We start from the raw sequence: 144,179 nt of genomic DNA on the forward strand, positions 1-144,179 counted from the left end.
GCAGGAAAAGCTCTTCACTTTTTCCCCTACCTGCCTAAAGATAACGTATAAATTTCCTCTCTTGTAGCAGGAAGAGAGCTGGTCCTGGAGACAGCTCATCGCCTGAGACCCTTGCCTGAGTGACAGCACGGCCCTGGCTTCCCACACAGTCCCATCCCACGGCCTTCCCAGAACTGCTCCAGCCTTTACCTTTTACGCCCTTTTTTTTTTTTTCCACATTTCCCCCCCACCTCTAAGAAAGCAATGTTCCTCTAAAATCAACTTCCTTCTTGGCTCATGATTTATCTTTTCCCACCTCCTGATAAGACCTTTCTTTGATTTTAAAAACATCTTTAGTCACTTACTTGGAACTACTTTTAATATTCAAAGGGGTTTCAAAAACATAAACCCCTTATCAAACCCTGCACATGGTAAAATCTGATAGGATAAAATTCAAATGTATTGCCTGGCCGTTGTGACATCTATAACTTTAAAACTGACCTATTCTGTGGCTTTAATGTACTGAAATGTCAACAGAGCTGGGCGGGGAATATGCGTAGGCACGCAACACTGGTCAAATGTAACAGAAATTAGTGGAAATGGTGGGCAACTGCAGAGGGAATGCTTCATCCAAAAGTGAACAAATCTACTTAGTTCCAGCTGGTATTTGCTATGTACAAATGAGGGCCAATTTTCTCAGATACTTTGAAAACTAGGTAAAGTCTCCTTTTTTTTTTTTTTTTTTTTAAAACATGAGCAACTGGCAAATATTTGAAAAGCACTTTGGTTGCCAAACAAAACCCAAGGGCAGAACTCAGCCACAGCAGCTGCAACCTCTGCCTGCTCAGTCAAAGTTGGGGCGTTGACGCTGCTCTCGGCGACTCTCTACTCTTGTTTCTTTAGCTTTTCGCACAATGTTTATTTAAGTTTAAGGGCTTCTTTTACTTACCTCTGTACCTATTCATAAACCATTCTTCACATTCTAGGTCAGTTTTCACCCCTCTTTCTGCTTAGTTCCAGCTTTTCACTAGCATGCTCCAAAATCACCTTCGTCTGGGAAATATTTATTATCTGATAACCTAATTTGTGACTCTGTCACATACTAGCTTTAATTTTATTGTTAGTTCTGACAAGATTTTATCAAAGATGAAACTTTTGTGAAAAAGGCATCAGGGGATGTGTAGTCCATGCTCTCATGAAAGGCTTGGAGAAGTAAGTAAATCCCTTATCATACTGTTACCACCACAGCGTTAGCTGATCCCAGATTCCAGAAGCTTTTTAACTTGCCTTGAGTACTGTGACATAGCCCCCCAGTGCTGCTCTGGAGCAGCTGCAGGGTCCGCTTGCCCGCCACCAAGAAGCATGACTCCCAATGCAGGAGTTTGGTGAAAAAGGAAAGCGGTTATTTATCGAAAGGTTACACAGATTTAGAATAATGGCAGAGTTCTGCCTTTAAGTCCTGTTCCCTTTAAAACCACCTAAGAACACGTAGTCCTGCCTCCCTTTGCCAAACCAGGCCAGTTTCAGAATACGCCAGTCAGAGGTACTGTCTTTCAGAAAAGCGGAAGTCTGCAGCTCAGCTTTCCCGATCCCAGGTCAGCTCCAAGCATCTCTGTGAATCCAGGTGGCTAGGCAGGTCCCCTGCAGCTCTGCCAGCTCTGCCACTGTCTTCTCCTTTTTGTGCTCCAGACCACGTGGCTTCTTTCTCACTCTGGGCAGACCTCCTTTCTTACACTGGTGACCTCCTGGCGGACCCCATTCTCTTTCAGGCTACCCTCATTTAAATGCTCAGCCCAGAACTTCCTGCATGACCTATCTGGCCCCTCCTGTGATGTGCCATTTTTGCCAGATTCCCTGTATGTTTTACCTTCTTTTGGCTGCCATCTTTAGTCAGGGTAAAAGTTCCCAGAGACTTTTGGGGTGGGGTGGGTCCCTGCCCCCTGCCTCTCACGCAGGTGCTATGTCCTGGCTCTGTCACCAGCCCCTGAATGTTTTCAAAGTCACATACACAGTTTGCCCTGGGCGGCAGCCCTCCTCCCTTCAGGAAGCACAGCTATTAACCTGCTGTTTTATACAATGTATCTTAAATGCTGTGTCATCCACTCCCCTCCTTCCCCCAATCAAGGATTGTCAGGGATAGGCTCTGCACCCCATTGCAATATAACGGGTTTAAATGCATATATGCTGATTGATGTAAAATGTCTATTGTAGAAATGTCTTTTTTAGACATTTGTTATAATTTCTGAAATTTAAACACAAAATTCTTCATTCAGCAACAAATGAAAAAATGAATGAACGCTCAGTTTCATGGAGTTCTACCTATAAACTGTAATCTTCCTCTAAGAAAATAAGGTATGGTTTTATTTCTAAAAAAAACAAACACACACACACCCAAAACAATGGTATGTGTTTGCATTCCATGGTAAGCCAAGGAACGTGGGTGTGAAAATTGCTTTTGTTTACAAAATGCAGCTGTGCCTCTATTGAGTTTTAGAGGCAGTTTACACTGGATTAGCCACTTTTCCTTCAGAATTTTGATGTTGCTTATGCATGTAAAATGTTGGCACTTAATTTTTACCCAGGTGGCTGTTTGGTAGTGGTGGATGTTATTTTTTTAAGTTATGAAATATTTCTGATTCACAGAAACTATTAAAATCGTGTTATGTGTACTTAATAAACACCACTCAGATTTAACATAAGCTAAGATTTTGCAGTATCTGCTCCAACCTGGAAGATGTAAGGGGACTTCATTATCCTAACCACCGTCCGAAAGCGTGTGTTCATATGACGATTACCATGGAAACGCTGGCCATGCTTAGGCAGTAAAGAATGGTCCTGGGGAAATGGACCACAGGCAGGCTCAGCATTAAGAGACTCTCCATCTTATAAAATCTGAATCTGATTTTTAAAACATTAGCTACATTCCTCTCAGTACGCGACACGTTGATATTGCTTTTTTCCAGACTCTCTTTTACTCGTGTACATGTTTCCTTTCATCTTCGGACCCCACTCCCATGTCTCTCCCTCTGTGGACCACAAGCCTGAGTCAAGGCGACTGTAAACGATGACACTTTTCCCGTCAGAAGATGGGTCTGCTTCTATTTACCCTGAATCTGAGTTGGCCTGTGACCAGCTCCCCGATCCCAGCTACGTGACGCTAACTGATGGCAGTGACGCCACGTGCACTGCAAAAATCACCTTTAAGGGCGTGGGCAGCTTGTGTCCTGCTGTCCTGATCTGGCTCCCCAGCTGAAGGCGCCACAGCGGCAGTCCCCGGATGTGGAATGGAGAGCCAGGCTGTCCCAGCCGAGCCCAGCCTCCTCCTGTCCCTGCCAGGTGTCCGAATGTGGACGGAGGGGTCTGGGACTCCACAGACCGGCTCCATCACCAATGGACCACACCCCATGACCTCTGTGGACAGCAAGGGGCACAGGTGCCACCGACTCAAGCCATGCCTGCATTCCTGACTCACAGAATGTGAGCAAAATGAATGATCGTTGTTGTTTTCGGACACTGGGTTTTAGAGTTGTTGCTCACCAAAAGGTAACTGGGACAATATTTAGTCTATTGTAGTTAATGCACATCTTCCCCACGCCGCCCCCCCTCGGCAAAGTGTATATTCCGAGACTGTGGCTTTGTTTTGTGATGCGGGTGTTTTGATTTGCTTAGGTGTTATTGTGAAATGTATCTCATTCTCTTTACTAAGCACAGTGTGTTTGATGTGCATACAATGTACACAGCTCTCCGTTTTACTTGTGTTGGTCCTGTACGCTCATTCGTTCATCCAGACGAATGACGTTCTTCGTCCCCGTGTGGACACCCAGGTTGCTGCACAAAACTTTATGATAAAGGTTCTGGCAAATTCTCTTTACCTACTGCATGAGAATTCTCTGAGTTGGTAGGAGTAGAATGACTCTACCAGAGGTTATGCCTACGCCTTATTTGCCTAAGTAATGACAGATTTTCGGTGGTATGGCTGTACCAATGTTCAGGGTTCTTACATCGTCACCCTCTCTCCAGGAATTGAAATTATCCAGCTTTTTTATTTCTTCCTGTATAGTAGCTCTAAATGAAACCTGTTTTCAATATACATGTTTTTGATTCCAACTGATCTTGAACTGCTTTCAGTGCAGGTTGGCCCCTCGTGTGTCCTTGATTATAAATTACCGGTTCATAATTATGGTTACTTTTCTATTAGTTTGCTGACCTCTTTTTGTTTTTTCAGAAGCTCCTCGTGCACTTAGAGGTTTTTAAGTTAAATTTCTCAGAGTGACATTGGTTAATAAAATCACATAGGTTTCAAGTATACAATTCTTTTCTTTCTCCAGGCTCACTTCTCTTTTTTAAGTCTTTTTAAAAATTTTGTTTGTTCATTTTAGAGAGAGAGAGGAAGGGAGAGAGAAACATCAGTTTGTCATTCCACTTATTTATGTATTTGTTGGTTGATTCCGTATGTGCCATGACTGGGGATCAAACCTGCAACCTTGGCATATCAGGGTGATGCTCTAACCAACTGAGCTACCCAGCCAGGGCTCAGGTCTACAGTTCTGTAATACCTCATCCGTATATTTCATTGTGTGCCCGCCACGCCAAGTCAGATCTTCCGTCATCATCTATCTGAGTCCCTTTACCCTTTACTGCTCCCCACACCCTCTCCCCTCTGGTAACCGCCCTGTCTTCCTGATCTTAGAGGACAAGCCTCAGTTTTTCACCACCGAGGAGGATATCAGCGGAGTGCTTGTCATGTACAGCCTTTATGATGTTGTACTTTACCTCCCTACCTATTTTATTGAGCATTCTAATGATAATAGATGTTGTATCTTGTCAAATGCATTTTGCTGCATCTATTGATATGATCATATGATTCTTATCCTTTACTTTATTAATGTAGTTTGTTACATTGATCAATCTGTGTGTTGAATTATCCTTGTGCCCCTGCAATGGGCCCCGCTTGATTGTGAGGTGTTATTTTTTAAATCTGTTGTTGTGCTCTGATTGCTAGGTTTGTGTTTGGGGTTTTTGCACCTGTATTCACCAGAGATATTTTCTGTGATATTTTGTGTCTTATCCCTGCCAAGTTTTGGTATCAGGGTAGTGGTGGCCTCGTACAATGTGGTAGGAAGTTACTGCCTCTTCTTCAGTTTTTTGAAAGAGTGTGAAAGGGTAGGTACCAAATCTTCTTTCAGTGTTTGGTAGCAGTCACTTGCGAAGCCATCTGGTCCTGGACTCTACCTTTGGTAGGTTTTTGTTATATATCTAGAGATCGACCACTTGGTGGTTTTAGGCATCACAAATATCTCGATCCATTCTTCCATCCGCCTTTTTATATTTTTCATGACGTCTTTCCTGGAACAGATGTCCTTATTTTAGTTTAGCTAAATAATCAATTCCTTGCCTTATGCACTTTTGAAGTTCTATTTAAGAACTTTTTCGCTGCCCCTAAGTCATAAAGTATTTACCTGTATTCATTCTATTAGCTTCATATTTTTATTTTCTCACTTTACTGTTTCGTCTGCCTAGAATGCATCCTTATGTGTGGTACAGATTGGACACTCATTGGATTTTGTCCAGCCCTGGTCTACTGGACACTGTGTCCTTCCAGCACGGATGAGTGTTGCTTTTGTCTACAGCAACTTGTCTACATACAATCATGTACTTCTAGACTGTATTCTCTTCTACTAATGCCTTGTGCTGTTTTCTGCTCTTTTTAAGGATTGATTTAACTATTGCCAGAATAGTATTCCTTCGTATCAACTGTAGAATAAATTTATCTTGTTTCTTTAAAATATCCACTGAGATCTTAATTTTTTAGATTATACTGAATTTACATTTTCATTTGGGGTGACTTGGCATCTTTATGACTTTAAGTTGAGAGCATCAGTGCTGTTCACTTATTCCGAGCATCACCTTCATCTCACATTGCAAATATCTGATGGGGTTTTCATCTATTCCTTTGAAAGTTTATTTGTAAATCTCATATATTTTGTTGTTAACGTGAGTGATACCTTACTTATCACTGAACTTTCTGTTTCATATTGCTCTGGTCAGCCATTGCTCTGTAAGAAACAACTAGAAAAGTATCACAGGGAGGAGAGTAGTATTATTTTCCACTCATGTGTATATTGGCTGGTTTGGGAGACTCGCTCACTGGAGGGATAGGGGCCCCCAGGGCTCCCTGGGGTATGGTACTATTACCTTAGAAGCCAGAGGCTCCCAGGTGGGTGAGCAGAAGCAAGCGCTGCTCGGGTCTGGAACCCACACTGTTACTGTGGCGGGTATCTTGTGGGCCGTAGCAGACGGTCCGGCCCACCATCAGTGGAGTGGGGAAGCGTCCTTCTCCCGTAAAGGCAGCTCACTGGGGGTGAAGATTCACTGGCCAGCGACCGAGCTGAACACAGTCAGTCAATCAGCCTCCACAGTGGGCAAAATGGGTTGAACTATACACATATAAGTACATGCATTCAGTTTAATTAATTCCTGATGTTATTGACATTGAGGCAGCTTAAAATATAGAGGCGATAATTTTAACATCTGTCCTATTATTGTGACCTAGTTTTACACAAGGGCACGGGATGGTTATTTTGACATTTGCTGCACATTTTAAGGTATGAGTCACTGTATGCAGTATTCAATTATATACATATTGAATATAATTAAACACATTGTACATATTCCCCCTTGTGGGGCACAGTGAGTAAGTGTATCTGCCATCCAGCCAGGACCCAAGCACTCCAGGCTTTCTCAGTGTGATGTTAGGCAGATTAGTAGACAGAATTGTCAAATATTCCCACCTCTTTTGGCAAGTCTGCATGTTGCTAGAAGCAAAATGAGTACTTTATTCTATTCTAAATTAAATTGAAATAACTAGATAAAGCAGAATCCTAGTAAAACAAAAAAGTAGCAAATGTTCTTAAATTTAACATCATAAAATGTTTCCTTTGTCTAATAATTCCCAGTGGTAAGCAGTGCCCTCCGACTTTGTTGCATACTCAATGTACTACTATTTCTTAAACACTATTACATAAAAAGTTCAATGGGAGTTATTTTATTTGATAAGTCAGTTGAACCTAATTCCTTGGAGCAGTTTTATTTATTGTTCTTATACTGATCAGTAAAATTAATTATTTTATTGTGCTATATATTGGTGTTTAGAGTCTTTGCCTGGACGATATTTTTACATAGTTGCATTGTGGGCTCTAGAAGAATGCTATATTCAAATAAAGATGTATTTGGTAATAAACCAGCATGTTTTTATAGAGTTAAGAGACCCTTTATCATTTATATGTGTGTGTATGAAGGTTTTATTGAGTGCCATTTAAGCATAATTTTCTTTATATTGATATATATGTGTGTATATATGTATATACATATACATACACTTGTATTTTTTATGAAGACATATGATTCAATGATACTTAATAATACCTTCATATAGAGACCAGTGAAACACCTTGAAACAATAGCAAACAATTCTAGAACTACAAGCAAAACCTTGAGCAACAAAAACAAAGAGATCCATCACTGAACTGTCAGTTAAATTTTAGCTATAAATTGGGAAACACCAGAGATGCAAGCTGAAGCCCTGTGTTTTCAGTAAAGTGAGGAGGCATAAATAAAAGCCGAAATTCTGTTTACAAAAAATATGTTTGGAAGGACACTGCTGGTTCGGTGCATTATGTGATGAAAGCAGGTGTGAACTCCATCCCCCAGTAGCACAGCCCCTTCTAGACTGCTCCTCTAAATCCCCGTCAAAGACAGACTATGGGGAGAGTCAGCAAGAACAGCTTCCCGGAGGGTGTTGTGGAGAGGAGCCTCCAGCTGCTACGAAGATAAGCATTTATTCAAGAACTTTACTCTCAGTATAGCTATTTGAAATATGACACCCCAAGTCTTCACTGAGAGTAGAATTTGTATTTCACAAACTCAGGGATGTGCTTTTTTTAAATGGACTTTATCATTTAAAAGGTAAGGATTATTTAAAAGGCGTTATTTAAATTCCTAAAAAAGCAGGAAGAAGTGGGTTATGCTTGAAGTTATTTGCATACTAAAATATTTCAAATATGTTAAGTATTTGAAAATAGTGTAATACAAACCATCATCCAATATTATTCTATTAAAGCTTAGTGAGTGGAGAGAGGAAAAGCTCATAAAACATCATCTCACACAAGCGTCTCTGACTGTCATGGAAGATATAACTCATCTTCTCTTCAGCAGAAGGGGAGCACCGAGCGAATTCCAGAGGCGTGAGCAGTGTGGTGTTCTTCCCCCTGGTCTTCAGTGGGAATGCGTGGTAGGACGTGTGCACGCGCAAACACATACACGCACGCACACTCCAGAATGTTTTGCTCTTTCAAATCTCTGGTTGTGATTCATGGCAGCTAGGTGATTTCACTCCTGAGGGCAGTTCAATTTATATTCCATTTGGTGGAATTCCTTCTGAAGGGTTGAAATAAAGCCAGTTTCAGTTTGGACAGCTTGTAACCAAAAGGAAAGAAATCACAGCTATCCGTAAAGCATATAAGATTAAAAAACAATCATCAACACTATTTTACAAATTTACAGAGAATTTTTTGCAAACAGTCTGTAAAACTGGCTCTATTGAAATAGCCCCCGTACGTAGTGCGTAAACACTATTTTATTTCTAACTGCCCAGGGTACGACAACAGGAATATTATAATTCCGCGCTCTGTTGGAATGTTGCTGGTGAACAGCACAGCCAGCGGCAGTGTTTCAAAGGTCCGTAGTCACATGTCTCCATGGCAAGAGAAGTTAATCTGAAGTTGTTGATTGTGCTTAGAGCAAGTTTGAAGGCATGCTGCATGACTTTTTACGCAGAAGGGTTGAATGGTACTGTCCTGATTTCAGTTTGGCACTAAATCTTGTAGAAACATAAAGGAGATATACTATAGGCAAGAAGTGAAGATGATCTAAAATACGCTCTTTTCACCCAGGGTAAAACGTTCACGCCCATTCAATAGACAAATAGATTGTTGGTCTCTAACATTATGGACATTCGTTGTTATCAAACATGATCATTCTTCAGAAAAATGACAGCTGTTAAAGATAATTAGCAGGGTGCATTTCATTTTCTGAAGAGCAATGCTGAAAAAGGATATATTAGTGTTTATTTTCTTCCGTGTAAAACAGATGTAGTAAGAGTAAACTATGTTTAATCTTTGGCACCTCTAAAAGATCACATAATGGCAAGGGATTTTTTTCCATGACATACTATTGAAGAATGTGACTCCCCGGAGCTGGGCTGAGCGATTCAACTCCCTGCCGATCAGTCATTGAGTGTGAGCTTCCTGGGAAGACAGTCTGCCCTTAACGGGGGCAGCTCTCTCTCACAGAGTGCCTTTGGGGGAGGGCTCACCCTGGAGGGGTCTGTGCAGGAAGCACTTTCAGCAGGGAAAAGAAGGAGTCCCTCCTTCTGGAAGGGGATCTAGGTGACAGTCTCAGCACACGCCACTTGCGCCACTCAGAGTGACGTCTCTGTATGAAATTTGTACATAGCTCCTTCAGGTTTCTGGGGGCTTTCGGTCCTGAAAAATCCTGCGGTGGGTCTCTGAGCCACTGCCAGCAGTGTCTCCCTGCTCCAGCACCCCTCTCCCTTTACTTCGATCTTACGCTGGCTTCTCTACGGCTCTTGGTGGCTTACCTGGTGATAGGGCCCAGACCCCGCTTCCTGAAAAGTCCGAGCCCTGTGCTGGGTGTTTTCCCTGCCGTGACTGCTGCATTTTTACTGGGGACACAGACCTCGTGCACGGGAATGCAGAGAGGCGCCCGAAGTATTTCTACCTTCCCCACTGTGGGCAGGATCAATCTATCCCTTCTAACATGGTGACTCCTCAACTGGACTCCTGGTCTGGGGGCACAAGAAGCCTGAAGTCACCCATTTGCAGCTGATCTTTAGAGCTGAATGGAAAACTTTTTGTGTCCCCCAATGCCAGTGTCCCCCATTTGGGACCCACGCCTTCTAAACCCTCATGGTTCAGAGTTGTCAGAATGGAATGCACAAATTCACCAATGTCACTAGCAATGGCAGTAGCAGTATCTCCTCTTCTTACCATTGAGCTTCTGGGTCCAAGGGTTCCACGTATTGAAAACATTGTACCATATGAAAGTCCTTGATTTAGAAGGTGCATTGCATCCTGGGAGATGGCACCGAGTCCTCTCAGTGACCCTCTCCAAGCTGGTGCTTTACCTGGTTTTCATCATCTCTTTCCATCATGTTAAGAGGCCAGAAGCTCCCGGGTGGTGTAGAGCCAGTGGAGCCCATGGTCATGGCTCACCCTGTGCATCCTTTGCTGTGCAGTACCCTGTGCTGGTGGGTTAAATGGTCTTTAACTCCGCAGATGGTGCTATTGGCTGAGACCCTGCAGTGGAAAATACAAATCCATAGTGAGAATATAAGCCTATTTTTATTAAAATAAACCACTGCTGCTTCCTAGGTGGAAGGCGTCCAGTGCACTCAGTTTGCCGCCATCTGCCTAAGTGGTGGACTCAGAGGCTGAGCCCAGTGGGGGCTCATCATTGGGCTCCATCACTGGAGTGGACCAGGTAGCAGTGGCGGTACTTCGTCTGCTGCTGGGAGAGCCCCCATCCCTGCCACTGTGGCCAACCTAGCCACGCACCTGCCGTCCCACCACTGGGATGATGGAGCAGGACAGCTAATGTCGCTTCATGGTGGTTTGTCGACTTCGTTTAATGTCTGCGCTTTTCCCACGCACTATGGATGACCAGCTGTGCTGCCTAGAGCTCTGCTGTTTGGAAAGGTTTTCCCACACCACATTCTTTCAAGGTTACCTCTGCCAAGTATGACCTCCAGCCATTTCCACCTTGCACCTGCATCATGAGCCACGCCACCCGTGAATATCCATGAATCATGATTGTTCTCTGTGTCCTCTGTCAGTTGCTGCCAGGGACCCCTTTGTCAGTCATTACTTATAAGCTGCCTCTGGGATGATAATGGGGTGCAGTGGCTCTCCTTAGGGGAGGCGGTTCCCCAAAATGTCAGGTGGATGAAGGTCTGCCCTAAGTGCTCCAGCAGCCAGGGGAATGAGCCCTTCATTTTTGACAGGGATCTGGGTGGATAAGATAGAATGCATATTTGAAGTCAGGATGATAATTTACCAGGATAGGAAGGGAGAATATATGACTTTTATCATGAAGTGACAAGTGTCTTGCCACTTTGCCCCACTGAACCCCAAACTTAAGAACAATGAACAATTGTCCTCAAACTGTAATCATATAAAATACAGAACACTTAGCCCTCTCAACCACAGCGCTTCTGTGTTAATGGTCTTTCTTACCTGAAAGTCAAGTGCAAACTCTATAGTTTGGACATCACACACTATAGTCTGTCTGGTCGCGATTGGTATTTGAAACTCATTTCTCACTTTTCTCAGCCCTTACTGTATTTTTTTCAATGCCGTTAATTTTATACTCACAAAACCCCTATGAATGAAATGTTACTTTTAACTACATTTTAAAGGCAAGGAAATGAAGGCTTAGAGAAGTTTGGTAAGTTGCCTAAGGTCACAACCTTTTCTCCTGGCAAAACAGGGTTGCCTACTATTCTCCGTGACTCCACGTTTTTACTAAGATTGCCTCCCATGTTTGACAAATACATGAATGACTTAGAAATGGGTCTGTCGTCAAACCAATAGCCAAAATATTTCACTTAAAAAAAAGCCTTGTCCCAATTTCTTAATTCATTTAGCTTTCTAACTGAAATAACCAAAGTTAATCCATTCCAATAATCTTTCAATAAACTAACTGATAAGGAAAGTAACTTTACAAACAGGAATTGCTATACTTTTTAAGAGTTCTGTACTTCAGTAAATAGCTGCCTATTTCATGCCTATGACTTTATGCAATGTGTCCAAAGCAATTTCCCTGCAGAATTTATAGGCTCTGAGGTGCAGAATGATGAAAGAAAGATCAGAGGTGTTTTTGTTTTTATTTTCTTTAATAATCCTGAACCGAATTTTTATTGTGATTTCAACTGATGGCAGAACACATCACCTTAGAATTTCTAAGAGATTCTGTTTGGGGAGGTGTAATCACAGTCACTTTATAAATAATATGTAGCCCTCTTTCCCTCGGAATGGCTTCTGTATTTAGGAGGGTTTATGAGACTGCTAGGGCTGCCATAACAAAGCATCTCAAACTGGATGCTGTAACAACAGATGGTTTTTTCCACAGCTCTAGAGGCTGGAGGTGTAAGGTCCAGGTGTCAGGGAGGTCAGGTTCTTCTGAGGCCTCTATCCTTGGCCTCTAGGGAACTGTCTGTGTGTTCGCAAGCTGTTCTGCTTCTGTGCAGGTCTGTGTCGGGGCTTCCTCTCCTCCCGCCATTGCACTCTGGGCCCTACCCTGAGGATTTCATTTTACCTTAATCACCTCTTTAAAAACCCTATCTCTACATACTTACATTCTGAGGTACTGGGGGTTAGGGTGTCAGCATTTGAATTTGGAACATACCATTCAACTCCCAGCAGGCGGGAGGCACCTGTAGAAGGCATGGCCTTGGAGGTCCAGGCGGGTCCTGGTTGGCTTCTGGGTCCCCTGGCACGCCTCGAGGCGTGTATGTCTAATCTGGCTATTGGCCGCTCTTTAAGCCCTGGTTACACAGCTCACAGAGCCTTCTGGTGGTGCCTGTCCCACCATGAGACCACTGGGTCTGTGGCCCCTCCCCGTCTCAGTCAACTTCTGCGTCCTCTATACCGACTTCACAGACCACCTTAGTCCTTCTCTGTCTGTGGCCCTCGGCAGGCCCTGTGGCTCCTCCCTGTGAGCAGGCGCCAGATCCTCTTTGCTTCAAAATCTCCAAACCTGTCTGCTAATGCATCATCTTCCTCTTGGCGTGACGTCCATTAATTCTGCTTTCTGAACTGCCCTCCTCTTTAATGCTCTCTTTTCTCCCTCGTCTTGAAGGACGTTTTTCCTCTTTATATGTGGAGGCAGGGGAGGGCAAGGGGGAACGAAGAAATGGTTCTCCCTGAATATGTAACATTTTGTAATCTAGACTTCCTTGTATCTGGACCGTAGCTTTTGAGTGAAAACTTTCACTCCCCTTAGACTTTGGTTCCTCAAAGACAGGCTTGTCTTGTGTCTTTCAACCTGAAAGGAGCGTGTTAGTTAGAAGGATAAGATGGGGGAAACATATCATTTAGTAACCCCAGAAGGCATCCCTCCCCCCACATAACGTCCATCAGAAATCTAGGACTAGTGAATCGAGGCCCACCGTTTACTTGTTATGGACCCCAATTACTCATCTATGACATCAAGAGGTTGGTACAGATGATGCCTGAAGCCCTCCCCAGGATTAAAACTCTGCCTCTGTGAGGGTATCTTTAGGTGTCCTCATTCTTCTGAAGGGCCACTTTGCACTGGCACATTAAAACAAATAGTACTAAAATGCCATATGTTTTTCCAGTTTTTAATTTTATGATTTTCTGTGGGATTTTATGAGTACTCTTTTTCTTTGCCTGGTACAACCACAAAGGATGATAATTTTATATGACTTTTCAGGCAATTCCACCTGCCCTCAAAATTTTCCATGACCTGTCCTTTAAAAAAAATAATACATTTTCAGTGCATGCAGCTCTGCGGGTTTTTCTCTCTGAGAGAGACCAGATAAATAAAATTGCATGGGGTCAATAATTTCAAAATCGGCTATAGAGAAGTTATATTTGGAAACAGTACCTTACTGAGTTACGTGTTTGGAACGCCTTGGAGCCCGGCCCGGCCTTCGCTGACAGCACTTCTGCGAATGTTGACATTCCAGCAGCGGCGCCCAGCCGAGTGTTTGGGTACAGACAGTGGAGGAGATTGTAACTCACCCTGCACCAAGTCCGCTAAACTGGTTCTACCTGATTCTGGTTCTCAGGAAGTTTGGAAGGGAAAGTCCAAGCGTCAGCCCTAAGCCAAATGGTAGGGTTGAACTAGAAAGCCTTCAGAAACAGATGGAGTTATAATTAGGAATGATGAGTGAAATTTAAGTGGTTGAAGGCTCTCTTTGTATAGCGTGTTGCGGCCTGACTTGATTCAGGCCGTTTCCCTTGACTGCAGCCAGGACCCTGCACCGCGTCAGATCTCTGCTGTCCTGTCCGCCGTGGGCGTCTGCCAGGCAAGGAGTTGGCGGGGTCTCGGTAGGAGAGTCGCCCGAGCCCCAGTGTTGTTCCTGAGAGCACAGTGGGAACATGTAGTGAGACTGTGGGTTGGGTTCTCCTGAGGAAGACAGTATAAAAATGAAGCAGGAACAACCACAAAACGTTGACACTTTTAAACTTGGTTTTATTAGTAAAAAGAATGAAGGTTTGCCAGTTTGGCCTGATTTTGTTCTTCACTTAAAAGCCCGGCCTGCCGTCGGGTGTGAGGCCCATTTGTCCAGCTCCGTCCCCGCCCCACGAGTTAGGCCACGCTGGCCCCCTGTCCAGAGCAGTGCCCCTCCCTCTGACCTCCGTCTCCTCTCTTTTTTTTCTCTGTGTGACTCACTGTCACTTGTCCTTCAGGATCGGTCAGAAAGTCACTTCTGGCAGGGGATGAGTTTTCCAAACAGACTCCCCCCCGACTGTGGTTTCATAGCATTTTTATGCCTGTCTTATAGTATGTAGCACGCTATGCTATAAGAGATCTCTATTTTTTTTTTCTTTGCCTTTCTTCCTCACTAGGCTGGAAACTTATCAAAAGTAAAGCTGTGTCATTTCTTGAGTTTCCCATGGCATCCTGAACTTAACTCTTCCCAGGGGTGGTTTGATTATCTGATCACAGACTAGCTCTGCCCAGCAGTAGGAAAGTGGTTAGCTCATGATGGTTCGGAGTGATTAGGGTGCTTCCTTGCATTGTCTTAGGCCTGGAAAAGAACAAGACACAAAAGTGACTAATGGTACACCAGATTTCATTCTTTTTAAATGTGTGCAGGGGTGGAAAAACAGACCTTGAACCTGGTGTAAATCACAACGAAGGAACACCAACTTTAAAGGTCATCCAGTTCTTTTCCTTGGAAGACGAGTGGAGGTAGCTCAGGGGCCACCCAGAGGAACTAGCCTGGCCAGGGGGTGGGTATCTGGGGAGAGATCAGCTTTCATCCATGTATTCTGAGTGTTACCTCAAGCCTACCTCTCATTCAAAACCTGAATAAACTTGGATCAAGCCCACACCAAGTTCAAAGACCCTTGTCATTTAAAACGTCTTAACTATTTTTGAAAATTACCAGGGCCATCTCTACACTTGGGTCTTGAGAATCTACCTACCTGCTGTTTCCGACCTGCCCGTGGTGGCAGTATTCTTTGAGACATGCACGGGGTCCGGCGGCAGTAACACCTGCTTGAGTGTGGTTGGCAGGGTAATAACGTGAGTGTAATAACTTACAGTTTTAATTTGAACAGTTCACCTAAAACATCACACGCTGTGCTTGAGTGTGATATTGTTATGTTACAGAGTGACATGCTCATGCTTTTGTAATAAACAGGGGTGTTACTTGTGTCGGACTGTGTGTGTGTGTGTGTGTGTGTGTGTACACTTAAAACACCACAGAGCCCAGCCATTTATGACCGCTGCCGGTCTCTCCCTTTTTCCTTCCCAGGTCGCTCCAGGAACACGCAGTTTTCCTCTCTTTACTTTATGCTTAATGTCCCAGCCAACATGCAAACCTTCTATGGGAGCCAAGGAAGCACAGATTTCCCGGCATTGGCCATAGTTTATTTCTCAAAAAAAAACCCCAAAACAAAACACCCCCCCAAAACCCCCAAAACAAAAAAATTCTCTCTATAAAAAAATTCCAGGGTCAAATCTAAAGGTAATGATATTTTCTTTGCTCATTATGTTAGCTGTCAATTGGAATTTATATTGGGATTCAAGACATACCATTTGAAGAAAGGTTTTCATGGCTTCAGAATTCGAAAGCCCTTGCTTTGGGAGTTTGGGTTGCAGGGCATAATTTCAGCTGCATGGGATGAGCAGGGCACAGTAAAATAGTCATTCCCTAGGGACCGAGTCCACAAGATAAGGACTTAACCCCTACATGGGGAAATGACGGAGGGCACGACATGGCTAATCATCGATGCCATGCTGATGAAACACCCACACCTGCTCGGCCGAGGGCGCGTACAAAAACCCGTACCTAGCGCTCTCTAGTTTGAGATGTCTGCTGATGCGGTACCGCAGGCACCGGGGAGTTTTTCTATTACACACTCAGGAGCACGTGTGCGCACACCCTTCCGTTCAGCTCCCTTGAGGAAGCCCTGCACGGGAGTGCTGGCTGACCGGTGCCACTTCTGTCTGGTGTCCCCACGGGGCACAGAAGTCCTCTCCTGCTGGTCACGGTTGGCCCTCAACACTTGTGAGGGTCTACGGTAGTTTGGGGAAGCCTTCTGTCTAATTCAGTCACATTTTGTCAGTTGAGCCAAGAAACCATGATGACACTGAGAGATGCCCAGAATTCCTTGTAAACACCTTCCTCAGCGCTTCCTGTGGTCCCTACCCACTGGGGAGCTAAGCTTTCTGACAGTGCTTGGGAGCACACACCAGGCCGCTCCCTCAACTTTTCTGCCTTGACTTGCTTTTCCCGCAGACTAGCCCTGGTGCTGGACACCCCGCCCGGCTCCCTCCTCCTTCAGCCTGGACACAGCACAAGTGCACAGGTTTCTGGAGGAGCCCCACCTCTCCGATTTGGCCAACTGACCCTAAATCGGTTTGGTCTGGGCGCAACTGGCACATCCGGCTGCCTTTATGTTTTTATACTGGGCTAACGTTTAGAAAGTGCTTTCACGTACTCAGCTGTCTCAGTGACCCTAATATTGCTAGTTCTTACCTGTCACCCATTCACAGATAAGAAAACGGAGGTATAAAAGGGCCAAGGAGATTGGCAGGGTCACAGAAGGAGTTAATGAAGCGTGATGGTTAATTTTACGTGTCACCTGGACTGGAGTTAAGGGTGACCAGATGGCCAGTAAAACAGTTCTGGATGTCTCCGTGAGGGTGTTTCTGGAAGGGGTTAGCCTTTGAATACATCAATGAAGATCACCCTGGCCAAGGCTCAGGGCGTCATCTGACCTGCAGAGGGCCGGAATGAAACGAGAAGGCAGACGAAGGGCAAAACGCTCCCTGCCCTCTCTCGCTGAGACATCCCCTCCTGCCCTGGGACGCTGGAGCCCAGGTCAGTGACGACAGTGGGGGGCCCTTAACCTAGGATGGTCTGTAAGGGTTGGATTTACTCACATGTGCTCTTTCTCCGTTTACCCAAGGCCCCTCCCCCTTCTCCCTGCTTCTTTCTTTTTAGGTTTAGCCACATAAAGCAGGATGGGAGGGAGGAGGAAGTGGAGGGTGGAGAGTCATCAGGCAGAACCTCCATGGTCCCACATCCCTGAATGTGGACCAGGCAGGCGTTGAGAATCATCACTTGGAGCCATGAGAGCTGGGCTATAGTGGTGCATAAGGGGTCCTAAGGGAGCACTTTGGGGGGAGACCCCAGCCAGTAGTTCCCCGTGGAGCATCCGCTGCTGGCCCACACGGCAGCTTCTGGGACTGTCTTATCCCCAGCGGCAACGAGCCCACCGGGAGCGGGCACATCTGGCGGGTTTCCCACAGTGCCTGGCGAGGTGCTGGGTAAAATAATTAGCTGCTCAGCTACTGGCCTTTACAAATGAAGGATCAGAGTGAAGGTGTTCACACTCTCTATACGATTGGGAGAGTGAGAACACACACTGAAAGTGAAATAAATACTTGCTTCCCACTTGCCACTGACACTACCTGGACTATAAATTCATAGGAAAAAAAGGCACAGCATGAAGGTCTTAGGGAGAGAAAAGCTCTTATGTCAATGTACACTGTTTAAATAAAACAAAATAATAAGGTGATAAATAAATATTCTCATCTCTTCGAATACATTCATGCAGACAACTGAAACCATATACTGTCTATCACTTGGTTCAGGTTGGACGGTTCTTTTTCGGAAGCACATCTGTTGAAGACCTGATGGCAAAAAGTACACTGGCCAAGTTCAACTCTGACGTTCGCACAGGTTGTCCTAATGCCTTCCCGTGGGTGCTGTGGGGGGGACACACGGGGCGATTTCTTGCTTCTCATTTTGATTTGCCACATAAATAACCCCTATTTTAATACAATAACGCATGCTCACTCACTATAAAGAAACTCAAGCCGTGTAGCCTTGTAGAGGGGGAACAACCGAAAGGGCTGCCTGCTTCTCCACAGTTCACATTTTTCCAAGCTGCAGACTTTAGTGACAATTTAGAGTTTTGTAGTCATATTCTTTTGTCCAGGGTTGATTCTGGGAGCAAAAACGCTGGCCCGGGGCCCCCAGCAGGCCAGCGGTCACATTGGCATCCTGTTTTCTTTCCTTGGCTTCACTTTTGAGGTGTACAGCTTTCATTTGTTCTTATTTCCTTATTTGGTTGCAGCTTGAGAAGGATTTTCTTTTCTCTTTTCCTTTCTATCTTCATTTAAAAACTATTTTTGTTCATTTTATTAGTACAGGGGAGGGCAATTTTATGCTGTTGCGTAACCCAGCTGGTAGCCCCCAACCTACTGTTTGGTTTATAAAGCTACGACGTGAGGTGGAGAAGGATTTCCAGAGAATTTTGACCTTGTGTTCTATGTCTTCAGGGCTTGAGATTGGTACAGAATGACTGGCCAGGAAAAGGGAAAAATGCTCTGTTCTGTTCCTGTTTGACTCTGGTCCGCCGGAAGAGTGCAGACCTAATCAGGCCAATCTCGGAGATCTGTTGTCGCCTTGGAAAGTGATTAGCTTTCGGAGTTCAACCGATACAGGCAGCTTGGTCATGAAGGGAGAGTGTCACTTGTTACTTTCTAGGGGCTGGAGCGATGGGCGGCCCCATCTCCCTAGTGAAGGACTCACGGCCTCTGCTGCGGGTGGCCCACATCCAGCTCTCAGCCCCTTCAGGAATCACCTCACCCGCAGAGACGCCCCAACCAAGTCTCACCCCAAGTCTCGCCCCTCTCCTCCAGCAGCCACATCCAATGGCCGATCTCTATGGGAGACTAAATGGTTGGCCATTTCGACCCAACATCCACTCCGTCCCTGTCCCAGTAGGCAGCAGCCTTTCGTCTGGGGCCTCATTTAACACCCAGCACTGGGAGATGCTCCCCCCGGTCAGGGCTGTCTCATCTAACTTCCGCAGTCAAAGGTTCGGGTGGGGAAAGCTGGAAGGTTAGCACATCCCAGTGGCCTGGTCACAGGGAATGACTCAGGGACAGTTGGTCAGTGAAGTTCAGGACACTGGTGACTGTAGGAATGAGTGCTGCTCTCTTCCATAGATGCCGTTGATAATGCTTTCAGTGGCTGCTAGCACCCGCTGCAAACTGCAGGAAACCAGGGCAGAACTGCGGGAGATGCTGAGAAGGCGAGCCAGGCCTGGATGGAGCCGCGCCTGAATGCCTTCTACCAGTGGGTGCAGATGATTCACCAGGGTGGCAGTCTTGCTCTCCTGAGGACCTGTGTTTCAGGAACAGCCAAGTGGATGGGTCTGAGTCATTCATTTTACAGTGTAAGTGACTCCTAAAGGATGGAAATTGCAGCCTGACCACGAGTTGATTTACGAAAGAACCTGTTAGTTAGTGCTCAGCAAAATTGTTGTTGACCTATTATTGGAAAGTCAGTGAGACCTACATAAAGAAGCATACATAATTGGGGGTAATGGATATCTCCAGCAACTTGGCTACACATATCTGTGTATGTTGGTCATAACTTTATTGCTTTTAGCTTGGAGCCATTGCAAGTTCATGGAAATTATATTAGTGAAGTCATGGAAATTTTTTTCATTCTTTCTCTTTTACTCATTAAAATAAACTAATGACTACAAAAAAAAAAGAGCCTAAAACGAAGAGATGCAGTATGGGTACAGTGTAGTAATTTCTGTGTAGTGACCCTAGAACAGCACAATAGGGGTCATTTCATTCTCCATTGACCTTAAATAGGAATTCATTAATGGATTTGTGTGTGAAGGAATGAAGAACCTAGCTGCAGGCCTGTCATCTTGTGGATGCATTATAAAGGATTCTATTTTTAAATATATTCTGTACTATAAGAAAATGTATAATACAGATGGAAAATATCAGCTGCTTAATAATATTCCTTTGACATTTAACTGGCAAATAAGTACAATGTACCTGGAGATCTAGCTCAAATTATATATGTAAATGAGCCAAGGACAGAAAAGAGGATAAACGTAGCAGGAAGGTAAACATATTCTTGAGTATATGCATGTATGTGTGGTGTACACACACACACACACATGCGCGATACATAAATCAGCAAGAAGTTTTCTCACTTTAACACTAGCAAAGAACTGAAATCGGAAAGAGGGACTCGTTCCCTCTGAAATCAGCCTCGTTCATGGATGATTCAACAGACTGCAGATAACTTTCCACAGCGCACTTGGGGCTTTAGACAGAAATCGGTGCGGCCGTTTCCTGAGTGAGGGCCCTGCGGCTCTGCCGTGCCAGGGGCGACCCTTGCATCTCCCGCGCGGTGCCCCCAAAGCTCGAGAGCCCCTCCAAAGTGAGGTGTGCTGCGTATCCTGTCCTTACCCATTTCATTTATGTCATTTCCCCTGGAAAGACCCTGCTTAGCCACGGACAGGAAAGAACAACTGAGGCGGGATTATCACGTTAGACATTTTACATTTTGTCGTGGTTTCTGACAATAGCAATTTTTTCAAATAATAATAGGATAGACATTAGATTGAATAATAGGACACATTATACTGAATGATAACATTAATTTATAAAAACTACTTAAGAAACTTAATTTATATTTCCTGTCTGTTTAAAACTACTCTAGCTAATGAAGAGGACAAAGAAGATACCATTCCTAACATGGAGAGTTTTGCACTAACATAGAACTAAATGTTGAGATTATATTTCAGGTTGATGAATGAGAAAGTAATATAGGACAGAAATAATTAAAGGGAATTAATTGCTTGCTAAAAAAGATACAAAAGTTTTATTTTAATCATATCACTCCATTGCTGAAAAGCATCCCATAGCTTCTTACCGCTTACAGGGTAAGTTCCTGAGTCTGTTTCTGAGCCTTGAAGAGCCTCCTCAAAGCATCCCCAACCTAACCTTCTAAATGTACCTCCCTCCACCCATCCTTCTCTTGGGTTGCACTTGTCTGCTTGTTTCCCCCTATTTTCCCACAGTATCAGCTTATCTCCACGCCTTTGCTTTTCTTGTCTCCTCTCTTGGGGAGAAAGCCCCCTGCCACCTGCAGCCAGAACACATTTTTCTTTCCTCCAAATCCCCATCCCGTGGTTAACGGGGTGAAAGAAACACTCTCTCACCACACTTTCCAGAATACAAACAAACAAACGTTATGGAAATGAATCCAGGATCTAAAATACTCGGATGGAGAGTAAACAGGAAGAGGGAGCGAGGAGGGGGCTGTGTGTGGCCGTGATGGAGCTGGGAGGTGGGGGGAGGGGACCAAAGAGAGAAAATAAGTGGAAATGCAGCTTCGTAGCTTGGCTTTGGAAATTTGAGGAGCCAGAATGTACGATGTTCTAATCTCTCAAATTTGTGGTAGATCCTTCTACACACAAAAGGCCTTTTGAATGTTTTCTTTGCCTTTTGAAATAGAAGAAATAGTATAAAGTCCACGTTTATTTCAATGCCGGTGAGGAGGTGAGTGAAGAAACTCAAGGTTTAGGGGAAAAAACAAAAATTCAGGGAGAGTAGGAAGTAGGAGAAAGAGGTGGGTAGACACATGTCTTTCTGTAGGAGTCAGAAGTTTTAGGGCTGGTGTGGACTTTCCACAAGGCATCACCTGGGATGTTGCTCAGTCCTTCTACAGGGAGACCAACCGCCTCAGCTTGCCCAGCACTGCGGGCTCTCCCGGATGGGGACGGTCAGTGCTGAAAGCAGGAAGTCCTGGGCCCTCTCCGGCATTCCTGGGCCCCAAGCGCACGTGTGTCTGCAATTGTTGGTGATCATTCTCCTGGCACAATCTATAATAGAAATGGTAGCACAACTTCTGGGGATTTTAGAAACTTCCCACACACCTGATCCATCATCTAAGTCTGCTCCCCTCAGTAATTACCTAAAGAAACGTCATCCTTGGTAATTACCCTAAACATGTGTCCAGTGTGTTTTGTCAGTCTTCTTTTAGAGCTGCCTCGAGGTCATTGGATCTCAGCGGGTGGTGATCTAGCCCCCTTCCTTGGAAGGACATTTGTCAATGTCTGGAGTAATGTGTGATTGTCACAACCTGTGTGTGTGCGTGTTTCCGGGAGGGAATGTAGTGGGCAGAGGCTAGGACTGCAGCTAAAACCCCTACAGGGCACAGGACGGCCGCCTGCCCCCCCAGGAAGAATGATCTGGCCCAAATGTCCGTGATGCCCGCCCAGGTGGAGGGCCCCTGACTCAGCCCTGACTCACACTTCTGTGCTGGGAGTGTTTGTTGGCGGACGCTTGGCTGGACAGGAAGATGTGATGGTTGACAGCCATCAGAGTCATTTGAGGAGAAAGTGGCCCTGGAAGAGCCTGTTTTAAAAGCACCCTTTCCATGCCAAGCGCAGAGCAACGTCAGGTAAAATAATTTAAAACATCAAAGGGGCATCGTAAACAAGATAAAATCTTTATGGACCAGCCCTGGAATAGAAACGCACAGCAGCAGCCCGGGCTTGCTGGGAGCCTGGCTCCCTACGCACACGCAGGCCACCGGAGTCCGTTCTGCAGGGGGCAGGGCTCCCAGTGCCCTGGGAAAGACTGGCAGGCCTGGAGCCAGGCTCCGCTGCTGAAAGCACCAGTGCAGTGGTGGCTGTAACATTCCAGGAGAAAAAGCAAAAAGCTTCTTGCTGCCCTGCGGAGTGATCGCTTGATAAGATCTGGATTAGTCAGTGAGCCTCGATGCCGCCTTAGACAAGCAGCTGCAAAATCAGCCGGTCTAGAACAATGAAAGCGTGTTTCTTGCTCAGCCTCAGGTGCCCCGCAGGCTGATAAGGAGCGCGCTCACGGCCGGTAGTGCTCACCCTTGACGGAGGCCGCCTCCCTTTGCATGTGCTGGCGTCCAGGTCCCAGGAAATGGCCCCCGAGGGTTTTGCATCAACACTGGGTTCTGGCCAGGCAGGGAAATGTATCTCTTGAGCCCCAAAGTTCCTGGTCAACACTAGTCACTTGGCCTCTGGAAGCACAATTCTGGGAACCCTGGAAAGAACGTGAACTACACTGATGGACCACAAGCATAAACAGTGGGGAGGAAGGGGTACCAAGGTGCTTGCTTGTTCAGTGACCGGAGCGCGGATAAGTCATCGTTTATAGCAGGGTTGGAGCTTAGAGCCCTCAGCGTGCAGTGTGGGCCCAGCGGGAGGGCTGTTGGAGGAGGCCGACTACACATCATTACATGAGCAGGGGAGGCTGAAGACAGAGAAAGAAAAGAGTTTCCACCTAAGGTCAGCCTGCAGCCTGTAATCTGAAGGCACCTGAGGTGACCCAGCCGTGTTTCCGGGTCCCTTCTTTCTGGGCACATGGCAGGATTTTACAACCTTGCTGTCAGAGTCGGGGCTGGAAGGTGAGGAGAAGGGGCGAGTTTCAATTCCAGGTTGAGGACTAGAAGAGCTGGTACATGATCCTCCATGTTCCTTTCTTTCCACCTTAGAAACAGGTGTATTCCACAGAGTGCAGGGTCCAATAGCCTGGTGTCTGAGCGAGATGCCTTGGTCTCCCCATGGACCTGAGATGGACCTGTAGCTTATGTGAGGCACCTGTCTCCATTGTTTTAACCCATAGAGATTTGGGTATTAGGCAGCAAAAGTTATCTTATCCCGGTAAGTAATGACTGATATCTGATATTATATATATATACTTTATATATATATATACATTATATATACTTATATCTGATAAGTAATGACTGATACAGTAATTGTTCAAGAAATATTTATTGAATGCTTAGGAAGTCTTAAATGTGGTCAATGTTAAGCTGGACTTTTACTAGAGGCCCTATAGAGGCCCTGGCTGGTGTGGCTCAGTGGGTTGAGCACTGGTCTGTGAATCAAAGGGTCGCTGGTTCAATCCCCAGTCATGGCACATGCCTGGGTTGCAGGGCAGGTCCCTGGTTGAGGGCGTGTGAGAGACAACCAATCTATGTTTCTCTCACACGTTGATGTTTCTCTCCCTCTTTGCCCCTCTTTCTAGAAATGAATAAATTAAATCTTTAAAAACTAATGCAGGTGTGTAGGGTAAGAATAGGTGAAGATTACGGTAATAGCAGAGGGAGAGCCCTGGTAGGGGCAGCGATGTGATCAAACAGACACAGGTGTGCAGGGGAAGTCCAGCCAGAAGGAAAATTTCACTGGAGAAGCAAAAACATGTAAATTACAACAGGTAAGGAGGAATCAGTTAATGAAGAATTTTTGGTTCTAGTTTGAAAATTCTGGATTTGGCTTTCATGAGAACAATTTAAGTCATTTTAAAGGTGAAGGACACATTGAATGTTTGTTGTTTTTAATGGTGATTAATTAATCTAGTCATAATTAAGATGACTTAGGGTATGAAGAAGTAGTTTAAGAAAGTATTACAATAAGTGAAATGTGAAATGGAGAGCATAGTTTGGGTATCGATAGCGGGGATAGAATAAAATTGAGAGTAATAGACAAAAGGGAATATTAGTGGAACGTTTTGATTAGTAGTTATAGGAGGGGAGCAAAATTAAGAAAATAAGTCAAATTCAGAATCAAGGTCACATACCTGGGACATGAATAAGGGAAGTTTGGTCTGCAAGAGACAATGGTAAATTGAACTTGATTCTCAGGGCCAAGGGCACATCATCGTGATAGCCAGAATGTGGTTACAATTTTCTTTTTTTTTTCTTTTTACAATTTTCATAATAATGGCTTATGGGAGGTTAGGACTGGAGATGTTGATTTATTTACAAACATTCCATCTCTTCCATTGTCTTGGCTCACATTCACTAGACAAGCAAGCGAAAATTGTTGTGAGTCACTTATGTGGTACTCAGCAAACATCAGGGCAATGCCAAGTTTGTAATTATGTTGTTAGACTTATCACTGACAGGCTTTAAAGTTTGGGTCTAAGGAAAATGGCTACCACGCAGAGAAAGGAGAGAAGAGCGTGCTAAAATATATGGATATGTTACATGTATACTTCGGACTTGACTATTCTACCCAGCTTTAAGGAGCTTAGCTTTCAGCTACAGAATTGGCTTCAGGCTGATAGGAAGAACACATAAGAACTATTTCTGGGAAACAATCGTTTTTATTAGCTCCTTTAAAGGTTTTAGGTCACACGTGTGCATTGCGAAGTCTAGGCATGGTGGGCTAGGCTGCTTCTGAAACGTTTCATCCTTTTATAAGTCAAGGCTAGATTTAGTGTCACTATGAGTATGCAGAAATAGGCTGTGTTTAAGTGAGTTTATGTTTGGTTTCAGAAACGCTGAAAAGATGTGTATTTCCTTCTTGGGTCATGGCATTTTATGATCTTTGTTGCCGTGGTTAGAAGCTCAGAAGCAGTGTTAGCTTTATATAAAACACTGAATGCAGAGAAGTGTAATGTTAAAAGTGCTTCATGTGAACTTGAAAGCATGGAACTAATTAAAGACTAAGCAACTAATTCATACATATTTTGTTTTGTTAACAAAGGAACTAGATATATACAGGCAATATATTGTATACTATGTCAACGTTAAAATATTTTTTGTTATTTTCATAATACTTTTATGAATATAAAACTTTTTTTTACTATTTTCATAAGTTTTTGGACCCAAACATAAAGCAATTTTTGTATTAAGCGTCAAAAAGCTTAAGACCTACACTGTCATATAGAAGATAAAATTAATTTTGCTGACGAAACCATTTAAGCTAAATTACTAAAAGTTTCATCATGTGCCCATAATTTAATGTATATACTTTTACTATTGGAAAAAAATGTTCTGACAGAATTCTAATTAGAGAAGAAGAAAATTTTATAAGCTATAAAATCTAAAAACTAAGTAAACTATGCTTAGTTTAAGTATTTAGGTCCCTAATTCACACATTTGCTGGGTTTTTATTTTATTTATTTATTTTTAAATATTTTATTTATTTTTAGAGAGAGGGGAAAGAGGAGGAGAGAAACATCAATATGTGGTTGCCTCTCACGTACCCCCAACTGGGGACCTGGCCCTCAACCCAGGCATGTGTCCCAACTGGAAATCGAACCAGCGACCCTTCAGTTCGCAGGCGGGCACTCAGTCCACTGAGCCACACCAGCCTGGGGCATCACACATTTGCTGGGTTTTTATGCATATTAAATTATACAGCAATCTCCCACAGTATTTCTACCTATTGCTATAGGCTCTAAATAGCAAAGACTTCTTGAAGATTGCATTCCCCCCCCCCCAAATTTTCTAACAGATTTATAATTAGCCATCAGGACAGAGAAATGGACCTAAAGCCAGATCAGATTCTGCTCCTCCAGAATCTTCTAAGAATCATCCTGCTTTCACACAGTCTGGGAATCTGCCTGGGGACTTTTAAACTATTAAGAAACAAGTGTTTAGGCCACATGTGAAAGCAGATGCTTGGAGGACCGGTGGCCAGTTTCTCATCCTATGTGGGAGAATTCCTTGTGTGTGACATAGACTGAGAAACTGGCCAAATGATCTCAAAACAACACTGTTGGAACATTTTAACTCCGTGAAACACATATTTCCAAAGGGAGATACTGAACACTGTGGAATTTGTTTTCCCCCTTTAGGGGGCAAAGAAAATATTTTCTTTTTTCTTCCTTTAATATTTTTTAAAAACAACTGAGAAGAAGCCATGCGTGTTTTCTGAGTAGCATCATTTTTCTGCTAGCTGAAGCAATCCTAATTCTCCACGGCTGGTGTACAGAAAGGGCAGTATTGATTTTATATCGTAGGGACACTCAAGAGTTAGGCGTCGCCTTGGCCGGGAGAGGACCCTAAAGAACTTTATAGGGAGATGAACTACTGTGAACGTCAGGAGTCTGGCTGACCGCTTCCATGAGGGCCCCCATTTCGAATCATGAAAGCAACGTGGAACTTTGTCAAAACACGATTGAAATACCAATCATGCTTTCTGTAGCTAACCTGAAAGCCTGAACATGTAGACGCAGAAGCACTACTGCTAGCTGCCATGAAGATTGGGTAGAAACTGCCAGAACGGACCCTTATCCGCGTGGGAGAGAGATGATCACTTCTCAGTCAGAACTGATGGTCCGTGGCCCTGGTAGCCCTGTTTTAAGTAGTTCGAAGTGTTGACTCAGGACAACTCCGTGAGGTAGGCCCTGTGCCGATCCCCGTCACAGAGAGAGTTACCTACTGATAATAACTTGCGTAGGTCCTATCATTGGGAACCGGCCTCAGAGGCTTTGACCTTGGCCGGTGCACACTCCCGGGGGAGGGAAGCTGGAGCCGCAGCAGCAGCAGCAGCAGCAGCAGCACCTGGTGGGGCTCCTGCTACACCTCCCTCCTTTGAAAGCTCACACTTTCCCTTTGGGTTTGTACAATATAAGGGGAAGGTGCGTCGGATATTATAGATTTTAATTTTTATCAGTGAAAGGGAGGGAATGGCCATCAGTGCTCGTGGTTAACAAGGGGCCTCTGAGAAGGTGGTTAAGATGTACTGAGAATCCGTTATTCTGGGGTATTTACATAGAGAGGTACCATCACCACCTTCCGGGGAAAAGTCACTTCTGAAGTGTTAAATGTTGAGATTACGGAATTATTGAAGAGAAATTATGAAGACAGTTGATTATCTTGGTGCTAATCTGGACAGAATTTTATCTTTGACTGTTTAGGGACCGGAGGGAAAGCTTTCTGCTGAGTTGCATTACATATCACCACACACATGTCACGTGTGTACTGTATGTGATATATACATACACATGTGATATACGTGTCACTAACGTAGCACAGTGATTTCCACCGAATGTTCGGGGGAAGACTTTGTGATGGGGACTTCAGTCGCGTGACTCTGTTACAGTGATGGGCGTCCCAGGGACTGTAGTCCGACTCTGTGTGGCTCCTGGACCCTCCCCTGCAAACAACAGGATTCCCACCTGGCGGAGGAGCCGTGCCTGCAGCGGCCCTGTGACTTACAAAGCCGCAGGCTGAACATTTGGTAAGCACATCTGGATTGAGCAATGGTAGGCTGAAGGGGAAGTAAGTATGATCCAGTCATCTCACAGGAGCAGCTTCACGTGCCAGGCGAGTGACACCTCCGTAGTTCTGCACGACAGCCCCAGCCAGCTAAGGTGCCAGGGCAGACGCTCGCATATTGCACCCCAGAGAAGAGGCACCGTGTTTTTTAAGAGGCAGAGTCCCTGTTCTCCTCACTCAGTGCAACTTCTCGACTTAGGGCCAGAGCAGGAAGGAAGTCTGTTAGTTCTTCTGATTGAACCAAGGGAGAGGTAGGACACAGATGAGCCAACTTCTCAAAGTCGTTTCCTGGGAGATAGGCAACAGTTATTTCAGAACATTCAAAATGAGCTACAGGCCAAAAGAGTGTCTACAGATTAAACGAACGTGATCCAGAAACACTTCGTGTGAAGGTTGAAATAAAAATTCTACAATAAGTGGGTGCACATCCTCTCTGCCTCCCACCAAGGACAGCAGGTGTGGGAGGGGGCGGTTACAAGGAGGAGGCAGGGACAGGTGTGGTAATGCCAGAAGGGAAACTGCTTTTCACTCAGTTCTCACTTGGGAAGTGATTCTGATGCAAAGGCGCTTATGGCAGCATCCTGGAGTTACACAGAAGCAGTTGCTGCAGAAGCTGGAAGCCTTACAATTAGAGAAGGATGGAACTCTTGGAGACCACCCAAATAGAAAGAGAATAGTGAGTTCTGCAGCTACAAATATTTAGTGACGGGAATTTTGTAGCGAAAATTAAAAGAAGCCACTCCCTGCCCACCCTTAAGAATAGAATTAACACAATCTGTTACTAATATGTACACACATGGAAAACTTGTAGAATTTAAGCAAATGAAGAATCCTGCCCATAGGTCATTTACCTAGCCTCATGGGGGCGGGGGTGGGAGAGGAAAGGAGAGAGACTTAATTTTAACTTACTAAGGACGAAATGGGGGAATAGAACCACGGGGCATATTACCTGAAGTTTGTGATATATCATTTTTCGTATGTGAACTGTGCAGTAACTGAATGCACTATAGCTGTTTGTTTGTTTTTTCCCATGGTGGGGGCCCTTCTGCAGTGTGCTGCTCCGGGGCCAGACAGTATTCAGACGGCACACTCAGGGCGAATGAAGAAGAATGCTTCCTAACTACTTACACAGTGTGGTGAGGGGCAGGGGACAGCAGCACTGAGTGAGTGCCCCCCTCCCCCCCCCCTCCCCCGTGCCAGCACCAGCCCCCCTGAGGAGCTGCAGGAGAGAGAGCAACTGCCCGGTAGGTGTGGCTCCGATTAGAGGAGAATGTGCTAACACCTGACCAAGGGAGACACGCTCCGTGTGTCCCTGACCGTGCCTCCTGGTGCTTAACCCCCCCTGGAACCTAGAGGGACAGGGAACCAACCTCGAGACAGTAACCAGGAGAGGGGGCGCCCAGCACTGGAAGCGGATGGCGAGGGGGGAGAGTAGATCTGCAGGGACAAAGCTGCACCTTGGAAACACTCAGAAAGCGTTTTGTAGCTGTCAAGTCTTGAGCTGAGACGGGGGTGGGGAAGCCCAGTGGTGTGGAGTCTGCCACTCAGCATATGTGAATCCTGACATCAGGGGCTTTGATCGAAAGCCTGCTTTCACGGGACGTTATGTCCTGGCTGCACCTCCACATTCAAAGGCGAAATCAGAATTCTGCCTTCAGTGTGCTGGGGAAAAACTCCCAGTCTGAGATTTTTTTTACTTTGACTAATATAGAAAAACATTAATTCAATTACCATAGAAAAACATTAATTTGCTGAAAAATAATACACATGTCTGAGCCAGGAGAAGCCCTCACTGGGCCCTCAGGAGTAAGAGAAGTCCGAGTGAAGGAGGAGGTATCGTTTTATATTATTACAGCACAATCTCTGAGGCCCCACCTATTTCCACACAGATATTTTTTATGCAGAGTAATTAATGAGGTTTTCTGCCCAAATGAAAATTGACTTGGAAAGTACAATCTGTTCACTGTTAAAACCCTTTTTAAAGGTAAAATGCATCAAAAAGTTCTCTATGAAGAACAGTAACACCAAGAACCCACTGTCTTGGAAAAGAAGTCAGCATTTTTCAAAAGACATAAAACTCCCTGAGAATTCCCATTTGGACCCTGTCTGTAAAAGCCGATGGACCACATTATCAGCCCCTTCAGGAAGCGAGACATTTCAAATAAAACGTGAGAGGAGGCTTTCCCTCTCTTCTTGCCTGGATTCGACTCGGGCTGCTGAGGGCTGCATCGAGCCTGGGGCTGACACTGCTTGTCACACACCTTCTCGGCATCCACTGCCTTCAGCGGCTTCCTCGCTGTGTGAGTTTTCACCTCCAGTGGGGAAGGCACGTGGACCCCTCCGTGTTCTGTGCTGGTGCTCGCTCAGCAGTTCCCTTAGCCGCCCACTTTCCAGCTCGGTGGCGCAGACGGGGACATCAGCAGTGACGATCGGCCCTCGTTTGCGTGTCTTCAGTGTACCGCTGGCACAGTCTTAGACCTTCCAGCCTGGGCACTTGCAGAAGGAGGGGGAAAACCACCACCGTGTGGGGGAATGAATGATGTTTCAGGTATTTGCCTTTCTTCCTTCCTCGAAGAAAATCTTTTTTGTTATCGGTGGGAATGGGGTTCTTGTGATGTCTGAAGGAAAAGACTTTCCTGAGACCCACACGAGAGGATGAGGCTCTGTGGTGTGGCTCACTGATGTTTAATTCAGCGGGTTCCCCTCCTGCCTTCCCAGGGCCCCATCCCTGCCCGCCTCGTCGTGGCAAGTCCAGTCTTGTCTTCAGCAGGGCCAGGATGGTGGCCACTGCCCGGAGAGTCTGCTCCACACTTCAGTCCAGTCCAGTCCAGCCCCGTCCAGCATCGGCTGTGCAGTGTTCTGGCTGTGGGCCCGTTCAGGCTCCCTCCTGCAGTCTGTATGTGCAGTTGCCCAGCCATAGGCCATGTGGCTGTGAGGGCCACATGGCCATGTAAGAAATGGGTGAGTGCACCATGTAAGTGCAGGTCACGAGCAAGAGACAGAGAGAAAGTGGGAGGGAGACAGATTGAGATTCTTTGTTCCCCTGAGATTATGTTAGTGTAGATTTGGGATGGGCCAGGTGCTCTTTCAAAAGAACCCATCCAATTCCCAGGCTTCCACAGGCTTTGGATGGGTCCATTATGGTCCAGCCCCATCTCTGGGGAACCCCCAACAATCTGGTACCAGAGAGGGAGGGAAGAGGGTAAATTCCCCTGGCGGAGCAACTGCTGTGGTCCCCTGGGGTGTGAAGCTGCAGCTTCCTGGCTAGCAAGCAGGCTCACACTCCCCAGTTTATCAAGCTCAATGTCTGCTTCCCTTTGCTCCCCTTGTCTAGCTAAATACTGATGGCAACAGTTTCATTGGTCTCCTCCTGTGCAGGGCCATCTCTGCCATGTTCTCTAGACTGAGGCCGAGTTACTTTCATGCATGAAATGTGTATAGTTACATCAAAACATTATGTAATGTCAACTAGAAAACCCTTGAATATCTGACTTGATGCCCTGGCAGGGTGCCATGGGAGTTTACTTCTAGGACTGAAGCTGGTTTTAAACATGTCGCTATGTTACAAATGTAACAGTATGTACACGTCATAGAAAACAGTCATCATGATCTTAAAATCTGAAACTCTTGAGCTCCTTTTCTTCCAGAACCTGAGAAGAGTAACCTGCGATGTGTTTCCTCTTCTTCTACATGGGAGGTCAGGCTGTGGCTCACACATGTTGCAGGCGGACCTCAGAGCAGTGCGTGAGGGTGGTGGCCCCAGACACAAAGATTCCCAAGCACACGGCCTTGGTGGGGGCTCCTGCCTGCAGCTCTCCCAGCTCAGCTCTCCTTGCTCCCCACCCGCTGGCTTAGAAGGCCCGTGCCCTGCGGGGCACAGCACAGGCTGCTTTAGACACAGCTGCTTGCAACACAAGGCGTGAGTCGATGTCATTAAACGAAGGCTTTATTTATTGGGACCAGGCAGCATCCCTAGGAGACACAGAGATGGGAGCCAGCAGTTCCAGTGTGGAGACCTCCCTCCCCTTCGGATTCAGAAAAATGTGCACCGTGCAGGCAGCCTGCAGGGGATGAGGAGAGGAAGTTCATTAGCAAACCAAGGCCTGGAACCTTTGTCAGGCATTTAGGACGGCGTCAGAGTCCTTGGTGTTTTTTATATGGCCGCACAGAGCTTTCTCCCTTTCCCAGCATCTCACAGCTCCTGAGTAGCACCAGGGTCGGATCCGCACCCCCCCTCCCGTCGCATCCCCACCCCTTCCCATCCTCTCTCAGGGAGCCTTCTGGGGGCCTCAGCGCCATCCTATTTACATACCCACAAAGCGATAGCAGGTACTTTAAAATGCAAATCAAATTCTTCAGGATTTAAAAGTGTAAGCAAGCTGCGGAGAGTACTGGGGAGTTTGGAGAAGAGCTCCCCTTACTTGGAATTTCTCACCTTCACCCCTCTGGTCTGATAAACCAAGGCCTATCTCTCTCTTCAAAGGCATGCCTTCTGGTTCTTCCTGCTTCTGTTACGAAGTAGTGGTGTGTGTAGGAGACAGCACTGATGATGGAAATGATTCAATGCGTCACGTGCTGGAAGAGAAGTCAGCAAAGGACAGTAAAATGCTCAGTCAACTAGGATGAATATTTGAGAACTCAGGTGTGTGAAATTTAAAATTTAAGTAGAGAATCTGCAAAAATATGGGATTTTTGTACTATTCTACTCATTTAGACTCAGTGAAACTATTTTTCTTCCTTAAAAATTCTTATTTTTGGTGTAACAAATGCTCTAAGTCCTGAATATAAGTAGAAAAAGCCAACCTCCTATTTAACTTCAATAGTAATTTTAATGAACAACATTCTTTAAAATACCACATTGTATCTTAATTCAGTCCCCCTCACCGGAAACATGTTTTGGAAGTAATGATTCATATTCTCAGAGCCTCAGGCTTGCTTAGGAAGGGACTAGGCGAGAGCGAGCGGGCTCTGTTCTGAATGAGAAGTGGGGAACCAGCAGGAATGCTCTTCTGTGCTGACCGAGCTGCCTTTGTAGTGGCCCAAGCGTTGGCTTTCTCTAGATGGGCCTTCCTTCAGTCTGCAGAGCTCATCTTATTGGTCAAGACTTACTGACTTACTTTTCTCTAGAATTCGTGTCAGCTCGATCACCTTCCCTCCGCCCATGCTTAGCACATACTTCAGAAGACCCACACAAGACTGTACCAAAAAAACAAAAGTGATTTTTAAAAGCATTTTAATTAAGTTATAGCTCTGCGGGGGACCAAAGTGGTGCCACCCTGAAACTGCCTTTTGGGATATTGATTTTAAGCTAGTCATTAAGACACAAAAGACTCAGGAATGGCATTTGAACCTCCCCCTTTCTTTCCCAAGAGCCTGAGGTGAAAAGCCTGCTGCGGGAAGGAAATCTGAGCGTGCTCACCTTGGCCCCGTCTGAGTTAGGTGTGGCAGGTAGGAAGGCTCCAAGCTGGGGGCCTGTTAGCTGGCTTGGACCCTGCGCCCCACTGTTTCTTGGTTGCCTGGCCAGAATTTGCCCGTCCGGTGTTCAGCCTTCCCTCAGCGACCTGCAAATTGCCTGTTTCCTTTGAAATCTTAGACCCTTGCCCCCTTTTCCTTTGTCCATAGTGACACATAAACCTTGACTTTACTTTGTAACAGTTGCTCTAAATAAAACCCACTCACATTCACCTACCTACCCCGGCCCTGTGCCCATGTAACAAAATAAGCACCTGAACTCCAACTAAGTAAAAATTCTGGAAAGACGCTTAAGGTTTCAGCTTGACATGGGTAGACATTACAAATTTTAAATTAGCTCACGATTATTTTAATCATGAATTTAGATGGTAAAATGTGGACGGAACATAGGTGGTTTTGATGGTTAATGGTATGTGTCCACCTGACTGGGCCGCAAGGGGGCCCAGGCGTTTGGTCGGGCATTCCGGGAATGTCTGTGACTGCGCTCGTGCATGAGGTTAACATTGGAGTCAGTCCGTTGGGTAAAGCAGACTGCCCTCCCTGGCACAGGTGGGCCTCGCCCAATCAGTCGAAGGCCTGAACAGCAAGGAAAGGCTGACCCTCCAGGAAGAGACAACTCCTTCTGCCTGACAGCTTGATCTGGGACCTGGGTCTTTTTTGCCTTTTGAGAGAACCAAAGTTTTGTCTCCTTTTGGGATATTGATTTTACGCTGTTTATTAAGAAATAAGACTCAGAAGGAACCTTTTCTCCTCTCCTCTTTGCTGCTCAAGAGATTCGACAGAGAAACCTGCTTTGGGAAGGGGGCCTTGGCCTAACGCCTGTGAGAATGTTCAGTCCAGCATCACTTAGGGAGACTCCAAGCCTGGGAGCAGGACAGGCCTGTGTCCCCTGGTGTCTGAGTCACCCGGCAAGAATTTCCTGCCATGTGTGTTCTGCTCTTCTGCAACTACCTGCTAATTGCCCATTCTCACTTCTGAAAGCCCCCTCCTCCTTTGTCACAGAGGGTCTTCTCTGCTGATAGCCTGTCTTTGACATTCTTATGCTTATGTGAGTTCCCCGGCACAAGTGTTAAAACTTTGATTTTTTCCTCTTAATCCATCTCTGTTGATTTGATGCTCAGCCCAGCCAGAAGAATTTGGAAGGCGGGAGGAAAAGTATTAATATTTTTTAGCTCCCACACTGTGAGTGCCCTGGATGACGCTTCCCCAGTGTGGTGGGCCTCATCCAACCCGGGTGTGGGGGCTGCAGATTTACTCGGCCCACTGCTGCAAATATCCTCTCTTCAGGAAACCCCTCATAGACCCACCCAGAAACCATGTGTAACTAAATTCCCCAGCACTCTGTGACCCAGGCAGGTTGACATATAAAGTTAACTGTCAGGTACCGGTATTTCAAAAAATCAAACTTCAGAGTTTTGAAATACAAAGTACTTCCTGCATATTAAAAATCTGTGTGGTATTTGTGGCACTTTTATTATTTTAAATAATGATTTTTGAATTGGAAATTCCTGTTCAGTGATGCACTTTCTGTCTCATTCACAATTTCTTGAAATTTTGGCAGCCACTAAAACATACTGAGAACATTTTGATACCTCAATTTAATCGCAGCTCATGACGGAATGTTATTAGTCAATTTCCTAATATGTTGCAATACTTCGAAGCTTGTTATGGGTATAAAGTGATGTTGGAAAGAAGTTATAACAAATGCCAAATATTTATTTCACAAATTAATGAAGAAAGCAGAGGAAGACAAACCTAGTTCAAAAGAGAATACAAGAGACTAAACCATGTAGCTAGTAAAAGGGGGGAAAAGCTGAAATAAGTCATGTAATTTCAAAACTGGTTAATTTTAAAATTGGTTACAGGGCAAGCAAACCATAATCTTTTGTTTTGTTTTTTTTTAGTTGTTTTTTCTACTGGATAGAAAGCACATGCATTTCTATTTGTCGGCCTTTATATGCAGCTGATCAATCTTCTAGGAGTTAAAATTTAACTTCACGAAATCTGGGCTCTAAGAATAGTAAACAATGAGTCAAAGTTACATTTTCTTAGAGCATCTGATGACGCGTAGGTGGGGTTGTTAGGAGAGTGCTCTTGTGAGATGATGAACACCACACAGAACCTTTGCGCCTCATCTCCAAGTTCGGGGCAGTCTCCACCGCCTTGGAATTGGTGGATGAATGCAGTGTGAGAAGTGGGCCCTTTCTCTTCTTTGACATAAGGGGCATTTAATATTTTATTCAAACTTTTAAAGGTAAGAAACAAATGCACCTGGTTTAAAAAAGTATTCAGATTCTTTATAAAATATCTATTTATTTAATCTAATATGTCTTTTTAAAGGGTTTATTAGGACATTGAATGAATGAAATATTTATGTGATTGAATATTTACTAGTTGGAATTTAATTTTTGATTAAGAAATGTTTCATATACATTAATTTCTATTATATTACATGATATAATAGAAAAATAACAATAACAAAAGTACACTACTAACGTAATATAATAGAAAAATAACCCACATATATAATACAGTCTAATTTAAGGAAAAGAATTACAGTATCATTAAAGTTCCAACCACAACCAATTCTCATCTTCAGTAACTACTAATTTGAATTTTGTTTTTATAATTCCTTGCTTTTAAAATAGTTTTTAATAAAGTGTTAGAATCATGTATATTTAATATAGCATATTTTGAATATAGTATAAATGAAATCATACTGTGTGTATTATTTTGACTTGCTTCTTTTCATTAGTATAATCTTTTTAAGATCATCCATGTTGAGGTGTTTAGCTATTGTTCATTCTTTTTCATTTGAGTTCTTGCTAGTTTTTAACTGTAACAAACTTTGAAACCATTAAGTCTTGTTCCCGTCTTTTCGTACATGTCCTCAGTGACATCTACATTCCTGTAGATGTACAGGGTGAAAGTGTTTGTGTATCTTTAATGTTATTACACAATTTCCAGTTCTTTCTAAGCAGTAAAACTGGTTTGTACCTTCACCAGCAATGTCGGAGGTTTCCTGGTGCTCTGCAGTCCCGGCGAACTAGGTATTGTCAGAGATTTTGTCCTTGCCAATTCGGTGGGTAGAAAATCATAATTGTGTTTTAAATGTTTGTTTATCCTATCATGAGGTACATATACTTGGTTTGCTTTCATTCTTGTTTCACCTTTAGCTGAATTTTTTTCTTGTCTTTGCCCCATTTTTTAATTTTTTAAAAATTATATTTCATTGATTATGCTATTATAGTTGTCTTGAGTTTTCCCCCTCTGCCCCCCTCCACCCAGTGTCCCCTACTCCCTCAGGCAATCCCCCCACCATTGTTCATGTCCATGGCTCATGCGTGTAAGGTCTTTCCTATACTGTACTGTCCATCCCCACAGCTATTCCGTAACTAACTATTTGTACTTTTTCATCCCCTCACCTTTTCACCCATCCTCCCCCACCCACCTCTGACAACCTCCCAGTATCTTACTTCTTTTCTCTTCCTTTTCAGAGTCTTTTTTATCTTTAATCTTTGGCCCTTTATTAATGATGCATCTTGGAGTGGGCCTGTTTGCATCCATCATATTTGGGACTCTCTGCTTCCTGGACTTGCAGTCTGTTTCCTTCACCAAATTAGGGAACTTTTCTTTCACTATTTCTTCAGATAGCTTTCCAATTTCTTGCTCTTTCTGTTCTGCTTCTGGCACCACTGTGAGGTGAATGTTGGACCTCTTGAATTTGTCCCAGAGGCTGTTTATACTATCCTCATTTTTTTGGATTCTTTTTTCTTCTTGTTCTGCGTGGTTGCTTTTGCCTCCTTAGGTTCCAAATCATTGACTTGATTCTCGGTGTCATCCATTCTACCGTTGTTTCCCTGTGAATTGTTCTTTATTTCAGGTAGTGTATCCTTCATTTCCGACTGGGTCTTTTTTATGCTGCTGAGGTCCTCACTAAGTTCCCTGAGCATCCTTATAACCAGTGTTTTGAATTCTGCATCTGATAAATTGCTTATCGCCATTTTGTTCAGTTCTTTTTCTGGAGTTTTGATGTGTTCTGTCATTTGGGCCATGTTTCTTTGTCTTCTCGTTTTGGCAGCCTCCCTGTGTTTGTTTCTGTGTACTATGTAGAGCTACTTTGATTCCGTGTCTTGGCCGTGTGGCCTAATGTAGTAGGTGTCCTGTAGGGTCCAGTGGCACAGCCTCCCCTATCACCCAAGCTGGGTACTCAAGATGTGCTCTTTGTGTGGGCTGAGTACCCCCTCCTCTTGTAGTTGAACCTTGGTTGCTGTTGGCAGATCAATGGGAGGGATTTACACCAGGCCAGTCAGCTGCAAGGACTGGCTGTGACCACTGGACCAACCTCAGCTGTCCACAGAGGATCAGCTGTGCAGGGGCAGGGTGGCGGTGCTGTGACGTGGTCTGTAGCTGTCCACTGGGTGTGTTGGCCCTGGGGTTTCCAGGGTGGTGCAGGCCAAGGCCAGCCCCACCTGTGTTTTGCCCGGGGCACCCTGCCTGAGCTGTAAAGCAATGTGAGATGGCTGCTGTTTGTGCTGGGCTTGGAGATTCCCAGGTGAAGCCAAGCTGTGGGTTTAATCTGGCTGCTGCTAGGGCTCACTGAAGCCAGCTGTTGCCTGTTTGATAGGATTTAGGAGCCAAGATCAGCCATTTTTATGGAAAAGCAGCTTGGATGGGCCTGTAATTTGGGTGGGGTAGGGTCTTGGGTATCTCTAAGTTGGGTCACACAGTTTTAGCCAGGTTGATGGAGTCTCGGATATGGCACCAGCTTGCTGGCTCTGTGGGAAGAGGGCTCAGCAAAGGGACAATGACCTCTGTTCACCCCAATGCCAGACACTTCAGTTCCTCCCTGTGTACCACTGGTGTCATTCAAGCTGCTACCCCAGTGCTGGATCTCAAAGGGAGCGAGTCTGAGTAGGTGAGTCTGTGTGTGTGTGGGGGGGGGTTCCCCAAAAGGAATTGCTTAGGGCTCCAGAAGCCTCCTCCACTGACTCAATCCCTATTGGTTTTTGTAGCCAGAAGTTGTGGGGACTTATCTTCCTGGCACTGGAATCCTGGGCTGGGGCTGCTGGTATGTGGCTGGGACTCCTTACTCCCGAGACACCCCTCTTGAATATTTATTTATCCATGTGGGTGTGGGGCCAGCCCATTCTGCATCTGCACCCCTCCTACCAGTCTGGAGGGATGTGGTTTCTTTAATTCTGTAGTTGTCAGACTTCCATTCAGCTCAATGTCTGACGTTCCTGAGTCAAGGTCATTCTCTTTTTAGTTGTAATTTTGATGTGGTTGTGTGAAGAGGCGAGTCATGCCTGCCTACATCGTCATCTTTCCAATATTTTAATTTTGTAAACTTTTAAATTATTGAGTGCTAGGAGTTCTTGGTGTGTGTGCTGCTATCTCTTTTTTGTAGTTGTATGTGGCTGCCTCGTCGCTGTTCCCTTCATAGCATCATTCAGTGATCAGAAAGCTTTTATTGTGAAATAATTTCAAATTTACAGAGAATTTACAAGGAGACCATGGTGAATCCCCCTACCTTTAGGTGTCGTTTTCTTTAGCGCTTTACACCTGAATGCGCATGTTATAATTAGTATCGTTATTGCTGAAACGTTTGCTGTTGCAAAGCTTGTGCGGCACGTAATTCTAGGAATCACCATTCCCATAGATCACGGCGAAAGGACTCTCTTCTCCAGACGCGAACCCCGGGGCTGCCGGCCAAGCTACGTCTCCTCCCCGAGTGGACTTCTGTCTAGATTAGTGCAGCGGGACCACGGGTGGTCTCCTGTAGTGCTGGCCCACCCCCTCACGTGCCAGCTGCGTCCTTCCCGAAACGACCCTGGCTAAAGCGTGCAGCGTGGGTGTCCCACAGCTAGCACACTTGCTCCCAAAAGTTGGAAGTCAAACATTCCCACGGCTTTTCGCCTGCAGGAATTACGTCAGGGCTCTACCCCAGGAGGACTGTAGGAATGTGTCCTTTAGAACTCCTGCCTCTCTCCTCTCCTGGCTGCTTTCCACGTAAGTGAGTCTGCGACAGCCTCGCCCAGTGACTAGGAGACCCCTGGCGGGCGGCACACACGGCTCTTTGGGGAACCTGGCTATTGTTCTGTTCCTAAAGCTCAACCCTTCAATGCTTTGCGGTGTAACTGACTAAAGTCTTTTATGACCTTATAAAGATCTGTTGTTAAAGGCTTTCTTATAGTTTGTATTTGTTTTCCCCCCTCCTATTTGCAACAAAAGAATTATTTCATTTTTCCTGATACCAGATCATTACGTATGCATGTGAATTAGAGTAGAAAGAACAGCTAGAGAACACCAGCTTCTATTTTGTTAGTTCCTATGGGCCGCTGTGCCTCTGAGCACTAGCTCAGAAAGGCCATTCCAGGTCTCTCTTGGGTTCTAGTGGAGAATTCAAATCTAAATATTTAGTTACTGATTAAAAAATAACTGGCAAAGGTATCAAAACCATTAAAGTAATATCAGAAAGAACGGGACGTGTCAAAATTACTGCTTCTTTACGTAGCAGGTAAACTGCAGTCAGAGCTATGTTTGGTGATGACCGTCCATGGGAATACACCCTATTAGAGGAAACCAGAACTCATGATGGGGCGGGGGTGGGGTGGGGTGCAGACTGGCCAGAAAGAGAATTTCTGTCTGTGGACCAGGCCCTTCTGGTTCCTTTTCAAGAAAGTGCTTCTGGCCTGGGAGCATGATAGAAAGTCTCCTTAAAGCAGGCCGAAGTGAGGGATCAGATCGTGAAAGCTGTATGGTGGATTTGTACTTAAATCCTCTTATTAGTACAGGACCTAAATTTTAGTGAAACTTGCCCCTCTTGTCAGATGTCTGCAAGGAATTAACCCTTATCCCCACTGAGGAGCACAGTGGTGGCAGGAAAACCTTAGCAGCAGATTAATAAGGAGGAAGTGATACTGTCCTTCAGGAGTCTTGGACTTAGAGCTGAGAGGTTCCTGAGTCAGAAAGCTCCTCCTCTCCTCAGGGTTGGGAGGTCTGTGTTGATCTTCTCAGGGAAAGCACCGATTTCCTTATACTTCTCCAATAAAGATCCTTCCTGTTGTTGCCTTTTGAAAGGTCATCAGGGCTATTAATTCTTCATCGTGTTAAAAAGAGAACAATCAATTGCAGTGAAAAGGGCTGGAAGTCCTTCTATGCTTTCAGTACCTCGCTGCAGGGGAAGGAAGCCCTGCCCTTTGCTATCCGAGCAGAGAGGCGTCCTCTTACAGCTACTTCCCCGTCAGGAAAGGGTTAAAACAGAGGCTGCCACACTCTGCAGGGGGGGTCAGAGGGTGTAGCCTCCACCAGGCACCAGGCGCCTCCTTTGTCCCACGTTTTGTTCCTGTGTTTCATTACATTTAGAAAAAGCTGCATATGATCGAAAGCTTTGCTCCTTCTTTAGTAGTTAATAAAGATTTCAATTGTAGTAGGATTTGCCTTTGAAAGAGCCTGAATTATTTTAGTTTTATAGCTCATTCTTAACATCACACATCTCCTACAGACAACTAAACCACCCCCCGCAATTGCCCTATTTAAAGCCAATAAATTGTAGCTGAAAATATTTTTATTGTTTAATTAATGAGATTCAAAAATATTTGTATCGGTTGATTTCATGTTATTGATAGATTTATTATTCTTAGGAATTTAATTGTTACAATTTGCATATGTTTTGTGATCTAATGAAGAATATGTAAATCAAACATAATGAAAGAATAGGGTTGTAGAAATAAAAAATTAATTATGTCATGGTTTAAATGCTTTTGAATATGTATCATATAGCTGCTTAGGCCAGTGCTTTAGCACAGACAGGGGGTCATCCTCCTGAATTAATTTATGTTGCCCACTGGCGGAATATGTAAATCCTTGAATTGTAAAATTTATTTCCTGAATTACATCGAGTTGGGAATAGTTGAGTTTACAAAGCGCTGGTACAAGAGGGCTGGTTACTAATTGAATATAGTTTTGATTTAAAAATATTTTATTTATTTATTTTTAGAGAGAGGGGAAGGGAAGGAGAAAGGGAGAGAAACATCAATGTGTGGTTGCGTCTTGCATGTCCCCCACTGGGGACCTGGCCTACAGGCCAGGCATGTGCCCTGACTGGGAATCAAGGCAGTGACTCTTTGGTTCACAGGCCGACACTCAGTCCACTGAGCCACCCCAGCCGGGGCAAATATGGTTTTGACTTTGGAATTACTGCAAGGTGTCTGCAGCAAGGTAGGAGGACACACTCCTTTGTTTCACAGGTTTCTTTCTTTCCTTGAATACCCAACACTCAAAGGTATGTTTTCAGAACATTGTTAAACTGTTCTCTTTGGGGACAGAATGTTTCTCCCTCTCTCCAGTCTCTATTTTGTTTTCTCCATCCTTCTCCTTACCTTTCAATATGTCCAGCCTTTAAAGCACATCAGTTGAAATTGGGATACTGTGTTACACCAGGCGGGACAATACCAAGAGGAAGAGGCGGCCCGGGTTATGGTGCCCTCGTAGCTCCTGGACGGCCCTGGAGAAAGAACCCCGTACACACTGCACACCCGACACAGACTGATGCCCACATTTCCAACTGCTGCGAATGTAGAAAACCTAACATTTCAGTGGGGAGTCCTCAAAGGAGAATCATAATGTGCAGGCAAGTGTTACATTTTCTGCAAGGAACTAGTGTTTTTATGTCTCAGTGGACGTGTCGGTCAGGCCGGCCAATAACCCCGCCTCTTGTGGCCGCTCTGCAAGCGTGGCAGCCTGTCTACCTTGCCCGGTTAGCTGCAAGTGTGTGTGTGTAGACAGATTCTGTACATAACGTGCAATGCCAAACTCTTCGGGCCTGGGGAACTTCCTAAGCTCAGTTGTGAGCTGCAATTGAATTTTGAACGTTACTTTTCCCCGTTTTTGTGCAAGGCTTTTGAAAAATGAAAATCAGTTTCTACAGTATTCTGTATTTCGAAAATAACTTTACAACCAGAAATCATTCTCTGCTAAAGAAGGCTAAAAGTTTCAGTGGGAATATTAGGAGCTGAACGGCAAATCTTTGGGATTCATACTGGCTGGGTGAGCATTCAAGATAAATGGTTTGTTTCATTTTAGTACTTTATCCCTCAGTGTCTCAGAAGTGCTATTTTTTATTTTTCTGAAAAGAGAATCTTCCAACTCTCTTAACCCTTCCAAATATATGTATATATATTTGGCAGCAGAAATATCACCTAGAAAATAGAGTACTGTGCTTGTAGGCCATATGCTGTTATCTCTGAAGATGGGGATCTTTCTTTCAGCAGAGAAATATTTTGCCAAGTTTAGCTTATGTTAAAAATTATGGTACTGCATGCTAGTCAGGATTCTCCAGAGAGGGAGGGCCAAGAGGAGATATATATATATATATATTTATATGTAATAAATATTTATATATACATATAAATATTGTATATAAACATTTACATATAAATATGCATATATAAATATTTATTATAAGCAGTGGCTGGATTCACATGAGTGCAGAGGCTGACAGGCTCTGTGACTGGCTACCTGCTGGCCGCAGAGCCAAGAAGGCCAGAGGTGTGGATCCGGTCCGAGTTGGAAGGCCCGAGAGCCTGAGAGCTGAGGGTGTAAGTCTGTTCCAGAGCAGGACTAGGGCTTGGCAGTCTGGTGGGGTGGGGGGAGAGAGAGAGGGAGAGAGAGAGAACAAGAACGAGAGAGAGAATTCTTCTTCCGCGACCACTGTGTTCTGCTGAGGCCCCCAGGGGACTGGCAGGCGCCCACCCACACTGGCGAGGGCGTCGCTTGCTCAGCCACCGGCTCTGATGCTCCTGCCTCCCTCAGACACCCTGGGAACGATGTGTGACTGAATGAATTCCTGGTGCTCTGGGACCCAGGCAAGTCGACAAATAAAGTTAACTGTCAGATACTGGTATTTCAAAAAGGTCAGGCTCCAGAGTTTTCAAATACAAAGGATTTCCTATATTTAAAAAAACTATGAAATTTACGACATGTCATTATTTCAAATATTTGGATCACGCCCAACTCAGTTTATGCTTTTATAGCAGTGGGTATTTAATGAGTCTCTTTCGTGTGCACACTGGTATTGTCTACTTTATTTACTTTGGTATTTCCCGGGCAGTGGAAGGGGATTTCAGTTTGGGAAACGCAGGCCTGCAGAACGGGAGCAGGAGGCAGTGTCCCGGAGGGGTGAACAGCGCAGCTCCTGAGACTAAGCGCGTCTGAAGGTGAATCTCAGGCCCGGCACTTCCCAGCTGTGCGCGTGGTAAAGCCCGCGTGCCCTGGGCTGGTCCTCATCGTCAGGTCCGTGCAGAGAGTACAGGGCTGCCTACTCCATAAGGTGGTTGAGAGCAACACAGAAAACCATCCCCGCAGGCCCGTCTCGCCTGCACCGCCGAGCCGTCCTGTGGCTCTGTGAGGCCCTCCCCTGCAGTGGGTCTCCTTGGAGAGTGTTCACTGGAATCCCCTGGAGACCTTTCCCCTCCCAGACACGTAGGCCTTAATGACTGAGAGTCTCTGCAGGATGAGGCACAGGCGTTCATGCTTTGAAGAAGTTACTCACGTTATTCTTACAGGCACAGCTCTGGATCCAAGCTAGAGGGGAGAGAGCTCGAAATGGGTGATGTGTTTTACTGTAATTCTATACACCTGACTATCATGCTGTGCTATTCTTTATTCTCTAAAAAGGAGTCTTTCCATTTTCCTAACTACCCCTGAAGACAATTTTGGGGGGGGCAGGGGTAGATAATGCCTAGAAAACTGAACCCTTGCAGGCCACTTAAAGTTATATTCATTTACAGTTAATTTACAACTGAAACTTTTAAAAGGGTTTTCATCATTTCCAAGTTGATTGTATAATTACCTACTTCTGACTTACTTAGATATGATAATATGTAACATTTAAAAAGTTGTAGTTAAACAGGCAATAGTCAATAGCTCCCTATTTCTAATAAAAGTGGGTTTTAATGAACATCCATTTCTTTCAGATCCCGGTTTCACTTTGGGGAAAAATTCCCCCAGGACCAGTCAGTGAGGGGCAGGGGAAGGAAGAGGGAGGGAGGGACTGCAGGGGCAGTGAAGCAGGGAATGGTTTATTTTATTTTTATCATTTTCCAATGAATGAGTTTTGAAGTGTGTACATCTGAAGTCAAGGATATTTTCTAGTTAATATTTTTGCCTCTAAATAACTAAATACTTTAAAGTACATTTTCCTTACTCAGTGCATCCCTTGAGGCAGTTTTACTTCTCCCTGGGATCTAACTTTACTCTGAGGCTTAGCTTGGACTCGAATGCAATTTCAATTTTAAATTTCAGAAACCCCTTGCAGATATAGAACGGACACAAAGGCCAGCAAATCCATTATCAGTAACGAGTAAAGTGAAGTTGTATACCTTTTCATTTCGAAGGTATGTGCCTTTCCACTTTTAAATTCTTTCGAAGTATTTCAGTCATTCAGGAAGACACAGAGAAAATGGCTTACAGGGTAGCAATTCAGCATCTGGGGAGACCGGGCCTCCAACTTCCCTAGGCCTGGCTGGAAGGTGTGACAGGGGTAGCCTGGGCACCCCTGTGCTGCCCAAGGAGGGGAGACCCAGCTGTGTGACTGGGCGCCCTGGTCTCTTCCGGAGAGTGCAAGGATTCCATTTTCTGTCTACATCTCTGTTTCACTTCATGAGCCCGTTTGGATTTCATGTCGTGTAGACAGTTCACAAGTGAAAGTTCGGGAGCCCCAGCCAAAGGAAGGCACAAGGAGGCAGGAGGCAGGCGGCAGGCCCCAGCGGTGTAGCCCTCCGGCATGGGGTAGGAGAGAATGGTTCCCAGGCCCAGTCTGGGTTGGGCGGGAGGCGCCTGACACCACGCCAGCGTGGCGGTGGGTTTGAGGTAGAACAGAATGCTTGCTGCTGAGTCAGCTTTGCAAATTAAGGGATTGAGAATGGAACAGGCTGTTTCTCAGCCCACGAGGTGGCTGGATGGAAAGGAGTTCATGACGTGTCTTCTATTGCACTTAAGGGTTCAGTCAACACACCTGTGCGTAACATCAATGCAGACTTTTTCTGATCGTGAACTTCCTGAAACAAGGCGCTTATCATCTGCTTTGCTTTGCTTCGAAAGTTAACAAGGGGTCGAAACAAAATCATTGAGATAGCGTCAGAAAATACCACAAAAAAACCTGGATACTGTCTTGCAATAGTAATGCATTTTTGGTCACCTACTTCTCACGACATTTGAACGCTGTAACGATAGACTCTAAGCCAGGAGGGTCTGAAGGTAACAAAGGAAAAGGAGAAAATTATCCGCAAATCAGGGTTGTTCTGGTGCTCAGAAACACTTCATTGATAGAATGATCTGGAACTCCAAATCATGAACATTTAAAGAATAAACATAATTTATAATGTTTACTTTTCAAGTGCAGCATTGAATCTGACTCCAGGGACCAACTCTGACCGCCCTACATAATCGGTTAGGTGCGTTAACTTCTTGATCACCTTAATCCACCGGCTTGGACTCAGATTATTACCGTATTTTTCAGACTATAAGATGCACCAGACCATAAGCCGTACCTAGGTTTTAGAGGAGGAAAATAGGGAAAGAAAAACCCCACTCCACTGCTGGCCCCTCTCCCCCAGCAAGCCAGGTAAGCTACATTTGGACTATAAGACACACTCCCATTTTCCTCCCAAATTTGGGGGGGAAAGTGCATCTTATAGTCCAAAAAATAAGGTGACTGCCTGGTGCTTTTCTTCTTTAAACATAATGTGTTATGACACAGAATTAATTTGAAAAGTACTTTCTGAATCTTACCGATATTTAGTCACACAGAAACACTGAAGAAGAATGAATCATTATTAAAAAGCTATTTTAAACTAAAGGGGTAGTAGGTTGGGTACTATATGAACACATATTATACATAACACGTCAATTTGCAAAGCTACATTTAAAAATCCAAGGCCTGGCAGTTGCTTTCTTTGAATTTTCAATTCTGCTTAATTTCACTAGGATTTCTCCCAAACTTATAAAAAATGCTGCCTTAATACCTAAGGATCACCTTTTATCGCTTTGAACATATCACACGTTAGCGACACTGCTGTGTCGTTTGGCCTGATTTAGGCGGAGGAACTTGAAGTGTTGTGCGCTTTCCGTCCCCTGTGAAGCTAACCATCGTGTTTAAAGGGGCCCCGGTGGGGAGTGGTAACTTCACATTTGCTTGTCTGATAAAATGCAGTGGTTAATGAATTAGATGCTGGTATCTTTTCTTTAAAGAGAGCATACGGATAGCAATTTAATTCAAAATGAGAGAAGCTAATGGGCGCCGAGTGGCGTGCCCTGTGCTGGGCCCTGACCCGTGCTCGTCAGCCTTACTGACCCGTCTAATTCTCGCCCCCACCTAGAAAAGCCAGTGCACGTGCTCATCCTGTTTCACAGGGAGCGACAGTCCCGGAGAGAGAGGGGAAGTCGCTGTGTGTGGTATCAGAGCCAGTGGGTTTTAGAGTTCTCCCGTCTTCTGGCTACGGGATTGCATTTCAGAACCACTAACTGTTCCGTTCATTCCAAGACAACACGTTAAAAGAAAGGAAAGAAACCTCACTTGAAAGGGTGGATATTTAAGTATGTTCTCAATGGACATTTGAACATCTCCTGTCAGGAATTACAGTGAAGCATAATACTTTCCTCAACTTCTGCAATCAATTTACATGCTTAAAATTTGTGAATGAGATGTAAGAAATGTAGAGTTGGCCTACAAGTAGTATTTTAATCTTTCCATTGCGTAGTGGAATTAAATAAGCGTGTGGGTAAATACCCTGCCTTTTCTTGGATGAGAAAAGACAACGCTGAATATGGGTGTAGGACGTGATGCGGCCAGTTGGTCAGGCTGACGATGTTTTGCTCGTTATCAGTGAGCTGAACTCTTCTCTTTGGTGGCAAAGATCTTTCTATATATTCCTCAGGAAGACAGGGACAGAGAAGCAAGTTCCATAATTCAGTGCAACTGTCTCAAATGTCCCAGGTGAAGACCCCTTCCAAAGGTCAAGAACTACTCACAGCAGCTGCTTAGTTACCCAGCAGAGTAAGAAACAGTTGGCAAGCCCAGTCTCTATGTCAACACGCGGGGTCTCTCACTCTTCAGGGAAACCCTCTAAGGGGAACGGTGGGGAGTGCTCTTGTTTGCCGAGCAGGTGTTCCAGCCTTAGCGGTGCACTGTTCACCCCCCGCCCCCCGGTGGGTGTGAAGTTTGCGTTTGCTTGCCTTGAATGCTCCTTATCAACACAGCTGCCAGAGGTGGTCGGCAAAGTGTTTCAAACTTCGTTAGAGCTGCTGGCAGGACGGCCCTCCTCAGCGCCAGAGTCCATATCAGTGAAAGGGCCCGTGGGAGGGTGCCTTACCTCCCATCCATTATCTTCCCACCTTTGTTCCCCATATCTGTGGGAATGCACCCTATTTGTTTTTTAAGTCATAGGAGGGACTCGCCTTCTTTCCAAGATGAAAGGAGACGATCAGTATGCATTGTCTTTGCTGCCTACAGCATGGTCTGCCCCTCCGTGAATGGATGTCCAGCTGTGTGGCATTGACCGCTCTGGCCCAGGTAGAGTGCGACCTGGAACACCAGGCCTGGTGTTAAAGTAGTCGATTTGTCCTTTGAGAGAGGCAATGGCACCAGCTACAGAGTGAAGGTGGGCTAGCAACATTTGGGATGGGGGAGAGAACCAGCAATCAGCAGCTACAGGAAAGAACGGAGTCTGGTGTGGCCAGAGGAGGCATTTACACACACAGATCACACTCGCATACACACACACACACATACTAAGAAAGGACTCTTGAAATCTAACAAAGCTAATATTTACAATGTTCAACCCATGGTCAATTATTTGCATTCTGAGTTGACACAATCAGCTGTGGTAAATAGCATGATTTTATAAAGTTTTTGGATTTCTTTTTATTGTAGATGCTAGTCTATCAGTTTTGAGACAATTCAAGGAGCTAAAACCTTATCAGTTTTGGTTTAGGTTATAATCATAAAACTATGTGGTAGACTATTTATTAATTATGCTTTCATTGTTGTCATCATTTAAAAATCAACTCTTGCCTATGATTTTTCTGAAATCAACAACAGCTAAACGTATGTGCAGTCTGAGTGACCTTGCAGAGGGCCGTGTGCGCACCAGGGCGGAGCGGATGTGACGCCGTTGGGGATTCTCAAGCCACTTCCCATTTACCGTAGAGTAAAGGTAAAGAGAAAATGTGAGAGTTTTTCCTCTTCTGTTTCTATTTTGATTTTATGCATCAAATGAATTCATAGATTTGCAACACGTTGAAAAGGAAAGTACAAAAAAATCAGTTCTCAGCCATGGTGTTCCCCAGTGAGCTAAACCTCAGAGGCAGCAACTGGTTTTCCGAGTCTCCAGAGCAAGCTGCTGAGCTCAGAGCCCCAGGCCCTGGCCCACAGTGCTCCCCCCAGCCCCCTCCTCCATGCACACACACACACACACACAAGCCTCACTTTCCCTGGGACCAGCTTTGTAAGAGCTCGGTCACTCAAACACCTTGCTGGTCACACTGCTCTTTGTTAAAAGCCTTGCCAGTCACTTTGACCATATTCTTGCTTTTCTGGAGTGTGTTTCTTGAACACTGAAAACTGGGTCCTGCCTCAGGAAGCCCCAAGTCTGTGTGCGGTGTCCGCTCGGCTGGGTCTCTGTGCAGGCGGAGCGGCAGCTGCTGAGTGGCATGCCTCCAGAAGCCCGCTCCTCCCCTGCCCTGCCCCATTCCCCAGTCCGCTCTCCACACCTGTTCATGAACTCAGGACATTCCTTTCTCAGGGACGGGAGCTTTCCACTTATAATTAGAAATAGGACTTAGGGGACCCCTCTGCCAGGGTGTTCCAAGCCCTCGGCCGAGGTTGCTTCAGGGGGTGTCAAATTTCTCCTGGCTCTGCCTGCCACCCAGAACACAGAGAATGTTTCCACTGTGCCGCTTGCCATCTGCCACATCGCCTTGTGCAGGCACGTGGCAGTGAGAAGGTGTCCACGGGAGGCGTTACTGAAATGGGCAGAGTTCAGAAGCTGTTCGCCTCATTCCCGAGCTCAGCCGCACCACGCAGAGCCCCCGTGGGAGCACCGCTCAGTGGAGAGCCCTCCGAGACTCGCTGCTGGCTGCCAGCAGGCCCTGCTCCCTGTCATTCTGCATCAGTAGTGGCCAAACGTCGTGATGGAGACCCCTTTGCAAATGCAAGCGTTGTAGATGTATTTCAAGAAACCAAAAGTTCCACACCAGTTTTTTGAATGTTTCAGGGAGTTGAAGGAAAACCCTCCTCTTTTCTGGAGGTTGTGCAGTCGCGGCAGCCCTGGTTTGGTTTGCGGGGCACTTTCCTGTGTGTCTGGAAATTCCGGCCTTGAGTGTGTCAGTAAACATGTGGCTTTTCATGGTCGCCAGTTTGACCAGTCCCCTGTCCACCAGCGGTTACGCCCACTCACGACTGCATCACCTGGTGCGTGTAGGTAGACAGTGTCAGAAAACATTACTTTAACTACGGGTTGCACTTGTTAGCCCGTGGGGAGAAGGTTTCGTGCGTCGGCGTGGCTGAGAAGCAGTGTGGTGTGTGATTCAGGAGGAATCCTGATGTGTTTTACCAGATCTGTGTGCAGATCATCATTTTCCAGCGGCTCCTGCAATACCTTCACACCAGGCGTTTCTCAGTCGAGGCTGTTTCACTTCCATTTCACCGCGGCGAGGCCCAGCTCCCTCCGTCTCTGCTGCCCCGTCCTTTCCCGCTGCGGCTCTGCTGCTGCTTCCAGCTGCAGACAGTCCAGAGCACCTGCTCGGCGTGCCCGAATTAGCCGACAGTTCACCCCAGCCTTCCGCCACCCCGAAGTAGGGAAAAATCTTTTCTCAACAGAACCTGTGTGTTTTCTGTGCACTACCAAGTTTCTTTACTTATAATTTCTTCACTGGACACCGAGCTGGAAAAAATGGGTTGATTCCCAGTGAGAAGTGCCCATCCCCGGGGCTGTGTATAGGCGAAGCGACGTTTCCAGTCGCTTGTAGAGTGCGTTGATTTACGCTTTTACAGATGAACGTGGAGAAGACAAAGTTGCTAGAAATGGCCCAGGTACCCAGTGTGGAAGGATAATAATTCATTATCACCCTTCGAGGGCTGCTCTCAGTTTTTGTTTCCTGGAGACGGAAATTTTGTTTACTTTCCACACACCTGCACTTCGTTTCGGGTGGACTGCTGGGCTGTCTGCTGGGCTCGCAGAAGTAAAGCCAGGGGTCGTCTTTGTTACCTCCTGCTCTCAGAGAAAAACCCAGATGTTTGAAGATTATAGAAGCCAAATTTTTAAGTGTGCTATTTAGAATCTAAGCTAGACAAATAATCAGCCAGACTGGTTTTTTTTTTTTTTTTTTTTTTGCATGTTGTGTTTTTTCTCTGGTGAACAACTGTTGGAAACATTTGTGACATGTGAATGTTGAATTGTTCTCCATGTTAATGTTCTCATCAGAGTTTTTAAATCTACCAACCCATCAGTTAAGATTTATTTCCCCCCAATAATTTAATGATCCTGGATTCTTGGGAGATTCTACATGGTGCCAATTTAAGATTTAACCAGCCAGATCAGGGAAAATAATTGACTTCGCCTCTCCTTTAGTGAGCTATAGAGATCCTGGGTTGGAAGCCGAAATTGGAAAGGGGCGGATTCCCAGAAGGAAATGCATGTACCTATCGTTCATCGCTGAGCACACCTTAGACCATGGACAAGGCAGGTCCACCTTTTTGTTTTGCAACCAGAACATAAGACTTGGCTGGTTGCATGTTTCAGTGTCCTAGAGGTGCTCTGTGGCAGCCTTCAAGAGCTAGGCGGGGATCCTGAAGTTAAGCTGGGTTCCTGTGGGCCCCACGCGTGGCTTGTGTTACTGCCACGTGGTCTTTATTTCTGTTGCCTTCTATGCCGCAGATATTCTGAAAACAAAGCTATGCACAGAGTCTGCCTTCATTTTTGCTTTGAGGTTTCTAGGGCGGCGACTGTCAGTGCTCAGAGTGAGCCTCAGTGAGGAGCTGAGTTCAACTACAAGGACAGCTCATCGTACCCTGTCGATAGTCCTACGAAGGAGGTGATGTTATTATCTCCGCTTCACAGCTAGGGAAGCAAAGGGAAAGAAAGACCAGGTGATGTCCCGTAGGCCACTCAGGTGCGTTAAGTGATGTGGAGAGCTCAGTACCAGCCAAGTTTCCTTGGCTCTTTCTTTTATTCATTCATACATTTACTGTGTGCTTGATAAACCAAGAAGATGAATTTAATGACAAGTGGAATCTGGCATTAGCTGCAAGGCGATGCTAAATGAAAGAATCTTTAACAGCAGTAATGTATTCCTGACTTTTCACACTATTCATGAGATAGATAGACAGCTAGAGCAAGCCTCAGTTCTTCTATAAGAACAGGTTTTTTTTTGAAGGAAAACAAATACATGGAAAGACCCAAAATTGGGATAGCTGGACAAGAGGGAGAGAGGAAAGGCTATATAGTTTGGTATAATGGTTGTCATATATAGAAGCTAAGTGATTTTACATAAATTTTCCATCCCTTGTGTTTATGATATTTGGATTTTTTTTAGTGTCCTTTTTTTCCCCCCTGGTGAATGGTCATAAGAAATGTTAGTTTCATGTAGTGTATTTTACTATTGTCACTGTCACCATAGTTTTCCCACTTCAGTTTTTAACTCACCAACCTTCCAGTTTCTTTCTCTCTTCTCACCATTGTTTTTTCTCCATGTGACTTAGCTGGATTAATTTCTCAAGTTCACATTTTTATTTTATGATGTGGACAAAGCCAGAAAAATTTTATGAGAAATTTTATAAAGAAAAACACCCTGAATCGTTAGGTGAGTGATTTCTTTTTATTTGCTTGCTACTTGACAGCCTTAAATGGCCTCAACATATGGTGAATTTTTTTTAAAAACAAAAAACCAAAAGTATTCTGGAAAAATGAATAGCATCAGGAAATGACTGGAATGGTCCAATTCACAGTAGGAGGGGTTTATTTTTTAAGATTTTATTTATTTTAGTTTTAGAGGTAGGGAGGTAGAAAGAGAGGGAGAGAAACATCAATGTGTGGTTGCCTCTTGAGGCAACTTTATGTTTCTACCGGGGACCTGGCATGTGCCCTGACTGGAAATCCAACTGGTGACCCTTTGGTTTGCAGGCCGGTGCTTAATCCACTCAGCCACAGAAGCCAGGGAAGACTTTTTATTTCAACATTGCATAGATATTTCATATGGCTATAGTGGTTTCTTAGGATTTCTTTTTAAAATTTTGTGTATCTCAAATTCATTGCTTTTAATTCCAAAACATGGGATATCTGAGCATCTTTCCTTTTATTATATTTTTTATTAAGTATAAGCCATATTTTCTTGTAACTTCTCATATCTGTTGATTTTTGAGTAAATATTAGATTTTTGAGTGAATATTGGATTTTTGAGTGATGCATTTGAATGACTTGGGATTCTGTTATGTTCTTCTAAACAGTGTTGAATTTGGATAAAGTAGGGAGTTTGTTAACCATCTGACCCTGTGGAGTCTTGATTTTAGGGTTTGTTAGCATGCGTCTTAGTTTTTCCTTTGTTCACGGGAGGTGAGTCCTACTCTGAAGGCACGGTTCTTCTCAGATTTTAATGGGAATCCTCACTTCTTTGCTCTTCTCTCAGTTGGCAGAGCTTGAAGTCCCAGTGTTACCTCCCTAGCAATGGGCAGTCACAGGGGGTATCTTTTCAGTCCTTTCAAGCTTCCTCCGGCTGTTTCTGAACAGGCTCGGTAGAGTTTTGCCCTACGTAGCTCAGTTAAGTGCCAGGCAGTGATGAGAGGGGAATTGTATGCAGATCTGGGCTCCTGGACTTCCCCCATCCGTTTCTAGACACCCTCACATGACCTCTGAGGCATGAGCCTAGTGAGACTTCCGTGTTTAGCGTGAGAACTATTCCTGTTGGACCACGCGGATGGTGCTGGGCCCTCAGGGAAGAACATATACAAGTGTTCAACCCACAATGCGTTTCCTGTTTCAAAGATGAATTTGATCCGAGGGTCACAAGGAGAATTTTCCTTTTTTGTATTATATTTATATGGGATGATGGATGTAAACCTATTACAGCAGAAAGCACTTCACATGTGGTATACCTTAAACTGATACAGTGATGAGAATCAATTATTTCTCAATAAAACTAGAAGAAAAAGAAAACTTTCAAAAAAGATGGGCTTACTCCAGTTTCTGTGTGTTTTTGTTGGCTCCTCTGTGCCTCCAAATGCATGTTTTTATATTTCTTCAAAGTTCATGATGGCTCTAAGTGGGGGTAATATGATGTGCACTGCTTTGCCATCACTAGGAATGGGATTCTTTTGTGTTCACCTTACAGAAATTCATTTAATCAGTCATGTATCTTTTTTTTTTTAAATCTTCACCGAGGGATATGCTCATTGATTAGGGAGAGAGGAAAGGAGAGGGAGCAAGAGATGGTCCCAATTTCATACCCATCTTCTAATCTGTGCGGCATTATCGCCATCAAAGTCTGGCATGTCTCAGTGTTTTCAGGGAGATCCATCACTGTAGGCATCCCGTACAGAAGGTGTGCAGATGGAGTTCAGACACGTCTGGCTTTTACGAGATGTGTGACCCTGGAAAGTCACGTGTCCTCTGACGCTGAGTGTTTTTATGTCGTGACGGAGAAACATAAAATAGATACTAAAAGGAATTTTCTGCAGATTAAATGCAATAGTGGAAATAAAAAATAATTTTTTGTTATGAAGTGTTAAATATTTGTTACATTAAGGGTATGATTTCTTATTTAAGAAGATTTTACTTCACCTGGGTTAAAATCCCCAAAGTTATTTTAAGTTCAAAACACATCTTAAGTCCTACAACTAAACATGTTTTCGGACTGCATCCTCCGAATTAGAGTCAGGAATTCCTTTCAGGACAAGCTTTTCTTTTATGTTGGCGAAGCACATGGTGAAAGTCAGGGACCCCTTCTGGGGATTAGTTGATGGTTTAATAAGAAAAGTAAATAGTTTTAGAAGTAAATTACATTAAATGACACTACAAGTAGCGGATCCAATAAAAGATGAAACGAGCATATTTCTCGCACACACAAATGTGTGCATAAGTGCTAAGAATTTACTGGAAGGTGAACAGTGTCTAGGGGCAAATAACTGATGTGCAAACAAACAGCAGCAAAAACAAAATGGCAGCAGTATTTCCAAGAAAGTTTTGATGTAAAGGAAGGAGGGAGCGAACATTCAAAGTTAGGTGTATGTTGTGGCTTCGAGTTATACGTTGAGTCTTCTTAGAAAATTGGGATTGAACGCATACTCCCTTACTTCAAAACACACCCCTGTGGGCGTGGACTTCAAGACACCTTCCCTTTTCATCAGTTCTGATTTTCTTTGCCTTTCTATATCCCAAGGAAGACATTTCTTTGAACACTTTTGTGCAATCTATAAACCAGGTGTAGTCTTACCTCAGTGTCTCTACTCTCTCCAGAGGGACACCCCTCTGATTCCTTAGGGATTTAATAACACTTTGACATACTTTTAATTGGAAAATCTGGTTCATTTTTCTGATCAGTGAAGGGCCGCAGTGGTTAATGATTTTGCATTGTCACTGAAAAGAAGGAAATGGAGGGACAAGAACAAGTGTGAATCTGCTTCGGTTACTATCTCCAAAACCTGAAAATTCTTATTATGCTTCTGGAATGACTGTACAAAAAAAGGGAGAATTTGGGGGGTGCCGGTGGCTGATTTGTTTCTTACTCAAATGGCGGAAGTACCCACCTATACACACAATCAGCAGAATGCAAGCATCCTAACAGGAGAATTCATCCATCATCTAACTCCTATCAGGACACCCCGATAGGACCTAAACCACTTTTCACATTATCTTTGAAGTGAAAGAGGGTGGGAATTACAGCTATTCAGGTTTTTGTCAGAAGGATTAAGGATAAGTGGTGATGAGAGGCATTAAAATGAGCAATGTTCACTTATCAAAAAGGACTATTCGCATTGGTGATTAAATGCTTTCAGGGCAGGCTCCTTATCTTCCACCGCAAAGGTGAAGAGTTGGAGAGCATGAAAGAATGCATTATGGGTCCAATGAGAAAGTAAGACTGATATTTGACCATGTTTTTATTTGGAGAATAAACACTCATGAGAAACCAGGATTCAACTAATACATATTTAAAAAATCTTACAACCTATTACCCTTTCTCAGAGAATGGGAAATGACTCCAAAGGGAGATTTATTCCAAAATAAATATGAATGCTACTGCCCATTGGAAAAGAATACATTCTTTTTCTGTCTTTCTTTTTGTACTTTGTCTTTCTTAGGACATTATTGCCAAGTCCTTATTGTGGAAGTATTATTCAAAAGTTAGCTCACATTTGTTAGAATATGTTTACATTTACCTGCATAATAAACCCTTAATGTATTTGCAGTGTGACCTGCTCAATGAAATTCATCTTGGAGGGTGATTATAAAGCTCCAATCAAGGATCATAAGCAGGCCTGTTCCCAGGAATCCACCTAAAGGTAGGCGGACCCCCCCCCCCGACTTTTCGATCACTGTGCTGAGACCTAGGCTGAATCGAATGATCAGTGACTGAGTCCATTTTATGTCCTCCTAACAAGGATGGGAGTGGGTGTCTCTGGCCCCGGAACGGGGGCTTCACTGGCTCCTCGGAGAGCTACCCTAATCTCCAAATCACCAATAAGGTTGCACAGTTTTCCCCTTCTAAAGCAATTTGCATTGTAGTAAGTAATAAAGGGTCAGGCCAATCAATGCAGAACTCACCCACACAGCTAGGACTTCCTGCAGCCTGAGACCAGTGGGCCAGGCAGGAGGGCCAAAGGCCTTTCACCGTCTCTGCTGTGGCCAGGGGGAACATGTGCTTCCCTGGGCCACATGGGCAAGTTGGTGGCCACATGGAAGGTTTGTCATACTGACTGTCCTAAGCATAGGGACAAAGGACACAGATGCCTGTTCATGTTTCCGTCATTCAGCCATAGCTCGATTTCACCCTCTTCTTATACCCAGCTGGCTCCTTTGGGAGAAAGTAAAAGTTATGCCGAGAAATGTTCTACAGAAGGGCTCAATTCCTTGTGGATAATCCCAAATTGATCATTTTAGATAAGCAAATTACGAGGAAAATCTTATGTGTCCTAGCCAATGTCTGCTTGATAAAGAAAGGGGAGCAAAATGGTACTCAATAGTGCAAATAAATCAACTTTTCAAAATGCCTTTGCAGTAACAAAAAATCTAAATAAGCTGAAGAAAGGTCGCTTTCATGTGAAACAGTTTTCCAAATGAACTCTGTTCGGGGAGACCCGGGGAGCTCCCACCGGGCGGGAGGATGGGTGGGCTGCACACTTCTGCGTCGTTTGCAGGCCCCGTCCGGCTGATAACCTGCGCCACCTGAAACTTCTCCTCCGCCAGGGCACTCAGCGATGAGTATCGGAGTCTCAGAGCAGAGCTGACCCCTGGTGAAAACGCACGGAGTGTGGCGAGTGCTCATTGCACTCTCCTGCGATTCTTTTGCTGCAGACACAGTGCCAAGTATTTAATCTAGTAGCTACTTGGTCAGACATGGTATGAGGTTATTAAATGATATTATCGCATCTCTCAAACACAATAGAACATTTAGAGTAAGACAAGAGTCGGTTTGCTCTCCACTGTGTGCACCACTTATGGCAACTTGAGCCTTCAATTAAAATAAAGGGGAGGCGTTACTCATTAGACTTTGGATCTAAGTTTAGATGATAACTTTTGTTCTATTTTTTAGAGAAAAGACATTTTTACCTTTTGTAGAAATATGAACGTGAAAATATAGAAATACAAACATTATAATTTATTTAATATGTAAGTACATATTATATAAATAGGACTATATGTATATACAGGGGTGGGCAAAAGTTAAGTTTACAGTTGTAATACAAATAAATAATACAATAATTAATAAAGAGTAATACAAGAATAAGCTGTTTTACATATTCACAATGGTAAACGTACGTTTGCCTGCCCCTGTAGGGGGGTTCACATTAGAAGTTAGCCACTGAGCCATGTGAATGATGTCACTCCTGCCCTCTGCCTTTTACTACTGATAAGGAATAAATGTAGTTGCTATGGTATGATGGAAAAGCTTTTGTATTGAGTTGGGAGACTTCAATTCAAGTAGGTGGAGAGAATCTTCTATGTTCTCATTTCTAAAAGTGTTTAAAGCCGAACTCTTTGATTTCAGGGGCCTCTGGGCTCTAATACACTATAATACATTATAACCTGACATTTGTATGACTCTATGTATAAATAAAAATGAATCCAATTTAAACAGTTCTTAATAATCATTACACTTGTGGTGAGTGAAAAGCATACTTTTATTAGCTTTGGAATAATATTTAGGGACTAAAAAATAATATTTAAAAGAGAAGAAAATGTCTTCTGAAAATATAACCTGCACTCATGCAAAATTATAAGGACCTTATAATCGCACCTATGAAAACACATGATAAATATATAAATGTTTAATGGAAAGAGAAAGTGTGTAGAAATCCACCAAGTGATTGAGTTGTGGTGGTGGGCTTGTGAAAGACCGATTTTTCATCTCAACATTATTTTTATTGTACCACATTAAATTTTATTTCTAATTACAAAGACAAAATATAAAAGAACTTGGAAAGTGTTAAACACTACATTTTACTTAAAAATACTTGTGATTGGTCCTCTAAATATCGTTGCAAAAACCATTCAGTTTGGAAACTCATTCTCTACTATTACTGAACACAAGAAATCTAGTTGTATCTTCTCACGTCGTGGCATCAGTGTTAATAGTCTTTACCAAGAACCCCAGTCTTTGGTCTGCCCGGGGAGTTGAACCCTAAAAATGCATCTGGATTTGGGGAGATGGCCCAAACCCAGCTGGGCTGAGGGCTCCTCCCTCCTCTGAGTCTGGAAGTTCTGTAGACATGGCACAGGGCAGGGAAACGTTCTGGAGCAGCAGAAGAGAGTGTGGCATCTTTCGTTGGCTTATGTGGCAACACATAGTCTGGGGAAGGTAACGTTTAGCGCTCTCTTGAAAATGTTGAGCAAGATGCCATCAATGACACGTAAAATGAAAAAAAAAATCCAGACTGTGCTGCAGCTCTCGGTGACTGCGATCAGTTCTGCGTCGTCTGTGTGACAGGCACGACTTGAGTCCTGCAGAGCAGCAGACTTCGTTGGAACCTCTAAGATTTGCCCAGTATTTCCTCAGATTATTAATTGGTCCAGGTTCGGCATACCAGTAAAGTTAACTTTACTAAGGCTAGCAAAAACTTGGCATTCGTCCTTGGGAGGGAAAAAAAAGCAAAAAAAAAAAAACAACCAAAAAACAAAACCATCTTGAGTTTGCTTAAAGGTCTGTGAACCTCAGGAAACCTCTGAGTGACCCTTCCTACAAAGCGGTGGCTTCTGGTGATATCTGAAACCAAGAATGTTTTGTGAAGAGTTTGGGTTTCACTTGGAAAGCCGTATCTAATCCTAGGTACTGCCTGATGAGTTAAAAGTCTGGTGTTCCTCGGATCCTCGGAAAGGCAGCGCTACGTGTAAAATCCATGACTTTTACTACAGAGTCCGTTGCTCCTCTTAATCAGTCATTTAGAAGTGCCTTTTGCAGGTTTTAAAAAAATGTTCCTCCTGTCATTTATTCTATCATCAGTGTCACCTACAACAAAGGTGTACGTTGAGTCTATCATTTGAAGCTGTGGCATGATTTCTGTTAAATAACAGGTAGTTGTTAGAACAGAAAACTGTTTTTATTACTATTACACATGCTAAAACTATTTCATGTATTTTCTAGAACAGGACAGCTCTAAGAGTAGCAAGTTTTGACCATGTGGAGCCAGGGGAAGTACCCACCTCGCCGACAGTAACTGCCTGGCTGGTCCCGAGGCTGGCGGCTGGGGGGGAAGGTAGCTCTGAGCTCTGTCACTCCCCGTTCTCCCTGACGTGGACACGCACAGGCCCCATGGACACCCTTCTCTTACAGCTAGAGAATTATCCTCAAAATGGGGCAAATGACCCAGTGCACATGAGCGCTTGATAACAAAAACGTTTCCAAAACGTGTCAGAAAAATACCATCTACAGCTGATTTTCCATTCTCCAGGAACGGATGCATTATGAAAACATGGCTAAGAGATGTGAATTGGGAATACCTTCTTTGTTTTCACTTCAAATCATCTTTTGTGGCTTTTTTGGCCTAAATGAAATTTTCAGTGTTCTTATTCTAAGGATTTGTTGTCCATCATTTTTTAAAAACTGCTTTTATATCTCAAATTCTTACATAAAAATTCCTGAGACGTTTTGACATTGTTTATGATTCTAAATATGTTTAGACATCGTTATTTTAGGGTCTGTTCCTATTTTAGGAATCAGTCGAAAAGATTTAAGAATATGAGATTTGTTGAGAAAATACGTGTATGTGTGTATATATATATTTCTTTCACTTGCTGTCAGCCATTATGTGACTGTAGAGAGAAAAAATGTTTATATTTATAATGACTGGTTGCCAGGGAATTAAAGACAAGTTCTAATAGGGCCAATAAAGAACATGAAATCCTGGCGAGGTAAGAAATAGCCTTCCAACCCTGATGTATGGGCACTAATACTTTCTTTTCTACCAATGTTTTCGATCATGTGAAGCCATGCACAGTTCATTGTTTAATTTTCTTTATTTGCAAGTTTTAACAATAAATTTTAAAGAGATTGAGCACTTGGTAACTTAAGGGTTATGTTCCATGTCTACAAAGGAACTTGCCCCGTGGTTGACCTGTCTGTGGACAGATGCACCAGAGCACATTGCTCAGGTTTAGGAGCGCCACTGAGATTTTTTTTTTTTAACCCACGAGACTTTATGAGCAGGTAGAACACCAACATCATTAGTCACGTAGCTGCTTTTGACAAACACAACCCGACCTTCGATCTGTCTTATGTCGTCTTATTTCCATAGACAATGGAAAGGTAAATATGTTTCTTGCAAATTTTTAGGGAACAGATATTTCTCCCCTTTCAATTATAAGGCCGTTGTTAACAAAGGCCAACGGATAACCAAGTAGAAGGGCTGTGGTCCTAGAGCTTTGGACCAGTGCGCCAGGAGATGCTGGGAGTAGTCGAAGCCACGCCATCACCAGCGATCTCACGTTCCCGCCACTGTTATGGTTATTGATCTTTCTAAACCACCTTGTAAGCAACTGTTCAAGTATTTCAGGTTTTTAAACCTTCGTGACTTTTGGTTTGACTTCTCACTGATTATGTTGTCTAGGCAAATGCTTTGTCTTTCCACACAGAAGCCATCCGTCTGCCTGTCCCACTGTTGGTGGCTTCTGATTCCTGCCACACAACCACCTCCTGATAGCAGCACCTGTATGGGCCAGGATTGGTAGTTTAACCCTTCTGCGTGCTGTGTTGGCATGGTTCCCGCAATGTCCATGTCCACGCCATCTGGTCACTCAGTGGTTGTGTGGGTCACTGTATAGGTCCTGAACTTATTTGATGTATAAACTCTCTGCTCATACCTATCTGTTTTTGTAGAGTGTGGCCAACAGATTATGAATTATAGTGCTACATTTTGCTAAGAGACAGAGTTATTTCTGAAGAAATAATTTTATTATAGAATGTTAAGTCACTCACAGGAATGAGAGTTTGCTTTTTGAGGGAAGCATAAGATGATGATACATGATGAGCTATTATGTAGAAAACAGACAAGCCCATTTAACTTGTTTTTGACAATAAAGATGCTTTTGCTCAACAAAGAACAGACTGCATGTGTTACATGAGTCGGCTCCGACTCCCGGTGACCCCATGGACGAGCGATGTCCCCCATGCCCTCTCCTCACGGCCCTGCTCCGCTCCCAGAGACGCAGCCTGCGGCTTCTTTTATGGAGTCTGTTCATCTCATCTTTGGTCTCCTCTTTTCCTGCTCCCTTCTATTTTCCTCAGCATTATTGTCTTTTGCAGAAAACCCTGCTTTCTCATGATATGCCTGAAGTAGGACAGCTTCCACTCGGTCACTTTTGCGTCCAGAAATGTTTCAGGCTTAATTTGCTGTAGGACCCACTTGTCCGTCTTCCTGATGGCCCAGGGTATCCAGAGAGCTGTTCTCCAACACGGTCCTTCAAGTGAGCCAATTTTCTCCTATCGGTCTTCACCGTCCCATCTCGCATCCATGTTCGGGAGTGTGAGGGTGTGGATGGTCTCAGCCTTGGTCTTGGATGATACTTCTTTGTTGCTGATCTTTCCTGACCCTTCCCTGCTCTCCTTCGGAGTCTCAGCCTTCTCTTGATGTCTTGGCTGCAGCCTCCATTTGAGTAGATGTGGCCTGTCAAAACGTCAAGGTCAGTGACATTATCATTATGTCTCTCTGCAGTTGCTAGCAAAAGCGATTTTATTTCAGAGAAAAACATAATAATGAAGAAGCACTATTTGGCCAATATACTATCATTAAACTATCCAAAGGATTTTTTTCTTGTCTAGATAAATTCATTTCTCTCTAATAAATGTCGCTATTTTCCTCCTTTGACTATGCGGAATAATCAGAAACATGTGACGAAGGGAATCCCAACCACCGGAGTGCAGTAGCCACGGATGATCTTCCTGCAGGCCGAGGGTTTCACACTCTCGGCGGCGCCGGGTCATGCGGAGGGCAGGGTTTCTGAGAGACCGCGTCCCGAGAAGCCTGGCGCTGGGGGAGCTCGCCTCCTGCAGTCTGTGTGTTCACGGTCAGTTTTGGAGTGAGTTACCGTGCTTCTCTGCATTGGGGAACCAGGGAGATTTGGGAGGAGTAGTTCCAGAGCTCTGTTTCTGCTTCTCTCAGGCTTGTTTCCTCTTAGCCCAGAAGCCCTTGTGATATAAGCATCAGCACAGTACATCACTTATGAAGCTCATCTAAGTGGCAGATAGAACTTAGGAAGCTTTTCATACATTTTCTCAGTCCACAAAGCAAGCTCTTGAGGTAGCCACCAACTCTCATTGTTGCCGTCCCTTTTAGAGCTGAAGACACCGATGCACCCGGAGTTAAGTAGCTTGTCTAAGGGTGCGTCCTCCCAGACGAGGACTGCAGCTTCAGGGTTTTGCACAAGCAGCTCTGAGGAGCAAGGGCGCTGGAGCTGGAGCCACACCCTTGGATGAAAACTCGAGGTCTCTTGTTTATGAATTGGGTCACTTTGGGTAAATTAACTTTTCTGTGTCTCACTGTTCTCAAATGGGAATAGTAGTTATTAAATACATGCAAAGGACGTAGGGTTCAGCACAGAAGAAATGCTATTATAATGCTAAGATTCTTCAAAGAATTTTATTATGTATTAAGTCAGTATGCGGATCATAGAATGACATGTATAAATACAAGCATTCAAACTTTCATGTTTGAAATAATTTTTCAAGAATGGCTGTATTATACCCAAGACATAATATACGTCTTTTTTTTATGATGAATAAGAGAGGAATGCTCTGCTTTCCCTGATAGCATAAAATGTCACTTTTCTGTACAACATGCAAATGCTTTATTTCAAAAGGCCAAATCTAAAGGTGCTGTCAAGCCTGATTTATTGGGCCTATTATAATCAGGACTGCTTCGGCATACAAACTAAGTCGCTTTAAGGAGGCTATCTCTCTGGGAAGCGCATTATCATTTTGGCAGGGGATGACTGTTGAAGAGCTCCTAATTTATGCTCACACAGCAGGAAGCTTCCTGCACTGGAATTGGGCTGCTTCTGGCTTCTCTTCTATGAATAGGGCAGCACCTTGGTGGGAAGGAAGGGGAAAAGTAAGACCAGATATCAACACAGCACAAATAGCAACATGACGAAGGGTAAGCAGGTGCACAAAGATGCAGGCATAAATTCGCGTTCAAGAATCACATAACTCAGAATTAGGTTTCCATGGGCAGCCTCCCAAGCAATCCAGCCTACACCAGAGGTTAAGACTTTGGGACTGGAATAACTGCTGGCAATAAATTCTTCATGGAATCTGGTAGACTTTACAACCTCCTCCTCCATCCGCTAGTTGGATTCCACATTCTAAGAAAGAGCAGCTACCTTGCGGTGCAGCAAAAGGAAACTGAGCAGATGAGTGACTCTACAAAGGTCCATACTGAAGGTCCATACCGGTAGAGTCACTAAGTCCTAGAGCCTGATTCTCTCCATTGTAAAGCCCGCCTCAGGTCAAAGTCAGAATTAAAAATGACTTTGGTCTGTAGCTGATGAGCCAATAATCCAACACTTAAGGATGATTAGTATTATATGATGAAGAACATAAGGGAACGTTCCATTGAGCACGAATAGGCTGTTATGGGTGGATGGGGTAAAGGACAAAGGTAACAGAAGGGACTTGGCTTTTTGTACTTGGAAAGTTGATTGGAGTTAGCAGGTCAATGTTAACATACATTAGCAACAGTTTGGGAGCAAAATGAGCACGTCAGGAGATAGCACGGATATTGGGGCGCACACTGATGTGTGGGCGGGGTGAGATAGAAGGGGTGGGCTTTTTTGCTTACTTCCTGCGTCTCCTGTCTGCTGCTGCTCCAGGAGTTTCTTGGAGACGTATGGAAATGCTAGTACAACAGGTGGGCCACGATGCAACCATGTAACTTTGATAAGTAGTACACCTGTCTTTAAACACTAGCTTAAATTTTTTTCAGCTGTGTTGAAATCTAGAAGCAATAGGATGACTATATGTATAAACTTTGCCCAACACTAAGGGCAAAACAAAGAGCTAGTAAACAACCCACATGACCGAGGAGCACGGCAAGGACAGAGCAGAGGAGGGTCAGGATGGTGAATGTAAAGGAGTATAATGATTCATCAAAAAACACTGTGGCCCGCCATAGTCAATGGAGGAAGTAATGCATTTTCCTGCAATACCACCACTGAACTCACAACTATGTGGCCAGTTGGAGCCTCTTTCTCATCCCCTTCTCTCTATTCTGGCTTCCTCTTTCTGACTTGCACAGTGAAAGGAAAGCGCCTGTAGAGCAAGGGGAAAACCCGGGGCCAATGTCTGCTTCCCATGCCAGGCAGGTGGTGGCCCCCTTCGCAGCATGGTGCATGGCTCTGCAGCTGTCAAGTCCACCTCAAGAGTGCCCATGCGCACGCCTGGCCCGAGTGCAGTTAGGGGCCCAGAAGGCTGACAGGCCAGGCACTGATGGCCAGCAGGAGAAGGGGACACGCCAAGTTCTGATTGAATTACACCGTGCAGCACTTCCTACTGTACTCTCACCCTCCTTTTGCAGAGGCCAGGCTGGGGCCCAAAAAGCAAGTGCTGTGGGAGCTGGTGCCATTGGCGAAGCTGGGCTCAGAGCAGAGCCAGCTCAGCATCTGAGACCTCAGTCAGCATGTCAGGCGAGCGGGCCCACCTGAGAGGGGTGAGCTTGCAGGTGGGAGAGAGACGGGTGCTGCCCAAGAGTCAGTCCCTGTGCTTGGTGATGATTAGATTTCTGTGAGGTGCAGCGGGAATGAAATGCTTTACATGGTAAGGGTTTTGAACAATATCACGGGGCAGAGCACACATAACTACACAGTATAGGGAGAGAACGACTTGGATTTTTTTCCAACCTCAATGAATATAGGGATAAAAGGTCTCAAGTTCAGCATATTTTCATGCAGTCATCTTTCAAATATTTCTAGTGCACATGCTGTCATTCAGAGTTTCTTCTTTCTCCCTAGTCCCCTCCTTCCGCTGTATTTAGCCATCGCTTTCCGATACAGGACCAGCATCGTTAAGCCAGAACGCTCTCTGAGCTGGCTTAGCCGGGTTGGACAAGGACGAGCACTGCCTCGTCATTCAAACTCACCTGGGGCAGCGGGGAGGCAAGACCTTGTTTAGCTTCAAACTCAGTCAAAAATTTTCCCTTGAGTTCTGAAGGAGGGTTGATCATGTCAGGGACTTGGAGCACAAAGAGCAAAGCTACAGAATCTAGAATACAGACGCCGCTGCTCTTGAATTGGCTAGTATATCACACAGAGGTCGACAGGTGCATACTTAATGGGAACTCATCTTAGCTCTCATACTATTAATGACAGAAAATAATCTGCCACAATAAAGGGCATGCGAAAGCAAGCATGTGGACAGTGAATACGAGAATGGGCAGTGTGAGGACAAAAGACAAGCAGGAGACTCGGAAGGTGAAGGAACCCAAACAGTTGCCCGGGTTATGTGGTGTTGTGTGTGTGTGTGTGTGTGTGTAAATGCTTATTGGGAGGGAAAATATTCAGGATGTTTACGTGAGACTTAATACAATTCCAACTACTTCTATTATTGACTTATGTGAGACTTTAATTTATAACCTTCCCTGATGGTCCCAGTCAGCATTCTGATAAGCAAAGTGGGCTAAACTGGTGCTTCTGAGTGTGGTTTGCACAGGAAAAGCACAGTCCCTGAAATCACGTGGTTAGAAATTTCACTGAGTACATTTTTACGTCTTTGGAATCAAATGGTGAACAGTTTGAGTTGTGTTTCCTGTGTCTAATATTATTTGCTTTTTTAGATGTTCATTCTATAATATTTTCCGAAGTTATCAACCCATAAAGACAGGGGATTAAAAAGTCTTTGCCATAGTTCCAGGCATGCTGCTAACTTAGTCAGCTTCTATTCTGACTGTGTGTTCCACAAGTATTTGTGCACAAGCATGCTGACTTCAAAAGCCCGTGTCCAAAGAGGAAGGCTGGGATGAAATTTAGTACGTCGTGATTGCTTAAAAGAGGTTTTAAAGAGTCCAGCATCTGCATCCTGAGCTGTCTGGTGAGCAAGCTCTGTAGTGTTGGGGTGGGGGTGGGGTGGGGTGGGGGGGAGTGGTGGGAAATGAACAATACACCAGAGGGTCTCAGAAAGTGGTCAGTATTTAATAATACAACTACCTTTGTGGAGACTCCATTTCTGTACCCATAGACCCCACAGAAGAAGACGTTGTTGGGGAGAAGACTTCATTTGATACCATTTAAAACTGCAGATACTAATATTTAGCCTATAATGAACACTCCCTCTTTGTGGGTATAAATTTGCTTTACTACTTCTCTAGCAATCCATAATGACCTTGTGGTAATAGCACTTTTTTCCTTCCTGTTTTCTATACTTTTCCTCCTTCCCTGTATCTGTGCTGGGTTGTTGGGAGTTAGACAATTATGAGCTTTAAGTTTTATTAACTGGAAATGGAATAGTATATTGCTTGCTAAATATGTCATAGATGATGCATATAATTTCACATTTGTATAGGTGTAAGTAGAGATAAACATATGGTTTGCATTTCCCAGTGCTAGTCTTAGGAATTTTTGGAAAGAAGTATTTGTATAAGTCTGCAATAATATGATAAAAAAAGAAACAATCGAAAATGTCAAGGTAATCAAGGTGGGAAAATTAGTTCTTAAAATAAGAGCTACTTAATTCCAAGTTAACGAGCGCATCCAGAACCTTAGTTTGACATGAGGAGACCTGTGAAGACTGAGGACTTGGCCCTTCACTAGTCAGTAGAACCTGGCAGGGTTGCTTTTTATTTCTGGTCTGACAGGTTTTCCTGTTAATGTTCAGATTATCCCCAGCAGTTGTTCCCGGACCAGCTAATTATCAGAATGGCCTGGGGAGCTACCGAAGGAACATCTGTGGGGGTGAGGCTTGCTCATCCCTACGTTTAAATCCTCCACAGGTGATTTTAATGAATGGTGTACTTTGGGAAGCACTTGTGTGGAGGTAATAGTCCCGAAAGAGACAAAAACTAATTTAACATTTCTATAAGCATCCTAATTCCAGGAGGAATTTCCATTCCCACTCAAAGGTCTAACTCTATGGCATCCTCTGAAACACTGGGCTGAGTCATGGGGAATGTGTCATGCGTGGGTCCCTCTTATAATCTCCTGAAGGGCGAGGGTACAGTTTTCTCGGACTGCGCTCTCCCACATGGTTGCTGCATTGCACTGTGCTGAGGGACTGGAACCCTGATGAATACAATGGTGTTCCCAAAGAAAATGTGGCTAACAAAACGAACAGAGTGTTAACAGGAGGTGATGCAAAGGTCTTCCACACCAGAGGCTGGAGCAGCCCGCTGTTGCTCTCCGAGAAGTCCTCACCGGTGGGGGACAGTCAGGGCTCTGTGAGCACTCAGGCATATAGTGACCTCAGAAGTAGGGCGGAGAATGATGAGAACCCCGGCAGATTATCCATTGAATTGACTTCAGGAAAAAGCACATTTTAAGGGACACCACTGACCCTTGAACAGCATAGTTTTGAACTACATGTGGTTACCTATACGCAGCTTATTTTTCCATAAACACTGTTGTTTTCCGTCTGCTGTTAGTTGGCGGATGCAGAGGACTGACTGTACGCGTGGACCTACATCGTGCATTTTGGTGTCTGTGCTGCGGGGGAGCCCGGACCTGATCCTCTGCCTCCTGCAGGAGGACTTCCGTTTGTGGGGAGTCAAAATTACATCTAGACATTCGACCTCACAGGGGTGGGCACCCCTGGCCTCCCCCCAACACTGGTCAACAGTCAACTGAACTCTAACTTGAAAGACATCTCAAGAAGAATTCTCAAAGTCACACAAATGCTCCCCCGAGTGCCAATGCACAATTGTCATTATTTAAAAAACAGACAATTTAAAAAGCACTCAATCCTGGTGAATCGTACATGTACAACAATAACTAATTGAGGCCATAATTTTAAGAATACATGATATTTACTAAAACAAACATAATTTCATATAATTGTTTTACTTGAGAAATAAAACTTTTCAAGGTCTGGGCTTAATGTTTTGATTAAAATGGCAGTGTTAAGCTAAGCAATATTTTTCATTATTTAAAATATTTGATAAGTAGTTGCTTCTAAGGACAAAATTAATTATTGATTGCACTGTCTGATACTGCCATATTTGGCAATGAACATCTGTGCTCTTTCATGAAAGAAAAGGCTCTTTTACAAGGTCTTAGACCCAATTTCAGGGCACTGGTGAGGGTGAATCACATAGCTACTAAAAGCACTCTAAAAACACCAGAGACAGTGAGAGGTGTATTTTGCAAGGTCGTCTTTTTGTATTTTGCTAGGATTGTACCTTTAAAGCTCACCTTCATCTGTTGTACCCATCCCTAATTCATTGGATTAATCGATTCTCAAAGGTTTGTAGAATGATAGAACAGATCACTCCCTGGCAAAAACCAGTCATTCCACTTCTCTGGCGTTCCTTCATCTAAATGGGTTAGCCCCATTCCCTGACATAATTCCAGTGATCTGCCTATATTCCCACAAATAGGCTGTTTAAACACCTGGGTGATCTCACCAAAGGTTTCCCAACACAGAATTACAGAGTGGACTCAGTACTCCCTCCTCCTCACTGTATTCTTAGGTGTTCACCCAGGCCACATGACTTGCTTTGGGCAGCAGTTTATGAGTAGCAGACCCTAACCTGCCATGGGCGATGTGTTGGCTCCTCGCTACACACAGACGGTGGAGACTCCAATACTGGACTCCCGAGTGAGGAGCCGTGGGCCAGGGCCCTCATGCATTATTGATCAGATATTCATTTACTGAATCTGAAGTATGCACCAGACTTTTTTAAAAAGTAGATTGAGTTCTAAGGGAAGCCTAGATACTTTCTGAACTTTTTGAGGCTGTGAATTGCATATTCAGGCACCTGAGACCCTGGGCAGAGCAGAGTGGCAGAGCCTGACAAGGGTCCTTGAATTGAGCAGAAGACGACATCAGGAAAAGTGGGCTTGCCAAAGGCAGAAAGTGCTGGGGGGCCAGCTAGCAGCACGCACAGTCCCATTGCTGGGTCAGGCAGCAGGCTCCCTAGGCAGGGCGGTGCTTGCACAGGGCTGCAGGGAGCTCCTCCTTGCCCTCTTCCTGAATGGTGCATAGGTCTAAGGTTACGCCCACTCAGTTGGTACCACCCTAAAAACAAAACTTTTGGATATTCAAGGGACCCAGCGTGGTTCAGGTGAGTGTAGGAGAAGCTGGGAGTGGGAGGGAGGAATCACGTCCTCTCACCCGGGAATGTTCAAAAGCACAGCCGTCTTCCAGCCTTCCCTAGGTCCGTGCCTTGCGTCACTCATTCCCTCGGCAGAGACTCGTCATCTGCCTGCCGGATATTGTTAGATGCTGGGGATGCAGCAACGATCAGAGTGGCAGATTGCTTGCTGACGTGATTTTAGATGCTGGCGGAGAGAGAGTAAACACATATGTGATATAACGGGTAGGGAGAACTGTGCTGGAGAATTAAGTAGGGTGAGCAGGACGGAATGAGACAGAGGCCAGTTCTTCCCAAGGGCGGTGAGGAAAGGCGTTCGAAGATGGGAACATTTGGACGGACGTAGGAAGGACACAAGAAAGATGCTTGTTTGGAGACTTGGAAGAAGAATTTAAGACTGAGGGGCTCTCAGGGCAATGACCTGAATCAGACGCAAGCTGTCCAAGGACAGTGAGGACATGGCCATGCATGTGGCTGGAGAGGGAGGGGTGCCCCGGCGGCCCTGTGAGGCGGTAACCCACCGTGCGGGACTGAGGGCCCCGTGAGGCCCGGCGCTCACCCTCGGTGAATCGGGAAGCTATGGAGGACTCGAAGCAGAAAATGCCGTGGCCTGACTTGCGTCTGCAGAGCCGCGCTGCTCCTGCTGTTGGCAGAAGAGACTCCAGGAGGCCAGGGAGGCATGGAAATCAAGTTCAAAGTAATTTTTTCTCGGGACTTCAAAGCCATACTCTGCCGCATGTTAGTGTTCTCTTTTGCTGGTAAATTTTACATACGTTATTTTCAGTCTTTTATTTGGTTAGAGACGTGTATCTCTTTTCAGCTCCTGGAACTTTCTTCTATTATTTCATTGAAAAAATTTTTCCTCTTATTTCTTTTATTCTTTCTAGAAATTGTATTAAAATATTTAACTTCTTGTTTTAACACTCTGTGCCTTTTTTTCTTATTACAGAGTTAAGAGTCTTTTTATATCTCTGTCTCTATCAAAAGTAGGAAACCAAAGGTGGAATAAGAAGACTATTTGTCTCAAGGAAGGGTGGGAGGTTTTGTAATTTTCTGTGTGTGAAATTTACTAATACTATTCCACTGTGCTTAATAAAGGTGATTCTCATAAACTTGTACCAGTTTACTCCTTTCTGATCCCAAATTTATATTCTTTGTTCTCCTAATTTTTAAATATCATTTCAATGGGATATCAGAAAATAAGGGACACATTTGTCCTGTAAATCTAACCCATTTTAATGATCTTATTCCCTCTAAGGGAGAAGAAAGTAGGTATTCGCTCAGTCATTTCAGACTATTCAGGTAATACCGCAACTTCTTTTGACTAAAGCCATGCCTGGACATCACTGTCTCTTAACCTTGGCTCTATCAGTGGGAGAAACTAATCGCTTCATCCAATAGCTCCTTTTAGACGCCAACTAAATTAAAGTCATTTGCTGTAAACGGCAAACTGCAGGATTATCCTAGAAGACTGTTCTCTCTGGGGTTTGAACATGAGCTTGACTTAGTGATTTCAAGTCAAGTCTGAGCTATAGAGATCATCATTTAGCCATCACTTTTTTTCAAAAGGAGCATTCTCAAAACAGTACATTGATACATTTTGAATAGTATATGGGATTTTAAAGTAAATGCAGAAATACAGCCACACTGAGGACAGTTTTTTGAAAGTAATTAAGCTGAAGCGTATAGATACACACTGCTGTGCGCATGTGAGAGCCACAGTCATTTGTCGGTGCTGACTCTAACGTGTGGGTGGGACACCCAACACTTCATCAATGATGCCTTCGGATGCCTGGCAATTGGATTCTGGAGAAGATAAACAGCTTAGCTGGCCAAGAATCCCCAGCCGGTAAGAGAGCGCATGTTTTACATGTGTGAAGAAGGATCAATGTGGCCCTCACCTCCTGCAGAGAAGTCGATGAATGATGTGAGAATTTACTGTTATAACTTGAACAAGAAAAATACCAGAGACAGGCGGTACAGGCTAACAGAGCTTAACAATGAACCCAATTTTCTCTTTCCAGTTATGAAAACCAAGTATTGCCTGACCTCTGAATACCCAGGTCAGTTTTAAGTCAGGTAATAAAATTATCCATATAGTGAAATTAACTCTTAGTACATGAGGTTCTGTATGATGCTATAGCCTGTAAAGTGTGTCCCCTTTTCCCAAGCAATAACTGTGTAAAAGAATAGTAGTCGTTTTTTCTGTGCTAAAACATTTTCCCTGTCTGGGTAGAATTAATGTTGCTTTGAGAATGATCCTGATATATTCCTGAGAAGTAATTTGAGAAAATTTTTCAAGGGATGATACTGTAAATGCATAAAACCCTGCATCTCTTTTTTTTAATGTTGCATCTTTATTCTCATAAATAGGGTTTAAGTGCATGGTTTAAAGCAGTAATTTTCAACCAGTGTGCCGCAAAAAATTTTAAAACATATAATGCCTAACTATTTAGTCAGGGGCACTGACCTCTTTTCCTTTAAATTGTCAAGTTAAAAAAATGACAACATCCAACAGAACAACAGCTGCCCAGTATAAATGAATCAAAATTATACCTATTTTTTATTATATCAGCAAAACTGTATTTTTTGGTGTGCTGCAGAATGTTAGTGATTAGTCTGTGTGTGCCCTGAGAGGAAGAAGCTTGAAAGCCACTGGCTTTGAGATATGGCTCTGTCCTCTAGCCTGCTCCTTACACCAGCCTTTCCCCCTCTCAGTGGCCCCCTTTACTAATTTCTCCTTTGACCACGTCATACACACATGTGCGTGTCCCAGAGCATCAGGCTTTTATCTCTGCTGGGTAAAGAGGCACTAGGTTGGTGGTCACAGACTTAGGTGCCTTCAGGAACCTTGGCAATAAACTAAAGAAGTGAACACGCCAGGGTGGGTAGTCGTGGGGATGAGCTTTTATGAGCACCCCCAGCCTCTGTGGTGTCTGCGGCCCAGCCACCCCCTGTTCCCATCCAGGTGGCCATGTGTGTATGGGTCCCGGTGTGTCTGACTGGGTGGTATCAGGTCCAAAGGCAAGTTGAAAGCTTTTTCAGGTGGATATTCAGGTGTTTCCCAGTAACATGTCCATCAGTCTGTTAACTGTGAAAGTCTGGTATTGCCGTCTTAGTTCTTACTCAGGGATGGGCGGCGCACAGTCTCAGAAAATAGATGTGCAGACGAAGCCGTTCAGCAGGTGGACGGTCACATGGGGGAACGGTGACCAGCCTCAGGGGATCTCCCGTGTAGTGTTGTCCAATGTGGTGGCTGTGAGCTCGAGGTGGCTGATTAAAATTAAACTAGTTCAAGTGAAATACAGTAAAAATTCTGTTCCTCAGGTTCACTAGCCACATGTCAAGTGCTCCACGGCCACATGTGGCTACTGGCTACTCTTGTGCTGCCCAAGCGAATGCGTCCCTCGCCCACGGGAGTCCCGTGGCCAGTGGTGCTCATTCCAGTGCCGTGCTCCGTGTGGATGAGCGGATGGTGGAGCCGGGACAGCTGGTCACTTGACCGGTGAGAGGAGTGGAAGGACATTAATGTAGAGCCCCGTGAGGAAGGTGGCGAGGAGGACCTGGGTCATTAATGTTTGTGCTCGATCTTGATGAACCAACTCAGGAAATGGGGAGCAGCTGAGCCTGAGTGGCTGTGACAGCTGTGGAACCGATTACTCGGAGCTGGGGCTCGGCACAGACGTTGTCAGAAAGAGAAGGAAACCGAGAAGTGCCAGACAGAGGCTTACAAACATGCCCGCCTTTTGTGTGTGTGTTTTGGGCTGATGGTAAAAATAATATATGAGCCCCGAGGAATATTCAGAAAGCATAACGATTTCTTTGTCTTCTTAGGCAGAATATGCTAATTGTACTTTATTTCCTCCCATATGACTCTGAGGCATCATAATTGAATTATAGAGTAAGCATCTGAAAGGGAATGGAGAGCAATGCTCTCCCAGACGACGGGCTGTTGGGAGACTTAATGCATGTGTTTCTCCCTGTATCAGGTGCCTCTACAGCGTGATTTTCCCCTTGCCCTTCTTCTACCTTCTATCTTGTCATCACCTGTGACCTGATTTGTCTGCTTCCGGCAGTCCCCCCGAGTCTTCTGTAAGGTCACACACAGCAAAGCACTGTAGCTGTGACCAGATAATGAAACTGGCCCAACAAAGCGTCAACCTTGCTGTGTGAGTGCCTGTGGCCTGCTCTGCTACTGTGTAGCATACAGGAGTCTTATCTCAGATAATTCCTCACTCATCCCGTCCTGCCCTCTCCTTGGAAAGTCTCAGCAGGGCGCACTTGACAGAGCAGGGAACGTAAGTACGTGGGTCGTGGTTGGACTCGGGGCTCGGCTGTTCTGCCTCTGACCAGGGCCGGTCTTGTGGCTCCGTAAGGGTCAGTTTTCCCACCTGTCAGCTATCTTCACTGTTATCATCTCTAACGCTAACAAAGCTCTCAGCAGGTGGCCAGCAGTATCCCAAGGACTTTTCACACGTTAATTCATTTTAATCTCACCATGCTCTATGAATTAGGCACTATTATTTATCCACATTTTACACATGAACAAACTGAGGTATAAACAGGTGAAGTAACTGGTTCTCAAACTTGTGTTTCCAAGTTGCAAGTGTTATGTTTCTTTGAGAGACATTTAGTTGTCTTTTAGGTTCGTGATTTTATTCTGGGTGATCAAAGTTTGGGGTAGTGGGTTTCTAACCAATAGCCCACGATAAAGCACTTTGGAAGTTTGGAGAAACTGTGGGGAGCAGTGCCTACTCTCCAGGAAACCAGGTGGAAAGCCTTCTTCTCTAATGAAGAAGAGGTGGTCAGAGCGTAGTAGCCTGGGGATAGCAGAAATGAGGCGGCCTGTTTGGCTCCAGTCTGTTCTGGTTTTGTAGGAAGGGGCTGTGTTGTTTATTTAAGCTTGAGATTTAGACAGGGACAAGACAAGTTTTCCATGGCAAGGAGAAAAATGAGTCCATTGGCTTTTATGACAAAATCAGGTCTAGTAGAATCTTTGCTCAATTTGATTTTTAAAAAACATTTTCAAAGTGTTATTTTCATACTAAATGTTTATGTTACTGCGAGCTCAGCAACCTTGTTTTGGAAATAAATGACAATTCAAGTAGAGTTTGAGTATCTAAACGTCCTTGAAAGCATTTATTGTACCTCCACATACAAACCAGGGGCTTTATCCTGAGAGGAAGTCACACTCGGCTGTTTGCGTTTCAGGGAAGATGCAGATTTGTGAGAAGACACTTGTGGGGGAGACACAACCAGTGGAAGGTATCTTTGCTTAGACGCGGCTCCCAGGGGGAGTTGGCCAAGTGGAGTCTCCCACCGAACTGCAGATCTGGGGAGGAGATTGCAGCAGTGGAGTTAGCTATCTTTCACGTGCGCTTCACATTAGCCAACTTTCACGCGAAAGGAAAGAAAGAGGAGTGAACTCAACAATTATCGTCAGGAAGCGCACTTCGCGGGGTTGCTCAGAGAGTGGAAGGGGTCTCATCAGCCCCCTCTGGTTCTGGCGCACACACGGTCTCACACTCCTGCCACCGTCATAGCCGTGCTCCCCAAAACGTACAGACTGACTTTAGCATTTGTGTATTTAAGAAAGTCTGGCACTAAAAAGATAGAATTGATTTTAGTTTAGTTGGAAAAAAAAAAAGCGGTATTTTGGGTCTAGCAACACTGCCTTCCAAACGACTGTCATGACATTGAGTTCCTGCAGAGGTGACTCTCGGGGGCGATCTGCCCCACGCAGGGAGCGCTCTCCTCCCTGGCCTTCGGGGCCCTGTGTGCTGCCGTGTCAGGGGACAGAGCTCCTACCAGCATCTCTTTGGGACTGACCACTAGGGCTCAGGTTGGCTGGAACAGCAGAGCCGCTGCAGTGTGTCTGGGACAGGTGACCTCAGAAGTCACTGTCATTTTGTGGATTTCAGGGGAGCCGCCATCAAATCAACAGAGCAAACTTGCGTTCGTTGGGAAGTAGCTAATGCTGGCCGGTACTTCTTAGTTTCTTCTTCTCCTTAAGGTATGTGTTACTGCCCAATGAAAGTACCATGGTTAAAGATAATATAGTTGGCAAAATTCAGAATAATTCAGGTTACAGCGCACCCACAGGATTTAAATGCTAATGTAGCACTTATATGTGTTTAAATCTTAATAAAATTATTTAGATTATTTAGGAAATCCTGGAGGGAAAGCAGAAACCTAAACAACCTCGTAAAATAAAGCCTTATGAGGGGGCGCAGGAAGTGAGGGTTGTGGCGGCGGAGTGGGAAGAATAGACCTCATGGAAACGCATCCTGTCCGTGACTTTGCCCCGCGTGGCTTCAGCTCTGGGCTGTGTCAGAGTCCTGCGCAGTGGGAAGGAGGCTGGGTTGTCTGAGTCAATACTTATGTAAGCGCTCTGCTTTAAGTGTTTGTTGTTTCCTCCCTGACGATGCATCCCGACTTTCCGAGCCATAACAATGCAGGCATGGTTGTTGGGGCATAGTATATAATTTTTTAAGAACCAGCTGAGTTCTCAAATGAGGCATGCCTAGTTCAAACCATCTAAATATCTCACTTGCTTGACCTTGACTTAACCACGTCTTTCCGTGACCGTATGAATTATCCCATCTTCACTTCCCATTTCCTTGCTGTTGGTCCTCCCTCCTCCTTTGTCAGCTGCTACTAAGATCCATTGTTTGGAACTAATTCTTTGCCGCAATCTTTTCTGGCAGGCAATGCTAGGTTCTTTCTTCAAAATGATGTGAATGAGTTCCTTACATAATTTTAGCACTGAAATGAAAACCCCACTTGCTTCTTCCTTTGAGAAGTCAGGATAATCCACAAGGGAGTGTGGAGGAAAGATGTTCTCTTTCTCACACCCCAGGATCAGGGCTTCTGGGCATTAAAATTTGAGAGAGAGACCTCATAGAGTGGTTTCCTTCTCCACTAGAATTTCGTGCATCTCTGTAACTCATCGGCTGGCAGTGTTTTATAAGACAAAGTTCTGGAAGTCAGCAACTGAGCCTGGATTAATAATGTGGGGAGTCTAAGTAGAATTTACCAGGCGGGCTGCCCCTGGAGGCATGGTGTTAGATAAAGGGAACTGAGGAGGGAAGGTGAATGTGAATTTTGCCCCGTGGTCATGGGTGGGGCTCCTGTACAGAAGGGGTCATAGCCCAGCATAGTGGCTGCAACCACGAGGGGAGGCCTGGGTGCTGATCTGATGTTCACAGAAATCACGTTAACGTTAGAAATGTGGGGCTGGGTTTCCATTCTAACCTCCTCCTTTTCTTCCCCTTAGTTCTAGCATTTAAAAAAAAAAATTGAGAGTAAAACTTCTTTGGCTTGGAATTCGGCCCAAAATGAATTCCTTTCTGTGTTCTTGATTAAAATTCACTCATGTAGGTTTGCAGTGGTTGAATATGGGAAGAAAGAGATTTATCAGTTTCACACCATGTCACTAAAAATAGCTTTCTGTTCCTGCTGAGTCCCGGCAGACAGGTAATAAAGACTGTGAGTTTGGCCTCGTCTGAAGAAACTGGGTATTGAGAAAACAAAATATGACACTTTCTAATTAAAGAAAAATAACCCATTCATGGAACGCAGGCATGTGCTTACAGTAAGTACAGGCTATTCCATGTCTCCTTCCCGTGACATCGGCAAAGACAGGGTTGGCATGTCAGCAAGCATGCATTCCCGAAAATCTTCGTGTTCTGAAGGTCTCTACGCTAAAATTAGTGGGGCTCATGGGAAAAATAGGGCTTGGGGAAAGACTTCCCCAAATCCATGCAACTGTGTAAGCGAAGCGATAATATGTATTTATAAATCGGTATTTCATGAAGGAGCTTAGCCTGGGATGCTGTGTTAGGGGCCTCAAGCAGATGCAACAATGATGAAGCTGGAGTGTGGTCATGGGGGCCATGGAGGAAACGCAGCTGCCAGCGGAGGCTTGGCCTCTTCTGGTTCCTCGGATGCCTTTCCGTACTTCCAATCATGCACGAGCTCACTTATGGCACAAAAAAAAAAAAAAAAAAAAAAGAGTTTATAGCAGGCAGCAGTCACCTCAGGGGCTTTCTCCACCTTTCATGACTTCGTTTTCCATGTCTCTATATTTTTTTCTATAGTTCCTTAATGCTCATGTGCCTACGAGGGACCCCTCATATACTTCTCTTTATATGTCACATATTTTCTTAAATGTAAGACCCAATACAAGCATTCCATAAATCTCCACTTTCCATAGCCACCTGTCCCCGGCCCCGTGGCTGAGGTAGAAGATGATCAATCAGGATAGACGTGCAGAGGAGGAGGGGCCCCTGGAGAGATGGGAGGGCAACCCAGGAAGTCCAGAGCCACAGCCAGAGTGCGGGCAGAGGGGCAGAGGTCTCAGCATCGGGCACAGCCCAGAGCTCGTGGAGAACAATGGCTGGCAGAGACGTATCATGGGGGGTTTAACAACCATGAACTTGTTGATGACTTTCACAGGAATGGAAGTGGCCAGAAATCAGGTTTCAAGAGTTTGGAGGCTCAACAGAAGGGAGGAAGCCAAGGAAGAGAGTGTAGATGATTCTGCCACAAAAGCTGATAACAAAATAAACCAGAAAAGTAGGGCAGTTGCTGGAGGGGAACATGGCCTTCGGCATCTGTTTACGTAGGAGAAAAACAAAGGTTTAAATGCTGTTGTGGGGGCAGGCGGCCCAGAATATAGCCCGGGAAATGAGTGTATTACAGAGAATGGTCCCTGAGGAGGATGAAGGAGCTGGGGACAGAGATGAAGGAGCAAGGGGGCAAATGTAGATCATAAGAGGAGGGAAGAGGAAGTGAATAAGGCTGCAGGATTACAGGGAAGTTGAAGGAGTTTTGTCTAATGTCCTCTGCCTTCTTTGAGGTAGAAGAGAGAGAAGGGTGATAGGGCTGGGTGTTTGTAACAGCTGCTGCTGAGGACAAGAGGAAGATGAGGACAAGAAAGAGGTGGAAGGGGCCACTAGGGAGAATGGAAGGGCGAACTGAGGAGGCCCCCAGTCATGCCTGGGTTGCGCTGGAACTGCCCCAAGGGTGGCCCGCACACCTCAGGACAAGGAACGTGGCATAATCGTGCCTAAAAGACATTTCAAATCACATAAGATTTCTCTGGTGAAAACTCCTGTATTTTACAAAATAAGGATTTAGAGCAGAGCACATGACCTAATAAATTGGATCTCGTCAACAAATGGACTCCGAAACTTCCGATGAAAAAACTAGTTCCTGTCCTTGCTGTTCACGTGAAAACACAGTGGAAGACGCACACAGTGTAGGGAGGCCTGAGGAGAAGTCCACGAGAGCGTAAGACCGGAGTGGGGCTTTGGCCCTTCAGTGGCCACTCGAGATGACTCAGAAAAGCTGCTGGAGCTGTTGTTAACATACTTCACACGGACCCAGAGCTAGCAATGGTAGAAAAGCCCTACATCATTACTCAAATGGATAAATGGGACTGGCTATAAATAAGAGAGCAGTGGACGGCTTAATTCAGAATTCATTTCTAGTCTCTGACATCAGTAAAAAACCCCAGCAATCAAAACCGACAAATTAGATTCTGGGCTTTTATAAGGGTCTTAGATGTCGAGGGCACACTTCTTTACTGTCTCTAATTGCACTTTAAAATGTGTTGCTTGTTTTTCTTTTAACACCGTGTAGAATTTTTTTCTCGTATAGGAGAATCCCACTTAGGAGGTTGCCAGAGGCAGGCCTGAGTTAAAGAAGTAGCGGTGAGTGCGGAGAAAAGGGACCGGTGAAGATACATGTGTGTGTGTCTCTGGGTCAGGGACATGCATGCAATTATTTGAATACTGGAGGCAAAGGAGAAAAAAGTGGCAAAGGTGACGTAGAGTCTTTTCATTTGATTGGATAACTGCCAGCGCCTGTCACCGAAACTGAGTGTGTATCACAAGACGGAGGTTTGCAGGGAAAGTATGAACGTCATTTTGTCATGTTTAGCATGAATTGCCCACGTGGTGGGGTGTCAGATAGGCAGCCGAGTATGCAGATTTGGAGCTCAGGAGGTGAGCTGGAGATAAGGAGTGGGCTGTCATGAGTGAAAAGCCGATAGGTGAAGGCGTAACAATAATTCAGATTGCTCAAAATAAGTAGCATGAGAGAAGGACAAAGGCAAACCTCCGAGGAAGAGAGGAATTAGAGAGCAGCCGAGCCAATGAAGTCAGGCGGGAGATGCCCGGGGCCGGGCTCCGTGGAGTCCGAGAATCGGGACAGTGGAGGAGCTATGGGAGGCCAGGCCTCGGAAATGAGGGAGCGGCCTCCAGTGAACTGCCACAGAATGAGCAAATGCCACCCCCGACCCCAACGATCCTGCAGTTAGGACGGTGCCGGTGACCATGGAGAGAACAGCTTCCTGGAGTGTGGTTAAAATCAGACCCAGTGCTGAGGAGATTAGTAGAGACAGAGACCTCTGTTCTGCCAGGCTGGACACACACAGGATTCTGGTTGGAGGGCATTGAAGGGCCCAGGAAGAATGTTTTCCCTTAATTTAAGAAAGCTGAACTAACCTGCATGCAGAAGGGGGTAACTGGTAGAGAGGGAAAGGATGAAGGATAAGCCAAGAATCGTAAAGGCTGGCAGGGAAGGTTTGGAGCAGACAGACATGATAAGGTCTGGCACAAAGATGGAAAAGTTAGACTGGCCAGAAAGAGAGCCATGTTTTTCCTTAAGGAGGAAAAAAAGGTGTATCTCTTGTAGCAAATACACAGATTTCTTTCTTTCTTTTTTTTTTCTGATGGCTAGAGTTACTACTTAGTCACCCCCAAACTCCCAGAGAGAAACCATCAGACACTTAGTAGATGAAGTAGGCGACTTGAGTCATGCTAATAAACAGTCTCCCAGGTAAGAAACAGGAAGAGGGAGATGTAGCTTTACCCAGGGGTGGCGTCCCTGAGTTCCCCCATTTCCATCCGTGCCTAGCAGCAGCCACATGACCATGGTGAAAAAGAAAGCTTCTGGCCAGGAGCTGGAGGCCACTGGCCAGGGAGGCCCCTGGTGAATTCCCTGCCACTGATTCTGTGTCAACAGCCTGGTGTCCTTTGTGCTCCGGGATTCCCAGCCTGGCAGCCCTGCTGGTGATGTCCCTGGGGTCAGGTTGCTCCTTTCCCTGGTCAATTCTGGTTCTGTTTCCTTTTGCATCTGGTTAGTAAGAGCCAGTCCCCCCGAAAGCCCAGTCACTGCTGGCTGCCATGTTCAGAGTGGACCTGGGCTTTGGAGCTGGGCAGGGCTGAGCCTTGGCAGAGATGACATCATCACAACCAAGTGCCCTGTGGGGCTCTGCCCAGTGGCTGCTCAGCCCCCCTACATGACGTCGCTGTCATCTTTGATCTCCAAGAACATCTTTATCAACCCAGATGTTCATGAGATCACACAAAAGGGGAATAGCAGTGGGTAATGGAGTTTATCCATTCATTCAATTCCCACATCTCAGGCTCATCCCAGTTTCAGTGAACGTCTGCGTAGCTGGGCCCCTGCTTCTCTCCTCGCCGACCCTGTGCCGGTGGCTGGATGGTGCGCAGCTGTGCATGGCTGGTGTGAAGTCAGCCTTCAGAGTGCCTCTCATTGTCTCCTGTTCTAGGGTTTTTTTGGTAAAGGGAAAAATTGCTGAACATATTTTTAATTTCTCTTTTAAAAGAGGAAAAGCAAAGGTTCAGTTGTGACTAGAGGCCCAATATTTCACAGAAATTTGACTTATTTGATGACCTGAAAGCCTAGCTTTTACAGTTCAATTACAAGTGTGGTTGGAATCCAAGGATGAAATTATATTTTACAAGCCTTATAAATACTAGAATGGTGAGTTAAGTGCAGGATGAGCACGCATTGGAAGTGCCGGCGAGAAGAGAAAAAATGCTTAGTGCTTTGAAGGACGGGGCGGGGGGCGGGGAATTAACTTTAAAAGACAGCTGATGCTTTCTGAATGGAATTGAAAAGGTACTTCTTTCTCTCCCCTTTTAGCTTTTCCTTGCAGATGTTGGTTCAATTTCCCATTTTTCATTCATGTCTTTATCACTTGACAGATGACAATATTTGATATTTGTGTGGGGTACAACCAAAGCACCCGTTTTGGTGCCTCTCAATTTAGAGACAGATGGCATTAAGCAGAAGCAATTGTGAAACAGAGGGAATCTTGTGTACCCGTCCAAGTTCACAGCGCTTGAAACCAAGCTGTTGTTGGTTGTGTACCTCACAGCTCTCACTCCACGCAAGGGGCTCCGATAAACAGTCAGGGCCGGTGGCGACAGCATCCCAGCCGGTGTGTCTGGGTTCACAGCTTACACTTACCCGATGCATGTATACACGTGTGCGCTGTGGGCAAAAAAAAAAAAAAAAAAATCTCTAAAGTCAGGATTTGTCAATTGTCAAGGAGACAAAAGAAAGGACCTTTAAAGGAATGAAGCGTACTGATTCATTAGACTCCCCTTTGCAGGCACTGATTTCAGCAGTGATGGACGGGCGGTGCTCCAGTTGGAGATCACGCTCTCCTGGGCATCTGTGTGTGGCGGTGTTGAGGAGTGATGAGAGAACCCTGAGACAGACTCAAGAGGGGCAGAGGATGAGAAGCCCAGGGAAGAAGAGTTTGAAGCTGATTGCATAACAACAGGGAAACAAGGTTCTTACATGGGAATGCAACATTAAAGTTTCCATGATCTTAAGAAAGGGGCTATATAGTTCCCTTTGTATTATTAGGAGGGCTCACCTGTAAGAAGAAGTGACCAATAATATGACAGTAATGGCAAGACCTGCCCCATGATGCAGTTCTGAGGCTTATGAAACATGTTAGAATTGGGGGAAAGGGGAGCCAGCCTGGGCGGGGCCCACGTGTCAGAGTATGTCCTTGGGCAGAACACAGAGAGGCTGGACTCACCAACCCAGCATCCCCCCACGCCACAATAGTGAATATACTGTTATTTCTTTGCTTGCTTGCTTTCCTTCTGCCCTTGGGCTTAAACATCTTAATTAATAAAAGATATCCAACAGTAGGCATTAGTCTCATGTTTGGAAGTATTTTGACCTCCCTGCATTTTTTAATGTCTGTATGGTATGTTGATGGGAAGCTGTGAGGAGGCGTGTCAGGCACTGCCTGACTGCTGCTACCCCCACCCAGGGGCGTTTATAGCCCCCGAATTCTCAGTCAGCCTGCGCCTTGCACGGCACTGCCGGTCTCCCAGATAGGAGAGGGGCAAGGGCCAGGGGCGGCTGCGACAGGAGAGATGGTAACAAATGAAGAGGAAGGATCATTACTCCAAGGACTAGAAAGTTTGAGATAAAAGCAAACTTTTTCCTTCATATGCTCTAATTACCTGCCAAATGCTCTCCTGGAGAAATGTGTTAGGAACAAAAAGCGCCTGTTACAGTGATAACCTACTCTCTCTCTTTCATCCTCATGGCTTGGGGTTTGCCGCAGAGCATTCCGAGCTTTAAACATGGGTCTGGTGTTGGGGACACCGCTGCGGCTGTGTTTCTCCACCCACAGCTCTGCGTCCCGTGCTTCGAGATTGCCGTCAGCGACTCTGTTTTCTATGATTCAGGTTATAGAGGTTCTCATGAAACTCGGTCATTATTTTACTGGAGAAAACCCCATTCGTAATTCGTTTTGCTTTGTGCCATAGTGTTTCATGTGACGTACAGAAGCAGGATTATCACATTGTAATAATCCTATTTGAGGTTTTCTGATGGTGAGAGAACCATGTAACTAGGAAACATGTTTCTATGTCTCCAGGCCTGCAGGGCTATCGTGCTGGACCCTGTTGTGCCCCAAAGTGCCAGAGGACCCAGCTCTCAGCCCCTCTACAGGTTTTGTCCTGCTCAACACCCAGGCAGATGGGTGGTTTATTTACATTTAAATAGTGTTGAGTATATTTCAATGTATATATTGTAAAAACTCATATAAAATTAATTTTAATCAAAGTATGGAAATAAAAATTTGCTTTAAAGAATTATTCTAAAAGTCTCTGTAATCACGTAACAGATTTCCTAGCTAGAGTATAAGCTGTGTCTCTCTCAGGATTCCGGCCTGCAGGGTGGTGGAACAAGGCCCATTCGCTCAGAAGTCTGAGGCGCTTTGCGGAAAGGGAAGGAGAGGATGCAGGAACCAAGGGTGTCTGGGGATGTCTACCAGTGTTGGTAGAGGAGGATCATTTTAAAAACAGCCCAGTGTGTTTTATTCAGATTGTTCTCTAGTCTGGTCCCCATAGACTCTTGCTTGATGCTGTCAAAGCAAGTGGTGATGAACGTGGGATAAATGTTTAAAAAGCAATCAAACATCTGCATGGACATGAAAAGCAAATGTGTCTTCTGCCAAGACCATTGTCAGTGAATGGCAATAGGAGGGGTCCCTTGGGCATGCATCCAGCTCCTTCATGTGGGCCCCCTACCTGCGGCTTCTTTGGGACATGAGCAAGCCTTGCCAGGAAGGGTAGAAGCTTTGTGCCTTTTCACATTTGAGATTAGAGGAAATCACCATAGAAACCAGAAAGGTAAAAGGAATAGAAAATGCCAAGCGGTGGTGGGGCCCTTGGTGTGGAGCTCACAGCAGGGGGACCCCTCCGGGAGTTCTAGGAGCGCCTGGGAACGGTGCGAGGGCGGATGCTGTGGAGCTGAGAAAGCAGATGAGACAGAGCCCATTCAACCTCGAGTGCTGGTGCTATTTTTATCATGGCTATTATTTGCTCCAGATTCATTTAGCTTCAGAAAGAGGGGTTAGTTTTTTTTTGTTTTTATAAATTTGACATCAATTTCTATGTAGATTCTTATTCCTATGTTTAAATAAGGTAGAAATGTTAGATATGTAATGAAATTATTTTCTGTATTATAGGATTACTAATCCTCTATTAGGTTTTACTAATACTTCAAGCTTAAACCTGTAAAATACAGCATATTGTTTCAAAATAATATGCTTCTCAGATGTATTTTTCAAATTGATTCACAGAAACATTTTCTACAAAAATCTCTGCCCAATATCACCCTTAGTGACTATCTCTTTGTTTTGTATTTTGTACATTAATTATGAAAAAATTTAAATATTTCATAAATCAAATAGAACCTAATTCTGTAGTGAATTGATGCTGTCTTTGTAACCTGGTAATTAGTATAAAAAATGGATGGACTGTGTAAATCTGTTTAGGGAATACTAACAGCACATTAGGTATTTATAGAACAAACACATTCAGTCTTGACCTTGGCCATGTATTTATGGTCTAAGAAATCAGGAAGAGCAAGTGTGCTATCTGTATCCAGTTGTAATCGCGTGGCAAAAGGAAGTTGGAAACATTCACAGAATGGAGAAATTAACCATCTGGACTTTGGAGACAAGAATACACTCTTTTGACCCTCGTTTGATTGAATGTATTTCCTGGAGGAAATAAAGATTCACATGGACTTACAGCTCAGAGAGCCTCTGCTTGGTGGTTCTTCCATTGGGGGAAAAACACTCTGCAAACTGGCATTTTTTCCACAAGAACTATCTAGAAAAGTATTTCACAGTGTTCCTCTTTCCATTCCCCTGGGCCTCACCTTGGCTTTGTCAGGGAGCCTTACTCTATCATATTTACTAAAGTCCACAAGATCATTTAGTTTAAAAATATGGAGGGTTTTGCTTACCTGAGTTTTAACAATTTCTTTCCACCACAAAGTTTTTTTAAGCTCTTCCACTACGTGTAGAGGCTTGTACTTGTCTTATCAGCAGAGAAGGGTCATCACATGCCAGACCCTCATTAAAGTTTGCTCAAGTTTAACTCCAACCTAAGGGTATCAGAAATCAAGTAACATTTGCTATTCTTCATGTGCACTCAGAGCACGGTACGTACGGTGCGAGTCCTCCTTTGCTGTCATCACACCACATCCTAAACACGCCCTTCTTCAGTGATGATTGGGCAGGAAGGCCTGGTTTAATCTCTGTTAACTTCCTGGGAAACAGAAAATCCAAAATCTTTCTTCCTTCTGTACTTGCCTTGTACTTCCCAGTTCTGCTACTTTCTTCTACTCTCTCTATGACTCACCCCACATTTCCTAATTCCATAGCATTGCAGAAGCTGCAGTAACATTTGGACTAGGACTAACACTGACAAATAGACTCTAAGTGGAACAGAGATTAAGGAAAATGAGACCTGTGAGGCAGTAAAATTGACCACAGCAATGCCAAGGGAAGCATGGGGAACCAGGCCGAAGGGTGGCATGAAAATGCTCTCTCCCCGGACAGCTTGCCCAGCCGACAGCTGACCGCCCTGTATCCCTGCTGCCCCTTTGATCCAAACAGGAAGAGAAGTGTGACCACTGAGAATATCGGAAAATGTGTTAGCTCTCCCGACAAATTGGCTACATCGACATTCATGTTCTCTGACTTGTCCCACGCATCGAAAATCAATCGTGCTGTGTTGGCACTCCGTCTGCCTCTTTCCACAGGCTCTGAAATCTCTTTGAAAAAAGGGGACTGTGTACTGTTAGTTCAATAGTCCATGCTTAAAGAATGTGTGGTTTATTTTTAGCAACCGTCAAGACATTTAATTTAGGGCTTCATACTGAAGAAGCCTTATAGCTAATGGGTTTAAAAGTTGTGAGGGTTTCAAAACATGACTTTCTTTGTTGGTGTGTGTGTGGAGGGGAGTGCGTATACACATATATAAATGCAAATGTAATACAGGTTTTACAGGATTCTATGTATATGATGAGATATATATGATACACACATATAAAATGAGGCATGCGGTCCATTTCTCTTTCTTTGCTAAAGCCTATTTGATACTATGAGACCATAATGTAGCCTAATGAAAGACTCAATTTTATTGGTGGGGAAGCAGTGCTATGACCCGGGGGGATGGGGGGGAGGGAGTATGAGAGAAGGGTCTGTGGACATGTTTTAAATAGACTAGGTCTCTAACTCATTAGAATTCCAGTCTTATTAGCTCAGTGGGTTCAAGAGTTCATACAAGCATAAAGCCCCCACATAATATTTGATATGCTTTATGAAATCAGAAGTGAGTTAAGTAGATGTGAGACAGAAAACAACATTATTTAATCTTCTACCGGTTCACCTGAAGGAATTGCATTCAGCCCTAAGATTTTTGTACCATTTTATCAAATCAATTGCATAATGTAAAACCAAGTTTGGTATATCAGACAAATTTTGAAGAAGGTGAGCTTAAGATGTTATAGTTAATAATCTGGATTATCCTGATTCTCATAGATGAAACCATGCATGGAGAAATGTAAAATGTGCATTATGTTCAAATTATCTCTTAATAGACTTTTTAAAGTCTCATTTGTTTACATTGAAAAAAGATCCTCTCTCGTATTTATGTGGGCATCCCTGGAGCTCAGTGACATCAGGCCCCGTTTGCAGAACCTGAAGTAGCCAGGTTTTCACTGTCAAAGCAAAATAGAAATTACCCAAGTTAACCCAGCAAACCTGTGGCGGGGTCATACTGACCCCAGGAAAACAACATCTCCTTCGTTTGTAAATTAAAAAAAAGTAAATGAGTGGATCAAAAAAGTGGTACATTTACACACTGGAATACTACACAGCAGAAAGAAAGAAGGAGCTCCTACCCTTCACGGCAGCATGGATGGAACTGGAGAGCATTATGCTAAGTGAAGTAAGTCAGGTGGTAAAAGAAAAATACCATATGATCTCACCTATAAGTGGAACCTAATCAACAAAACACAAGCAGTAAAGTATAACCAGACACATTGAAATAAAGAACAAATTGACCATAACCAGAGGGGCAGAGCAAGGGGGATAACAGGGGAAAGAAGGGGAAGGGTCATCAAGGAACATGTATAAAGGACCCATGGACATGGACAACAGGGTGGGGATTGACTGTGGGAGTGGTGGGGGGAGGGTCGTGGTGGGCGTGGTATAGGGAAGAGCGATGCAGGAAAAACTGGGACAACTGTACTAGAAGAACACTAAAAAGAAAAGTGGGCAGTACTGGAGGGCCCTCGTTGAGTGTCAGCACTGATGGGGGACATCGTTGGGAAGCTCCACGAGCATCTCCCACTCTCTAGCAGCACTTTGAGCTAGGTGAGCACTACCTCGACATTTGTTTCTCACCTATCAGCCAGCAGAAAAGTCAGTCTTCCTACATTGTGATGCAAAGTGGCAACGCAGCCATCGCTCTCTGTTTGTTAATGATCGCTGGCGCCATGGTGGTAAAAGAGAAATAAGGAAAAAACACTGGCTCGAAATGATGCGTTGATGTTTTGCTAAGCATCAATTATCTTTGTGCTTTCTCAAGAATGACAGTAACAGAAATCTTCAGAATAACATATCTCAGTGGGGGAACTAGTTTCTCTAACATTCATTGCTGTTCTCTTTCTTAAGTACTGCAACTAAATATTCAAGTGAAAGCAGAAAAAAATATTGTTAAAATTTACAAGTGTTGAAGGTGGTCCAGTATAGAGAAAAGAACGCTACTGGTATTTTTCTCTTATAATCACAAAAATCTAGATGACTATAAATCACAAGTATGAATAAATTGTTGCAAATATAATAAATATAGGTTGAAAACAAATATAATTTTAATAATGGTACTTTGAACCGGAAACCCAAGTATTCTATTAATGGTTATAATCAGTAACAAAATGTTTACTTGGTTAACAAATATAATCCAGAGATAATTATGGGCTAGATAGCAAATAAAGGGGTTACTCACTTTTAAATAAAAATCAAGGTCTTAATTAAGAAACACATGATATTCTTAGTTATGCCTCATTAATTGGTGTTTATAATTTTGACCCTATTCATGATACTCTATGAGGGTTTAAAACTCAGTGCTTATTGCTTTGGCAACAGACCTTTAAAAAATCTTTTGAAGAATCAAAGATGCACAGATACCGCTAATTAGTACATGAGTGTCAGTGCGGGCACATGCATGTGTGTGCGCCTGCATTTCTATGCACGGCAAGGTCCCTGCTGTGGCAGACTCGGTGATCTCAATCCAGGGGCTGCTGATTTGAGGCGAGGCGTATACTGCTTTAGGCAGAGCATTAAAGCCTGCTATGGGAGTAAGGAACAGGACCGCTCGCTCGATGGCTCGATTGCCTGGGCAAGGGTTTAGGGTCTCATCTCATTTTCCTCCTGGTAACATGGGGAGAAAAGCAGGGCCTGCTCCACAGGCTTCCTGGGAGGACTGAAGCTCTGAAGGGTCAGACAACCCCGGGGAGAGCCGTGGCCCACTGTGCTCCGCGTGCCGGTGGCGGTGGCGCAGATGCACCTGCGCGCTCCAGTGGCCCGCCTCTGGGGCTGGGTCGCCGTGCTGGCCCCAGCCCTCCTGTCCTCAAGGTGGGTCTGCCGTTCAATTTAATGTTGTGAAGTCACGACTCTGGTTTTATTTTAAACAAATTACAAGGAAATGTTGTAACACAACATCGCTTTGCCGCTGCTGTCACGTTGGGAAATTGTTTTAAACAAAACAGCGTGAAGATCAGTTTTTATAGTATTGAACCAAATAGAGAGTTTCATACTTCTTCTTAATTAGCATCTTGATTTAACTTTATGACTGAGCAAGCCTCACGTGCTAGGTAGTGACTAGAGTTATAAAACACCCACAGTAAAAAGTCTAATCTACTCCTCTTGTTCCAAATACTCCAAGGAAGTGACCTCGTCTCCCATCTCTGAAAAGTTGGTTCTTTGCTTGGTCTGGCACTGAGGCAGGAAATGTTTACCTCTCCTTTGGGTTGCTCGCCACAGGGGCAGGGAACTTCCCCTACGACTATAACAAAGAATGTAATGCTTTCCTAATAACCACAACGCCCTACATTATCATTTCTTCAGTGATTTTATCATAGTAAAGGACTGAGTGAGAGCAAATAGGTGGCATGGGGAACTAAAAGTAAAAAGAGGAAAGGAGTGAGGCAAGATAAACACAGGGGAAGCCCGAGGCGAACACACAGGCGTGAGAGAGAGAAATCTCCACAAGGGGCCGTGCCCCAGTGGAGGTGGGCTGTCACATGAGGAACCCAGCAAAAGAGACAAAGAAACACAAACCTCCTTTGCTTCTGCTCACGTTTGTTCCCCCTGGAGGTTTCTAACCGTCCTTTCTTATCCTGATGGTACTAGTCAGCTATAGCTGCGTAATAAAGTGCCCCAGGCCTCACACCTGCAAGCAACCAACATTTCCCGTCCCACCATTTCTGTGGGTCAGGAACCCCAGGTGATATAAACAGGTGGTTCTTGCCTGGATTCCATCCCCACCAACGTAGCAAACTGTTGGAGGGTTTGGCTGTCCTTTGGAGTGTCAAGCTGGTGAGGATCTGCTTCTGAACTCTCTCACGGGACTTCGGACAGTGCTCAGAGGACCTGCTGACACCCCAGGCATGCGTTTCTCTCTGCAGGGTTGCTTCCCACTGTAGTCGCTGGCTTTCCCCAGAAGCAAGAGACCTGAGAGCATAATAGAGAGCCATGGCACCCCACATGACAGCCACAGTCTTCAACAATATGATCTTGGAAGTGACATATTCTGTGAACCACAAATGAGTCATAAAATCCAGCCCACACTCAAGGGGAGGGGCTCCCACAAAGACACAAAGACCAAGAGGTGACCGGTGTGCCTTGCCACTTACACTGAATTCAGTGCTGTGCCTCAAGGTGGTCCCCAGCTTGCTGGCAGGGGACTAGAGAACTCAAGTAGGCGTCTGTACAATGATAAGAACGTGTGAAGGAAAAGCTTCTCTGTAGTTCAAGTTCTACTCTTCATCTAATAATTTCGAAATGCAATTATGCCAGCAAATAACAGGTCTTCTCTCTTAGAGGTATATATAGAATTCTTTTTTAATGTTTCAATTATGACATCTGGTATTTGCTTTAAATAACTCAATTTTAAAATATTGGAATTTAGAAAATACACCACGGCAAAGATGAGTTAAGCATTTGTTGAACTGGTTTATGGATATGTAAAAAACAAAACAAAACCCAGTAATTTATCACATCTAACAGTTTTAACCATAGTTTCTTAGACTCATGTAACTCGCAGGAAATATTCATAGTTCCCAGTGCACCTTCAAAATGTCATTGTGCAGTTGGCTTATTTATGTAGCATCCAAATAAGGACCCACCTTACTGACTTAGCAAGGTGTGTGTGCGTGGCGTTCCTATGGTTCTCTGTCTCCCGTCTTTTCTGTACATTTCTTTTTGTGTCCAGAGGGTTGAGTGGGCAGGAGTGCAGTTCCTTCAGCAGCTATTCTGCAGGCGGTTCCGTGTTCCTACTCTGCCACGTCGGACATGTGTAATGGCGCCAACTCGATCATTCTGTCCGGGTGTTGCCAGCCTGAACGACCCCTTGTAATAGTATCAATGTTTCACCTCATTGATTTAGCCTTGCGGTTATTTTGCGTATGAATTCTTTCGTTCTTTGCTGCACAACAGTAATTTTCCAATTAGATTATTTCTTTGGCCTGTGTGAGTTAGGATTCTTTGAAGAATGCATTTATATGTCTTCATCTGTTTGGTTTCCCTGAAGTGTAGTTTATACAGAAAAGGCAAGATGAATGATGGATTCTCTGCTTCTTGATCAATTTTTCTAGTAAGTTATTGTCCTAGAAGCCTAAAATTAATCAGTGAAAGTTTTTTGGCATCATGGATTTTTTAATATATTTGATATGTTTCCGTACATGGCTCTGATTGTTATAAGCCTTGAGATTTTATAAATCCTTCCGAGTCCTTATTCTTCTCAGTTCAGAAATGTCGTTTCTCACGTCGATGCCAGTGTTTCGAGATCCCCTTTGTTTCGTGCCTTGTAGATTTGCTCTCACCGAGGCAGTGCACTCTGACCAGATTCGAGACGGCGATGAGGCGCACCTTTCTCTCAGAAAGGAGGAGAACAGCTCTGCAACGATGTGTCCATCGTGGGTGGACTTCTAGCCTGGCACAGTTTCGGCTAGCGTGCATAAAGAAACTGAAGATCCAGGAATGGGTTTACTTACAGTTTTCGAAGCCTGTATACCTCTTATAAAACTTCCGTGTAGCTCAGGGGCACACTTTGCATAGTCCTAGTCACTTAACGTTGTTAAGTGATGCTTGAATAATGAAGAAATACAGATTTTACATTATTTCAGACATTTCTTGCTTAATTTTTGCCCACAAAAGTATGCATAGTAAATTTATAGGTCTCTCAATAATTTTTATAAATAAACAGCTATACTTACTACTTACAAGATACAGTTTTCAAGAGATTGTATGACTGCCCTTGAAGATTCATGAAGAGATTATAATTCAATTATAATAGCATTCAAATTTTCAGCCTAAAAAAAGTAGGCTGCTTATACTTCAAAAGAGTAGAAATATATTATTGAGAGGAGAATTCTGTGGTTTCTTTCTGGGAATTTCAAAGAGCTGCAGGGACTTTTCAAGAATTAATAAAACTTTCTTTGAAATCAAATGTGAGAACGTAAAATGAAAAAATAAGTAAAACCCAGTGTAATTCCAAGTAACCACATTCACTTGTCTTATGATGCTTTATTAAAAAAAACCACTCTGCTCTATGATTGGTCAGCCGTCCTCTGTAACAGTTTAACTGACTCGGCCGTGCACTGCGGTCCCGGGAAGGCAGGAATACACGCTCAGCGTCCCCTCCTTTGTGCCCCACTGCGAATGGCTAAATGGGAATTAGCCAACTGCTGACTCATTAAAAATACAATAGAAGTTTCAGAATAGATTAGGTTCTGGCTTAGATGATGAAATACCGTTATCCTAAATAAATAAATAAATAAGGTAAACCTAAGTATGATTTTTAATCTAATTAATCTATGGACTTGCTATTTATTTGTAATCAGAAATATCCATAAAAGTACAATTATCAAATTAGAGTAGATTTTGATCACCTACTCCAGGTGACCCATTTCAGCCAGCGAAAAGATACTTAATTTAACTGTTACACACTCGTGACTGTGGACCAATCAGCTACAACGTGTCACACAGGAGACGTTTAGTCAGGTACTGCCTGACTGAATGAATAAATGCATCGTTGAGCCCAAACTGGAATCTCTGTAATAGTTTTTGTATTAGTTTTTACAGAGGCGCAGTACAAACAGTGTATCAACATTGCAATGCTGATACAAATTTGTATTTACTCGATTCCTCAAGCAGTTTGCAGGGGCTTGTTTTCAAAGAGCGAGTTACTAAACTGGCCCCCACAAATCTTCACAAGAATCATCAAGTCAAAGGGGGAATGTAATTTTGCTTTTATGAAATTGTGCCCCGAATTAAATGAACAGAGAATTAAAAACATCTGGTGTTTGAAAAGGGCTAAGTTGATTATGAATACAACTTGTATTAGATGAAATTTAAAGTTAAGAGTATATTTCTATTTTCGTGGGTTAGAATATTCTTCTCTTCCTAAGATGGGTTAATTAGAAACTAAAATCTTATCTTATCTAATGGTAATTTTATTATGAGGAAAATATCTTCTCCAAAAATACTCCTTTTTTAAAAAAAATGTGGAGGAGGACATGACACTTAATGGTCATTTCATTTCAAAGATCTGGTCATATTTCGGGCAGATTCAAGAGTCAAATGGGCAAGAGCAGTGAGTGCTTTGCTGTTCTGCAGAAGCAGCTTCATGCACTAGATCGGGACTCCTCCAAAAATAATGCGAACGAGCTAAGTTCAAGTAAGGATTCTGGCTGCTGGCTTTTCTAGCCACGTCCAACCACACCTGCTCCACACGTCTGAGTCCGGCCTCAGCGCGACTACCAGTCAAAAGGGATTTCACATTTTCTCATTGCCTCAGACATTTTGGTGTTATCCGAGAAAATAGAAACAAATGATATCTATGTTTCACTCGTAGTCGTTTCTCCTTGTTCCCTACCCAGCACCGGGTCTCCCTGTACACCTTTTACAGCAGACTGGCTGCTTCCTCAGTCAGCACCTCGCTCCCACCCACCGTGGCAGCATCTGCATCTTTTACTCCAAAGAGTTAACAGAGTAAATGTGGCCTCTGGGGATTGCTGGCCCTGAGCAGACTCGCAGGGGCGGAGGTGACCGGCAGTGCCCCCACATCACTGAGGTCACACCCGGTCTCCATTTCTCTAAATGAGCAGCCCGAACATGACATATAAAGGACAAAATCAAATTTAAACTACAGTTTTTTGCTCTAAGACTAATTGGAAGAACCCGAAGGTATAGTAATGATTAAAACTATAGATTGTCACACCAAAGGGACCCTGGCATTTTATGGTATTTCCATAAATTGAATTCAGAAGCACTGTGGAGTTGGGTCAAGGACCTCAAAAATCCAGTGACCGTCCTCATTAAATATACATATACACACAGCAATGATTGTGTGATGAATTATTCATCACAGTTACAAAGTGCATTCTGTATTTTAAAAGGAAATGCTAATCCCAAACTTTTTAACTTTAATGCACACACTCTCTCTCACACTCACAGGACGCTGCACTGTTGACCTGGAGCCCTGATTTGAGTCTTCTGCTCCAATATTCCGAGTGGTGCCCTTCTCGTATTTCACAAACACATCTTGTGGAGTATCGCTTCTCTTAGTAGTACATTCTGGAAGACTGAACTGTATTTTTCTAAAGCTGACTTAGATCCATTTTGGACTTAAACGTAGACATGTATTCGTATGACGAATTTACAGATTTGAATTTAAATCATAGGCCTGGGATGTGCACGCTGGACCTAGGTACTGTGTTTTGGATGCTTCCACAAGAACCTGTGAATTAATTGCTTATTCAACTTCTCACAGTGAAGGGGATTTTCAAGCCTACATTGTTTTTCTTGCAATCTGAGTGATCGTAACTTCGCACTCATTTAAAACAATATCATAACCATAATAACTTTTAATAGTCTGATTGGATTTGATGAAATGTCAGAACCTCTGTTTCTTCCACTGCTCAGTTGGCTCCTGCATGACGTGAGGCTACCTGCTCTGCCAGCCAGCAACCTGAAGCTGTTCGATGGAGAATCGTGGTCTCAGAAGTCTTCCTCTAGGGCCTGTGGTCAGGAAAGCAGGAAAGTCTAACCTCCTTGAACTATCACTAGTCTGGGACCTTCATTTTATTTTATTTCTGAATTGCAGAGCTCTACTTGTAGGAAATAAGTTGGAATATAGGAAGAGCCCAAAGAATTAAGGGGGCAGTGACCTTCCATATTATAAAAGGTGACCCCCTGATAGGGACTCTGCCCATTGAAATGCTGGGAAATGCTCCACCAGACCAGTTTCCCAGCATCCCCAGCTCCTTCCGTCAGTCGGTTATTCTGGACTGGTAGCTTTTCCGTGAGATGCTAAGGTCTGGTCGGAGAGGTGCGAGTCCATCCTTCTGGGCACAGCTCTTTCCTCATGCTTTGGGGTGCTAGCCTGCAGATCCAAGTGATAGAAACCCAAAGTTTTTTCAGGGCAAGTCCCCGTGACCAAATACACATTGACCTTTTCGTCATTGTTCATTTTGAATCCAAACAAAGTTACTGTCTGAGCAAAATACATTCTTAGTACTACTTTTTCCATGTGCAAAAGTTACAACTATAGCATAAAAAAGTCCAGAAAATATGCTGATACAATTTCATCTTTGTCTTCATTCTCAGGTGAGATACTTATAACAACTCTTGAGAAAACTGCTGGACACTGGATATCCCGTGATTTGTGAGATGCCTTAGCGCTGGGCTCATCTTCCACCATGCGAGGCCTCACGGAAGACTTTCCCCAACGTGCAAAGGAGAGAGTGGAGTTAATTGACACAGTCAGTTCAATCTATCATTTGAATGATGGCAAAGATAAGCCCTCAAATTTATTTTTCCTAGTAATTTTATTTAGTCATCTTTATTTTTAATGAATTTCTCTTTCCTTGAAACTCCTCTGAGCTCGTTGGCACTCTATCAATCAGTAGCAAAAACAGAGAAATCATTGGATTCTCTACTGGAATGAAGTGGATGGAGACTGTATGGAAAATAGTGTTGCCAAGTCAACCAAGCGCTCAAAACAGAATTCAAATCTCATGATAACTACAGCCACGATACACCAAGAGGGAAACAAAAACGAAATTGTTCCCAAATGAAAGAGGAGGGAAAGCAGCATGGCGTAGTCACACTCTTGGTTCTTTGAATAACTTGCTTTATGTCCTTGGGTGATTCATTTAATTTCCCTGGGTTTTGAATTCCTGTCTGTAAAATGAGAAGATTGGACTAAATCAGTAGTTTCCAAATTGCGAACCTTGGAATAATTGCAAGGAGACCTTGAATTCATATGCTTTATATTCTTCCACAATCACTAGGGTTGGAAAGCCCAATAGCAGCCTTGTGGGAGTTGGAAAAACATTTTTATATTTTTTTATAAAGATCTTTATTTGAAAAACTTTGATGCTCCGCCTGAATGATATGTGAAGTCTTTTCAGATTATAGAACGCCACTATTTTATGAGTTAGATATCCAGATGTCGAGCTATGTTTCTCCTGAAGCAGCCTTGTTATTGGAAAGGACAGTGAGGTAGGTACCAGTTAGGAGGGTGGTGTTCTAAGCCAGGCTGCCATTCATTAATTATTCTTAACCTTGGGCAAGTTATTTAAATTTTCATTCCTCTATTTGAGATCACTATTTGAAAAGTGTTAGAAAAAGTTTAAAGCGTTCATCAAATGCAAGCTGCTGTTGGTAATGCTCTCAGCCTCCTGAGCTACCTCTGCAGAAGAGGGCGGGGCAGAAGTCGCTGCTTCCTTCTTTTCTTCTACCCCTTTTATATTCAAATGCTGTTTATCTCCGGTTACTCTTCTACTCTTAGGCTGAGGTATTATTTGTGGTTTAAGGATCTTTAATACTTATATAATAATTCAAGTAGTAATACTTGTTATTCATAGAAAAGAAATAATATAGATTCTTATCAACAGTTAAAAGTAAACCAATAGAGCACCTGGAAATTCCATAGAATAATAACAATTTAATATTATTTTATATTCATATAACTTTGGTTTTTTTCCTATTTGCCTTCTTTCTCTCTGTGTTTTTAAAACTATTCATAGAATTCTGTTTTCTCCCTCCCTGCGTTTGTAAAAATATTCATAGAATTCTGTCTTTTCCCTCCCTGTGTCATGGTGCTGTCCTCAGTTCTTCCCTTGTGCTGCGTCCTGCGTGGGCTGCTGTGACGCTTGCATCTGTCCTGCTTTTGGAGCAGCGCCCAGTCAAAGGCCCCCATTTACATTCTCGTCAGTGATTCATTCATTGTAGTCCCGGGCAATTGCTGCTGTGCTGCTGAAGCCACTGTGGTCTCGACACGGCCACTCAGTTTGCTGAGGGACCAGAGGAAGTTTACTTCTCATCCAGATGCTGGATTCACTCCTTCTAAACTCAGGAGAGCAGATGGATTCACTTGGAAATGGAAATCAATGGTTATCTCTTGAAACAGAAGGGATTAGAGTCCCATGCGTCCGATGGCTGAAGCATCCAGCCTCCAGAATTATTGAAGACGCCACTTGAGAGTAGCAGAGATTCCCCAATGCTCAGCCAACTTAATCTTCATATTAATTTTTAATCAGTCTTTTAACAATGTCCTACAGACATGGATGAATGGTACAGAAGGTCAACCAACTTAATATTCATTAGAAAGTATGCTTAATTAAAGGCTTTTTTTTTTTACCTTCAGGCAAATACATGAACTAATTGAAAACACAGAGAGATGTTCTCTACAGCCTGATAATAAGGGATGCAATTTTTTACATTCAACATGCGTGGCCAGCAAGTGCAGGGTTGTTTTGGTAAATTGATATGTTACTCTTAAATATGACTAATTTACAATAGCAACCTAAAAGTAAAAGCAAACATTTGTCTTGAAAACATGATACTAGTAAAAATAGTTTTATGTGGATTTACTTTTAAAGGACTCCTTTTATCAAAATTCCTTTAAATTGAGATACAAATCCACATTAAAAACAACATTTTAGGACATTTGTGAAGGTGGCCTGATCAGAGATTTGCTGATGTTCTTGTCTCTTTCAACTTCCTTAGTTTACCTCTCACCATCCACACATGATAATTGTATCTTTCCTGATGTCTAAGAACTTTTCTCCCAATTAGGCGTAGTTCTCATTTTGTTCTGTCCAAAAACTGTTCTCTTACATTTTTGTGATACGATATTTACTAGACAACATCCCATTCCATGAACAACTTATGACTGAAAATGATGTATCTTGGTATACGTTCTTCTTAAGAGCGGTCCACAATTTTAATGTGTGCAACTTTCCTCAGTTACTAAGGGAAATAAAAAGAATAAGGAATACAAATGCTGCCGTGCTTGAGGAGGTAGCCTTCGAGTTGATTACAAATAGAATTTGGTGCAAACTAGGCCATATTGTAAGTTTATTTATCTCCAGAATAACAGCCACCATTTACGGAGTAACTGTTAGGTTCCAGCAACCGAGCTAAGCACTTTACATAATCCTCAATTTTTCACAAGAATCTTTCAAAGTAGGTTTGTGATTAGAATTTCATAGTAAGAGGAACTGGTCTTAGAGAAGTTAATTAACTTTTGAGATTATCACTCAGCGCGTAAGGGATTGTATCAGAACCACTGGGAGGACATATCGTGAAACTTTGTTACATCAGTCCGACCTCATGCATCCGTGGGAGCTGGCTTAAGGATCTCCGCAGGGGCGCCTCTCTGATGCTGGAGGCAGAAGTCTACGGCCAGCAACCGGGCAGGAGGTGGTTGGTCTGAAGTATGGGGGAAGGAGGAGAACCGGACCTGGGAAGAGAGCCTGGAGCTTGTGTCAGGCTCCGGCCCCCAAGCCGCCAGTTTTGATGACCAGGGCAATGTGCAGGAGAACCCAGAGCCCTCAGTCACGGAGCCGTGCACACTCCTGACCCCAGCTCCTGAGAAGCAGGGGGAAGGTGTGGCAGGAGCTGGAGGAGCCTCAGTTGGGCTGCTGTCCCGCACACCCAGCTGAGCCTGCACCAAAGTGACAACATCGTGACGTGTGACAGCACAGGTGCCCCTACGCAAAAAGGCCATGACTGCTTGAAGCCTCTGTCACAAGTGCCCTTGCAAACAGCAAGAGAAGGCATGGTGGGAGGTGTAGTCGCAGGTTAGCGATGGAGCTAATTGACCCAATACCCCGAATCCACGGTGGAGCCAAATCTTTTCTGACACCAGATTGCTCTGCAAGGACATAGTGTCCTATTTCCTTCTGGGTTACAAACGATTTTCATTTGTTTTTGGCTCTGAAACCAAGTGTGCTCCTAAGTCTTCTCACCCATGATGCCTGTGTAAATTGACACATTTTGGGAAATAAAGGTAAAGATACACTAAACTTTCACTGACCAGATTTTCTAAAAACCTCTAAAAATGAAACTATTGCCTTGTTTCATCAGCACAATAAAAGTGATTTAAACTGAGGTTGCTCCTCCTGTCCTCCTCTTCTGTCTGTGTAGGGGTTCAGAATGAGCCACCTCAAGATGTGCCTCTGTGACACAGGGGTTACTTTGAGCTAAGAACACCCTGTGGCCTCAAAAGAAACTTCTGCTCCTTCCCTTCACTGTCTAGGAGAATTTAATTTGGGGGCCTGGCCCATGAGAAGAGATATCACCGGAAATGACCTTACCTGTCTCAATACACAGCCCTGGGAAACTACTAATTACTTAGCATGCGTTCTCCTGCAGTTGCCTTCTGAAGCCCCAAGGGGCATGACCTTGACCCTCGCTCAGAATGTCTCATTTACTTCAACTTCCCTTCTGGTCTCTAAACCTCCCATGCATGTGGGGTCTCTGACTTTGCCATGTCTGTAGGGTCCCCATATGTACGTATATAATTAAATTTGGTCACTTTCTCTTGCTAATATGTCTCACATCTATTTGATTAGTAGACCAGCTGGAAGGGCCTTCAGGGTAGAGGAAAGTGTGTTCCTGCCCCACAGCTGTGTCAGGAGAGAACCCCAGAACTGTCTGTACTTAATAGAACACCCACACCTTTACCTGCTCCCAATGGCCAGAACATGGCTACCATTAAGAATTCCCTTACCATTCTCTCTATTCTTCTTCCCCTCCGTAACCCCATGAGGCCCAAGACTACCAAGAGATCCCTTTCCCCTAGAATAATCCTTACATGACTCTGTAGCATCTCTTTTTTGGCATCTACTCGTCACCCCTCCACAGCCTCGGTGGGCTCACTGTTAGCCTCTAGCAATATTGTCAACCTGTCTCTGAATGCCCCCTTTTTTGCTGTGACGGAAGTGTGGCTCTCCCCTGAAGACTCAGAATGCCCTGTGCCTCCCTCAGTGGAGGCTGTTCCCCCTGCTGGGCCTGTCGTCTCACCGGCCACGGACGTGAGGGAAGTCATCGGTGTCTCACACTCAGGCCATTGCGAGCCAGTTTCTTTCCTTTTTGGTGCGTTCCCAGCTTCGAGTTTCATGCCCTCAGAGCACACGGCGCCTGTCCTGTCCTGTGTCACCTGCCCAGCCAGGGTGCTGCCCATCCTTTATGAAGAGTTTTGTTCTTACCTCCCTGTCACTTCTCCTGTGTTACTTCTGTCAAATTTCTGGGGATTTCATTATCGTCTTCCATGACACAGGCACTTTTCTAGCCTCATTAACATATAGGTTTTTAATTTTACTACAATTATGTTTTTGACTCTATAAACTATCTCAAAATCTTAACGGTTATCATTATTCATAACTGTAATCATCCCATAATCTCAATTTTGGAGATCTTGTTCTTAGAACACCAATTTTTCCACAACTCACACTTCCTGTGCCTGGGCTGCAGGGCACCGGAAGCCGACACCTGGGCCACCGACACCTGGGTCCCCCTTTCCCATCTGCAAGCTTATTATTTTGAGACTCCCATCTGCCTCATTGCCTCAAATCCCTCCTATATGCTCACGATTTCTATTGTTTTTCTATTTTAATTTCTCTTAAATGCGGGTTCATATGTCCAAGAACCTACTTGGCACACTACTTGAATGTTCACTCTCAAACTTAACGTGCGTCAGACAGGTTTTTGGTTTTTTATAAATTTCTCCCTCCCCCCACACAATCCTACTTCTCTTACCGTCTTTGACATTCCAGCTAATGGCACTTCCATTTCTCCCGCTGCAAAGACCGAAACCCTAGAATCACCCTTGGTTCTCCTCTCTCTCTTCACAACGTACGCCTGATCTAAAGGCAAACTCGGTGAACTCTATTTTGAAACCATCTGCAGACTACTACCCTTTCCTTCACTTTCAACAGCACCACTCTTATCAAAGCTTTTATATTTATTTTTATTTTTTGGTCTGGGTTGTTTTGTCTATTCTCAAAACATAGTAGTCAGTCAGAAATACTCTATGAAAATATTGGCCAGAGCCCGCCATTCTTCTCGAGAGGCTTTAATGGCATCTAACGTTACTCAGAGAGGAAAGCCGGCCGTTAAAGTGTCTAAAGGCCTCTGTGTGGTCAGACACCCTTTTCCTCTCAAACGTTGTTTCCTGTTAATGTCCCTGTCCCTCTCGTAGAACTTCTGAATAAGATATCACAGCCTCAGCTTCAGCCCCTCGCAGCTCCCCTTGGAGCTCTGGGGAAGCTAAAACACGCATCTCCTAGATTCTCAAGCATCTGGGGTGAGAATGGTTCCCACCAATTAAATGCACTTGTGAGTCATTTAAAATGTGGGAGTGAGGTGGAGGCCAGCTTCTATGTTCTGCATGAGGACTTTGAGGCCGTCGTAGCGGTGGCTTCAGTGTCCTTAAAACTGACCCCAGGGTCACACACGTCTCACACTGTGGTGGCATCACGGGGTAGGGGCAGCCACCACTTTCTGTTCTTCCATCACAGCCAGGGCAGTGAGCCCTTCAACTACCCACCTTGGAAGCAGACCTCCCTGCCACCCGGACATCGCGCCCTGTGCTCCTGCACGAACGAGGAGAAGTTTCTGCTTCCCGTACTCAGCTACTGGCAGGTGTTCTCCTCCTCACGCAGACCCTCCGCCGGGTGCCATTGTCTCAGGGGGCCCCAGGGGCCTTCTAACCAAAAGTTCCCCTCCCGCAACTCACTTCCCCTCCCCCTCCATGACTTACGTTTCCTTACTTCCTGCTACTTTTTAGTATCCAGTCTATTTAGTATATTTTACCTCTTTATCTTATTTATGGAATGCTTCCACCTAAGAATGTAAGTGTTACATGGGCCAGGATTTTTATTTATTTTTTTAATTCAATGAGTGCTGCCTCGTCTGCTGCAGCTACCCCGGAAACACTTGTCGAGAGAACGAATTGGATCGGGGACAGTGGCTCTTTATTCTGTACTTCCATGTATGTGCAAAAATGTAAGGATGTATGCGTGCATGCGCTGTTGCTGGGCACACGCGTTGCTGATAAAAAGCCAGGCTTCTTTCAATCTCCTTTGCATCGCAGCGTGAGGGAAATGGTATTCCATACTTCAGCATAGTTTCCTTTCTCTTGAAGAGGGCTACAAGGCAGCGCTATGTTTCAGGACTATGCTGATAAATTGAAACAATAGCTACAAAATCTGAGAACTTTCCTGAATGGAAGAAGGAGTTCATTGTTATACTTTTTGACCTCAGATTCCATTTGAAATAACACGAGAAAGGCATTTTAGTTTTCCGGTTGACCCTGGATATTTGGTGGGTTTGATCAGGCTCTAAAGATTTTTATTTTTAGCTGCATAGCTGTACTGAATCTAAGTTTCCAGATTTGTCTGAAATGTTCTCTGTAGCTTCTTTCTTCATGTTATTTGGTACCAAGTAAAAGAACAAGGCAGAAGCAGAATCTATAGGCTCAATTGCCTCCCAGCCATTAGGAAAATTAACATTATGAAATGCAGCTTGCCTCCCTCTCATTCTTTATATTCTTCTCATCCTCAATGGCTGTTTTCAAAGGCCATGAATACTTCCATTGCAAGTAATTGGCGCTACCTCCTCCCCACCCGCCCCCCAGCAGAAACACAGAGGCAAACACACGCAGTCATACATATTCACGGGCAGACGCACAAAAGGTGCACCTCTCCCCCAACCACACACACTCACAAAGAAAACTGAAAAGGAAAATTAATACGTGTCCTTTCCAAATCGGGGAGATTATGGTGGCTTCCATTTCCAGTCTCTGATTTTTAAACTCTCAATTCCATGTTTAAAATTAGGAGAGATCTGTGCCTTATTTCATTATTATCCAGCATCAGGAAAGTTGAAAAACCTCTCCAGGGATTATTTTCATTCACAGAAATGAAATGATTTGCTTGATACACAGTTGGGCTGAGTTGAGGAATTTTGTTCCTTTTTGTTGAACCAGATCACTTGTCGTTGGAATTAAAGCAAGAAATTTAGTTCCCTTTAGGGCCTTAGAGTTGCTGAGTTGATCTTCTGCTTCTCCCTCTCTCTCTTCTCCCCGCGCCCTGCCCCCCAGGTTTGTTTCATTCTTTAGATGCTTTCAGAATTGTCTTATGTAATTTTCAGAGAAATGGAGTAAAGGCTCAGGGATCAATGAGGCTGTCAGGAACTGAGGTATCTCTCTCACACACACACACACACGCACACACAATTACAGATTTTTAAAAAGTGTGCAAAGACCAGGGATTTCTAATATAAAAATGTAAGTATCTGAAAATACAGAGGTTCCACTTACATGAATGTATCCAGGAAGAAAAGCACAGACAAAGAGCAAAATTCAACTGCTTGTCATTTCCTGGGTCCCATTTTCCCCAGGTTCATTGAGGAGGTCCTCTTTCCAACAAACAGTCAGCTCTTCATGTTTCTGTGAGCCTCCCTGCCACAAGTACCTTTAACCTCTTTTCTTTAAATCAGAGAAAATGAGATAACTCATATATTTTTAAAGTGCAGAAGTATTCATTATGTCAACAAGAGAGTAAATGTTTTCCCATGAATTACTTCATTAAAAAACATGAGTGAGGATATTTCTCACAGCGTCTCCAAGTCACAGTCCCTGTGCTCCTCGTCACCGGCTCCCACGCAGAGAGGACAGCCCGTCATGATGTGCCCCTGGAAGCCTGTCCATGAACTTGAAGCCAAGGTAGACTTTCTCCGTATGATTGCGAGATGAGCGTATAAGCCTGTGCATTTATAGTTATGGGAAATCTGCCTTATAAAATAAAGCAGGCTGAACAGCAGCAGCACAAAAATGTAGGTGATTTTATTGGCGAAAAAGAATCATCTAAATGTTGTGGTTTCTTCTTGGTATATGAATAAATATAAGACGGAATTCTTGAGCATCTCGACTTTTCTCCCGAGTGGATGGGCCTACCTGCGCTGGTCCTTGAGTCCACGTCATGTCCATGAGGTGTGGCCGACACCTCACTGAATTTCTAAAAGATGTGTTAACCACGGTCTTAGACAATGAAATGAAGGTGACCATGGAGGGCTTTCCTGGTAGTAATTGTCATTTGTTAAACATTGTCAAACCGTAAAGCCATCCAAAAACTGCTGGCCGCGACCACCAGGGTGCAAGCACCAGCTGCCCTGCGATCTAAAACGGCTGGCGAGTGGTCAGACGAACCAGGCTCGGGTTTGAAAAGTGAAAACAAAGCCAACCTGCAGCCTTGGGTTACCTTGTGAAAAATATGCGAGCAGCATGTGAGAGTCACTGAACATTTTTGACATCCTGGAAAATAGAATACTTAAGGCCCTTTTAAGACTTTTGTTGATTTTATTAAACTTGGAGTTTTCAAATTATTTGTAGGCTTTCATTTAAAGTTATTTTATTGGCTGCCGATAGGATACACTTGCTACAGGCTGATTTTCCCATCAAAACACACAAAACCAAATTGTACTACTTAATTTTTGATACTATCTATGCTAGAAATTTAGAATCTGTATTACTAACTTGGAATTGGACAATGTGGACAATATTTTATGTAAATGCTTATTGAATGGTTGATTACCAAAATTTTGAAAATATCTAAAAAGTGAAAAACTGAATTTCCAATAATTTAGCACTTAAAAAGATCAATATCCAAAGAATAGTATGCTCACGTAGTAAATCTGACATTTGGGTTGCAATATTACTACTTTTTTATTTTGTAAATTAATAAAACTCTGAACCACACTTCTTTTGCCATCAGCCATAAACCATATAGCTAAATACTGCTGCTTAATTTTTATTAACAACAATCATACTAACTCATTAAGTTACAAAATCTAGGAACAACAAATTTTCAAATTCCAGATTTATCACTTACAAGTTTATGGTCTTGAGTAAGTTACTGAGTAAGATTTAAATTGGGACTAATTCACACCGATGTTGTGATCCCCATACTTAGTAGCTTGGTGCCTAGTAGAATTTCAAAGAGTTTATAGTGAATATAAGGTTTAAGCATAATTAATAACCGATATCAGAAATCTCTTTGTGAAGAAAATGTGTTGATGGTCCAGCTGGGCATTGAACGGCACCTCCAAAGTCAGAATGTGCAGTATTGCCGCATCGCCGTGCAAAACCAAATACCAAGGACTTGATTTAAGGAAAAAAAAATAATAAAGGTAACAGTGACCTTTACAAAGGCTGTATGTAGTCATATAAATATCTGAATGTAATACTGATGAAATTTTAGAGAGGCGTGGCTGATAGTGGCTGGAGAATTTTCAAGCATAGTGACTTCAACGTATGTGATATATTGGATGTAATACCTGACTCCAGCGTGTGCTTTAGGACTGTAACTCTGCTTCACGAGCCTTCGCTCAGGAGCAGCTTTGCTGTACAGACATGCGGTGACTTTGTGTGAATGGGCCCACCCCTGCCCCTAACCACAGAAATCAAGAAGTAGACTTGATTGGGGAATGCATCCAGGTTGGCATGAGGATGGACAAGAATAATTCTATGGATTGGTAAAAAAAAAAAAAAAAATAACAAACTCCGTAAAAAAAGTCACTGAAAGCTGAAACTCAGCACCAGAAAAGGCTGGAATCTTTCATGGGTAGTGAGCTGGGTCATCAACTTCCCTCTACGTTCTCCAGCAGGGGAGGAGTAAGTGCAGGGGTCCGGCAGAAGGACAGTACAATCCTGGTCCCGCTATTTCACAGCTGCATTCGCTGCACTGGAGAATTCCCCTTGCCCTCTGGCCTGGGGCAGACAAACTCCCTTTGTCTTCCTCCACTCACCCCTGCTGCCACCCCTTGATGGGGCCTGGCTCTCCCCTATCGGGTTACCTTCCTGATAAGGGATTTGTCTGACGTGGACATTCCCGGGGGCAGAACCTGGGTGGGTTTTCTTACAATCTTTTCCCCTTTTCCTGGTTATAGGTTGAGATAAATTATTTCCCCCTGTTCAGGGAGAGACGGGAAGCTTCTCATGGGAGCATTCTGGCAAGAGGGCCTTGGTCCTCCCTCACGTCCTCAGGCATTTGCTTTCCTGACCCATGGAACTTAGCAGTCAGGCCCTGGTCCCAGGACCATAGCTGTCCCACTCAGGGACAAGACAGACTCTCACTGTCAACCGCTTGCTGTGCTTTCTCTTGGGGCCACCGGAAAGTGTTAGGGAAAAGGCCTGCTCCCCACTTCTTGCCTATTTATAACGGGGAAAAACCTACTCTGTGCAGGAGGAACAGGGGAGGGGAGGTCTGTCTGTAGACTTTCTTTCCCAGAGAAGATTGAAGAGCCTGGGGAGGAAACGAGGTGTGTGTGGCTCATCTGTGCGAGGTGTTTTCCAGGGGGGCGCTTCTGTTCACCCCTCTATTCCGACTTTCCACTTCCCTTTGGCTTGGTGTCCACCCAGGAGTTTAACCTGGGTGGACTATGTTAAGTGGACCTTTGTGCCCTGGGTGGATATGGCTCACGGGAGTTGTGGCAGGAGAATAAGGCAGAACAATGGGTTCAGGTTGTTGGCTGTCTGGCCAGCTCCCCGAAGGGTTTTCTGAGCCCTATTAACTGTGGTCCCCGCCATAGGACTTTCTCCTGCGGAGCTCTGCAGCGGCTTTGTGCCCAAGGCTAGAAATAGCTCTGCTGTGATCTCGCGTGGGTTTCTGGCATTCCTATGCCCGTCCTCACATTCCTAAATAGCTCCTTTATTTGACCTCACTCAAATGATCCTAATCTCATTCTGAGACCAGGACTTTTACCCAGAGCAGAGATCTGGGGGAGGGAGGTTTAATTCACAGAGCTATTAGGAGTCTGATTTTGGCTCTAATTCTAAATCTGATCATTCTCTAATTTAATCATACTCGTAATAAAGTTGATTAAAGCTCTCCGTTTCTCTCACACCAAAGTCTAATTTCAAAGCTGGTCCAGAGCTCAATAGCAGAAGATAGGAATGTCCTGTCCCTATAAAAATCTGATGCATTGGTGCGTGGCCAGGAACCTTGAGGAGTGGGGAAGTCCTGGCATTTGAGGCCCAAAAGAACATGTGCAGGGAGAGGCTTCCGCTGTGGACAGCACAGGAGCCAGTAAGTGGGATTCCAGTAAGAGTCAGGCTTCAGGACTTCCGTGAGCGTGGTCTTGGCTACCTTTGTTCCTGTGGTTGTTTGTAACAGCTTATATTGAGCTTGTACAACTATGTATATATATATACTTTTTAACTGGCATGATTTTCAGTAAGACACCTGGCTTTAGTCTGTAGACTGTTGTGGTTAACCGTGAACTACATAGAAGCGCGTGTGGCCGTGACAAGGTTGAGCCCTCAGCAAAGTCTCAGCATACAGACCATGTGAGCATGGGTGGGTAGGATACATCTGCCTTCCTCTCTGCAGGGTGTTTCTCAGCTAGTTCTTCAGCTGTCCAGTTCTGCAAACATTAAAAGGCAGTCTTCAGTGTAGAATATGGACTATTATTAGATGTCGGCTCTTAGCAGGAGCTGGCATTTCTATTGCTAAGTGATAGGCATTAGGAGGTTGCAAAAGATTAGCGGACAGATTTCTCGGTCTTCCTTGGAATTGCTCCCTTAGTCATGCGACCTCAGGCTGACTATCCCCTCCCCCTTCACTTTCCCGCAATCTAGGGTCCTGCGTTGACTTTATTAATAATCCAATCTATGACCATAATTTTGAATTTTTGAGGCTCTGACTGAGGCTTCACTCACAAAAGTGAATGAATGATTAAGAAGTAATATAAACCTTATTAAATGGGAACTATTCCATTTTCTTGGGCTGAGATCACTATGAACACATCATTAACCTAAAGCCAAAAAGTAGCCTAGAAGTAGCTGCAGAAATCCATTTGTTTCAGGAAGATTTGAACTGCCTGCTATGGAAATAATCGCTCAATGCAACGAGAAGTGGATACCAGCAGACTTCTACCCCACCCTCAGCTGGCCCTATTTTTACCATTAACACATTATTACCACATGTTTGAAATAGCAAGCCATATTCTGTTACAGTAAAATACAGCATCAAGGGCTCTGCAGTATTTTACATATGATGTCTAGTCACTAAGCAAAGGAATAGTTTAAATGTGGAGGGGAGTATATTTCAAACTGCACAAGTATCACTGTGTATTTATGCGTGTGGGTATGTAATACTGTAGCCACTTGGGCCCCTTTTTGTTTTAAATGTGGGAATTACATTTCTAAGTTTAAAACCACTCGTCTCCCATTCGATATGATGATCTCCAAGCTTGTCTTCACTTAGCACAGAAGCAGATGTAAAGGGATGGATTTCATCTCCAAAACTGCTGACAGTGGGGATTGGTTTCTTTCTGTTACCACTTCTGTGAAAGTGCCCATAATTATCTGCCACCAAACACACCCATGGCCAGTGTGGCCCCTATGCACGTGGTGTGTGTCACTGAGCAGGCGCATCCCTGGCACCAGTGACAGGGCCCACTGTGTCCCCGAGGGAGCCAGGGCACGGCCGCTTCAGAGCGGGTGCCTGGGGCCTCTCTCCTCCGCCCACCCCAGCACACGCTCATTGCACAGCCGGAGAGATGGGGTTGTAAAGGGTGACAGAAGACCTTTCACCCCATTGAAGACAAGCCTGGGCAGTTGAGTTGTGGGGGGGATGAGAGAAAAGGGTTGTTCCAGTTTATGCTGTGTCTGCGAGTGCTGTGCTCCCCATAATTCAGCCACCCCCTCCTTGGCTGAGCACTGAACACACCCAGGGGTTTGGCTGCTAGGGGACGGCCCTGCCTCTGGCATCTGGACTGTGTTCTGCATTGCAGAGCCCACATAATGTTGTGAGGAGATGCCATCTTCGTAATTGGTGATGGAGTTGATTTGCTAATGAGGCAAAACTCGAGTAGAAACGCCAGATAATTCACACTGTAGAACAGATTCTGCTCCAGACAGCTGCCTCATTTCGCTCCATTCAAATTGCCAGTCACCGGGCGGAGCTCACGGAGACGCGTGGGCAAAACCTGTTCCTTTCCCGATGCTCTCCCCTTGGTTGCAGCAAAAGCTGTCCAACCTACTGAGATGCATGTACCGCATCCTTCAGAGGTCAGCTCTCATGTAAAATGCTGCGGACGGAAGTCGAAGCCTTGTTTGTGCCCTTCACTGACCCTGTCTCTCTCTCCTCCATGTAATTATAGCTCTCAAGTTGGTATCATTTCTGTTCGTATTTTTATATCTGCATTATAAATGCCCGGTAGTCATAAACTAGCAATAGCCCTCAATTTTGTGTTTTTTAAAACTCATATTTTTGCAGTTCGCTTTTTTCTTTTAACATTATTTAAAAAAATTATTGTTGATGGATATCGCTCTCATTTACTGGTTTTAAGGGCTATCGAATATCCCACCATATGAATATAATACAATTTTTTGGTCCATTTTTAACTCAGAGTCAGTAAGATTTTTTTCTATCATGAGGATGCTGCCTTGAAGACTTGCACACGCCTGCCTTCCCACAGGGGTGTGTCTTCCTGGGGCGCGCAGCCGGAGAAGGGACTGCTCCACTGCAGGCCGGCTGCCGCGGACCTACGGGACCGGACGGGGTGCTTCAAAGTCCTTGTATTAGGCTGTGCTTCCACCAAACGGTATACGAGTGGGCGTGAGCAGCTGTGTTCTCAGACACTGTACATTTTTGTGTTTGATGGAAGTGAAATGCTATTTCACTGTGGTTTCGATTTGCATGACTGTGAGGACTAGCGCAGATGAGTATTTTTGTCATATTTACTAGCTGTTTTCTGAATCGTCTGTCCATATCCGGTAATCTGCTTTCTGTCAACTTGTCCTTTTTCATTGTTTTGTAGGAATTCTTCATATATTCTCTAAACTACCCCTGTGCTCACTTCTGTCCTAGGGCACAGTGGTTGGCAGCACATGAATGCACGTTCATCCAGATAAGAATGACTGTCACTAGGGTCCCCGACAACCGTAAGCAAAATACCTTTTAAACTTAAAGCCAAAAGGCCTTGGTGAATTCAGACCCAAAACTCCTATTTTTTTTAATGCATCAGCGTAGTCTTTACTTTGTTTCTTAAGTTTTGGTTTTTCAGCCAGTGATTGTTCCTCACAAGATCCTTATTTATATCAGACAAAACCTGAGCAGCCAGTTTATTTCCATAATCACACACTGGCCTGAAAGAGAAAAAAATGACAAAACACTCTGTCTTCCGAGTTCAAGTGAGAACTCAGATCGCTAAAGTAAGAATTGTGATAAAAACTCGGCGCTCATTAAGCCACATGTTATATGTGTATGTGTGATTCAGATTTTGATGACCTATGTGTGATTCAGATTTTGATGACCAGTTTACAGTAAATCCATCAGTCAGCTGTCTTCTTCCGTCTTCAGAACCTGCTCCCTAATTTGTGAGGCCCGTGGTTAAAATCGATGAAGATTTCCATGAGGTGGTGGCAGACGACGCGGGGCCTCCTGAGCCCGGGGTCCTGTGTGGCTGCTCGGGGCACATGAACGTGCAGCCTGGCCCTGCCTACGTGAAAGTCGGGTTTATTTCTTCTGTACCTTTAGTCACACCCCAGCTATTATCTTTTGCTAAAACACATTTCACATACACAGTGTTTTCCTTCATTACGCAATCAGCTTTTGTGTGTTAAAAATGCTGAGCTCAATCTTTTAATTAGAAAATTATTTTCACCAATCTTAGGTGAAGTGGGAAATCAATAAAAGGCGGACACTATTTTAGAGGTTCTTGTGACTGGGGAAAGAGAGAAGCGAAAATCATGTAGCGCTTATATTTATCATGTTAGCCGTTTATGAAAATTATGTAAGAAAGTTTTGGTAACACTCATCCAAATGTTCTAAGTTCAAGAGAATGCTGGCCCTACCACATTCCTGAGGGTAAGCTGTAAAACCTGCTTCACTGCAGGGGCGGAGGCTGAAACTCACCAGCTCCCCTGCTAACCCAAAGGAAGGGCCTCTCTGGCATCGGCTGGAAGTCCAGACCCGAGGTTGGACTATTCCACAAATACTCGCTGATTATCTGTCTGCCAGACCTCGAGAGTTGGGAACACGAGAATAAGGCAAGGGACTGATTTTTATTCAGCATATACAGCACTAGAAAACAGGAAAAAAAAAAAAAGGACAGAAAAAATAGGTATAATTTGTAATACTTGACACTCTTCTATTCCCAGAACAGAAAGAACGGCAGAGGTCCCTTATGTTAAACAGGCCCAGACAGGCAAGGGGAGCTTCAGTTAAGCATGGAGTAATTTAGAATTTGCTGAAGCTCAAAAGTCTGAATGTGTAGTCCAACCCTGATTACAGGATTTTCATTTTCTCTCGGTCTAATGAAGATTTAATGAAGGACAAATTTGCATTTAATCCAGTGGTGAGGAAAATGTAACATATGAATTACTATTACGACCGTTTAGCTGCCAAAAATCTAAAATTTGCAGATGAAGGTATTTCTCCTACAAAAAGACTATTTGCTCTTTAGTTAAAATGTACCATTTCCCATGTAAAATTTAGTCTTTTTCTCTAGTACATTAGGTAGAAGAAGGGAGCTCAACAAGACAATCCAAACTTTTAACAGCTATCCAAGTTGGAAATCTAGAGATTATTTTTCTATAGTTCATTAATTAGGCCTTGGATTCTTGGCATTACCACAAAAACTTGTTTTTCTGTCTGTAGTAACAATGAGGTTTTGTTTGCCCCATATGGAAAACAGACAATGGTACCGACTTTATGGGCCCCTGAGAGGGGTGTGGACCCTGTGTGTGCATGGAAACGTTCTCCCAGCTGGTCAGGAAGGAGGAGCAGGAGCAAGACGGAGTGAGGGCCCCGGGGACCATCACACACAGAGCTCAGCTGTAAGAAAGATGTTCTTAGAAGAATCCATGAACCAACACTGATTTTTTTTTTTTTTTACAAGAGGGTTAGATGCTGTCCTTTTCAGTGACTTAAAGTATGCTCTCGCTATCAGTCTTCACTCCCTACACGTTGCTAGAGATAAATTGTTCCATTCAGCTCTGAATACTGGATGAACTATAGCTTGAATAAAATTCATTCCTCCCCTTGAGGAGTATCCACCTACTCAGGAAACACTTCTCTCCTGGCAAGTGTGGGACTCCTTCCCCGTAGGGCCCGTTCTCACACAGCCCCCGCCCAAGGCAGAGGGAGGATTCTCAGACAAGGGGATGTGGCTTTCGCCCTCAGTCTCACCGTGTTCAACCTGGATGGCGGCCAGCAAGGAATTACATTTTTTTTCTAGAGATTGAAAATGAAGACAAAGAAAATATAATAATAATAATAATAATAATAATAATACCTACCTTACAGAGATTGGTTCTGTAGAATTGATAGCGTGTAAGTAAATGTTCAAGTTGCAAACCCTATTTAACTCTAACCTCACTATAAAACAATATGAAAGTATCCTTCTTGAACCATTTTAGTATGAAAACAAGCCTGGAAGATCCTTTTCTTGATTTTGTGTTCATGATTTGTATTCCCATGACTTGCTGTGGTCACTTTCCTGGCAGCCCAGGGAGCCCCAAACGGCCGATGGCCCCGCAGAATAATCTATTGCACAGAACACGTCAAACCCACAGAAGAAAGACCGGGAGGAGAAGAAGGAAAGATTCCCTTTGTGCACCAGGAATCTCACTCATATTAGGATGGGAAAGATGAACACATTCTCAAATGCTGAACTGAAGGGATAGAATGTTGGAAGGATCTCTCCATCGGAGTCAAAAGAAAGAGAAACAGCTTACATCCATCCTGTAAATGGCGGGAGGGACAAGATGCAGCAAATAGCATCAGAAAATTTTGGATGACAAATGGACTTTTCCTTATCATACACTCACTGGAAAAAGCAGATGGTATTTTAACAGAAACTAAGAAGAGAATTGCTGCCAGAGAAATCTGGCTCTGCAGCCGTGAAGGCCAAGGTGGAGTGGATGTAGTAGTATAAACATAAATAGAGGTTGAAAACTTTAAGAGGGTCTAGAACGCCTTCTACCCAGGTATAGTTCCTTGTGCGCTGTGGATGCACGTATCTCCACAATCTAATCTTCGTTATGAAACAGAGTACGAGCTGAGAGGTGGAACTGTTGCATGAAAAATGAACCCCAAGTAAATCCATCCGTAAAACCCCGGCTCTGAGTTGTTTCCAGCAAGTGGCCGGCGAGCTCTGACTTCTGATACTGACTCTTTCAAGACATTTCTCTGCTGTCTATTCTCTGATCAATAGAAGGTTTGGATAAATAGCAAACAATATGCAAAATGACCTCCGTGGACATTTTGAATATTTTTCATAATTTAGGAAAGGAATAATAATAATAATAATAATAATAAAATGTAATGGCTAGTACGGTGGGTCCCTTGGGATAGTCCAGACAGGATGCGTGACATTTGGATGACTAACCCATTTGGATCTCCACGAAACATCACCCCGGACCTTCAAGTGAGTAGCATTATCCTGAATTTTCAAACGGGAAAACGTGTGCTTGTCTGGTAGGCCCGTTTAAGGGAACACTGATGTACAAACTCTCTAGATTCTTCACACGTGGCAGTTTGATTCTCAGGAAACCATATATGGCGAACTGAACCGTGTGAAAAGATGGTCCTGTTTAGGAAAGGACACGCGTACGCACACACACACACATGAGATCATACCAAAAAAGGCAGCTCTTAAAATTGGAGAGACTTTATCACCAGGACTTTATTTGAGAAATATCACTCTAAATTTTATTGGACTTATAAACTTTGGTAATCGGTTAAGTGCCAGTTAGTTACTGTATTTATAAAAACAGACAGTTACAAAGGGGAGAACTTCACTTTATTCCTTATTATATGGTGATTTTTCTAAATTTGTTTAGAATCTAAATACTTATAACTGAACATAAAGAAAATAAATGGTCTCATATTTTTCATAGAGAAATATACTTATTCCTAGTTGGTCAGAAGTAAATTATTGAGGATATTTTAACACAGTCTACTATGTTTTGTCTTGTAATAACTTAAAACAGAGTTACTACCGATGTCACAGTCTGGATTGGAGTTTGGGGACTTCTGCACATTTGGGGGGCCGCATGCCTTAATGCTTTAATCTTCCTGATAAAACTCTTTGGGTGAAGTAAGAAAAGGATGTATTAACTGGAGGGAAGAACATCCCCCCAAGGCCAAGGCCGATTGGAAAGAGTACTGAGAGTGTTAGGGGGTTGCCGTGGGCAATTTTGTGGACCCAAAGTCCTCCCTCGATCTCAAACTCTATGGTTGTTTTCTTGCTTCAAGAATTAAAATGACTGAACAATTTTTTAGGAAATTTCTGTTCTGCCTGCCTATGTCACAACGCCTACTTCTGAGGGAGAGAGGCTTCCATGTGGACCAGCAGAATGGGCGTGCTTTTTAACTTCGTAACTCACTGTTGCACCTATCTCAGCTCATTTGACTTCGAAAACATACATCCACCTGCCTTCACTGTGCAGTATAAAATGTCATAATATCAGGCCATTTGGGAAAGATGAAGAGTATGATGTATGTAATAGTGGAAATGAACATTGGCATGAGGAGAATGTATAATAATATCTTGGGAACTCAAATGGAAACATGAAAGTGGAACAGGCCCTCGGCGTCTCCAGTTCATCGTCCTAGTGAATCCCCACCACCAGAGACCCAGTGAGAGCGATAGCCTCCACCTGTGACCAAGTGAGGGCAATCCTTCGGTTTCTTTTTCTTTTTTAAAAAAAGATTTATTTATTTGTTTGTAGAGAGAGGGGCAGGGAGGGAGAAATAGAGGGAGATAAACATCAATGTGAGGTTGCCTCTCAAGCGCCCCCTACTGGGTACCTAGCCTGCAACCCAGGCTTGTGTCCTGACGGGGAATCAAACTGGCAACACCTTGGCTCACAGGCCAGCACTCAGTCCACTGATCCACCCCAGGCAGGACTGGTTTCTTTTTCTAAAAGTAGGAAAAGACTAAAAACATAGTTATAATTTCTTTCATTTCACTATTGTACATTGATGATACTTTTCAATACAATAAACTGGCTTGGAATAAAATATTTTTGGATAAAATATACTATGTTATGTAAGCTTTAAAATTTTCCATTTAGCCTTCTTTTTTATAACAAATGAACTTGTATATTTCTTGAAATGCTTCCATATTATTAAGGAAAAAATTTCAATATGTGATTTACAAACACACATCTGAACATTTTCTTTGTTCCATAATAAATTGACTTTACAAAGCTATAAACTATTCAGAGTTTATGAGCTTTTGGAAATAATGACCTTCATTAGAGTTCGTAACACAGTGTAGGCGATATCATAAAAAATGTGTCAGAAGGGTAATTTCTCAAAATGATCACCTTTGGTGAGTAATAAGCTGCTTGCATGTATTCATAAAAGAATCTCTGGGTTAGTTCAAATTCATGTGCACATGTCTCCACTTGGAAAGTTGATAGGAAATAGGTCACTATATTTATGACCAGTTTTCAGTTACTACGTAAAAAAAAATATCTCTGCCTTGAAAATGTACTTTTGTGGAGATATAAAAATACGTAATAGTTGCTTTTATCAGACTTAAGTCTATCAGTTTAAAGAAAGCCATCTTTTAAATGTTTACAAATGAAATTATTTAAACGCACATATTTTCAGGTCTTTCCACTGATCTTATTCTTATTTAACAGTTATGCTTTTGTATGTCCTCAGTTCTTCTCACTAAGGATAAATGGTCTTTCATGCTTTTATGGAAGGTGAAAATGTATTTCCTTGTGGTGATTGCTGGGGAGAGGGGGATATAAGGGGACTAAATGGTAATGGAAAATATAATAAAGATTAAATTAAAAATTGTTTCCTACCACTGATAGTAATAATAAATAGTGGAAGTAATATGGGCTCTTCTTGAATAGCTTTTTAATTATCTATGAGTACGGATCTTCGGGGTAAATATTTCAAGAATAATATATTCCCTGTATATTAAGAACATAACTTTTAAAATTGAGCTATTTCATAATATTATCTTTATTAATTTAAGCATAATTGCCACTCATTGCAAATATTATAAATTGAGACTATGTCTCTTAGATAATTTACTAAGGGATTTACACTATATGCAGGATCACAAAACAAAAATGCCTGCTTCAGGGAGTTCTGAGATTTAAGCATCATGAAGCCCTAACTTTGCATTAAGGATTCTCTCTCATCTTCTGAACTTTCAGACATGTCCCATTGACACTGTGACTCTCTGCCTTACATGTTCTATGTATGTGTGTGTCTATTGTGTATAGTATTACAGATGTATATGTAATGTGTGTTTACATTGTATGTCCATATAAGATGTGTATTATATGCATCTGTGTATTTTATGGAAAATATATAATAAAATATGTATTTCATATAATTATAATGTAGATCTATTTTCATGGTCTCAGAATGCAAGATCTTTTTAAAAAATATTTTCGTTCTTCAGTTCTGGTTGACGTTCAATATTATATCAGCGTCAGGTGTACAGCATAGCGCTCAGTTATGCGACATTGAAAGTGACGTCTCGATGAGTCCAGCAGCCACCTGGCATCGCACAGAGATACTGCAGTATTGCCGACCGCAGCCCCTACGCTGCACTCTGCACCCTGTGACGATTCTGTAACCACCAATCTGCACTTCTCAACCCCTTCACCTTCTTCATCCAGGCCCCCACACCCTCCCGTCTGGTAACTCTCAGATTGTTCTCTGGGTACATGAGTTTGTTTTGTTTTCTGTTTGTCTGTTTATTTTGTGTTTTAAATCCCACAGATAAGTGGAGTCATATGGTATTTGTCTTTCTCCGGCTTATTTCACTTAGCACAATGACCTCTATCTAGGGCCATCCATGCTGTTGCAAATGGTGAGATTTCATTTTTTATGGCCATTTAATATTCCATTGTGTATACGTACCACATCTTCTTTGTAGGATGTAAGATCTTTATTTATAAAGTCTTGTCTGTATCTCCCTAAGATGTGAACATAGCGATTTTTACAAAGCAATGCTTCAGCAAAATTTTTCAATCAATGATTAAATCAATATTTCATCTTACATTTCTATTACTTAAAAAATCAAATAAGTAGCAATTGCAGCTAATATTTAGGGTAGTTTCTATGTGGCAGCCATTGTTCAATCTGCTCTCACCCCAAGGAACCACAGAATGAAATTGTTAATACACAGTTTATGTGAATTATCAGTTTCTCACGATGGTCTAACCTTTTCTTTTTTTTAATTAAAATTATTGGGGTGACATTAACATTGGTTAATAAAGTTATAGAGTGTACAATTGTATGATACATGATCTGCTTGTTGCATTGCATGCCCACCACCCAAAATCAAAGCTTCTTCCATCATCATATATTTGACCCCCTTTACCACTGCTACCTCCCACTCCTCTTCCCTCCGATAACCACACTGTTATCTGTGTGTGAGTTTTTGTTATTCCTGTCTGTTCATTTGTTGCTCTCAGTTTCATATCCCACATATGAGTGAAATCAAACGGTTCTTAACTTTCACTATCTGACTTATTTTGCTTTTCATGTTATTCTCAAGATCTGCCCATGTTGTTGCAAGTCATAGTATTTCATCTCAGGACTACTAAATTTTATTTTTATTTTGTTATATTTTTATTTATCTTTTAACTTTTAGTTTATGTTAGTACTGGCTACTAAATTTTATTTTCATTTTCATAATTTAGACAGAAAATTGCAGAAAAATAATTAAAGGAATAAAATGTAAATTTAAAATAAACAGATTATTGAAAAGATAATAAGTGGAGAATTATTTAATATCAATTTTTTCAAAGTTTGAATTATTGTGGGAATAAAGTTCCCCCAGTTTAAGCACATAGAAATGAAATTGTCTCCAATACTTGAGTGCTTAAAATGGACCAATTAGATACTCTCCTGGATTTGCAATATGGGACTAATTCAGGATAATTGTAGAAAAGTCCAGGCTCTTGCTAAATTTACTTAGAATTTTATGTCACCGTTCACGCTGCAAAGCTGTGACGATCGAGTGTTGCTTACATCTTACACTTTAGAAACAGTTGTTTCTTGAAAATATATTTCTTGTATTTATTTTGCTTTTGAAATCAAATAAGAACACAAATGTTTATTTTTTAATAAAATAATTTATGTCACATGGTTTTGTCTATTTTATTTTCATCTAAGTAAAAGTAGCATATAATCTGCTCATGACTTTGCCAAGCATCACAGTTTCGTAGAGAGTTAACAATAATGTCCTCTTGATTTTGAGACATAAATTACCTAAATTCAAATCCAACGAAAATTGATATCTCATTAGATTTTAAGAGGCAAATTAATGCTTCTTTTAAAGGCTTTACTTTGGAGCAGATGGCAACGCCAGAGCAGGAGTGAGGAAGCGCCTTGAAACAAAACCAGCGCTGTGGCCTTGGAGCTTGGACATGGCCATTTGAGAAGGAAAAGAGAAGCTGCCCGTGCACTCGCGGGGCCAGAGGTTACTTTTCCTTTAGCGGTAAAAATGCACAGGCATAAAAGGAAAAAATAATACCTCCAGGGTCATCCTGGAGAATGGCAGTGAGAGTCGCACTTACTGGGGATGTGCCTCAGTGTCATCTATATTCATTAAAAAGCTGTGGCTTTTATTTTAAATGTGACGATTTCCCTCTGTGGCCATAAATTAAATGTGGCTCCTATTAAATTTAATTACTTTCTGTAGCGGCAAGCAGCTGAGAGTTCCCTCTCAGAAGGGCGGCCTGGAAGGGAGCCGCTTGGGCACGCAGGTGACGCTCTTTTGTTCACGTCCATTCAGATGCCGAAGATGGAAAGAGGGAAACGTCGAGCCACACACTACAAACAGGAATATTGCATGCAATGGCATGACAGAGCTGCTCTGAGGAAATCTGAGCATGTTCCTTATGGAAATGTATTTTGCGCAATGAGCAGCAGTGGTATTTATCACTCCCTGTGCACTGATTAGGAAAACAAATGATGGGACCTGCCTCGGTAATAACTACCACCCACAAATGATCGTTCTTTCCGCATCTTGTTTTTTTGGTGCTTATATTACGAAAGCCTTGCAGGGGTTAACGACAATGACTCTGAACAATATTCATAATCCTCCTGAAGCAATGACGTCATCTTTGCACCTTTGTCATAAAAATGAGAAAACATAGGATGCTTTGCGATGAACAGCCCACTTGGACATACAGTTAAACAAAGATACAAACCAAATTAAAGTTGATTTTGCAAATAACTGCAAACATCATTGCTGATCTTGCTCATAAAATTATGTTGAACCTAGTTGTATTGACATTGACAAAAGCTTATTAAGAAGTGACTATCTTTGACTTACGGCCAAGATGGAGGCATAGATAGATACACTGTGCCTCCTTCGCACAACCAAAAGAAGGGCAAAAACAAATTTAAAAATAAAAACCAACCAGAACTGCCAGAAAATCAAACTGTATGGAAGTCTGACAACCAAGGACTTAAAGAAGAATCATTCATGCAGACTGGTAGGAGGGGTGGAGGTGGGGTGGAGAGGATGTGTGGCAAGGCAGTGGCTGGTAGAGAGGGCGGTCCCACACTTGTGTGCGGGTACATCAGGAAGAACGACTGGGGGGCAAGACAGACTGTGCAACCCAGGGTTCCAATTCTGGGAGATAAAGCCTCAAAACCTCTGACTGAAAAAACCTGTGGGGGTTGAGGCAGCAGGAGAAACTCCAAGCCTCACAGAAGAGTTTGTTGGAGAGACCCACAGGGTCCTAGAATGTTCACAAACCCACCCACCCAGGAAACAGCACCAGAAGGGCCCAATTTGCTTGTGGGTAGTGGGGGAAGTGACTGAAAGCCAGCTGAGAGCTGAGCAAGCAGCATTGTTCCCTCTGGGACCCCTCCCCCACATACAGAGCGACAACTCGGTGACATGGGTTGCCTCGCCCTGGTGAATACCTAACGCTTGGTCCTTTACAATGTAACAAGTATGCCGAGACAAAGGAATATGAAAGAACACATCAAAACTCTAGAAAAAGAACTAAGTGATGAGGAGATAGTCAACCTATCAGATGCAGAGTTCTAAACACTGGTAATCAGGATGCTCATGGAAATGGTTGAGTATAGTCACAAAACAGGAAAAAGTGAAGGATATGAAAAGTGAAATAAAGAAAAATATACAGGGAACCAACAGTGACAGGAAGGAAACCAGGACTCAAATCAATGATTTGGAGCAGAAGAAAGAAGTAAACATTCAACCAGAACAGAATGAAGAAACAAGAATTGAAAAAAATGAGGAGAGTCTTAGGAACCTCCAGGACAAGTTTAAACATTCCAACATCTGAATCATAGGGTTGCCAGAAGGAGAAGAGAAAGAGCAAGAAATTGAAAGCTTACTTGAACAAATAATGAAGGAGAACTTCCTCAGTCTGGCAAAGGAAATAGACTTCTGGGAAGTCCAGGAAGTTCAGCAAGTCTCAGACGAGTTGGATCCAAGGAAGCACACACTAAAGCACATCATAATGACATTACCCAGGATTAAAGAGAGAATCTTAAAAGCATCAAGAGAAAAGGAGACAGTTACCTACAAAGGAGTTCCCATCAGACTCTCAGTTGATTTCTCAAAAGAAATGTTGCAAGCAAGAAGAGGCTGGAAAGAAGTACTCAAAGTTATGAAAGGCAAGGACCTACATCCAAATTACTCTATCCAGCAAAGCTATCATTTAAAATGGGAGGGCAGATAAAGTGCTTCCCGATAAGGTCAAGTTAAAGGAGTTCATCATCACCAAACCCTTGCTATGTGAAATGTTAAAGGGCCTTATCTAAAAAAAGATCAAAACTGTAAGCAGTAAAATGACAACAAACGCAACTATCAACAACTGAACCTAAAAACATAAACAAAAAGAAACTAAGCAAACGACTAGAGCAGGAACAGAATCACAGAAATGGAGATCACATGGAGGGTTATCAGTGGGGAGGTAGATGGGGGACAACGGGGGAAAAGGTAGAGGAAATAAGTAGCATAAATGGTAGGTATGAAATAGACAGGGGGAGGTTAAGAATAGTATAGGAAATGAGGAAGCCAGAGAGCTCATTTGTACATCCCATGGACATGAGCTTATAGCAGGAGAAGGGGGATGCTGGTGGGAGGGGGGTGCAGGGCAGAGCGGAATAAAGGTGAGAAAAAATGGGACAACTGTAATAGCATAATCAAATAAAAATACTTAAAAAAAGAATTGACTATCTTTCCTTATCTTACTCAAAATTACTTAATTTTTTCTATACCAGCCCATATCAAATGAGAGTTTTTATACCAAGTTAAATGATTAACCAGTGCTATTTTTGACAACATATGGCAAACTAAGGACAGACATAATGCTTGCTCTATTAAAAAACTATATTTTAGTATACATGGAAACAAAATACTTCAAGATTTTTGCATTTAATTGAAAACAGTAAGTTAAACCCTTTAAAAATAGTTCAGGTTGAAGTGAGCAAGAGAATCTCCATAGACAGCAAGAAAGAGGATCAAAGTAATAATAGACTAACATAAAAAAAAACTATAGAGACAAGTCATTTTTATAGTAAGAGTAAGAAAATAGAATGGATATCGAGAGGAAAAAACGAGAAGTGGTGCCTTCCCCCTCCGGGAGAGCCGTGACCCACTCTGCTCTCCGACAACATCGTCCCTGGTAATTTAGGAAGTGAGCCACCCCAGGAACAGGGAGGGTCTGGGAAGCCCCAGGCAGCTGCCCGGCCCAAGCACACCATGGGATGTGTGGAGAGACCCTCCCGGGTCCTCACAGCCGGATCTCTGAGGCCTCCTCCCTGCCGTGATTAGACTGAGGTTTCTCCACCCTCAGCCCCTGCAGTGGAGATGAAATGTACTGGAATAGACAATACCTGCTAGCTGAGGGACCAGCTTCTCCTATTGTTATTTTAATTGTTTGTATATAGTTAGAAAGGTATGTTAATCAGAATTCAAAGACCTATGAGTGTTAACCTCAAAAGCGTCACATTAGTAAATTCTGTACATTTTTAAAAACATTACTGCCACTTATCAAGACACTTAGCATATTTTTAAGAATTATATTGGAAGCCACAACTGTGAGCCACAACCTCGCTCCTGTACACTCAGAGCAAACTAGAGGATGGGCTTGCAGCACGGCCTGCTAGGAAAGGCGGGATGTCCACAGAAACTTGTAAGCCACCTCGTGGAAGGAGCTTCCGTCCAAACTCTTCCACAGTCAGCAAGGCTAGTCCATTTCAAAAAGATGTCCGTTCAATTTAGGTGTAAGAGTTTTAGCAGTCTGGTCACCTCCCTCATTCTTTGCTTACCAATGACAGTGGGACATTTCCAAATTTCAAAGTCACCTTCAAGGGATGGCTCTTTGCCACTGCTTCATATCAAGGGCAACAGCTTTTCCTGCTCAAAGACAGATGGTAGCTTTTCTACATGCCCACAAGATCATACAGGGGAAACACCTGTTATTATTATGTCCAGGGCCGTTTTCCTTCTTCGTGGTTGTACAGATGGATTCCCTCCACGAAGAGAGAGTAAAATCTGGGAATTACCAGAAGAGATATTGATATCTCTATATTTCATATAACAATAGAGATTTTCATACACTAATAGATGTTTGTTGTAAGGTGTGTAATTTAATACAAAGAAACTTCTCAACATTTTACTTCAATAAAAACAATTTTAGTAGCAACATAATTTTGAAGTAAAAATACAGTGTAAAAATGTATTCATATCATCTTAACATATCAGTGTTGAATTTTTTTAATATCGCTAACAGTGCTTGTCTATGTGCATAAATAATTTTACCTAGTGCTCATCATTTTGATGGAATCTCATCTCATCTAAATATATTACTATGATTTTAAATCTAAGAACACTTGAAAGATTCTAAAACACCTATAACTAAAGCTAAATGAATCTAAATTTTCCCAAAGGCTTTAATTTCTGTAACATTAACATCCTAGCTAAACAAAACAAGACAAAAACTTTGAGATGTTCCTGTAATAATTATTCACGACATTTTCTGCTTACCAGTTGAACTGCTTTATATCTGTATTTTTCTGTATAACCATGTTATAGTCAATATTTCTTATTAACATTTTAGTCCTTAGAATTTTTTTCCAGATTACTAATGACTAGTGTGCTATTTTTTCCTCTCTGTGGATTTTAACAGTTTTTATAACTCCTCTTATTTTTACAGTCAAATCACAAAAATAGCATATTAAAAAGAACAGCTTTTGGCCTTATCCTCTCTTTGTCTTTCTCTGCTTTAATCATACCCTTGTCATGTCCAAACCCACATAACTAAACACCAAAACAACAACGAAGCAAACTAACCGTCCGTTTGGCGGGGCAGGGAGGAGAGCCGAGTGCAGCCCTGGGACGCTCAGCTGATTTAGGAGCTGGGGGTGCCTGGGGGCCCTTTTCCCTGGACCAGGGTCTCCTGGTTCAGTGGTAATTCAACGAACAGGGATGAGAGAAAACAAAATGAAAATATTCCCGTGATAAGACCATTTATGAATCATATCGGAAAACCTCGCTAACTTTTAAGAGAATGTTGTTCTTTGCTGTCCCCAAACTGTAAACTATCCGTGCAGTTTGTTGTTATAACATGTACTCTGGCATTTCAGGAAGGTTCGTATGGATGTCTGTGGAAGTGAAATCAGGAAAAATTTTCAAATGACCTTCAGAAATGTTATAGAGAAGCAGCTGGCACAAGCCTATTTTACATGCATTTGTGCTTATATGTATAGATGTCTCATTCTCAAAAGACCTAAGAGGGTTCATAAAATTACATGGATTGAAGCAAGACAAAAGTGCATTGAAAGTAAGAAGAGGAGGTAAACCAAAACTAAAGACACAGAAGGAGAGTAGAGCTAGGTGTGAGGGCGGTGTAAACGTGTTTATGAAGATTCGCATGGTGGACAAGTATTCTTTTGCTTCTGGAAGTCATTTGAACCCCCTGTTCCCAACCTTTCACCTGATAGTTTCCACTGACAAAATTCTTTCTGATCAATGACATTGGGCAGAACTATTTTCAATGACTTATAGGGAAAAAATGTACTTTCTGATCATTGTGAAACAATTTTCTATTATTATCTGACAAAGGTCCTTCTCCCTTTCTTTATGCCTTTGAATATGCAATGAGGAAGTAATGTTTGGAGCCCTTGCAATGATTTTGGGGCCATGAGGAGAGCAGATACAGGCCTCAGGCTGTGAAATCTCTAAAGCTGCTACACCACAGACAATTGTGTACCGCAGGCCTCTCGTCTGGGAGAATGCACCTCCGTTCCTGTTTATGTGCTACTGCCCACCTTTTAACTCAGACCAACTATATTCTGACTGAAGTGGACCACATGTTTGACTTCAAGTGTTTAATTTTCAACATGAATAAGAAAACATGACCAGTTATGACACAGAGTGTTTGTAATGAAAAAAAACAACAACAACATTCCCAAGAGTTCTGATTAATGATCATGTAACATGATGCTCTGACCCAAATCCTTCCCAGGCTCGATGACATTAAGGAGAATGTAGGCAGCCACCTTTTTAAAACACTTTGATCCTTGATAGAATCAGGGTGAGAATTGGGGTTTATAAGGTTAATACCTAGAGCTTATAAAGAAAACATAATTTTCTACTTTCCCCACCATCACCCAGAATGCTTTGGAACACAAAAGTCATTAATTCATGACTCTTGGTGGCGAGCTCCTTGCTGTATCACTGTTGGGAGGGAAGTCGAGATTTTGGCCATAGACATCAGAACTGGCCCCACCCAAAGTCACTCCCGCCCTATAGTAAGCAGATGGTTCTTTCTTCTCTTCCTCCCCCTCCCCCACCTCCTCCCGCTTCTCCTTCTTCATATTCGCTGCACTCTAGAAATGCAGAGGCTGGACTCTCATAACTCATGTACACACTGTGATCGCCCATATAGGGGACAATGAGATCTGTACTTTATCTCCACAGGGGTGGTTTGCATAAAATGTACTAAACAAGAATAAATTATTTGTCACTCCAAAAAACCAAACTTGTGGAGCTTGTGTAGAGGATATTTCCTTAAATTAACCTGCGAATTTCAATGGGAGACAAGTGGAGTGGGAAGTACCTATTCTTGGACCTTCTGATACAGAAAAACGGAAGAAGGTACAGAAGTTAAATAGCCCTTTCCTTGGGTCATCAACTCCCTCTTAAGAAATGACCGATTTTACTGTTGGCTGAGGAAGAGCTTTTACTTACCGTGGCCTGTGAGAGCGTGGTGGGGACACATTGCCCTTCCGAGCACCCCGTTAGTTAACTATTAGAAAGAACAAGAGCTAACACAGGTTCTGGAAGGTAAAAACTGGAGGGGACCTAGTCTTGACGTCCTCTGTATGTCTGAGACAAAGAGAGCTTTGCAGAAAGCTCTCACAACTAATAGCAGAAAATAAGCTGTCGTAGTTTAAATTAACCCTTTTCATTGACTGGCATATCTTTAAGACTAGAAAGATTAGAAAGACATTTGTTATCAGTCAACACAATTGAAAGTATCTATAAAACTCGATGTAATTTTGTTTACGGAATTAAATTTTAATTAGGTGGTTAACATCAACACAAAATCAATCAACAGTTTTTTTCTTTGTCAACAGTTGGGAAGAGCCAAAGCTCCCCGGTGCTATTTTAAGAGTGCTGCTGCTTTCTTCCTTTTAAGGAATTGTCCTGGACAAACGTTTACTTGATATTGAAGGCATTATTTCTAGGGCAGTTAATGTCTTACATCTGGGATGCTTGAAGCAAAAAATGAAAAGACCATTAGTGGGATGGGTATTTCTATAAAGGAACTAACTCTTTGGATAAAGAAATGTGCTGCCGGGTTAGAATTAGAAGAGAGCAGATGATACCCACAGTTTGAAGAGCAGCACTGGGCTAAGTTTGCATGGCGTGCCTTTCCAAGTATGACGTTAACTAGAGTCTGAGATTCCTCCTTGGCTCTGGGATGCTTTCTCTGATGAGCAGAGATTCAGAGCTTATTTTTTGTGGCTGCTGTTTGCTTGTTTCAGGATTACTCCTTCTACCTTATTTATTTTATTTATTTGTGAACTCAGTTGTATATACAAAACTAGACTTTTTTTCCTCCATTGAGTTTCGTCCTCCTCATAAAGTCAGTGAAAGATTCTTCTTACAAACTCTGGGAATATTATAGCTGCCCGTTCAATCAACTACAAACACCAATTGTGGGCTTATTGTGTGTGTTTAAAGTCCAGGACCATGTTTCATCTGTCTTTCTAATAAATATCCTGGCTCCGAGAGTAAAGACAAGAATTTGTACACCACATCGCAAGAAAAAGTCAAGTCTCACAGTCTAATTTCTCACAGTCTAATGCATCTTTAAACTTTTTCCCACATTACTCTTTTTACTCCATTTATTCAGAATTTGCTTATGTTAGCCAAACAAACCTTTTCTTAAACCGGTGTCCTGCCTAAAAATATCATCTTAAATTTTCTTAACTTTTTCATGTCAACTTGTTTTAGTCTCAAAAAAAAGGAAAAGAAAGAGCCAGTGTCTCACTTTTCCCCGTTTCCTACTTGTTCTTGGAAACAGCCACTTGAAACCAGCAAAGCTGTGGACACCCAGGGCCTTTGGCTTCTCCCTGTAGTCTCTGTGGCATTTTGAAATGTTAATTACCGTCTCCTTATCCCTCTGATTTTCTGACTACCCTTTGCCTATCAGCTTCTCTAACTCCTTCCCTTCAGCATCTCCTTAAACACTTCCTAAGACTCCCTTCCCTATTCCAGACAGAGGGCCTATCACCTTATTGACTTGCTCCTTGTGCCATTGAATGTAGATCCTGGCCCCTCCACACCCTACCCTCGCCTGTGCAAAAACCCAAGGACTGTTCTTAGCTCTTTTCCTTTTCTTCCTCACCATGTTGTTTTTATATACCTATTTCCTTCCACCTTGTCAAATAGCATCTCCAAAAGAATTATTTCTGCATTCTTACAGAGGGCCGTAGTTGGTTAATGCACTTTTTCCTTATACAGTTTATACCGTACTTTGCCCTCACTGCCCATCACTGAATCTGTGGCCGCTGCTTCTGTCCTGTCACATGGGGTGTGCAGCTCCAGGGAAAAAGATCTGAGCTCCGCACCCAGGCAAACCTGCTGCCTCCTGGCTTTGTCGTACGTGAGCTGTGGAATATCGAGCAAGATTCTTAACTGTGGAGTGCAGTGTATTGGGTCAGTTTCTTACCTTTCCTAAGACGTATTTTCCCTGGTAGAATGATGGAGATAATAGTGGTACTACTTCAGGCTTGTCTTAGAGATGAAAAGAAGGAGTGTTCTCAGGGGCAGAGCATGAATCAGGATGTGGAGAGCAATAAAAGCAAATTGAAGAGAATGTCCCAAGATATGTGTGGGTCACAAAGACTGAGGAGAGATGAGGGCCCTGGAAAAATGATTACATCTGACAAAGGGCTTGGCGACCTCGAAAAGTAGTTCTGTTTCATCTGTATTTGGTAGAATTGTGTCTGCTATTTGCATAAAATCTTATTTTGGCTCCTAACTCAGTCACATATTTTATTCATCTTTTTCAGTGCAATAATTTGAGTTCTAAAATGAAGGAGGATGTTAGATTTGTTCTATATCTCTGTGTCTGTGTGTATACTAGAGTCATTATTTCACACGGCAAGCACAGCAAAATGCTACATTTATAGATTTATTTGTTTTATAGTGGACAGTATTTTGTGTTTGCATATTTTAATATAACTTGCTTATATTTCTTCTCTATTTAAAATGGGATGCATTTTTGACTAACAAGTTTAGAAAAGGCAAATTAATTAATTTTTCGAATGAAATATGCTACCCCAGCCAACATTATTTTGGGAGGGGAAATGTTCTTAGACTCTAATTGAATAAGAACAAATGAAGAGTCACATTCATTCTTTGAAGAAATGAATTATTTATGAAGTTAAAAAGTTCTTTTAAGGACCATAAAATGCTGAGAGAAATCACCCTGTATTACAACTTCTTTTTCTCCATAAACTATTGATACTCATAGAAAAGGTAAGTGTACATGTATATGATAAAATATAAATATAATCATATATAATATAAAACTTTATATATTTGCCCATCAAAAATTTTTGAATTAGTTTTTATGGATGAACCAAACTTTCAAAAACTTGAACATGGGGAACTTCTACACTTTCATGTAATATAAGCAATATTTTCCTGCTTGATTATCTACTCACACAATACCCTTTAAGTATTTATACTTGTACCTAACATTTTTAAAAGGATACTTTTGGGGTGATTTATGTACACTAGCTAATTCTAAAATTACAAACACGTTCTTGTTGCCAGGTGACCTTCACCTTTTCCATGCTGCTGTGTCTTGAGATGATTTCAAAGGTAATAATATCATATCCACAAAAATGTGATCAGTCTGTCAGCCGTGCTTGTTTTCAATTTTAGAAAAACATAACCTATCAAAATATCTCGATCTCTCTCTCGCCTTGCCACAGACATTTATTTATTTTCAATTTTCTCTGCCTTCTGTAAAATCACGTGCGGTCAGGGAGGAACATTGGGTTCGATGACCTCTCGGGTCTTCTTCGGTTCGAATATTTTATCGCTCTACGCAACTCCGTTGTTGCTTCAAGTAGACAGATCATTTGTGTTTATGTCATCCAGCTTTTTTTTTTTTTCCTGTAACATAGGCAATTTCCTTGAAAAAGACCTGACAGGCCGCTGGTGCTTTTCCCTTGGACTACAACGGCCTCGTAATACATAAAACCGAAGCGATGATTGCATGTCCAGGTTTCCTATTTTAGCTTCTGAATTCTTTAGAGAACAGTTGTGTTGAGGAAGCCAACCTTCCTCACGTGATGCTAAGTCCACGGGCAGGTTGCAAAGGGAAGTGAAGAGAATAGGCGTGACATCTAGACAGTCATCAGTACACAGCAGGAATATAATAGTCGTTGTTATCAAGGACCTTTCCACTGATTACTTTTGAGGGCATTGGCTTGAGCTGTGACTCAGCCTGTCCTCTTCTGAAGCTCATTCATGCTGTTCACAGAATTCTGTTCTCTCCTCCACTCAAGCCACCGCCTCCTGTGCTGGGTGATACCTGGTGTCGAGTCAGCTGCTATTCCTGGTGACCCCATGAGTGAGTGAAGCTCACCGGGCTCCCCTGTTACACATTCTTAACATATAAAAAATGTCAGCGGACCATCCTACCCAAGCCCCACTCACTGCTCCAGGCCCAGCTCAGGGGCCACCGTTGCGGAAGCTGCAGTCAACTGCTCCTCGCTGCAGTGAGCCTGGGAACGTAACACCAGACATTCAGTTAACCCGACTGTTAAAAAGTGTATAGATCTTGGCTGCAATTGCAGTTAATATCCTCAACAATACCCACTATTTCAGAAATGAGAAAATGTTATTCTGGCCAGGATGTGCTGCGTGCTACACGGTTACGTAAGGAAAGGGGTGCGGAAAGTGGGTTCGGGCTTGGTTACCGAAGGAGCCTTAAAATTGAGGAGAACTAGGGGATCCAGTTACTCCTTAGTCTTCTCTTAGGGAGAAAGCCATTCCCCTCCCCACCCCGAAACATTGATTAGGTCCTTAATCTGCCCCAGATACTCTCACAGAGAATATTTTAACCTTTGAAAGAGTTTGGAGAGAGTCATTTATCTAATTAACAGGTAATTAAACAGAGCTGATAAATCACAGTGAAAGGGTTGACATCTAGGTTTCTCATCCCTTTTGCCAACTAGTGTGAATGTCTAGCTCCCTAGAACTGGTGTGCATTCGCGGGGGCCCACACTTGAGGCCGCCGAGAGTGACCTTCCTCCAGTGGCAAACTGTTTCAGGTCCGTAGTGGCTTCAGCAGAAAGCGCACAGTCAGGGCGGCCGGGGGAAGGCGGGTGGGGGGGGGTGCCCTTACAGGCTCAGTTTTAGCTTCCAAGGCAGAATCCGAGTCCTGCTGATCTGCTGGCATCTTGTGCTTCTATTTAAGGAACGGAGCTGAAGAATAAAGCAGGATGCGCCAGGGAGATGGAAACGTCCCCGTGCCTCCCTTCGAAAGTGCCCCTTCTGCCCAGGTCAGGCCTCTGCAGAGAGGGGACCAGGCAGGGGGGCAGACAGCCAAATTCTCACTTGTATTTCACGTAACAGAGGCCATTCGCGAAGTTTGAGTAACTGAAGTTAGGATAGATATATCAGAGTCCCATGCGTTTTGAGACCAATGCCAAAAATTGATGTTATTCCTTCCCATTTCTGACTGCATCTTTACTATCCAAAAGTTTTTAATCACAAAATTCAATACTGTTCTTGAATCCACTCTTCTATTGCCAGTATAATGAGTTTCTTTAATGCAACTTGTGAGTTCTATTACCTATAATAAAAACACATCTGAAACAGCTGTTTTAAAAATGTAAGTAGGGAATTATTTTACATTTTAATTCAACTGAAAATTTTCACTATTTTTAGAAGCCCCGAACACAGAGGTGCATATATTCAAGAGCTAATACATAACAGTCGAAGGATTTAAATCCTATGCCTATGCTTCCTCCATGATCTCGGGGTAGTAGGTGATTGTTACAAGGTAAGTCGATAGATACACACTGTGAACTCAGGAATTGTTGATCATTTAAAAAACACTTTTCTGTAATCAGCTGCTAAGGAGGCTAATGTGCAAGTATAATCGGTAACTAGCAGAATTTGGGTGCTGCTTTGAAGTGAGGGCACCTTCTCTCTCTCTCTCTTTCTCTGATGCTGGGTTTTGGTCAGAGGAAGGTGACCTGGTGCCACTCAAGGTCACAGGATCTGATCCTCAATTTCCTGAGTTGAGAGATTAAAATATGTCAGTATAATCAGAGTTTATCTGGATTTCAAGTCCTAAATAATTTGCACGTGTCAACATGCCAATAGAATGTGACCCTCCACTCCTTGACTAGGGTTAAATGCTCATGGGCAATATTCACGCCACCAGCTTCCGGGTGTCCGGGTACTGGGAAAGCAGGCCGGCGATCGACGCAGCCTGGGCAGTGGCAGTGAGAAAAGGGGAGAGGTAAACTGCTCTTCACAGGAAAAAAGGAGAAATTTAATGGGCATAGCTGGGACTGAGCTGGGGTGTTTGAGAAAGATCAGGTTATTACTGCAATCGGTGGTACTAATTGTGTAAGTTCTGCTGTATACCGATTACATGTAACTTCCCAGACAATCTTATTTGATGCAGACACCGCATTGCATGATCAAATTCTCCTCACTTCTCCTACCCCTTCATTGTTTCCTAGCCATGCAATTTTCTCCTGTGTTTCTCACTTGATGTGATACAGTCTTGACTCTTACTAAAACTCCTTCATTATTTAAAATTGATGCTTATTTTGAATCTTTCGTTGTAGCTATGCATCTGACAAACAACCAAGCTTGTGTGTTATCCGTGCCCCAAACTGCCTTATTAGAAACACCCTCTTTTCACTGAGATTGACAGGATGCTGCACTAAATAGGTTATTTGTTCCAAGCTTAGCTGCATTCAGCAGCAAGGAGCCCTTGACGTAGCGAAGGCAGCTGGTGATATGAATGCAACGTAAACCACTATCACAGCTATAAAGAAGACAGATTAAGTTCATAACTGTGCCTATACCCTTGGTCTAATAAAATAAAACAGAATAGGGCCCATTGTAGTGTGTTTATTGCCATCTGTTACAAAATGCTTCTCTCAGTTAATTCTGGAAGAGCTTCACAGCCTTCGCACTGAGCTGGTGGTCTGTGAAATGCAAAACTCAGAGGAATTAAAAAAAGGCACATTAATTCACATAACGCATGCAAATCCCCTACATTCAGGCATGTTACACTTTCAATTCATGCTCTCTGAATTTGCCCTGAATGTGATTTCTGTCCAGCTGGGAAGCCAGCAAGAGCTGTGGGTGATCATTTTCCATGTTCTTCACACACACAAGGTCTGTGACCTTTACACAGTTTCAACATAGCTGTTCTCCACCACTCAGCTTTGAAGAAGCCACCCCTCTAATTTATGGAGGATAAAATTAAACACAGGCAACATGCAATGGATTACATCACTGAGCTAGAACAGACCGAAATTAATGGATGTCCCCGTGGAATAATGGTTCACCAATAAGGCAAGGGCGACCCATTTACCCCCATGCACAGGAGAACCTGTAGGCTTTGCTTAGGGAGAAACAGGACTGCTGAAGTTTGGTCAGTCGTTTGAAGAGCGGTAGAGAGGGAATGAAAGAATTTCTTCCCACCATTAATCTGTGTACTCTCCCCGCTTGCTCTGAACCCCATGCTTTGGACCTTGTCCATTCTCCTAGCACGGTAGAATGCACACATAAAGTGAGCATAAAGTCCAATCACCTACCCAGTAGTTCATGGTGCCTCACTTTGCCCTCATGTGTCTGCCCTTGAAGATGCTGAGGAGGAGGAGGAAAAGGAGAAATGGAAAGAAGGAAGAAAGGAAGGAAGGAAGAAGGAAGGAAGGAAGGAAGGAAGGAAGGAAGGAAGGAAGGAAGGAAGGAAGGAAGGAAAGGAGGGAGGAAGGGAGGAAGGGAGGGAGGAAGGTTGGAAGGGAGGGAGGGAGGGAGGAGGAAGGGAGGAAGGGAGGGAGGGAGGAAGGAAGGGAGGGGGAAGGGAGGGAGGGGGAAAGAAAGGATAGCCAAAGAAGAGCCCTGTGTCTAGCAGGACCTACCATTGGAAGCAGGCAGGTTCTTGACAGACGAGCGGTCTGAAGCAAGGCCTGGGGAGTTCACCCTGGGATTGAAGGACCTGGCAGGCTGCCCTTCCAGCTCTGTGCTGCCGCACGCTCCTGGAGTGGGCCGCTGGTGACAACAGTGTTCTCTGGTGGAATACACCCTGTCGGGATGGCTGCCCCAGGCACCTGCCTCACGACCCTGTCCCTAATCCACATCCAGCAGGAAGTCAAAGCTGCAGAGAGAGGGAGAGAGAGATGGGGAAGACATAGGCTCTAATGATGCTCAGTCAAGGATGAACGGGGCAGCATGACTGGATGGCGGGAAGCCAAGCGACGCCAACAACTCACGGAGCAGTCATGGAACCAGTCCAGCTGAGTGAAGATCGTGCGCAGTCCCTGAGGCGCAGCCCCCAGGAAACGGTGGAAGACAGGGACTCTCGGGCCAGTGTTTGGCCCCAGATGAATGCACTAATGGGACCCAGGGGCAGTGCCTCTCACCTGACGGGTGATGCAGTAAGGTGAAGGCACCGGCTTTATTATCTTTTACCTCGAAGAAGGATTCGTGCACAAAATTTACCTTCTTTTTGTTCTGCCTGGAGTAAATGCACCACAAGAACAATTGAGTTGAACTGTTGCTTCTTTACTGTCACTTAGAATCTGGAGAAGCCCCTTTGGACATGGAGACAAGTAACAGTAATAGACTGTCCAGAAAGTATCCAGCCACGCACTATGAAAAAGAGACATTTATTGGACAAACACTGTACACAGGACAACGACGCCTCAGTCCCCCTCAAAGGAGGCACCTTGGGACCTCACACAGTTCTCCCAATCACCATCAGCTGCCCCCTCATATTTTCCTGAATCTCATCTACTGTCTGAAATATCTTCCCTTTCAAAGGTGATTTTAGCTTTGTGAAGTGCTAGAAGTCACAGGGCACCAAATCTGGGATGTAGGGAGGCTGAGTCATCTGGGTGATTTGATGTTTCACCAAAAAGCTCTGCACAAGATGTGGTGCGTGAATGGTTGCATTGTGATGATGAAGCTGGCAATCACCAGGTGCCCATAGCTGTGGCCTTCTGAATCATCCATATAGTTTCTGTGGAGGAATGTTCAAGCTTAATGAAAAATTTGATGCAGATTCATTGCTCTACTGGCTTGGTCATTTTGAATGCGATGGCCACACAGTGCACATGCTCACTCAGTGGCATCTACCAGCCCCACTGCCTAGTACAGTGAAGTCATCCTTGTTCACGCATGCACATTCCAGTCCACTCTCCTTGGCTGCCAGGCTACATTGATGTTGCCCAAACCATTCTCATTAACAATGGCTGGACTTTTTCCAGACAGACCTCGACTTTGCCAACTAATCAGCCTTCTAAAGTTATGCTTGGGATTTTGCATACGTGGTGCTAACTTTTTACAGTGTTTCAGCGATCAAATCTCTTAAGTGCACTGTGTTTATTCTTCCTCTCACTGTCCATTTCCAGGGCACCGTGGCATGCGACGTGTTCTCATAGAACTTGATCCTCTAACACCAGCTCCCCGAGTCTCAGAAGCAGTGAAATCGACAGCTCTTGTGGTCACATGCTGAGGAGGTTCCGGTCGAGCTTTGGATGCCTTTTTCTGATAGCTCTTCGCTTCGCGGGAACTTTAAAATAGAACTCAGGTTTTACTAAGTGAATTAATCATAGCCCTTCAGTTAAAAAAGGGAGTATTTACAGACATGTGTTCAATAATATTAACTGTATTTGTGTCATTTAATTCTGAGTAAAAGAATATGATGAGACAAGGTCGATTTCGGAGCATATAAAACGTTGCAACACTCCAGACAACGTCTTCCAGACACAACGTCCAATGTCAATAACCGTGTCTCCTCACAACACGAAGGTCATGTCCTCAGATTCCTCTTCCGTGTTGTAAATAGCATGTTTCACCTGGTTTAAGAACCTGCTTAGTAGGTTAGGTAACTTTGGCACATAAAAGCTCAAGTTAGAGACCATAGAGAAACCAGCCAACATTCAATGCAGCTAAAAGGACACTTCATGTGTGTGTGGAAAGAGCTGAGGCCGAGAACCAGGGGGCCTGGGTTCACAGTGCAAGGCGAGTAATTTCGTTTGAGTTCTTGTTTCCTCATCCGTGAACTGGAGGTAAAACCACATGCTCCACTTCTCAGGCTTTTTGTAAAACCAAATGAAATAAGGAGAGAATATTTTTAAAGCAATTCATGAAGGATTTCTTGTTATTATTGACACTCTATCGTTAATGTTACGTTTTTGCAAGAGCATTTTTTGTTGGTGGCGTTCAGAGCTAATCATCTGCTACGGAGTGCAGGTCTTTTGCCTTGTGCCTAATTTCAATATTCAGTTAAAGAAGTACATGGCTTGTTTGCTAATAAAATAAAGTTATACAGATATGATAATTAGCCTTGGTACATGAAGTTTTTGTGCTGGTATATTCATAAGTTGATGTTTTTTAAGTACCTGCTTATGTGTGGATATATTAAATAGACTTGGAGACTTTGGGGAAAAATTAAAACTAGACCGCTTAACATATTAACAGATGGCAAATGTGGGAAAAGAATGAGCTATTGGGAGATTAGATTGTCATAAAACAAAGAAAATGTCAAGGACTATATTACTTTAATTTTTTGAGGTCCTTCCCAAAGAGCCAACTTCTCTTTAGTTAAATGATGACATTAAAGATTTAGAGTGAGCACTTTGTAACTTCCGACCTCCGATTTCACTTCCTTTTCTGTAACGTGGAAACCAAAATAATTATTCCTTAACCACCTTGTACAGTTTAATTCTACTTTCTAAAACTCTATATTTTTATGCAGAATATTTATGAAAAATAAACTATTCAAATTAGTACAATCTGAATTAAGTTTCCTTTAAAACAGCATACTATGAAGAAGCAAAATGGTATTAAGAATGAAAATATATTATTCATAGTTTCAAGTGGGTCCTTCCTTACGTACCATATTAATATGCCTGGTAGGGTTTAAAAATAGCTTTAAGGTTTTTCAGTGTTTTGACAATTTTATGTGATTAGGGTCTTGCTAGTGAAACTTGTAGTGGTGTTTCCGCCTCACCCTGGAGCAGGACAGAATGGTTATTAGGCAGAGCTTTGGGGGTGACTCTGGTGTGAAATTGATTCCTGGCTCCTCCTTTTTTCTAACTATATCAGGACAGTTACTTGACCTCTCTGGATATGAACCTCGGGTTTCTCACCTGAGAAAGGAGTGTGATGATACCTACCTTCATACACTGACGCGAGCAGTCGGAAACGCACAGCTTTTATTCTTCAGGCTACAGGGAAGAGTATCTTCGCGCAGTTTCCGGCTCTGTATCAATAGATGGATACAATGGAAAGACATTGTTTAAAAGGCTTGTTAGCCAACTGGAAACATTTTTTTTCTAAGTTAAGAAAGATATATTCAAACTTGACAGTCAATATTTAAAAAGTTATCCATTGTCACCTCAGTGAAAATTTATATTCTTAGTATTCCACGATGATGAAATATAAACTACTTCTAAAAATAGGGGTACATTTGAAATACAAACATTTCATTTTGCATTGCAGGAATTTTGCCAATCTCACAAAACCACCAGCAACTAGAAAATAAAAATCCATCTTTGAGAAAGTCATTCTTTATTACTCATTGACGTAGCTACAATACAACCAGAATTGTGATATCACACAAAATAAAATGAGTCAACCCTGAAGAAAAATGTCTAAGTTTATATTCTTATGATAGCATCCTGCCATCAGGGGAAAATGTATTTAGTAGGGTGAGAAGTATTTATCTGTAAAGCCTCAGGCAGGGACACAGTTTCATTAGATCGTTATGGAGTGGTACAAACACAAAATATTCACCCCCATGCCTCGGTGAGAGCCAGGCATCTGCTTCTCTGAGGACGAGCTTCCGATGATGGATGCGGTTACCGTAATCTACATCAGGGATGCTGGCGGCAGTGTGGGCCGGCGACTCCCCTGTTCTCATGGCGTTAGCCGCTGTGCCTGGGGTCCTGAGGGAAGCGTGAAAGGAGGCGACATCACGTCTTGTGGCGATCTTCACATAGTGACACTATGACCTGTCTTTGACTATTACGTCACTTAATAGCTATGTAAATTGCAAAGGACCGAAACTAAGGCTTATCAATGACTTTAGAGTATGCTGTTAAAAACAAACCCATCATTATGAAAAATTGTAAATTAAATTGATAGCTTATGTAGTTTTCACCCCTGCCCCCAGGATCTGCCAAACCTTCACTTGCTGGCCGATTCGTTATATAAGTAAACGCATTCTTTTCCTCCGGCTGGTTGAGAAGGATGTAAATGGTGTTCGGCAGGGAAGACTTCACCTTTGTAGGGAGGGCTGACACATTGTTTTCTGTCTGACCTTTCTCGGTGGGCACAGTGGAAATGTGGCTCTGTTTCCATAGACTTAAAAACCAATTTTTTTCGCCTTGTCAGTAATACAGGGGTGAAAGCACTTCTATTCCACTGGATTTATCTTAGCAGCACTTCAGGGAACTCTTTCTATGTGACAAACAAAAACCACGCATAGGATAAACGGTTGAAAAAGTGATTTAAAAAAGTAACAGTTGTGCCACCAGAAGCGTAAATTTAAATAAAATACCTGCCAAGAAATGCGCTTTTGGCAATGACATTGTAGGACCCTTTGGCTTTGGCTTTCCTTCCTCCACCTCTTCACTGAGCAGCTGTTAATGACAAATGGCAGCCAGACAAGAAAGCAGTTGTCTTTAAAGGCAGCGCTTGTGTGTTTTAGCAATTCTTGTGGCCTCATTTCAAGGAAGACAACTCACAGGGGCTTGTTGTCATTATTATTGAATCGTTTCTCACAAAGGGCACTTCAGAGATGAAGTGGGATGAACAACGTAATAAGTATGTACATGCCTTTCTAATATTTGCCCTGTGTTGTAAAGCAATTAGGACACATGAAAAGCTTATTTTTCACTTTAGTAAAGTTTAAGGTTTTCTAAAGAAGGAGTCAATTTTTCCCCAAAAGTCCTCATAATGAAATGGACAGTACAATAGCTTGTATTGCAAGTAGACGTGCAGGTCATTATTTGTTACCATGAGAAATTGCTAAAAAGACGCATTCTACTTCTCCTCCTTAGATGAACAAATGCAGTGGGATGTATAGTAACCACATTGGAGCTCTAATGAGTTATTTACAGAGCACGGGCTTGGGCTCTTGCTTCCAAAGTTACTTCCTGTTATCTATAGTGTTAAATAAGCAAAACGGGGGCAGGGCCTGTTTTGAGCACCTCCGTTTTTTATGGCACTACGACGAGCCCCCTCGACTGTTCTGTGTTTCATTTTGTTCCACTTTGTGGCCTTCTCACCCGGTTGCGTTCCCTCTGTTTTCCCTGGGGGCGGGCATGCCTGCTGTGGGTGTTTTAATGGCAAGACAGGGACGGGCCTGGGGATACCAACTCACTCTCCAATTTCTAGTCTCATCCTTCCGCTCCATCTTCTGCCGTCCTTCGTGTCTCTAAATCCAGAGCATCTGTAGGGGAATTGAAAAGGAGCTGCAGGGAGGGTGAGGCAGGTGTGTGTGAGGGAGACAGACTCACCAGGCTACGCTGCGGGGAAGAGAGGTCTGCGCTAAACTACACAGCGACAGTCGCGGGCGTCTGCTTCCCTGTTTCCTATGCTTCCCAGTCCTGGGTCCTCACCCTGGTGGCTCAAAAATTAATGTCCTTGCTACTCCTCTCTCTTCTACTCTGAAGGCTGTGAGGTAACAGCTATTTCCATTTTTCAAAGTAATTCACCAAATCCCCCCCCCCACTACCTGTAGTCCAAGGATTTAAAAAAAAATCTCATCATCCCATTTTCTCTTTGTCCCTGCGGGTTTGCAACTTCTTATATTACCACTCGCCTTCTGTGAGCCTTTGAGAAGCAGACGTGATGATTTTATGTAGTAAATCTGTCGCGCTGACCTGATTGGAACGTTTGGGTAGCTGATTTCACCGCACACCGTCTCATGCTTCTCAGATCCTAAATATTTAATAATGTCTTGGAAACTGTACGTGTATGTGAATTAGCAAGGTTCTACGGGCCAGCACCTGGGAGTGAGGGGTGTGGAATGCCACATCGTGCTTCCGTCATTGAGACCCTTCAGCACCTTTTAACGACTTGTCTCTGACCTTGGGAATGCCTTAGGGACCCAGCTCACACACTCACCTATTCACCTCCTGTTTCAGGGTGTCGTTGAGATACTTTCTGCTTGAGGATGATGCTTCAGCCTGTAGAAAGGCATCTTTGAAAACATTAGCTGAAGAGAGGGACAGCTGTATTTTCAAGATAGTTTGATAATCTAAGGGACTCACCGATTGAAAAGGCAAGTATGGTTATTTTGAGTGGATGTATTGGAGTAAAGAAAGTGTGTTTGTCTAGCCATTTAGAGAAAGAAAAAGGTGGATTCTTATCTTCTGGGTGGCCTTGTGCATCTCTACCTTTAAAGAGCAGGTGAGATCGGCAGTGGAAGAAAATTGCTGCTTTTGTTATGACAGCAGCGAGCTAGGATGGGACCAGATAAAACGGCAGGAGATATGGGGTCACGGAGCGGTGAGACTTCATGAATTTATTCATTGAGATGTGGCCATGTCCTCATAAAATGTCACCATTACAAGTGTGGGTCGTTTGGTTGACCCATACTACCATCCAACCCTGCTGTAAGGGAGTAATCCAAAACTGGTTGATGTATTTGAAAATAGAAAATAGAAAAATTATTAAAATTGCAAAGAGAAAAAAAGCATCAGGTCACTCCTTAGAAGATTTAGCCTTGTGTGTTTTGATAACATTTCATTAATGAAAATGTATGCTTGTGAAAAAATATGAAATAATGTTTCTGTGGATAAAATGTTAATTTTTGAGTTATTCAAAGAAAAACAAGTAAGTGTGTCCTACATCTGAAGGCAGCTAAGTTCAGTGGAGCTTCAGAGCCGTCTGTCCCACGGGACGAGGAACTGAGCGAGGCCTCTGAGAGAGTTCCCTCGCACGTGAGAGCTTAGAGCCGACCCCCCCTCCCCCACAGCTCCCCCCACCCCCCGGCTGGGCCTCGAAATGACTGCAGGTCCAGATGACATGTTGCTCACACCTTGGTTTTGAGAGCGTGAGAAACAGGAGGGCCGAGCGAAACCACGTGCTGATCCCTGACCCTCAGAAACTTTGAGACAGTAACCTATTGTTGTTTTAAGACACTGAATTTTGGGATAATCTTCTATTCTGCAATGGGCCTGTGAGTGGTTTCAAAAGTTTACAGGTTTTTAAGAAAGCGAAAGATGCGAACATTACGAAATGCACGCACCATCAAGAAACCAGGGCCTACAGGTAAGGCGAGGGCCGTAGCTGTACCCCTATTTGTTAAGAACTGGAACCGATCGAAGGAAGGACTGTGAGGTCACACAGGAGGCCCTTTAAAGATGCTGGGAGTGTGCCCACAGATCATCTCAATCAAACAGGACAATGGGAGAGGCTGGTCATGGATTCCAGTCACCGGGTCAGGAGCTGATAGAGGACTTACGTGTGTGTTCTCCACTCCAGCGAGATTCACGGACCTGCAGCACTTTGGAGAAACCTGTACCACTGGGAAGAAGACAGGTCATGCACGATGATGGATACTTTTGGCTCCTAAATGTCTACCAGCAGGAAGCAGGGTGAGAAAACCACTCCGTTGTAAAGAAGTGTTACTTTTTGTCAAAAATAATGACTGATAAGGCACAACCCAGAGCCCCAAGGGTGGTCCCAAGAGCTGTGGTCTTCAAAACGAGTTAGAAACTTCCAGCATGTGACCGACTGGATTTCACAATTGCTCTTGCCTAGTGTCTGCTCTGTGCCTCCCATTTTCCCTGTCGTGGAACCAGAGTCTGCAGAGCTGCTCCCCTACAGCTGCCCCACCGCCGTGCCCCGGATGTGTGTTAGAGGCAGGTGAGTTCGCCCACTAGCTGCCCCGACTGGAAGAGACTGGACGTAGTAGTGCTCCACAGTGCCAGCCGCATCCTAGGAGCTCCGCTCACACCCAGACCTGACTTGGATGATGAGATCCTGAACTTCCAGCTGAGGGTGTGATGAGCTGTGACTTTGGGCGACCTTGGGAGGGTGGAATGAGGGTATTTTGCATGTGGGGGGAATGTGAATAGTTGAGGACCAGAAGTCAGAACGTGATGGGCGTGCTTCTAAACTGGCCCCATTGTTGTCCGTCTCTCGGCGCGCCCTGCTCCCTTGGTGTGGGCTGAAGCCAGCGGCTGGCTCCGAGTGAGTCACATGTGGTGAAGGGCATGGGTGTCACCTCCAAGATGATGCTGTAAAGGGCCGAGTCCCACCTGGTTCTCTCTCCATCTCTCTGTCTCTGGCTCTCGGTTCTCTCTCTAAGGAGTCAAGCAGCCCTGTCTCTGAAGAGGCCCATGTGACAAGGAAGGGAGGGTGGCTTCGGGCTGAGCAGCAGCTTTTCAAATATGAAAACTCAGTTCTGGAAAAACCTCAGCTGTCATCTCCTTGAGTTTTGCTTTTCTGCCGTATCCCCACTGTGCTTCTGAATTCTGCAGTGCTGTCTGCGTGAGCTTCCCGCTTCTTACCGCCTTGTCTCTGAATGGCCTTTGTGAGGTTCGTTCCTCCAAATTGTCTTTCAAATTATTACTTTTGTTTTTTACTACTGTGGAAACTCTACTTCATTTTCGAGTTGATTTTCTCTACACATTATTTTGAATTTCAGTAACTGTGTTTTAAAAATAGATTTCAATTGGTTTTTTTTTCTTTCTTTTCCTGGACTCAGAATCTAGTGGGTCTGCAGCTTCGGTTCTTCTCAGTTCTAAGCATTTATTTTTCATTTGTGCTCTTGGAGCCAATTATACTGCTCTGAGCATGGGAGAGGTGTTTAATTTTTCCTGCTTTTGTATTTTATGTGTCATTCTTACTTGTTCAGATGAAGGGGCAACACTCTCAACATGTGAATTTATCACGCAGCCTCGACTGAAAGTGTCAACCGCTTCTAGATTTTTTTGTGGAAGTACTGTGTGGGAGTCAGAAGTGAAAAATCGGGAGTGTTCTTAAAAATGTTTATGATAACATACATTTAAACATTTTCTCAGATAGTCTTTTTGCAGTTTTAGGTAATATGAATGTCGTTTTCAGTTTATGAAATATTTTCCCTGGCATTTTTTTGACAAGCAGTTGCTTGCTATCGTATCATGTGCGTTATGGTGTCATGAGGCCATGAAACTCTTTTGCCTCGACGTGGCGGTCCGGCTGCCAAGGGCTGGAGCCAACAGGAACCCCCTCTGGCAGCAACGGTTGCCGGGATTGGCACCAGATAACGAGCCGCTGAGAAAGGCCGCTCATTTCCTTTCTCCTCCTCCGGGCGTGGGGCCTGGCACTTACAACAGTAGAATTCGGCTTCAAATCACGAAGGGCAGTCGTTTCTCAGTTATACAGGTAAAATTCTGAACCGTGGCAACTCCATTAGAAAGTTATTTGGAAAATATATTGACGGATATAACGTCAGGTATTCTTAGCTCTGTTTAGAATTTCAAGCTGACGGGCACGCGAACATTCAGCATCTTATCTACAGATTTTATAGCTGCACCGTCGGATCGTGATTCCCGGAGTAAGGCCTCGCGCAGTGAGAAGGATGTGCGCGAATGAGACACAGCGTGGCTTTCCTCTGTGAACCAGTGGATCCAGCCTTCAAGTAACTGAGTCTTCTCTGTGTTCTCGTGTTTCCCACGATGGTCCTCCAGGCAGATCTGTGGCGTTCTCTGTCTCTGCACTGGAGCTGTGTAAGAAAGACTTGCTTTTCTCAATCAGCTGCGGGGATAGGAGTCTCTGCTTTTATCACACTTGGAGGCATTTGCTGTTCGGCTAGCTGGTGTTGGAGGTCAGTTTCTCAAAAGACTTCGCTCCCAGAGTGAGCTCTCAGACCCTGGCCTGCGGGGCACGGGGAGGGGGCGGGTACTTGATACTGTGTTAGTGAGTCTCTTCCCCAATGTTCTTTTGATGCCATTACTCCCCTTAAAAGTAACTTGTAGCATTTGAAAATCCACTAAGAACCACTTCAAAATTATAGTTCAAAGTAAACTCACAATGAATGCAAAAAATGTATGCATGAAGTAAAAAAAAAAAGGAATATATTCTTCGTCATGCTTTCTGAAAGAGTGATTCAAATGCAGGGTAAGAATGACCAAAAATGGAAAGCTTTTTTTCTTTTTTTTTTTGTGCTAACCTAATTAAGTCACTCTTCATAGCTGACTTTCGTGATACATTTCATATATGGATTAGTGAGCCTGTAACAGGTCTTTCTGGGGGAAAAAAGAATTTTTTTGAGGTATTCTGGGCTATTCCATAAATTAAAAATATTAATGGCTAGGCTTTATCATGAGCTCTTTTCAGACAGAGCTTCCACATGAAGATGTAGTGAAGTTATATCTGTTTTAGAAAGAGCCTTTCCAGCGAGAGACTCCAGCGCTACCCTGATAACGAGCAAACACACAAGACTGTATTTCCTCCCACAACTGGCTTCGGACAGATGAATGTTTTGGTGCATATTTTGCAGAACTCATTTTATTGAGCTAAAAGTCAAATGCTACTGAAAGTCAGTTTCACTTGGGAGACCCATCCAATTTTTTAAAAAAGGAAAAAGTCTTTTTGGACAGAGTCCACATTCCTCAAATATCTAAAGCCGTCCTCATAAAGCATTTGCTCTGAGCCGCATCCCCCCACCCCGGTGCTGAGGGTGGGTGGCTTTCTCTGCATTTGCTTCTTAGTTTGTGGGCCTCAGAGCAACAGGTAGCCTGGACTCCTGGGATTTTTAAATGATGCCACGCAGCGTGGACTGAGGTTCCTGAAGGTCCAGGGAACTGGGTTCTAAATCTCTGCAAGCTCAGTGTCTTTTTAAGGGTTCAATACTAAACTCAATGAATTATAATTACCTGGACTTCTTACAGTACAATCACGTCTTCTGGAAAAGCTCTGTATTTATTTAATGAATTAATGTTGCTCTATACTTGAAAAAGGATGGAGATTTTTCCCTCTACTAGTAAGTAGAGGGAAAAACTAGTAAGAGAATCTCTTTCTTTTACAATTGTATTTCCCCCTGCCCCCAATGACACTCGGCACCTTCTGTGTCTGTCCAAAACCCCAACAAAATCACAAGCTTCATAAATCCTGGGGTTTTGGGTTTTGGGGGGGTGCAGTTCATTGATTTACCCCCTGAATCTAGAATAATTGTGTGTGGCACATAGCTGACATTCAGTGGCCATTGAGTGAATGAGTTAGTAATGATCCCACATTTGGGGGTGGGGGGTTGTGAGCTCATAGGGGGACCCCCAGCAGCACCAGCAAAGTTGAACACAAGAGCTCAGTACATATCAGCAATTCCAGAGTCGGGTGTTCATAGTGTCTGGTTTTGCTGATCAAAGGTGACTTAAGAATCACAGTTTCAAGAAGAGATAAGGTAAGATATGTTCCACCTAATAAGAATTATCATGGAAATGATGCTCAAATACTATTTCTTTCAACAAAGTTTGGGAATGGCTCAGTTTAGAAACAAAGGAAATGTTGAATTTGTGCCACGAAAGTGGTCCACAATTCCTTTGTAAAATAGAAGATTATAAACAGAGACTTTTCTC

The 144,179-nt window shown here is 43.6% G+C and overlaps 1 long non-coding RNA gene across 2 annotated transcripts; it reads left to right on the forward strand.

The window, feature by feature from the left end:
• Positions 1-35,698: 35,698 nt before the first annotated feature.
• Positions 35,699-98,934, forward strand: LOC112312446 (uncharacterized). 2 transcript variants are annotated; one of them, XR_002975588.3, is made up of 5 exons: positions 35,699-35,867; positions 36,620-36,663; positions 48,717-48,831; positions 56,076-56,168; positions 95,152-98,934. It is a non-coding gene; the product is annotated as an uncharacterized lncRNA (long non-coding RNA). The 2 variants fall into 2 exon arrangements; XR_006656699.2 differs by lacking the exons at positions 35,699-35,867; positions 36,620-36,663 and adding an exon at positions 48,133-48,276.
• The last annotated feature ends 45,245 nt before the right edge of the window (positions 98,935-144,179 follow it).

Source organism: Desmodus rotundus, chromosome 9 (assembly GCF_022682495.2).
Source record: "Desmodus rotundus isolate HL8 chromosome 9, HLdesRot8A.1, whole genome shotgun sequence".
Classification (NCBI taxonomy): domain Eukaryota; kingdom Metazoa; phylum Chordata; class Mammalia; order Chiroptera; family Phyllostomidae; genus Desmodus; species Desmodus rotundus.